The following is a 142,517-nucleotide window of genomic DNA, read 5'->3' on the forward strand; positions in this document are numbered from 1 at the left end:
ATGGAGAGGTGCTGTGTGTAAAGTACCACAAACATGCTTTTTGGTGGAACGGGGCCTTTCCTCCCACTGGTAGACCCCGCTCTGCCTACCCCTCCCTTTCTGCCTCTGGCCAGGCACCTGAAGGGGCTGTCTCCCTTCCCTGTCTCCGGGTACTCACTGCCACCACTGTCCCTGTCTGGGGTCCTGGTTAGGTGGGACAGCCTCCTAACCTCCCTCCTCAGCTAGTGGGCCCAAGCAGTTGGGGGGACTATGTAGTACAGAAGAGCTTTCTTCCTTCACCAATTCCAAAACTCATTTATTAAACTGCTAACTATACACAGGTAAATAAACAGTGAACGGAAGGACTAATAAAACCTAAACAGAAACCCCCACTCTATCTCCCTCATGCCCTAATTCGATGTTGTGTAGGGCAGGCCCGATCCTTTGGTACCTGGGGTTGCCCTAGATCTACCTCTCCCCTCAGAGCCATCTCTCTCCCCTCCGCTCTCCAGCCACCAACTGTCCACTTCCAACTCCCACTGACTGACTCGCTCTCCCTCCAATCACATTCCACTCCAGAACTCGCCCCTCCCCTCTGCAGCCAATAGAAAGGGAACTCCAGGAACCAAAAGGGCGTTTCTCCACAGGCTTCTTCTCAGCTGTTCCTATATTTATTGTGCATTTTGCAGTCCCTACAGTCTGGGCAGTATGAACCCAAGGAAGCACCTGAATCTCAAGAGATTTTGGATTTACCATGAAAATTCTTCAAGAAGGTAATAATTGTCAGACTGTGGCTAGATAATGACCTTCCTACAGGTTCTCCTTTACAAGCAAACAAGAGTCCATTGTTTGAATAAGGAAACTTTACTGCAGAAATGGTTCATTATAGTCCACTGTCCTGAATAGGAGACTCAGGATGGTACAAGAGCATTGTTACCAATGAAGGGCAAAGCATGAGGTACAAAGTAACAGTTCCCAGCAGGCCCAACCTCCCCCCATAGTTCTCAAAACAACATCTTTCAGTCTTGGGAAGCTGGACTCTCTCAAGGCCAATCTTGGGTGGAACGTTGTTAGACAAAACAGTCTCGTTCGGTGAGAAGTCTGCTTGGGAACTTGTGCACCTGTGGAGAAAGCACTTGAACACTAGAAGCATTAGAAAATGGTGTCAGTACAGTTCATATACACACTGAACCTGACAATCATGTAGCTGATGAACTGCGATATTAAGAGACACGGCTGGATTTCAAGTCTGAAGAACTAAAGGGAGGATTATTCTTATTGTTTGTAGTGGTTATTTTTAATAATAATGTCAAGTTGATTACACAAAACTCAACCAGGGTTTTCAAAAGAAGAAGCAAACTATTTCCCCGAGATCCTCTGTCCAGCCAGGCCCCACCCTTCTCTTTTGTGTTCATGCCTTCTTTTCGAGCGTGTTTTTCTCTCTCTCTCGTCCCTCCCTCCATTCTTGCCCTTTAGGAAATCTTAAATTCACCTCCCCTGCAGTCAAACAGAAGCCAAACTCTCCCTCTAAGCAGTGAACAGGAAAGACCCTCTTTAGCCCCTTTGCTACAAGGGGAGGGCAGTCAGGGCTTGGGCTTGTGAATTCTCCTGCTCCCTTGGAGGAAAACATTCGGTCCCTTTAAGGAATCTGGACTGGAAAGGCGCAGTTCACGGAAGGAGCGCCCAGTGAAAAAGACCCTGGAGATCTGGAGGGGTTTCTGCCCCTCGCCTTCTGCCTCTCTTCAGGCTCTCTCCAGCTGGCCTCTCCTGCAATGCGCCACCAGGTGAAGCTGCAAAGAAGAGCCAAGGCCCCTCCTCTTCCAGGTTCCCAACTCCAGTTCTCCGGTAGTCCCGGAGAACTACCATCCCCAGAAGGCTCAGCGAGCACCAGCGAGGCGAGGCTGCGCCTTAGCGACGGGCAAGGGGCATTTTTCCCTCCGGAGAGAGGTGATCTTGGTGGCATGGAGTTCCGCGGGGCCTCTCCTCTGCCGCCTCTCCCTTGGCCGAGGGGAGACTTTGGCCTCGGCGCGCCTGCAGGGAAGGTGAGTTCGGGATTGCAGGGACAGATCTGGGGCGGGGGGGGGGGGAGAAAACACGTGTGAATGGGGCACGGCTGGGTCGGGGGAGCGCAGGGAGGGTGAGAGACAGAGCAGCTCTTCGGGCAAGAAGTCTGCATGGGGCGCCCGTGTCCTCCCCCTTGAATGCGCCCCTGCAAGCCGCCTGGGCTGATTTCCTTCGGAGCCGCTGGACGGACCGCTGGCCTGATCGGGAAGGGTCCCTTGTCCCTGCGGGCCCCGAGAACGGCTGCGCTCGCCCCGCGGGCTTTGGGAGGCGCTCCTGGTCCCCGCGGGAGGGCGAGGAGGGGTCTGGCCGCGCTTGGCTCGTGGCTTCCTCCGGAGCGGGAATCCCGCTGAGCGCCGCTCTCTGAACCGGCCACTGACCCGGAGGGTCCCTTGGGAGGAGAAGAGCGGCTCCTTCCCCCCACTCCCCCCCCCCAGTGCTGCCGCCACCTTCCGGGCTTCTCGGGAGTAAACCGCCCTTGCAAAAGAGCCGAGGGGTGTGCTGGGGCGATTGTGGGTCCGGGGGTGGCGATTCCCTTCCTTTTTGAAATTGCATCGCCCACCCTCAGCCTAAAGGGAGGATTATTCTTATTGTGTGTAGTTCTTATTTTTGAATAAGAGTACTGTCAAGGAATGAGCCCCGTGGCGCAGTGGTAAGCTGCAATATTGCAGCCCAAGCTCTGCTCATGACATGAGTTCGATCCTGGTGGAAGCGGGGTTCAGGTAGCCGGCTCAAGGTTAACTCAGCCTCCCATCCTTCCGAGGTCGGTAAATGAGTACCCAGTTTCCTGGGGGTAAAGTGTAGATGACTGGGGAAGGCAATGGCAAACCACCCCATCATGATGTGACATCCCCCCATGGGTCAGTAATGACTCAGTGCTTGCAGAGGGGACTACCTTTACCTTTTTAATGTCAAGGAGGTTATGCCAAACTCAACCAGGGGTTTTTAAAGAAGCAGCGAACTATTTCCCCCAAATGCTCTCTCTCTCCTGCCAGCCCCCTTCCTCTTCTCTTTTGTGTTTGTGCCTTCTTTTCAAGCGGTTTTCTCCCCTCTCTCGTCCCTCCCTCCATTCTTGCCCTTTAGGAAATCTTAAATTCACCTTCCTTGCAGTCAAACAAAAGCCAAACTCTCCCTGCAAACAGTGAAAAGGAAAAACCTTCTTTAACCCCTCTGATACAAGGGGAGGGAAGTCAGGGCTTGGGTTTCTGAAGTCTTCTGTTGGAGGAAAACAGTCAGTCCCCTTCAGGGATCCGGGCTGGAAAGGCACAGTTCCCGGAAGGAGCGCCCAGTGAAAAAGACCCTGGAGATCTGGAGGGGTTTCTGCCCCTCGCCTTCTGCCTCTCTTCAGGCTCTCTCCAGCTGGCCTCTCCTGCAATGCGCCACCAGGTGAAGCTGCAAAGAAGAGCCAAGGCCCCTCCTCTTCCAGGTTCCCAACTCCAGTTCTCCGGTAGTCCCGGAGAACTACCATCCCCAGAAGGCTCAGCGAGCACCAGCGAGGCGAGGCTGCGCCTTAGCGACGGGCAAGGGGCATTTTTCCCTCCGGAGAGAGGTGATCTTGGTGGCATGGAGTTCCGCGGGGCCTCTCCTCTGCCGCCTCTCCCTTGGCCGAGGGGAGACTTTGGCCTCGGCGCGCCTGCAGGGAAGGTGAGTTCGGGATTGCAGGGACAGATCTGGGGCGGGGGGGGGGGGGGAGAAAACACGTGTGAATGGGGCACGGCTGGGTCGGGGGAGCGCAGGGAGGGTGAGAGACAGAGCAGCTCCTCGGGCAAGAAGTCTGCATGGGGCGCCCGTGTCCTCCCCCTTGAATGCGCCCCTGCAAGCCGCCTGGGCTGATTTCCTTCGGAGCCGCTGGACGGACCGCTGGCCTGATCGGGAAGGGTCCCTTGTCCCTGCGGGCCCCGAGAACGGCTGCGCTCGCCCCGCGGGCTTTGGGAGGCGCTCCTGGTCCCCGCGGGAGGGCGAGGAGGGGTCTGGCCGCGCTTGGCTCGTGGCTTCCTCCGGAGCGGGAATCCCGCTGAGCGCCGCTCTCTGAACCGGCCACTGACCCGGAGGGTCCCTTGGGAGGAGAAGAGCGGCTCCTTCCCCCCACTCCCCCCCCCAGTGCTGCCGCCACCTTCCGGGCTTCTCGGGAGTAAACCGCCCTTGCAAAAGAGCCGAGGGGTGTGCTGGGGCGATTGTGGGTCCGGGGGTGGCGATTCCCTTCCTTTTTGAAATTGCATCGCCCACCCTCAGCCTAAAGGGAGGATTATTCTTATTGTGTGTAGTTCTTATTTTTGAATAAGAGTACTGTCAAGGAATGAGCCCCGTGGCGCAGTGGTAAGCTGCAATATTGCAGCCCAAGCTCTGCTCATGACATGAGTTCGATCCTGGTGGAAGCGGGGTTCAGGTAGCCGGCTCAAGGTTAACTCAGCCTCCCATCCTTCCGAGGTCGGTAAATGAGTACCCAGTTTCCTGGGGGTAAAGTGTAGATGACTGGGGAAGGCAATGGCAAACCACCCCATCATGATGTGACATCCCCCCATGGGTCAGTAATGACTCAGTGCTTGCAGAGGGGACCACCTTTACCTTTTTAATGTCAAGGAGGTTATGCCAAACTCAACCAGGGGTTTTTAAAGAAGCAGCGAACTATTTCCCCCAAATGCTCTCTCTCTCCTGCCAGCCCCCTTCCTCTTCTCTTTTGTGTTCGTGCCTTCTTTTCAAGCGGTTTTCTCCCCTCTCTCGTCCCTCCCTCCATTCTTGCCCTTTAGGAAATCTTAAATTCACCTTCCTTGCAGTCAAACAAAAGCCAAACTCTCCCTGCAAACAGTGAAAAGGAAAGACCCTCTTTAACCCCTCTGATACAAGGGGAGGGAAGTCAGGGCTTGGGTTTCTGAAGTCTTCTGTTGGAAGAAAACAGTCAGTCCCCTTCAGGGATCCGGGCTGGAAAGGCACAGTTCCTGGCAGGAGCGCCCAGTGCAAAAGACCCTGGAGATCTGGAGGGGTTTCTGCCCTTCGCCTTTTGTCTCTCTTCAGGCTCTCTCCAGCGGGCCCCTCCTGCAATGGGCCACCAGGTGAAGCTTCAAAGAAGAGCCAAGGAACCCCCTCTTCCAAGGTTCCCAACTCCAGTCTGGAGTCTTTTAGTCCCAGAGAACTACCATCCCCAGAAGGCTCAGCAAGGCGAGCCTGCGCCTTTGAGGCGGGGAAGGGGAATTTTTCCCTGCGGAGAGAGAAGGCGCTGTTGGAGGCATGGAGTTCCGCTGGGACTTTCCTCTCCCGTCTTTCCCTTGGCTGGAGGGAGACTTTGACCTTTGTGCACCTGCAGGGAGGGTGAATTAGGGATTGCATGGAGGGATCTGGGGTGGGAAAAGAGGCGGGAGGGCTGGGTGGAGGGAGCACAGAAAGGGAGCAGCTTCCTGGGCAAGATGTCTGCCTGCTCCCCCCCCACAATGCGCCCCCTGCAAGCAGCCTGGGCTGATTTTCTTCTGAGCAGCTGGAGGGAGCGCTGGTCCAATCCGGGAGGGTCCTTTGTCCTTGAAGCTGCACTCGCCCTGCTGGCTTTGGAAGGCTCCCTTTGTCCCTGTGGTTGCCCCGGGCGAGGAGGGGTTTGGCCGCAGAGCATTGCTCCCTCTGGAGTGGGATTTTAATGGGCCCCATCTTCCAGAAGTACTCTGGATTGGCAACTGGTCTGAAGGTTTGCTTTGGAGAAGAGGGGATCTCCCCCCCCCCCCGGGTCCTCTTCTGTGCTCCCTCCTCCTTCCAGGCTTCTCAGGAGTAAATTTAATTGCAAAATAGCTGAGGCATGTTCTGGGGTGATTCCCTTCCTTTCTGACATTGCATCTCACACCTGTAGCTGCCTGTAGCTGGTGGCCCATTTTGAGGCTCCTATCAGTTTATTACAGACTAGCAACAAAGTCCGTTGTGGGCAAAATTAGTGTTAGTGTTTTCTTCCATTTAATTGGATTCCAAGAACAGAAGCCCAGTTCTGTGTCATTTTCTGAGTTTGTATTTTTATATTGTGAGGGGAGGGGTCTGCAACAGATTGTTACGGATAGTAAAGATCCACACTCTGTGAGGCCCATTCAATACAGTACACTGATTTTATTAAGAAGAGTTGATAGTTTAATTTTTTTTATTGTTAGTAATGTTTTGTGTTGATGTATGTGAGACAAGACAATTAATTTCTTTACTGGCACCATAGAAGCCTCTTTGCAGAGATTTTTCCTGAATATCCTTCTTTGCTGTTAGGAGATACTGAATTTTCTGTGAGTCTGAATGGCAGTTTAAACTGACTATGTGCAGTTCTTCCCCCTTTAAAGTAACATGGCTGCTATTCCTCTCTGGCGGTGGACCGTGCCCTCAAGTCAGAGTTGACTTATGGTGACCCCTGGTGGGGTCTTCATGTCCAGAGAGTAACAGAGGGGGTTTGCCATTGCCGGCCTCTGCAACCTCCTCTCCAGGCTACTGTAATACATTTTTTCCTTATTCCTATAAGAGATGTTACACTGTATGATATACTAATGTTTTGTGGGGGAAATTATTCCCACAGCCTCCTGGTCCATCTACAAAGTATGTTTGGAGTGTTTGCAGTACCCATTGGATTGCAGATAGTATTTCCACTATTATTTGTAGCTACTCTGGAGTAGCTTCTACTTTCATACTTAATGCATTGTGTTTGTGTTTCTTGATGTGCTTCTTGAAATGACAAAGCCCATGTTTCTAGTGGGACCGGCAGTCCTGTCTCAAGTCTGTATCAGCAGACCTCATCAAGGCCAGCAGCATGTGCTCCATAGCCCCAAGCCACGCGGACCGTGGTTTTCAGCATTAGTGGAATTACAAATAGAGGACGCCTGGAAAATTCCCACCTGCCCAGATACTGTCCAGCAAGAGCTGCTGTGGCATCTAGACTCAGCATGGCTACATGTGACTGCATGGAAATTGAAAGGTTATCCTGGAGGAGTCATGAACACCATGCTGTGTTCCAGGAGATCTTCTACTTGGAGGATCTATAACTCCTCCTGGAAGCCCCAGGACTCAAAGCAAAAACCTCCCAAAGGGCCCAAGATGGATGATCCATGTGGGAGGAGCAATCACAAGAATTAGAGATGATATACACTAAGAGAAGGAGGGTAAATCCTCCTCCGTTAAAAGAAAGTTGCACCCCCTTTGGAGAAATCTAAGGTAGTAAAGAGCCCCACATGCATTTCCGAAATAAAGAATTACGTTTTACGGATATGCCTGCAAGGTATTTGAACTGGAATTCCACACAACGTATGTAATTGTCTATACAGTATTCATTTTGAGTGTATTTTCTTTACCCCACAATGACGGGTTGAAAATCAATATTCTGAGATAAGTGATGACATTAGGGACCCATCAAAAATGTCTATTAGCAAATACATTGGTGATCTATTTTCTCCTAAAAGCATCCATTCAGAATTGTCCAATTAAATTGAATAATCCGAGAAATCCCCGAAAGAGTTTGGGTGCTCCCGGACAGGAATAAATGAACAGGTGGGAAATCTTTTCTTCTTTCAGAGCTCCCCCGTGTCCTTTGAGGAGGTGGCCGTGTTCTTCACGGAGGAGGAATGGGCTCTGCTGGATCCGGGCCAAAGAAAACTCTACTGGGAGGTGATGGAGGAAAATTACCAGACCCTGGCCTCCCTTGGTAATGATCTTTTCCCTAATATCATGCAGAGGGGAAGAAAAGTAAGGGGGTGGCATCTTCCTATGACCCTCTATGTTTTCAGAACACCCTTTCATTTGCCGAAGAGGAAGAAATGGATATCCCATACCCAGGGAATCTATATCCCCTGTGAACGAAAGCATTAGATACATTCATGCTGTAAAGAGAAAACTGTTGATGAAGCTCGCCCTGTTCAGGAGAGAGAACCAATTAGGTTCACGCTAACAAATCCCTCCTGTTTCCTTCTTTGGCCTTTCTGTGTTTGCATTCCATGGCCGAGTCCTGGGTATTCAAAGCTGAGCCCCTTAGGTGTTAGTAAGACACTCCAACCACTAGACTGCACTGGCCTTGATAGCCCTTCAGTTTTCTGGTCAACTTATCCATTTCCACCATATATAACAGTTTTTGTATCCATTCTTCAACTTCTGGTATCTCCTCTTGCTTCTAATATTGTGCATAAAGTAGTCTAGCTGCTGCAATCATATACCATAATAATGTTCTATCTGTTACATTTACATTTTCCATATTAAGTCCTAACAAAAACATTTCAGGATTTTTTGGCAAGTTACCCTTCATAATTTTCAACATTTCTGTATACATCTTAGACCAAAATTGTTTTGCCTTATCACAAGTCCACCACATATGGTAGAAAGAGCCTTCATGTTGTTTATATTTCCAACATTTGTTTGACAGCATTACTCATATTTACTAGTTTTTTCGGTGTTAAGTACCATCTATACATCATCTTATATCCATTTTCTTTTAGGTTAACACATGTAGATATTTTCGTAGCATTTTTCCACAAATATTCCCATGCCTCCATTGTAATCTCTTTGTTAAAATTCAAAGCCCATTTCACCATTTGAATCTTAACCACTTCATCTTCCGTATACCATTTCAATAACAATTTATAAAGTTTAGAAATTATCTTTGTTCCATCTCTTAACAGAAGTTCTTCTAGTTCTAAATTCCTAGCTCTAAAACCAACTCTCCTTTTGTCTGATTCAAATATTGGATTTGTCGATATTGTAACCATCCATATTTAAAAGGTAAATCTTCTTCTGTCTTAATTTCAACTATGTCTCCTTCTATCAACAATAAGTCCTTATATGTTATCCAGTCTTCACCGTGATATTCTGTGTGTGGTTTTATCACCTCTGCCAGGACAATCCATAATGGTCTTTTCTCTTCTACGTATTTTTTATATTTTTGCCAGACCGAAAAAACAGTTTTCCTTACATAATGATGCTGAAACATACCATCCATTTTATGTTTATCATACCATAAATATGCATGCCACCCAAAAAGATTATTATGGCCCTCCAAAGTTAACAACTTACAGTTAGATAAGTTTACCCAATCTCTTAACCATGCCAAACATATCGCTTCATGATATAATCTCAAATTTGGTCATTGTAAACCACCTCTTTCTTTTGCATCACACAACACTTTCATCTTAACTCTTGGTTTTTTCCCTGCCCACACAAAATTTAATAGTTTCCTTTGCCACTTATCAAATTGCTTTTTCTCTTTTACAATTGGGATTGTTTGTAATAAAAACATCACTCTTGGCAATACATTCATTTTCACCGCTGATATACGACCCAACAGTGACAGATTCAATTTGTTCCATTTTATCAAATCTTTTTCCAACTGTATCCGCAGTTTTTCATAATTATTCTTAAATAGATCTATATTTTTCATTGTCAATTCTATTCCCAGGTATTTTGTTTTTTGGACCACTTCACACTCTGTGAGATTCATTAATTCAAGCTGTTTCGCTTTGTTAAAATGAAAACCTGCCAAATTTCCAAATTCCTTGATCTTGTTCAGCAATAATGGTAATGTCTGAACTGGGTCTTCAGTAATAAACATCACATCGTCTGCAAATGCTCTAAATTTATAAGAGAATCCTTTAAGTCTTATACCTTTGATACTTTGATCTTCTCTTATCTATCTTAACAGTATTTCCAAAACCATAACAAACAACAAAGGTGAAAGTGGACATCCTTGGCGTGTTTCTTTTCTTACCTCAAATTTTTCCGTCAAATCGTTATTTATACACAATGTCGCTTGTTGGTCTTGGTAAATTGCCTTTATAGCTTCTATGAATTCTTGCCCCAAACTCATCTTTTCCATTATTAAGAACATAAAGTCCCAGTTTAAATTGTCAAAAGCTTTCTCTGCATCCGCAAACAAAAAGCCTACCTCTTTTTCAGGATGTTTATCATAATATTCTATAGCGTCAATAACAACTCTCAAATTGTCCCTTATTTGTCTATTAGGTAAGAACCCAGCTTGTTCTTCTCCGATAAAATCCATTAAAAATATCTTCAATCTTTCCGCTAAAACTCTTGCAAAAATCTTATAGTCATTGTTTAACAAAGATATAGGCCTATAATGTTTAACATCTGTTAAATCCTGTGCCTCTTTTGGAATCAGTGAAATGTTAGCTTCGTTCCATGTATTTGGTACTCCCTTTTTCTTCATTATCTCATTCATCAAAATTTGTAAAACTTGCACCAAGTCTTTTTTCAAAATTTTATAAAATTTAGTTGAAATTCCGTCTGGACCGGGCGCTTTACCCATTTTCATTGCATCTATATATTTTGAAATTTCCTCTTCAGTAATTGGAGAATTCAAAGTTGTCCTCATGGAATCTGAAATTTCAGGTAACTGCATCTTATCCAGATATCGATCTATTTCTTCTTTATTGACTAGCTTCTTTAGGAATAATTTGGCATAATACTTATAAAAAACTCTTTTTATCCCTTGATGCTCCACTACTTCTTTCCCATCTTCCAAAATTTTGCCAATTATTTTTTTCTCCCTCTTTTTCTTTAATTGCCAGGCTAAAAATTTCCCTGGCTTATTTGCCCCTTCGAAGGATTTTTGCTGCAATCTTTTTAAATTCCATTCTAATTCCTTATTCGCAAAAGCCCTCAATTGTTCTTGTAAAATCTTAATTTCTTGCAATATTTTCTTCTTCCCTGGTCTTTTCTTTAATTCTTGCTCTTTCTTAGTTATTTTCTCCTGAATCTCTTGGAATTTCATTTCTTTATTTTTCCTTTCTTTGGTATTCAATGTGATCAGGTTACCCCTGATCACTGCTTTATAAGCATCCCAAACCATTTGTATTGGCACCTCTTTACCAATATTATGTTGGAAAAAATCTTAGTTTCTTTCTGGATATAGTCCACATCCTCTTGTCTCTGAAATATGTCTTCATTTAATCTCCATCTGAATTTCCTAGAACCCGTCAAAGCTTTCCACATCATTGGATTGTGGTCAGAACTCACTTTTGGCATCACTTCAATTTTCTTGGTCAATAAACTAATGTCTTTTGTAGCCCAAATCATATCTATTCTTGAAAAAGACTGACGTCTTGCAGAATAATAGGTAAAATCCTTTCCTTTTGGGTTCCATTTCCTTCATATATCTTCCAAATTTTCCTGCTTTATTAGTTTAAAAAAGGATTTAGGTAATTTCCCTTCTTTGCTTTGGATCTTTTTCGATTGTTTGTCTAATTGTAAATTAACAACTCCATTAAAGTCTCCCATCAACATTATCTGATCGTAGGTCATTTGGTCTAAATTCTGATTGATCTCTTTATAAAAACCGTCTTTAGCATTGTTGGGTGCATAAATCCCTAAGACCAAAGTTTTCTTGGAGTTCAACATTATTTCCACCGCCAAATATCTTCCTTCTTTATCCCTAAAAACCATTTTAGGATCTAATTCTTGCTTACAATACCTTACAATACCTCTTTTCTTTTGTTTTGCAGATGCAGATGCCCAAAATTCTTTTCCCAACAATCCATTTTTTGTATTGTCGAAGGCTTTCACGGCCGGAGAACGATGGTTGTTGGGGGTTTTCCGGGCTGTATTGCCGTGGTCTTGGCATTGTAGTTCCTGACGTTTCGCCAGCAGCTGTGGCTGGCATCTTCAGAGGTGTAGCACCAAAAGACAGAGATCTGAGAGATCTCTGTCTTTTGGTGCTACACCTCTGAAGATGCCAGCCACAGCTGCTGGCGAAACGTCAGGAACTACAATGCCAAGACCACGGCATTACAGCCCGGAAAACCCCCAACAACAATCCATTTTTTAGCAATTTACTGTCCTGTTCTTTAATATGTGTTTCTTGCAAACAAATTATATTGCATTTTTGTTTCTTTAGCCAATGAAAAACTGATTTACGCTTCTGAGGTGAATTAAGTCCGTTAACATTCCAAGAAATCAATTTGTACTCCATAATAATTTACTCTTTAGCAGGTCTAGCAAAGTCTTTTTGATTATCTGTCAGAAACATTGTCATTTGTTCTACTGTCTTGATGTTAATTCTTGTAGATTGAAAAAAGAGACTCAGACCTTCAGGTATTTTCCATCTGTATGCAATGTTCTTCTCTCTCAACTTTTCAGTTAGTTCTCTGTATTTCCTTCGTTCTTGTAAAATTCTTCTGGGTCGTTCTTTCATAATTCTGATTCTGCTCCCCTCTATTTCCAGTGGATCAGCATAGTGTTTTCTCAAAATCTCTTCTCTGAATTTCTTAGTTGTCAATTGTATAATTATATCTCTCGGTAAATTCTTCTTTTGTACGTAAGTCTAATTCACTCTATATGTCAAATCCAAATTTGCTTCTATATCCTCTGGCTGTTTCCCTAGGAGTTCTGCCAGTACACCCACTATCTGTTCTTGCACATTTTGCTTCAAAGTCTCCGGCACTCCCCTCAATCTCAAATGGGTCTCCATAGCTTTGCATTCCATCACCATCACATGTTTTTGAAGTTTTTGATTTTCTTCTTTTAAATTGCTAGTCTTTTGCTCCACTTCTTGTACTGTTTGCATTGTTACCTGTAATTCCTTTTTCATTTCCTCTATGTTTTTAGTTAATTCTGTCACCTCAGTTCTTTCATATTTTTGGTCAATTTTTCAATTAGGTTTTCTCCCATCTTTTGACATATTTCTTGCGTGCCTTCCAACATTTTTTTCTCCAGTACTTCCATGGCCGCCTGCCATTCTTGTTTTTCTTTATCCGCTTTTTTCGCCATCCTTGGGCTAACTTTAGCACCGCTCCAAGTCGCAGCTCTGTTTCTAAGCTCCGTTGCTAAGGTTAATTTTCAATCTTTCTTTTAACTTATATTCAATTTATCTTTTGCTTATCAATCGAATCGCTGATTTTAAATTCTTAATTTCTCTTCTTATTTTTTATTTTAACAAAGTTCTAAAATTGACCTTACCAAAATGTCGGTGCAATTTCTCTATGGTAAAGTCTGTACTTCTTTATTTCCCTTCCAAAAATGGTGACTACTCATTTTCTGTTCCTTTTCGACCTTCAACTTCCCTCTAGGCACACAATCACAGTCTTCTATAGTTTTCACAGTCTCACGATGTTTCTCAGCTTCTCAGCTTTTCCCTTCGTGGTCCCTCCCAATTCACGGCATTTTGTCAGCACTCGGAAACTTTCAATTCCTCTCTAGGCACTCACTCTCAGTCTTCTATAGTTTTCACAGTCTCGCAATGTTTCTCAGCTTCTCCTTTTGTAATCCCTCCCAATTCACAGCGTCGTTATCGGCACTCGGAAACCGCAGGTATGTATAAACAATCTTGTTTTTTTCTCCCCTAGCACTTCAATTTTCATTAGATTCCCCAACTTTTCCTACAAATTCTTTTCTCAGCTTGTTTACAACCACATCAGTGGGTTATTTTCACTTTTTGACATTCTATTTCTCTTGCTTTTTAGTCCCGAAAATAGATAAACATCTTTACCTTAATGTATTGTCGAAGGCTTTCACGGCCGGAGAACGATGATTGTTGTGGGTTTTCCGGGCTGTATTGCCGTGGTCTTGGCATTGTAGTTCCTGACGTTTCGCCAGCAGCTGTGGCTGGCATCTTCAGAGGTGTAGCACCAAAAGACTTCAGAGGTGTAGCACTCTTTTGGTGCTACACCTCTGAAGATGCCAGCCACAGCTGCTGGCGAAACGTCAGGAACTACAATGCCAAGACCACGGCAATACAGCCCGGAAAACCCACAACAACCATCTTTACCTTACTTTATTCTTTATGGGTTTTTCGTGCTGTTTCTTATAGTCAATGTTAGTCAAATTCTGATGAAGAAGCCTGGATTCTGGCGATCTTATGCCAAATTGTGGCTCAAAAAGGGTCCTGCAGAAATCGAAGCTCGCCCGTCTCCAAGGGGACCTCAAGGCGCTGGGAGAAATCCTTGATTCAGGGCTTCCCCCTCCGCCGAGATCGCACACTCTCCGGGGCTTGTAGCATCCTTGCTCTTCTTCCCCCTGTAGAAGAGTGGTAGCAGGTATCCAGTGTACCTGACCTGCCAAAACAGGAACCCTTGATTGCTCCGCTTGCTGAACAACGTCAGGTTGCCATCTTTCCAGACCACAAGTCCTGATGTTCCTCCCCTCTTCCAAACCCTACCCTCCCTTGGCTGTACTCCCAAATCTCCAGGAATTTCCTGACCTGGAGTTGACAACTCTAGCTCTGCCTCCCAACAAGAATTGCAGCAATACTGGATGAAGCGGCAGCATCAGAGATCATCCTTTCTCAGACAATTATAAGCACTATTAGATGTATATCAAATGCTATAACCCTTTTCTTCCCTGTGGGGACACCCAAAGTGCCTTATATTCTTCTTTCCTCCACTTTATCGTTACAACAACCCTGTGAAGTAGGTTAAGCTAATACCATGCTCAGTTCAAGGTATTAGTTATTACATACAAAGTTCTTCACAGGTTTGGTCCAGCATACCTATGGGACTGCCTCCCTCCCTATGTCCCTCCACGGCAGCTTTGCTCATCTGAACAGGGTCTCCTGCAGGTGCCAGGCTGCACATGGGCAAAATCAACAGCAGCCTGCACATGGGCTTTCTCTATCCTGTGGAATGACCTGCCTGAGGAAGTCAGAAGAGCCCCCACTCTCCTGGCTTTTCGTAAATGATGCGAAACCAAACTATTCAAAAAGGCTTTTTACTCAAATGAGAGGGCTGTATTGTAGGGAGGGAGCCTCAGATGTTTCGCTAAAGAGTTAGGGACCTTAGACTCAGCACTATGTTGCCTTGGTCTGCTTCAGTATTTTTTCTACTCTGTATTGGATTCTTGCTAATACTATGTCTTTTAAACTTGTACCTATTTACTCTATGGTATTGTTTATGGAAATGTCCTTGATACTGTATTGAAATGTCCTTGATATTGACTGTACTAATCTCATACTGTGAAATCCGTCTTGAGTCTCAATGAGAAAGGAGGACAGTGAGTGAGTGAGTGAGTGAGTGAGTGAGTGAGTGAGTGAGTGAGTGAGTGAGTGAGTGAGTGAGTGAGTGAGTGAGTGAGTGAGTGAGTGAGTGAGTGATTTGGGAATGTGTTCCTGGCCCAAGGGGAAACAAAGTGGCTGGATGAATATTTGTCAGAGATGCTTTAGGCTGATCCTGCACTGGGAAGGGGGTTGGACTAGATGGTCTGTATGGCCCCTTCCAACTCTATGATTCTATGGAAGTGGCTTACCTTGTTCTATTCCCCTCCATTTCATCCATAGAATAACCTTGTGAGGTAGTTCTGCCTGACCTTATGTGACTGGCCCAAAGCCAGCTAGTAACTTTCTGTGACAGAGAGCAGAACCATGATCTCTCTGATCCCAATCCAACATTCTAACCATTATCCCACACAGGCTCTGACAATTCAGGGAGCAGGTTAAATCCCTTGTGTTTTTTCACAGAGAGGATATTTTCCACCCTCCCTGTCTTTTGCTGGCCCTTCCCTGGCTTCTTGTCAGCAGACATCTGCTTCAATTGCAAATAGCAGAGGGCTGTTGTAGAGCTCATCTGTGCCGGAATGGTCCAATTCCCTTCATTTTTGGCTCTGCAAGTTCCAGCATCACCCTGAAGCAGGTGGCCCATTTTGAGATGCCTACCTTTATTTTTTGATGAATTGTGCCTTCTTCCCTCAACTGTAGCTTCCAATGCAAAAAGCAGGGCTGGGGTACCAGGTTTCTGGGAATTGTATGGTGCAGGCAATTTTCCACTCCTCCATTTTATCCTCACAACAACCCTTGAGGTAGGTTGGGCTGAGTGAATGTGAACCAGTGAGCTTCCCCGGTAGAGTGGAGATTTGAACTGGGTCTTCCAGCTCAGTTTGAAACTAACTGCTTCACACTGGATTTTTGGTGTGGCTGCGGTTGACTAGTAGCAAGCTGCCATCCCTGGGTGAGTCAGGCAGGTCATGTGGTCTGAAGTAACCAAGTGGTTGCTGCGGGCCCCAATGAGTCCTCTGTTAAGGACCAAACCAGCCGTGGCCCATCATTGTTGTTCTGTCTGACAGAAACCAAGGCATGAAGGCTGGCAATACGGTGTGGTTGCCTAGCAACAGCAACTGAGGACATTTGTTTCTTATAGCCACAGGCACTACTACTATTATTTTGGGATTTTTTGACTTGCCCACAGCAATGTATTCTTCTTTGTATTTAAGTTTCTTCAGCAAACTTATGTTTCTTTCAGGTATGTAGACAAACCTAAATTGTTTGTCCACAGTTATTTTCCCTTTCATGTAAACAAAAACTTATCAGTAAAATTCAAGATTTGTTTTAAAAAGCATGTATTTTCCCATTCACTCTGCGTGTGTATCCTAAATCAATACAAAAAAACACATATTAACAGCAACTTTCTGCAATGGAACAAAAAACCTCTTGTTATTTCTCTCTCTCTTTCCAAGACAATCCAGAATATGGTTAGATATTGCTAAGGTTTTTCCACATCCTTGGCTGTCACTCTAGAAAATGCCCATCACTACCTACTGTATCTGCTAACTGGTATTTTGTTCCTTTTGATCCTCATTGACTCCTTTCTTTCTTTTTCAGTTGCAGATAGAAGAGAGATGGCAAGTCAGAAGGAACCAGGAAGGGTGATTGTGGAAGGAAAGGAAAATCTGCATATGGAAACAAAATCTAGAGATCAATTGTCACCAGACAGACAATGCAGATGGAAAATGGAAGCAGCGCAGAAGCAGAGGAAGGGATTGGTTGCCTGTGAGAGCAGGAAGATGCAGGAGGCCTCAACCGAAAATGAAATGCAGATGAGAACGAGAAGGCAGAAGGGTATCATAAATGAGAAAAACTTCAGCTGCAAATTCAGTCTGAAAAAATATCAGAATGTTACAACATGCCTAAAAAGATATAAATGTTTGGAGTGTGGAAAGAGATTTTCTAAGAATAGCAGACTAATTGTGCATCAAAGGATTCACACTAGAGAAAAGCCATATACATGCTTAGAGTGTGGAAAGAGCTTTTCTCGCAATGAGCAGCTAACTGTACATCAAAGGATTCACACAGGGGAGAAGCCATATAAATGCTTGGAGTGTGAAAAGAGCTTTTCTCGCAAGGACAGCCTAACTCTACATCAAAGGATTCACACAGGGGAAAAGCTATATAAATGCTTGGAGTGTGGAAAGGCATTTTCTCGCAATGACTACTTAACTGTACATCAAAGGATTCATACAGGGGAGAAGCCATATAAATGCCTGGAGTGTAGAAAGAGCTTCTCTTGCAGTGGCACCCTAACTACACATCAAAGGATTCACACAGGAGAAAAGCCATATACATGCTTAGAGTGTGGAAAGAGCTTTTCTCGCAGTGGCTACCTGACTGTGCATAAAAGGATTCACAGAGGAGAAATGCCATATAAATGCTTGGAGTGTGGAAAGAGTTTTTCTCATAATGGCAGCCTAATTTTGCATCGAAGGAGTCATACAGGGGAAAAGCCATATAAATGCTTGGAGTGTGGAAAGACCTTTTCTCGCAATAGCATCCTAACTGCACATCAAAGGATTCACACAGGGGAGATGCCATATAAATGCTTGGAGTGCGGAAAGAGCTTTTCTCACAGTGGCATCCTAACTACACATCGAAGGATTCACACAGGAGAAAAATCACATAAATGCTTGGAGTGTGGAAAGAGCTTTTCTCGCAATGGCACCCTAATTCTGCATCAAAGGATTCACACAGGAGAAAAGTCGTATAAATGCTTGGAGTGTGGAAAGAGCTTTTCTCGCAGTGGCTACCTGACTGTGCATGAAAGGATTCACACAGGAGAAAAGTCGTATAAATGCTTGGAGTGTGGAAAGACCTTTTCTCGCAATGACCACCTAACTGTGCATGAAAGGATTCACACAAAGGAGAAGCCATATAAATGCTTGGAGTGTGGAAAGATCTTCTCTGGTGCTAGTAGCCTAACTAAACATCAAAGAGTTCACACAAGAGAAAAGCCGTATAAATGCTTGGAGTGTGGAAAGGCCTTTTCTCGCAATGACACCCTAATTGCACATAAAACAATTCACACAGGAGAAAAGTCATATAAATGCTTGGAGTGTGGAAAGAGCTTTTCTCAGAATGTTCACCTAACTGTGCATCAAAGGATTCACAGAGGAGAAGCCATATAAATACTTAGAGTGTGGAAAAAGCTTCTCTGAGAAGGTGTGATGAATCTTCCTTTTCATTTCTATCTGACAAAGGTAGCTTTGACTCGCTAAAACTTATTCCCTGGAAATTTTTGTTGGTTGTTAAGGTGCTCCTACCCTTAAAATTTGTTTTCCTGCTTTAGACCAACACAGCTACCCACATGAAACTCTTTTCATAGCCTCTCACATAATTGCTATGTTAAAGAAGTCAGTACTCTTTCTAACCAGGTAGTTCATTCATTTTCTTGCTCTAGTTTTATCACTAGAGATGGGCACGATCCAAAAAAAATTGCCGATCCAGCTGATTGTGGATCGGCGCCGGTGACGATCCCGATTAAACGATCCACACCGATCATCTCCCGTTCCCGATCTGTGGATCATGGAGGCCAAAGTGGGGTGTGCAGCTATTCCCAGCTATGTGAGAAGGTGGGTGTTGGCGGCGGACACCGGGCTCGGCGGGCACAGGGAGATGGAGATGAGCCTCCTCCCCTCAGGGGGCAGGGGGTCTGGCCGCTCACTGGCGGCACCCCCCATGTGCCCACCCGCCAGGCCAAAAAGGAGCACACTGGTGAGAAAAGAACGGTGGGTGATGCCAGTGGCAGCTGTGTTTGGCCGTCAGAGCTGCCTATCAGGGTTTGCAGGGATGAGATTGGAGTGCCCATGGCTACAGAACACCCCCTTCCCCCTCCCTCCCCTGGTTGTCTTCTCCCAACTGGTGACTGCTTTGCTGCTCCGTGGTTGGAAGGAAGCCTTGCTGATCAAGGAAAGCTGGGCTTCCATTCGGGTTTCCTGGGCAACAGAAGGAGGGGAAACACAGTTCAGGTATTCCCCTTGCTTTGTTGCCATGAGAATAGATTACTGGCGCCTGAGTGTCTGGCTTCCCGATCCGAGCATGATCCAGCCCTGATCCAGCCCCCTCCCGATTGCTGGATTGTTGGCTGTGGCTGATCACGATCCGCTGAGTCACAATCACGCAATCGCCATAATCGTGAGGTTTTTTTTATCATAATGTGGATCGTGCCCATCTCTATTTATCACTTTATTTCAGCTCTATATTGGATAGCTCCTTGTTTTCAAATCTTTGCAAATATCCTTTTGTATACCGTATTACATTGTTTATTGAATGTCCCTGCTGTTGATGGTAAGGATTTTGACTCTGTAATCCACCTTGTCAGTTAGAAAGGAGGAGTATGTAAAACACAAATAATAAATAAATGTGTATACTGGTTTGTTAGAAAGTGCCATTGTGAGTTAACTTTACAAATGAAACTGAGGACCAGTATTTGTGCCGGTTCAATCATGTGTTTAGTTGTACATGCATTGAATGTAACATGAGCATTACTCACCATGTATGTAGAAGGAGAATTTCTCTCAGAACAGTAGCCCTGTTAGGAAGTGTAGGCTAAGAGAAAGAGAGAGCAATCAGAATAATTCATTAATTATTTGACTTTTAGCTCACTTTCCCCACAACATTGCCCTGGGTGGGTCACAACAAGGATAAAACAGTAAATAAAAATACGTTCCCAGCAATAAAACCCCATCTGACTACAGTACCACAAAAACTGCAGCTCGTACTGTTTGTCCCTGCCAAAAAACCATGCAGAGGATGGGTTTTTCAGCTGTTCTGGTCAGATCTTCTCATAACACTGTGTGAGGTAACTATGCAAATCCACACCCCCAACAAGAAACCGGTAGGAAGGCTTATCAGATGGATACCAGGCTGGCTTCAACCGTATGCCTGGTGGAACATCTCCATCTTAAAGGCCCGCCAAAAGATAAAAGATCATGGTGGGCCCGAGTATCAACAGATAGAGCGCTCCATCAAAATAGGGCCAGGAACAAAAAGGCCCTGGTCAAAGCCAGTCAAGCCTCCCTGGGGCCAGAGACCAGCAGTAGAAGTACATCTGCGGATCTAAGTGCTCTCCGGGGTACATACGGCAAGAAGCAGTCCCACAGATATACTGGACGCCGTCCATTAATAGCTTTATAGGTCAAAACCAAAACCTTGAATCTGATCTGGGGAGCTAGTGTAGCTGCTGCAAAATAGGAGCAATATGAGCCCTGTACAGTGTACCTGTGAGGACACATGAAGCACTGTTCTGGACCTGCTGTAATTTCCGGGTCAGACCCAAGGGAATCCCAGCATAGAGCAAGTTACAGTATAACCTGAAGGTGAATGTTGCATAGATCACTGTCATTAGGTCATGGGTTGAAAGGTAGGGAGCAAGCGGTATCCTGTCAAAGGCTGGAAGCTGGATTCTCGACACCAACCTAGACAGGAAAAGCTGGAAGCCCCACAGCCCATGCTGGACATGTCTCCCAGCATTGTCTCTATCCACGCAAGTGAACAGAACCAGGATCCTGCCTCCCTGCTCACCTGGCTGCACATTCCCACCACTGCATCCAGCCCAGCTCTCTGTTGCTCTTCCTGTCTCAGAACCTGAACCATTATGGATTCAAACACACCTGTGGTCAAGCCTGCTAAAGTGCATGGTGCAGAACGATGCCTTGTTGAAGCACAAGCTGTTCCGGGGCTTCTGGAATGGCGTGGCGGCATCACGGCAGCTGAGTTATGAGCTCAGTGCCGTGATCGTCCTGATTCCTTGGGACTCGAGGATTCAGGCCCCCAAGACTCCCCCCCACAGGGAGGGGGGCAGACCAGAGCAAGGTGGAGGAGCTCAAGGGGACTGGCAACCCCCTGTGGAGCCCCCACACCGGTTCAAAGGCAAGGACCAAGGAAGAAGCCTTATGGCTCATAAGCTACGAACCCCGAGATTCTGAAACAAGCGAAAACAAAGCAAAGATTCCTGACAAGATAGCAAAGACAACTGAAAGACCGAAAAGGGTGATTCTACCTGACATCTCTCCAAGTAAGAGAATGGTTTATGGCTTTACGAGGGCTATCCAGCTGGGGTTTTTTATTATCCCCTGGAGAGGCGGCTGCCTCATGATTCTGAACTAGGAGACTGACACTTAAGAGTGATTGCAAGGGTTTCCTGGGACATATTGCTGGGGAGCAAAACATTTCAGAATTACAAACAGCAAGAGCAGAGGAGCTTTTCACCAGTTTTAAGAGATCTTTGATTGAACATTTGTAAGTAAGTGGACAAAATGGCGTTTTCTGAAGAGAGACTTTTAAAGCTGCAACAAATCTCTAAGCTAATGAATGATGTATTAAGAAAAGCAGATGAAACACTTGGATTGAAAACAGACAAGGGCACCGTGTTAGACGCCAAGTTAGAAGAAAACTTTGATGGGACGGATTTATTTGAAAGAAAATTGGAGTGGAATGGTGAAAAATACTCCTAACAAAATGTAGGAGAAAACCAGTCCTTTTCTGTGAAAGTACGAAAAGCGGAGAAAAAGGGGGAGGAGCATGGAAAGGAAGCTGTGAGGAAGAGATCTAGTGCATTGCCTCTGTACGAAGTAAAAAGCATACAACGCACTTCAATCAAGAAAGACAAACGGAGATATTACAACGTATTCACCGACACCTCGCAGGAATGGCTAGAAGACAAAAAGAGTTGCCTGTGGCTGATCATCAGAAAGAAAGAGCTACAATACTATTCTAGAGGGAGAAAGAAGATGAAACTTAAATTATGATCCTGGGGCTTTGACAAATAAGGATGGTATATGGAATACATGGAGATTTTTAAATGTCCATGTTCTGAATTCTATTTAAATTGTTTTGATATAAAAACTCAAGAGAATCGGGAAAGAAACTAGGTCTCATACGCCCCCTTTTGCTTTATGAAGTTTAACATAAACCTAATACAATCCTATATGGTTTTTTTAACATGTTAGACACTGTTTATGTGTTGTTATTGGATTAGAGAGAGTGTGGCAAATGAGTCCTTAGAGTCTTCTATTCTATACAATACTATTCTAGAGAGAGAGAGAAGAGGAAGAAAAATGAAACTTAAAAAAGTATGACCCGGTAAACAGGTCTTTGGAGTCTTCTATTGTCCCTCTTACTTCTTACGTTCTCTACTGGATTTCTTTTTATTCTTTTAAATAAAAGTATAAGAAAGTTGTTGAGATAGCCTCTAGGTTTAACAGGGGAAACACTCAGGAGGTAGAGGGAACTTCATAAATTTCTTAAATTCTAAAACTTAAATTATTGGTTCAGCTAAGTCTACCTGTACATTTTTTTTTCCTTTTCGTACTAAATTTAGATGGCTTGGTTTCTGATATATGAAAGATCGAGGGTAGGCTGTTACAAAAATCTCTTTTTATACTTCTCTCCTTTAAGAAAATATTTAGTTAATGATATATACAAATAATGGGACTAACAACAGAATATAAAGATGTGGCTGTCCGCTTCTTTTTTCTGTTCTTTTTCTTCTTCTCTGTTCTGTCTCTAGAATGATTAAAGGCTTAGTACCCTAGGCTTAAGAATTAAAGGACTGAACTGTGCCTTAAGAAGATGCTCGCTTTAAAATATAAATAACTGTAAGAAATGAGAAAGGAAACTGAATAGGTGGGTAAAAAAGCAAGGAAATTAAAAAGCGCCTGGAGAGATCTAAATGGACTGCGTATTGTACAAAGGGGGGGAAAGGGGGCCTGCTTGGTTATTCAGTTTCTTTTTCTATGAATTGATGTCTGTATTGCAAATTTTTTGAAATATTGATTATACAATGACTATCTTGTACATGCACCTGATACTAAAAAGTTTTCCTTTTTTCTTAAAAATAACCTAATAAAAGTCTATATTATTAAAAGCACAAGCGGTTCCTTCCTCCATCGTCCAGCCCATAGAACCCTTTCGATGTTACTGCTACTGCTGTCTTCTCTCTCAAATGCCTTGAAAGAAAAATCAAATCAATGTGCAAGTATATTTTTCCTGACCATCAGTAGTGGTCCCGCATTTTATCACCTGCACAGGGGGGCAGCCCTCATCAGGAAAGCATCAAGCCAATGGTGGGGATACATGTGTTGTAGAAGCTGCTTCGGTTGGGCCAGGCTTCATTTGAGATGGGGGGGAGGGAGATAAAGGCATGGGCTAGAAGCGGCCTCCTTCTGAGTTGCGGATGTCTTTAGGGTAGTAGGGAGCCCAGAGGACTTGCCAATTTTTCATTGGAAATGTCTGAAAAATCGGGCAGGGAGAAGGGCAGAATGAGACGGGCACCCACCCTGCCTGCTTTCTCCTCCCCCACCACACCAGCCTCGTGCCACTCTCCTGCCGCAGCAGCATGGGGCAAGTTCCACGCCTGCCCTCTTGCCACCGCTAGCTCCCTGGTGCAGCTGGATAATCCGGCCCAGCAGAGTTTGGCTTTGCCGGTTCCCTGGGACAACCCGGGATCGAGAGAGAGAGGAGCTGCGCAGGGATGTGAGGCCAGGCAGTCTGCTCTCTGAAGCTGCCCTTTTCTCCAAGGTAATTGGTCTCTGTACTTTGGAGACCAGGAGCAATTCTGGGAGAGTCAAAGTGGGGAATCAGACCTGGGCCTCCGAAGTCGTCGTCTGACGTTCTTATTCTGGAAGAGTTTCAGGCCCCGCCTGGAGGTTGGCAACCCTCAGGGCAACACCTCCACTTCAGGGCAGAAAAGAGGGGCTCTTCCTGGCTCTGCCTCCTCCGGTTCCCCATCAGGAGCGAAGAGGACGCTCACCGTCACCTTCCTCAGCCGGGAAGGAAGCGTTCTCTTGAGATCTGCCCGGCAAGCTCTGCAGTGAGGCCAGGCCTTTCCTGTTCCTTCAAGGGCCCGTCATGTATCGGAGGGGTGCGTCAGTGAGCAAAACAAGGTGCTCAGCCACTGACAAAAGGGCTCATCCTCCTGCCCTGGTGGGATCCCCATTGCAAATTCTGTTTTTAGCCCCTCAGTCTCAGTCACAGAAGCACAGGACTGTGGGAGAGCCGCTCCATGCCAGAACTGAAAGGCTGCAGGATAAGAGGGCAGCTGCCGGGATCTGATAATATTCCTTTAGGACATGATTCGTCCCCTGTGATCTGAGCCTTCTCCAGTGATGGGTTTCCTCCTGCAGCATGTATTGAGTGCATTTCTTGTCAGCCTCTGAAACATCTGGAGATGGGGGAGTTGCCGTCTTTCCTTGGGCAGACAAAAATCACAGAAGGAAGAGCCTTCCTCCTTTCTCCTCTCTGGTATTCTTGGTTAAAGGGGGGGGGGCAATCCTTACCCTCAGAGGCTGCAGTCTCGTCATTTCCTTTCCTAACTTCCCAGCTGAGAGCTCTTCGGGCTGCATCCAGCACAACAAATTCTTCCTCTGTCATCAAAGGACATGGGTGTGTGCCAGAAAGAAGGAAAGTTCCCTGTGTCTTTCTCTTCCTAGGCATTTAGGGAAGAAGGCACAAGCCCTACAAGCTAGTATTTTGAAGAAAAGGGAGCACACCAACTAATAGCAACAAAAATTAAACAAAAGCCCCCCCCCCATATTATCTTCCATGCTTTCCTTTAGAAAGACACGGAGATAGCATTTGCATGCAACCCTCCTGTTATAAATGGCTTTTGATTGAAGAGGAGTTCTGTGCCAGTCTAAAGCTTGCATCCTGTTCGACACCCAAAGTTGGCCTAGTTATGGTCGTCATGCCTTTTGTTGCATTTTTTCCAGCAACCCTAAGACTTATTGTCGAAGGCTTTCATGGCCGGAGAACGATGGTTGTTGTGGGTTTTCTGGGCTGTATTGCTGTGGTCTTGGCATTGTGGAGTAGCATTTTGGTGCTACACCTCTGAAGATGCCAGCCACAGCTGCTGGCGAAATGTCAGGAACTACAATGCCATGACCATGGCAATACAGCCTGGAAAACCCGCAACAACCATCAAACCTAAGACTTATTCAGCCCAGACCTCGATGGGGTGGGGACAAGAGATGGAGAGATGCTGTGTGTAGAGTATCACAAACACCCTTCTTCTCAGCCGTTTCTTTACATTTTGTGCATTTTGCAATACCTACAATTCGGGTAGGAAGCTCCAGCATATCATTTGCATTTACCCTGCAAATGCTTAAAGCAGAAGGCAATAATCATACGGCGGACAAACTGCTATATTAGGAGACATGGCTGGATTTTAACACTGAACAACTAAAGGGAGCGTTATTCTTCTTGTTAATAGTTCTTATTTTTAATAAGGATAAAGTCAAGGTGCTTACACAAAACTCAAGGGGGGGATTTAAAAGAAGAAAACTATTTTCTCCAGTGCTGTCTCCAGCCAGCCCCCTCCCTTCTCTTTCACTCTTTTCAAGCGTATTTTTTCTCTCTCCTCCCTCCCTCCAGTCTTGCTCTTAAATTCACCTTCCCTGCAGTCAAACAGGAGCCAAACTCTCCCTGCAAACAGAGAAAACGAAAGACCCTCTTTAGCCCCCCTGAGACAAGGGGAGGGAAGGCGGGGCTTCGGCTTGCGAAGTCTCCTGCGCCCTTGGAGGGAAGAAGTCGGGCAGCCCCTTCAGGGGTCCCGGCTGGAAAAGCCCAATTCCCGGCAGGAGCGCCCAGTGCAAAAGACCCCGGAGATCTGGAGGGGTTTCTGCCCTTCGCCTTCTGTCTCTTTTCAGAGGAGTTAGCCATGTTAGTCTGTGGTAGCAAAATCAAAAAGAGTCCAGTAGCACCTTTAAGACTAACCAATTTTATTGTAGCATAAGCTTTCGAGAATCAAGTTCTCTTTGTCAGATGCATGGTACAGAAACTGGTCAAATATAGAAGAGGAGGGGAGAGGAGGGGAGGAGAGAGAAGATGCAATTAGGGGGGGAGGGGGGTGCAACCAAAACATTCCTTTGCTATAGATGCAGAGGAGTTAGCCGTGTTAGTCTGTGGTAGCAAAATCAAAAAGAGTCCAGTAGCACCTTTAAGACTAACCAATTTTATTGTAGCATAAGCTTTCGAGAATCACAGTTCTCTTCATCAGATGAGTGGAGGGCCAACAGAAACTGGTCAAATATAGGGGGGGGGGGAGGTGAGGGGAGATGCAAACAACTCCTTTGATATGGAGATGCAGGCAGCTCCTTTTGATGTGGGGATCAGTTCGCTGGACTCTTTTTGATTTTGCTACTACAGACTAACACTGCAAACTCCTTTGAACCTTTACAGAAGCAAACTGATCCCCACATCAAAAGGAGCTGCCTGCATCTCCATATCAAAGGAGTTGTTTGCATCTCCTCTCTCCTCCCCCCCTCCCCTCTCCTCCTCTATATTTGACCAGTTTCTGTTGGCCCTCCATGCATCTGACGAAGAGAACTGTGATTCTCGAAATCACAGGTGGCCTCTCCCGCAGGTGGAGGTGGACAGAGGAACCAAGGCCCCTCCTCTTCCATGGTCCCATGTGAAATTTGGGGGGGCTGGTGGTCCCCGAGAACTACCATCTCAGAAAGCTCAGCGAGCAGCAGCGAGGCGAGGCTGCGCCTTCGAGGCGGGGAAGGGGCGTTTTTCCCTCCGGAGAGAGAAGGCGATCCTGGTGGCATGGAGTTCCGCGGGGGCTCTCCTCTGCCGCCTCTCCCTTGGCCGGGGGGAGACTTTGGCCTCTGCGCGCCTGCAGGGAAGGTGAGTTCGGGGTTGCACGGAGGGATCTGGGGCGGGGGGAGAAAATACGTGTGAACGGGAGGCAGGAGAGCAGAGGAAGAGAGGCTTCCCATGCCAGAGGTCTGCGCGGGGCGCCTGTGTGTCCCCCCGCCCCCCGCAAGCAGCCTGGGCTGGTTTCCTTCTGCGCAGCTGGACGGACCGCTGGCCTGATCCGGAAGGGTCCCTTGTCCCTGCGGGGTCCGAGAATGGCTGCGCTCGCCCCGCGGGCTTTGGGAGGCGCTCCTGGTCCCCGCGGCTGGGCGGGCGAGGAGGGGTCTGGCCGCGCTTGGCTCGTGGCTTCCTCCGGAGCGGGAATCCCGCTGAGCGCCGCTCTCGGCACCGGCCACTGCCCCGGAGGGTCCCTTCGGAGGAGAAGAGCCGGGTCCCTGCCCGCCTCCCCGTCCGCGCTGCCTCCGCCTTCCTTTCTTCTCGGGAGTAAACCGCCCTTGCAAAAACAGCAGAGGGGTGTGATGGGGCGGTTGGGGGTCCGGACGGGGCGATTCCCTTCCTTTCTCCAACTACCAGCCTGTTCCTGTTGGCCCCTTTGGAGGCTTCTTTCAGTTTAATACTATAGATGAGAACAACGCCCCCCTCCCCAAAACAGTAATCTTTCTGTGATATGTTTATCTTGACGTTGAAACAAGGCAAAAGCCCTCCCCAGTTTCGATGCTGTTCAATTGAGCCTTGCAGCTTCGGTCAAGGGCCTGGGGACTGCATCCTTGCAGCTAGAGAAGCCAGTTAATGCCTCTGGGGGAAAGGCCTTCGTTCAACTGGGTCCAACCCACAAGATGTTACAATGGGGTGTAATCCACTGCCCACTTAAGCCTGTCATCTCTGGATAAACAGGTACCCATAGAAGAGGGGGAGAGGCAGCTTAATGACCAGTCTAGTTACCTAAAACTGCAGCAGATCTCACACCGCATATTGAACATCTTATTAAAATAGTGCTTGATGAAGCAGTGGCGATGAGGGACATTGATGAAACAATATACCCAGTGCTTGTTAATGAGACGCCTAGCATCCCGGTGTTGTACATCCTCCCAAAGTTTCTAGGGAAGATTTCTTTGCATCCAGAAATGACTGGCTTAGGTGGGCAATGGATTACACCCCATTGTCTAGTTCTGTCAAGAAGATTGTTTTTCGTTAGTGGCCCCTTCTCACAGATATTAAGGGTTGCGAGGTTCTACCCACTATAGAATATAGAAGGACCAATAGCGTTAAAGATCTTTTCGTCCATTCTGATACGAATATGAATGTGGAATCCAGGGTTCTCCCTAGGGGATATTATAAGTGTGGCCACTGTAGTATATTTCCATTGATCTTGGCGGCCCATCAGTTCACCAAACAGTTTCACACATTTTGCTATGTGTCAGACATCTGGGGCGATATATTTGATCTCCGGTCCCTGCCAGAAGTTATATGCAGGGGGTCCCATCAGATCTCTACGTGTACGTATTCTGGATAAGGAACAGAGTGCCGGAAGCTCCCCTCACAGAGCATTATATTGAACATCAACATAAGGAGAATGAGATGGGTGTTACGGTTCTAGATGTAATTAAGAAAGGAACACCACAGCATATGCAGAAATTATTACTATGTAAAGAGGCTGAATGGATTCACATGTGGCCTGAATACTGAATTAATTCTGAATTGTTTTTTGTAATGGTTTGAGATTGGATTCTCTAACCGCACATCAATTTTCTCCTGCATCACCAGTGACGTGGTCTTTTGAATCTTTTCTTAATGGATTGGCTTTCTTAATGCCGTCAGTCTGTTGCCACATTTTTAGCTATGAGGTCCCTTTAATTATATTGTGCTGAGGAAGTAAGGAATGTTTAAGAGTGTGTGAGGTGCTAATTAGAGGCGCGTGTTAGTGAAGGAATGAGCGCCGTTGTCTGGGCAGTATACACTTTGTGAATGTGGAATGTAAACTTTTGTACATAAAGAATGGATGAGACATGGATGTGGTTTTTTTATTTATTTATTGCTACAGGATGTTTTGTATTTGTAATAATTGAAGTAGTGGATCGTGCCAATGTCCCCCGAGGAAGTCTGTGTCAGACTGTGGCTAAATAAGGCACTCACTACAGGGTTCCCTTTAGAAGCAAACACAAGTCCATTGTTTGGAAAAGGAAACTTTACTGCAGAAAAGGTCCATTATAGTCCACTGTCCTGAATAGGAGAATCAGGATGGTACATGATCATTGTTACCAATGAAGAGCAAGCATAAGATACAGAGTAACAATACCCATCTGGATCAGCCTCCCCCCACAGTTCTCAAAACAACATCTCTCAGTCCTGGGAAGCTGCTCTCCGTCAAGGCCAATGCTTGGTGGAACGGTGTTAGACAAAACAGTCTCCTCCGGTGGGAATGCTGCATGGGAACTGGTGCACCTGGGAAGAGAACACTCAAACACTAGAAGCATTAGAAAATGGAGTCAGTACAGTTTAGATATACACTGGACCTGACATTCTGCCCCCCTTAAAACAGATCCCCCCCTGGCTTATATGGGTAGCGAGTATGAAAAGCTTTGGTTAGTCTAGGAGCATGAACATGTGCAGAGTGCACCCATTCATCGTAACCAGAATCAAAGTCCTTCCATCTAATGAGGTAAAAAAGCTGATTTCGTTTGAGTTTAGAGTCCAAGATTTGCTGTACCTCATAGTGTATTTGGTCGTCAATTAAAGTTGGAATGGGTGGAGCTTTGACGTGCCATTTGTTGTCGGTGGGAGCTTTCTTTAGAAGACTGACATGGAACGTGTCATGCACATGGCGCAGGTTCTTGGGCAAAGTTACAGCAACAGTCACTTTATTTATTATCTTGCGCACAGGAAAAGGTCCTAGAAATTTCAGAGCGAGTTTGCGGCTGGTCTGAGCAAGTTTTAGATTTTTTGTGGAAATATACACATGATCACCGGGTTGTAATTCCCATTCGGCCGCACGATGGCGGTCTGCGTATTTTTTGTAATCCAGTTTGGCTTTGTCAAGGTGCTTCTTAATAAGAGTCCATTGCTGCGCCGCCTCCCCCCACCACGAAGATACATCTGGCAATTTAGAGGAATGGAGAGGGGGGGCATCCAACGGGAAGGGATTGAAGTGAGTTCCGTAGACAATTTTGAAGGGGGCCTCCCCCGTTGAAGCGTGTACACTGTTGTTATATGAGAACTCGGCCAGAGGGAGAAGGTCCACCCAATTATCTTGTTGAAAATTAATGTAGCAACGAAGAAACTGTTCTAATATTTGGTTTGTTTTTTCGGATTGCCCGTCGGTTTGTGGGTGGTGGCTTGAACTGAGGCCTTGTTCAATATTCAACATTTTCAAAAGCTCCCGCCAGAAGTTGGCAACGAACTGTCCGCCGCGATCCGAAATCACCTTGGACGGAAAAGAATGTAATTTTACGATGTGTTTTAGAAACAAATCTGCTAGTTTTCGAGCGGAGGGTATAGTAGTACAGGGGATAAAATGAGCTTGTTTGGAGAACAGATCTACCACCACTAAAATGCAATTATGTCCTTTTGAGATAGGTAGATCAGTGATAAAGTCCATAGATATTATTTCCCAGGGTCTGTTTGGCGTTTCCAATGGTTGCAGGAGACCCGGAGGCTTCCCTTTTCTGGTTTTGGCGCTGAGGCAAATAGGACAGGAACTAACGTATTGGGAAATGTCTTTGCGCATGCCCGGCCACCAGAATTGTCTTTGGATGAGGTGCAAAGTTTTCAGATACCCATAATGTCCAGCAGTGGGAGCATCATGACAGCGCTGCAAAACTTCCAGTCGGAGGCTGTCTGGGACATAAAACTTGCTCCCGGCTAACCAATCCCCTTGTGGGGATTGGGTCAGTTTGCTTCGCGGAGCCCTATCCCCCTCCTTCTCTACCTCAGTTTTGAGTTTCGATTTCCACTCTTGGTTGGCCGGGAGGGGCTGCTTGGCATGGCTGCGAGTAGTCACCACGCCCCCAAGTTGCGTAGGCGAGAAGACAGTGTCGACAGTCTCCTCCCGTTTGCTCTTATGTTGGGGCATGCGCGATAGGGCGTCTGCCAAAAAGTTAGTTTTGCCCGGGAGATAATTTAGAGTGAAGTTGAATTTGGAAAAGAATTCCGCCCATCGCAATTGCTTGGCATTCAGTCTGCGGGGGCTTCGGAGGGCCTCCAGATTTTTATGATCCGTCCAGACCGCGAAAGGGTATCGCGCCCCCTCCAGCCAATGTCTCCAGTTAGTAAGGGCCGCTTTTACTGCAAAGGCCTCCTTCTCCCACACATTCCAATTTCTTTCCGCCTCCGAAAATTTTCTAGACAAGAAAGCACACGGCCGCAGCCTACCATCCTCCCCCTTCTGCAGTAAAACCCCCCCTATCGCCGCATCGCTGGCGTCAACCTGTACTATGAAAGGGGAGTGTTCGTTGGGGTGGGAGAGGATGGGTTCTGTTACAAATTGCTTTTTTAGACAATCGAAGGCCGTTTGGCAATCGGGGGTCCATTGCAGTTTGGTAGAGGGTTTTTTAGCTTGGTCCCCTTTATCTTTGGTTTTCAGCAAGTCTGTTAAAGGGAGCGTGATTTGGGCGAAATTTGCTATGAAGTCTCTATAGAAGTTGGCAAACCCCAGGAAGGATTGTAGTTCTTTACGGGTGGTGGGTTTCTGCCAATCCTGGATCGCCTGTATTTTGGCTGGATCCATTTTCAGACCTTCTTGGGAGATACAGTAGCCGAGGTAAGTGAGTTCGGTTTTATGGAATTCACATTTGGACAGTTTGATGGGCAGTTTATTCTTCATCAGGGTGGCTAAAACTTTTTGTACCGTTTGAATATGTTCTTCCTCGGTGTCCGAGTAAATTAACACATCATCAAGGTACACTACCACCCCTTTGTACAGAAATTCGTGTAGAACTTCGTTTATCATGGACATGAATACGGACGGGGCTCCCGTCAAACCAAAAGGCATAACTAAGTATTCATATTGTCCGAGGGGCGTATTGAAAGCGGTTTTCCACTCATCCCCTGCCTTGATACGAACGTGGAAGTAAGCATCTTTTAGATCTAATTTCGTAAAGATCTTACCTTGGGCCACGACGTTGAGAAGGTCTCGGATGAGCGGTATAGGATAGGCGTTGTTGGTGGACACTGCATTCAAGCCTCGGAAATCTGTGCACAGTCGAAGTCCCCCATCCTTTTTTTTCACGAAGAGGACTGGGGCGGCGTGGGGGCTAGCGGCTGGGCGGATGAACCCTCGTTGGAGGTTGGTGTCGATGAATTTCCGGAGCTCTTCGCGTTCATGGAGACTCATGGGATAAAGTCGTCCTTTGGGCAGTGAGGCTCCGGGTAAAATTTCTACCGCACAGTCCGTTCGTCGGTGCGGGGGTAGAGTATCTGCTTCCTCTTCAGAGAAAGCATTTAGAAAAGGCCAGTACGGTTCGGGTATTTGGTTGACTTCTTCTTGGGTGAGGAGGGCCTTTTCTTTATGAGTTGGATCTTCGCCCCAGTTTTGATTCCAACGGTGATTTTTGCAGTTGGTATGACTGAAGGTAATACATCCTTGTGCCCAGTCTATGTAGGGATTGTGATCACATAGCCATTTGCTGCCTAGAATTAACGGGTACTTGGCAGTCGAGCTGATGACAAAGGACCTCTTTTCCCAATGTTGTCCCATGCCTGTGATCACTGGGATGGTTTCAGTTGTTACAGGATTCATGTTGGTACCATCCATTTGCTCAAAGATTACTGGATTTTGTAGATCCCGAGTTGGTAGGACTAGTCCATTGACTAGAGCAGGGGCAATGATGTCTCTTGAGCAGCCCGAGTCAATAAGAGCTTGCACCCGAATATGCATCTTCCTCTCTGGGTTGATTAGAGTCACTGGCATGAATAAGATGGACCCAGGCGGCCGGTTCCGTGCAGGGACGGGCTTAGGGCGGATCTGTCGTTTGGGTCCTTTCACGACAGATCCATTTCGTTTCCCGACTGGGGACTTTCTGGATTAGCTTCTGCGGTTGGGGAAGCGGGATCATATTCCATGACTTCTTCCGCTTCCAGCCCTCTCTCCGAGGCTGGCCTTTGGGAAGCGCCGCGGCCTCTATGTGCTCGTGGTGCTGGAGTCGGGCGTTGGAGCGTAGGAAATGGAGCAAGGGTTGGACGCCGTAATTGGAGCGGAGGTCTTTGCACAGGCCGGTAAGGGCATTGTGCTGCAAAGTGACCAGCCTGTCCGCAATGCAAACACAGCCCTTGTTGCCATCTAGCATCTCTCGCTCCACGGGTGGCGTAGCTAGCTCCCCGTGTTCCCCTCTGTAAGGTCAATGCTCTTCTTTGTCCCGTTTGTTGTTGTTGTTCAACCAAACGGACTTCCAAAATGCGATTTTCTACTTCGCAAACAAGTTGGATCCACCCTAACAACGTGGGGGGATTGTCTTGCATGAGGGCTCGGTCCAAAAGTCTCGGGTTAAGGCCTTGTTTGAACAGGATAATCTTGGTGGACTCCTCACACCTAGGGCACTTGGCTGCTAATTGCCGGAATTTTGTGACATAGTCTCTTGCTGACATGCTGCCTTGTTTGATGGCTTGCAATTCTGTTCGGGCCCGGGTTTCTTCTAAGGGGTCTTCATATTGCGCTCGGATAGCATCCACTAACCCCTGAAGAGTATCGAGTTCTGGGGCCCCGACATTGTATAGTCCTACATACCAGTCTGCTGCTTTGCCCTGTAAACGAGATCCAAGATGTTCGATTTGACTGGCCTCACTGCCGAAGAGGTGCCCCCACCGGTTGAAAAACTGTACCACTTGGACTAAGAAAAATCCCAATTTAGATGGATCCCCATCGAAGGTGGCTTCCAGCTTCACCCAGCCCATCGGGAGTTCCTGTCTCGGAGCAGGCGCTGGGTAAAAGTCCATCGGCAGTCTTAGTTGCGCCTGAGGCACAGGAGGAGGTAACTGGAGTCTCGGTCGGGGCAACGGTGCCGGCTGTACGGGTGGCGGTTGAACCGGCAGTGCCGGCTGGGGTTGGGCTGGTTGTGCGGGCGGAGGTTGCCGTGGTTGCTGTGTCGGGGTTGGTCTTGGTTGGGCCGGAGGCTGTAGTGGCAGGCGAGCAGGAGGTGGCAGTCTCGGTCTGGCCGGTAACACGGGAGGCGTTAGTGGTAGCTGTCGAGGTGGAGGAGGTTGATGTGGTTGAGTGGAGATCGGCCGCTGAGGAGGGGGTTGAAGGTGTCGTAATGGTGCAGGCCGTCCCGGTTGGTTCGGGGGTGGTAAAACGGGCTGGTCCTGGGGCTGCTGCACCAGTATGAGCTGCGGTCGGGGTGAGAGGGGCCGCAGCGGCGAGGGTTGAACAGGTGGAAGGCCGCGCGGGCTTGCCCCTCCGGGTGTTGTTAATCTGGGAAGCAGCGGCTGGCCTCTTGGCGCTGTTAGACCGTCCCCCGTAGGTTGCCCGACGGGGACAAGGTCTCGCGGTTGACGAGGGGCTCCCTCTTCGGATGGAGCCGCGTGTGCTCCCGCTTGGTCCGGCCGGACCGATATAGGAGAAGTAAGAGGGGGTCTCACCGGTGTATCACTGGGCTTTTCTTCCCCTTCCGTAGGCCTCTCAACGGGAGTTTCGTCTGGCGGCGCATCCCCTGTCTGGTTAGGAAGTTCGGTGGGGGTCTCTCCGGGTGGCTCAACCGGGTCTTCCTTGCTCGGTGGAATTTCCTGCTGTGCTGGAAGTTCCTTGGGTTGCTCTCCCGCTTCGCCCGAATGGGTGTCCCCCTCGCCGGTAGGTGACGGCCGCTGCTGGACATCCTCCATCGGATAGGAGATAACACTTTGAAGGGTAGGTATCTGTATCGCCATCTCTTCAGGGGACAGTCTTTCCCCTGCTCCCATTGCCGAAATTAAATGGATGGCATGAGCCAAACTTTCTTCCATATCCATCAGTTTAGCTTCTAACTGTTGCATTCGACTTGCCCCCGGTTGCTCGCTTATTGAAGCTTCATTCGTTGCACTCACCGGGGACAAGGGGCCCCAAGGAGGAGGGTCCCCTTGGACGACTCTCGATCTCGCAGCTAGGATTCCCTTGGCCATACCCGTCACGGCCGAGATGCTGGTATCCACCGCATAGGTGCGACCTTGTATCTGCTCCCAACTTTGTTCAGGGACCTCCGTTGGCTCTTTCCATGAAACAAGTTCGGAGTAATCCCAACTCAGGACGCCGCGGCGAGACGTGTCCCCCTCCGCCTGCTCGGATGTCCTGTTCCAATATCGCCATGGTTGGCTGCTGTCTAGCTCCGGGATGGTTCCTAGGCTTCGGCGCCCTTCCATCGAAACTAGTGGATGGAGTCCACCTGCCCGACGCTCTCTGGTTTCTCGGGGTCTGGCTCCCCACTCCGACGGGGTGGGTACCGAAATCAAAGGGAGAGCAGTCGCTTTCGGCCTTGCCCCGAGGTCAGCTTTGGTCTCGTCCCGAGTACTGAGATCGATGAGAGGCGGGGTGGAAGTGGAGGCTCCGGTTCCGTTCCCGGCTGCTCCCAGCTCCTGGGAGTCTTGGGCTTGCACGGGTTGCACAGGTTGATTGTCGGGAGACGCATACGGATCAAACAAAGGATCCCTGTCCGGGACAACCTTGGATTCCGTTGGGCCCGACTCAGACATGATTGGTAACAAAATGTCAGACTGTGGCTAAATAAGGCACTCACTACAGGGTTCCCTTTAGAAGCAAACACAAGTCCATTGTTTGGAAAAGGAAACTTTACTGCAGAAAAGGTCCATTATAGTCCACTGTCCTGAATAGGAGAATCAGGATGGTACATGATCATTGTTACCAATGAAGAGCAAGCATAAGATACAGAGTAACAATACCCATCTGGATCAGCCTCCCCCCACAGTTCTCAAAACAACATCTCTCAGTCCTGGGAAGCTGCTCTCCGTCAAGGCCAATGCTTGGTGGAACGGTGTTAGACAAAACAGTCTCCTCCGGTGGGAATGCTGCATGGGAACTGGTGCACCTGGGAAGAGAACACTCAAACACTAGAAGCATTAGAAAATGGAGTCAGTACAGTTTAGATATACACTGGACCTGACAGTCTGTTGGACGAAATCTGCAATACCTGATAGTTGGCCCCAGATAGGGCTTGGAATTCTTCCATTGAGGTTGGCCTCCATCACGACATCTGCAGAAAAAGAAAACGGAGAAAGAACAGTTTGTCAAGGAGTTCACCACATTTAAAAGACTTAACTGTTGGAGTCGTTTATCCCAGAACAGTCTCTTTGCTACCTCTGTGGAAGGACTGTTTACAGGGGGGCTTAGTGTCTGTTTTGAATACTTTTTGAATATTACGGTTTCTGTACTGTATTCCTGTGATGATTACTACACAAAACACTTTAACACTTGGTCGAATTGAATTGTGTAATAAGAAGTTAATTTGACAAAGACAAATTGAATAGTTTTTTCTCTCTGGTGAGGGTTTTCTCTTATGTTGGTTCACATGTTGATTTAACCTGGAGTGCCTTCTGTTGATTGTTTGCCTGGGCTTGGCTCAGCAGTGCCCGAGCCAGGCTGTTGCTCCCCGGGTCTCCTACTCTTTGCTGCCTGTCCTTGGTTGCCCTTTCTGTTAAGAGTATAAGGTTGCTGTCCAGCAGAGATTGATCTGTGTATCACCACGGTGAAAATGTAGATTTCCACTGACACGGGTCACAAGCGGGACCTCAAGGTTTGGCTGGCCAATGTGTGGCCCTTTCAACGGGTGCAGTAAATCCTGTGTGCAAGCAGAGTAAGGTGTGATGTTTTGGGAGTGTTTAGGAAGGTCCCCCCCTTTTAAAGATATGATATTTCTGCAAAGCCAGAAGGGGAGGGGGGTCCTCTGAGTTTACAGGTAAAGCTTATCTCAGTAGTATCTGCTCTTGGATATAAGAATCCACATGCCTCTTGACCTGTGTCAGCGGAAATCCACTTCCCCACCCTGGAGCTATGCAGAGGAGTCTCTGCTGGATAGCAACCTCACACCCTTAACAAAAGGCCAGCCAAGGTCAGGCAGGAAGGAGTAGGGGAGCAACAGCCTGGCCCCTTCAGCACCAAATGAAACAATAGAATCTTGATCAGAAGTCTTCCTAGTTAATGCAATCAACTCAGCGCCCAGTCTGAGATGCTCAAACCTTGCCTGCCTCATATGAGCCCTACCAAGTCTATGAGTACCAGAGCTGAAACAACCTTTTAACCACAGTGGCAGTTAATATCTTAGCATCTGCACTCTTCAAAGAAATGGGTTGGAAAGGGGGGAAATTGAGTGCGATGCCTGCAGCTTTTGAAATCATCCTACTCTATAATTGAGTGTGTTTCAGACAACTCACTTTATACCCTGGTGCACCACCAGAGGATGCTGCTGCAGAGGGAAGCCCAGGTGGGGCACCATGTCCCTCCAGAAAACATGCCATGGCAAGAAGGCTAGGCTGGGATCGGGAGGGGAAGAGGTGGCAATACCAGCCTGCTGCTTTCACCCAGCTGGTATTAGTAGAACAGGTGGCAATACTCACCCCCCCCCCACACACCTTAAACCAGCTAATATTAGGAGCGGAGCATGTGGCAATGCCCACCCCTGCCTTAACCCAGCTGGTATTATTAGCAGAACAGGTGGTAATTGCCACCCTCAACTTAACCCAGTTGGCATTAGGAGCAGAGCAGGGGGCAATGCCTGCACCCTGCCTTCACTCAGATAGTATTAGGAGCGGAGCAGGTGGCAAAGCCCACCCACCACCTTAACTCCCCTGGTATTAGGAGCAGAGCAGATGGCAATGGACACCCCTCTTCAGCCAGCTGGAATCAGGAACAGAGTAGGTGGCAATGCCTGCCCCCCCTTATCCAACTGGTATTAGAAGCAGAGCAGGTGGCAATGCCCACCCCGGCAATTCTCACCCCCAACTTAACTCAGCTGATATTAGGAGAGGACCAGATGGGAATGCCCACCCCCTGCCTTAACCCAGCTGGTATTAGGAGCAGGTGGCAGTGCCCACTCCCACTTCTGCCAGCTGGGATCAGGAGCAGAGCAGGTGGCAATGCCCGCCTCTCTGCCACAGCCCTGTTGAGATTAGGAGTGGAGTAGGTAGGTAGGATCAGGCGCAGACTAGGAGGTAATGCCCTTCTTCCCTTCACCCCAGCTGGGATATGGAGCAGAGCAGGTGGCAATACTCACTCCCTTCAATCTACTGGAATAAGGCACTGAGCAGGCAGCCATACCCACCCCCTTCACACATCTGTAATCAGATGTGGAGCAGGATGTAATGCCCATTTCCCCTTCACCTGTCTGAGATCAGGAACGGAGCAGGTGGCTATGCCACCCCTCTTTACTCGGCCTGTATCAAGCATGGAGCTGGTAGCAAAGCCCACTCCCGTTCACATGGCTGAGATCATGCGTGGAGAAGGTGCCCACCCCCCTCTGTCACAGGCCATGATCAGTGACAGAGGAGAAGAGAATGCCTTCCTATCCGCCCTCCCCTTTCTAGAGCCCATTGTATTTTCCCCCCACAATGGGCTTTGTTTCTAGTAGTAATATAATCATACGGCAATATTGGTGAGGAACCAGACTGAAAGATTTTGTTGTATAGTTGATATGTTTTGGGATTAAAAAATCTGAAAAGCGTTTATACTATTCAACTGGGAACACATCTCATCTTGGAGATTGCAAGACCAAGTATCTTGCCTTTGGTTTGATGCACTACATTCTTTTAATCCATTGAGTGCTCAGGTCTAAATGAACAAGTGAGAAATCTTCTCTTCTTTCAGAGCTCCCCCGTGTCCTTTGAGGAGATAGCCGTGTTCTTCTCGGAGGAGGAATGGGCTCTGCTGGATCCGGGCCAAAGAAAACTCTACTGGGAAGTGATGGAGGAAAATTACCAGACTGTGGCCTCCCTCGGTAAAGATCTTTTCCCTTATATCAGAGAAGTGATGGGGTATTACCTTCCTTTGGCCCTCTTTGTTTTCAGAGCACGCTTTCCTTTGCCAAAGAGGAAGAAACGGCTGTCCCACACCTGGGGAGTCTATATCCCCTGTGAACGAAAGCATTAGACACACTCATTCTGTAAAGAGAAATCTGTTGATGAAGAGAGCCCTGTTCAGGAGAGATGGGCAACACCCAGTGAGGTTCACGCTAGCAAATCCCTGCGCCTCCTGTTTCCTTCTTCAGCCTTTCTGTGTTTCAGTTCCATGGCCGAGTCTTGAGTATTTGAAGCTAGACTGCTTAGATGTTTGTAAGATACTCCAACCGTTAGATTGCACTGGCATTGATATCCCAGGGAAGTCGCTAAAGCCCCTTAGTTTTGTATAAAAAGGGTATTTTTCACCATCCCTATCTGTGCTGCCTCCTAACTTCTCATGAGAAAACATCTGCTTACATTAAAAACAGCAGAGAGAGGTTCCGGAGATAATTCTGGACCCAAGATGTTCTGGTTCCCTTATCATCCTAAAACATGTGGCAAATGTGGCCTTGTTTTCTGATGAGCTATGGCTGCCACAAAAAGGAGACCGGTAGACTAGAACCCGCCTGCACCCTCCCCTCACCCTCCTGGGGCCAGGAGTTGGTTAGTCTCTGAGAACTGTTTCGTAGAGGCTTTGCCCTGCACCCTGTATGGGTTAACCCCAAAGTAGTGTTCAGTCATATTTTTCTCCTGCAATGGAAGTATTTTCAATACAATTCCTTCCTCTAGATCTTCCTTTCTTGCTGCCTCTAGAGTACGATTCCATCACGCTCAAGAAAACATTAATTGACAAGTTTCTCCTGGCCCAGATTAACTCTTATCCCTCCTGCCTCTTCCTATTTCCATTTATTATAGAGAGGAGCCTGCCCCTTCTTGCTCCGTTTTCCAACCCCATATCTTGCTCTATTGCAATATTATTCTACTAGAGATGTGCTGATTCATGCTTTCTCCTACTATATGAGTAAGCGTGTTTCAGACAACTCACTTTATACCCTGGTGCACCACCAGAGGGTGCTGCTGCAGAGGAAAGCCCAGGCAGTTCACCATATTGCTCCAGAAAACATGCCGTGGTGGGAAGCCCAGGCCAGGAACAAGAGTGGAGCAGATGGCAATGCCATCCCTATGCTTTAACCCAGCTGGTATTAGGTGCAAAGAAGGTGGAAATGCCCACCCACCCCCACCTTAACCCAGCTGATATTAGGAACAGAGAAGGTGGCAATGCCTGCCCCCTTCAACCAGCTGATATTAGGAGTGGAACAGTGGGCAATGCCTGCCCCCTGATTTAATCCAGGTGATATTAGGAGTGGAGAAGGTGGCAATACCCACCCTGCTTCAGCCTACTGGGATCAGGAGCGGAGCAGGTGGTAATGCCCACTCTCTGGCTTAACCTAGTTGTTATTAGGAGCAGAGAAGGTGGAAATGCTGGCCCCCCACCTTAACCCAGCTGGTATTAGGAGTGGAGCAGGGGACAATGCCCTCCCCCCTTCACTCAGCTGGGATCAAGACCAGGGCAGGTCGTTATGCCCACTCTCCACCTTAACCCAGCCAGTATTAGGAGTGGAGGAGATGGCAATGCCCTCTTCCAACCTTAACACAGGGAATATTAGGAGCGGAGCAGGTAGCAATGCCCATCCCCACCTTAGCCCAGCTGGTATTATGAGCGGAGCAGGTGGCAATGCCCGCCCACCCTTCAGCCAGCTGGTATTAGGAGTGGAACAGGTGGCAATGCCCACCACCACCTTAACCTAGCTGGTATTAGTAGCAGAGCAGGTGGCAGTGCCCCCCCGCCCCCCGCCTTAATCCAGCTGGAATTAGGAGCCGATCAGGTGGCAATGCCTGTCCCCTGCATTAACTTGGCTGACATTAGGAGCAGATCAGGTCGCAATACCCACCCCCATTCAGCCAGCTGGGATCAAAAGCGGAGCAGGTGGTAATGCCCACTCTCTGGCTTAACCTAGCTGTTATTAGGAGTGGATCAGGTGGCAATACCAGCCCCCCACCTTAACCCAGCTGGGATCAGGAGCAAACTTATGTACTTGGGTTTTCATAGTGATAAAAGTGAAGAGGCCAAATCAATATTTGGTTGAAAAACAATTATATTCTATAAAAAGTAATTCTTTCATCTGTTTTGTTCCAGCCAAAGCTATTTACTTGGGTTTTCAAATTGATAAGGCTGGAGTGACCACTTAGCAACGTGGCTAGAGCACAGTTTCACATTTTAGGAAAAATAGCTCTTTCATCTACTTTTTCTTAACCATCTGCACTTGTTTGCTTAGGTTTTCATAATCGTAAAATTGAAAAGAGCAGACAGTCACTTAGCTTAGCCACTCACTTATATTTTAAGAAAAAAAGACTAAAATCTGAAAGTAGTTAAAAAAAAAAACTTCAAGGGCCTAGCCATCACATCACCACCATCCCTTCGACAGTCGGCATTCAAGATCGATCATAATACAGAGCTTCTAAAACTTTCATTACATCTGTATTGCATATCATTAAACATATATATATATATATATATATATATATATATATATATATATATATATATATTAAAAAAACAGTCTAGGTTATAATCCATATTCCTCCTTCTTTCTTTCAAGTAGAAAGGGGGGGGGGGGAAGAGAGCAATAGTAGGAGCAGAAAAAGAAAAAAACTTCTTAACTCCATCAGTCCCCACCCTGTCCCTTCAAAGCACATACAGAATATATGGTGTTATACAAGACAAGAAAAGAAGCATTATTAAGTCCTCATCTGAAAGTAGTCCTTGTTTTTTCTTTCTTCTTCCTGTAAAATGATACATCCAATCCTTGTTTCATCTGGGCCATCGAACGTGTTTTCTTATCTTCTAGCCAACTCTGGAGAAGGTCACTTCTCTGTTTATTTTTCTGCTTAAGGACTCCTTTTTCTACATTCAATAGTAAAATGTTAGATTCTCTCTTTGCAGGTCTGCTCTATATCTTTGCCCCTTTCTTAGTACTGCCTTCTATCTTCAAGATGACGTGCTGGTACAACCGTCCATTTTGTAAAATTCCCTCATTTCATTCTATTTTTCTTTCAGATAGATGTGTCTCCTTAGAGGTTTGCTCTGTGTTGGCATTTCCCCCCCACTTCTGCTCCAAATATCCCGTCTGCTTTAATTAGTAATTCAGTCATTAATTTAGAGATTTCTTGCAATTTAATAAATACATCTTCTTCCCAGGAAGCCATTTCAGATTACTTATATGTATTATGTCTAAACTCTCATCAAAGTGGTAAAAAGCTTTGTTTTGTTGATTATGTTCAAAGATTTATTGCCTTCCAGCCGGCTGAGAGTCTCTTTGTGATCTCTCCCCTGCTCTTCCTCCACCTCTCAGCTTCCCCAGCGGCTGCTTCGCAATTAGGCTGGTTAGCCCTCATAAAGCCATAAATCAGTCTGCTTACTTGATAAGAGGCGTTGTGGAAGCTTTTGAGCTGTTTTAGAATTGTTTTAACTGTCTTGTTAGGAATCTGCTATTTATTGTTGTAATTCATTCGCCTTGTTGGACTTAACGGTTTCAGCTTCGTCGCCATGTTGGCTCCTTCATCGGTCCTTGCTTTCAGAACTGGTGTTGAGGCTTCCCCGGGGGTTGCCAGTCCCCTTGAGCTCTTCACCTTGCTCCAGCCTGCCTCCCCTCTCTGGGGCGGTGGGGGGAGACAACTTGGGGGCCCGAATTCTCAGGTCCCAAGGAACCAGGAAGGTCATGGCAGAGAGCTAATAAAACTCAGCTGCCATGCAGTCACTGTGTCCTTCCGGAAGTCCCCAGTAGCTAGTTTTCTGTGTGTTCTGGCAATTGCCTAAGAGCCAGACCTTGTTTTACTTGAAGTTGCAGAGATAGGCGTGGGAGGGTCATGGCTGAAAGACCAAAATGAAGTTATTTTATCTTTATGAAAAACTCTGCTGACTGAGATTTTGAATGTATCTAAAAATCTTCTCGTGTTTAAAAGCACTGTCCTTATAAAAGGATCCTCATGTTATGGGAGGTCCGAGGAAGTTTTTCAGTTTCATCTAAATTAAGCAACTGAGGCTCTATATGTAAGATCCAGCTCAGAGCAGAACCACAAGTGACAAAAGGCACAGATTGGACACTTGTCAGCTTCCCTCAAGTTTTGATGGGAAATGTAGGCATCCTGGTCTCGCAGCTTCGCTCTCTGACTGCTGTCCAATAGACTCTTCAACTGTCGTCCAACAATCCGCCAAGCTGCCTACATTTCCCATCAAAACTTGAGGGAAGCTGGCAAGTGTCCAATCTGTGCCTTTTGTCACTTGTGGTTCTGCTCTCAGAGAGTCCAGAATTGTTCTTCTATTGGTCCAACAGCCACTGTTTGTGGTTTTCTTCTATAAACAGGGCAATTTGGTTCCCTCATAAACAACATAATACGCTGGAATCTCTCTGCTCATTTTTTCCTTTAGCTCTTGCCTTATTTTCTCTTCCCCCATGCAGACTCAGGTCGCTTTTCTCAATATGACTCAAGTCTGGGTTTATTCTCTCAGATGGGAGCTGCAAACCCTGATGAAGGGGGGAGGTTAACTTAGTGCTGAAGTTAGTAGAAAGGATTCTTTGCAAGGAATCTAGTTTGCAAGTTAGAGTCCAATTGCTGGAAAAAGGCAAGTATTGTTTGTCCCGAGTAAATACAGTGCTCTCCTATGAAGCCTAATAAGCAGCATGGCATAGGGCTCTGCGAGTCCTCTATCTCCTTGCATTTTCCTGTATTTGGGGGAGGATTGCAGTCTTATTTTATTCCCCTTAGGAGATAGTTCTGAGACCGGAGTGGGAGAGTTTCCCTGAGATACCTGGGTGTTACATTCCGTCTCCAAAACTGCGTATTTATTTGGAGAAGTAAGATTTGAAAGGTCACTTACTGCCTCAGTCCACGAGATGAGATCGTCAAAATGAAGTTGCTTGGCTGATTTAGTCAGAGAGCAGCGGTCTGAAAGCACTCTGGCATTTTTTCTTCCCCGTGGGAGTTTACACTCTTTCTTCGAATTCCAAGGATGCCTTTCTGAGCAGAACTGTAAACTTCTTCTTGGGAACTTCAATCCAGCTGTGCTTATCAAATCTCAGTTCTCAAGGTAGAGTAAATAGTATAAGTACAGCAAAGGCCGGAGCACTGTGCAAGTCCTCTGGATGCCATCTTCCACACTCGCTTACTTTATATTTGGACTTTGGATTTCAAAATATAATTTGGACACTGACCTCAAAACTGTCTTGTTTAATTTTGTGCTCACAAGAGTCCACGGACTTTCATTGGACAAAGATTTCATTCTGAGGACTGTTTGCCTTCTCATCTAATATTTTAATTGGCTATTAAAGGAACTTTGTCAAAATTTGGATATTATCTTCCTTTTTTTTAGTTTGCTTTGTTTTTTTCTAAAAATAATTGAGACAATTTGATGGACACTAAATTGTTTGACTTACTGGACTAACTCATAACAAATCTTCTTTGGTTTCATATTACAAAAAATCGATTTCAAGGCATTTTATTATTGATTGAAATATATTACACAAGGAAGGATTCAAAGTTATAAAGTTGTCTTGTTCTAAACAGCTGATTTCTTACAGTTATATTACTGGGTTCTGTTGGAATAGTTTTCCCGTCTTTTTTTTTTAATGGCTGAAAATTGCAAGTAAAAATAAGAACACTGGAAATTTGCAAACTGGACCCTATTGCAACCTGCAGGTTAGAATTGTATTTCACCATCTCAGCTTCGTAAAATTCCTAAATAGATTTCTACTACCATCTGCTAGCTTGAAAAAAGAATTGATAGGTTTTTTCAAATTTTACATATTTTTTTTATTTATCTGTGGTTTGATAAATGAATTGGGCTGAAATATAAATTGACATCTTAGAAGTTTTACTTTGGTTCTTCTCTCTCACTCTTTAATCTATTTGCTAGAACCTGGTCTGGTTTTAAAATGGAGATAAGAAGACTTCAACTGCTACAAGAGATTTACTTATTCTAGCAACAAAGCCCGTTGTAGGAAAAAATACAACAGGCTCTAGAAAGGGGAGGGCGGATAGGCAGGCATTCCCTCCTCCTCTGTCACTGATCCTGGCCGGTGAAGGAGGGAGTGGGCATTGCCACCTGCTCCACGCATGATCTCAGCCACGTGAAAGGGGGTGGGCTTTGCTACCTGCTCCACACCTGATACATTCTGGGTAAAGGGGCGTGCGGGCATTGCAATCTGCTCTGCTCCTGATTCGAGCTGGGTGAAGGGAGAACAGGCATTGCTTCCTGCTCCACACCTGATCTTGGTCACGTGAACGAGTGGGGGGCTTTGCTACATGCTCCATGCCTGATACTGCTGGGTAAAGAGGGGTGGCATTGTCACCTGCTCCACTCCTGATCACAGAGGAGTGAAGGGGAAACGGGCATTGCCTCCTGCTCCACACCTGATTACAGATGGGTGAAGGAGGTGGGGATGTCTGCCTGCTCGGTGCCTTATTCCGGTAGGTTGAAAGGAGTGAGTATTGCCACCTGCTCTGCTCCTTATCCCGGCTGGGTGAAGGGAAGAAGGGCATTACCTCCTGGTCTGCGCCTGATCCCAACAAGGTGAAAGTGCGGGGTGGGTATTGCCAACTGCTCCACTCCTGATCCCAGCTGGCGGAAGTGGGAGTGGGCATTGCTGTCTGCTCTGCTCCTATTACCAGCTGTGTTAAGGGGGTGGTGGACATTGCCACCTTCTCCTCTCCTAATACCAGCTAAGGTGGCGGGTGGGGGGTGAGCATTGCCACCTGGTCTACTCCTAATACCAGCTGGCTTTTTTTTGTTATAAATTTTTTATTTTTGTTGAGAAATGGGTAAAACAGAATAGAGGGGATATGGGAAAGAAATTCTTATTATATAGCTCTAATACATTGCACCGTTCATTCTAGTATATTCCTTGTTACATCAGTATGTTCTGCAGGTCAGTTATTTATTTGCAAATTTTTCCATTCATTTTAGATAGTGTCCATAAAGTTCTTCTTCTTAACTGAAAGCTAGATTTCCTCAGACTTCTTTTGTATCCAGCTATAAAATGTCTCCCAAATGTCATTATATATTGCATTGTCCATGTCTTTCAGTAGATTCGACAATTTATCCATTTCAGCTGTCTCAAGAGTTCTTTCAACCAGATTTTCTTGCCTTGGAATGAATGTCATTTTCCAGAGTTTCACGTATAATATCCTAGCTGTTGTGGTTATATTCAAAATCAAATGCTTTTGGTTTTTATTAACTGGAACCAATATTCGTGGTCTTTTATTCTGCCAAATAAAAGATTGTACAGCCTAGTTAAGTTCCTTGAAAAAAGCTTGAGGTACTTCTACTGGTATATTTTGGAACAAAAATAGAACTCTTGGGAGAACATTAATTCTTCCCAGCAATGATAGCTGCAAATCTTTCCATCTTTCCAGATCCTTTTTAATTGCTTTTATTAATGTCATATAGTTCTCCTCATCAAGAAACATTAGGGCTAGCTGTTTTTCTGGATGGGCCTCATAGTATTCCAGGATATTTAGTATTTTTCTTATATTGTGGCCGGTCTGTCTTCCTTTTAAAAAACCAGCTTGTTCTTGATGAATCATCTGGTCATTTTTCATGAAAATATAATTGCAAAAATTTTATAATCTACATTCAACAATGAAATTAGTCTGTAATTTTTAATTTCTTTCAAGACTGTTCTTTCCTTTGGTAAGGCAGCGGCAGGCAAGACCACTTGCTCAGTGACTTATTCTGGTAAATTGAAGGGGGTGGGCATTGCCACCTTCTCTGCTTCTTATCTTGGCTGGGAAGGGAGAAAGGGTATTGCCTCCTGCTCTGCACCTGATCCTAGCCAGGTGAAAGCATGGGATGGGCATTGCCACCTGCTCCACTCCTGATTCCAACTGGGTGATGGCCGGGGCAGGCACTGCCACCTGCTCTGCTCCTGATCCCAGCAAGGTGTAAGGGGGCGGGCATCACCATCTGCTCTGCTCTTGATCCCATCTACATGAAGGGTGATGGCCATTTCCACTTGCTCTGTTGCTAATACCAACTGGGTTATGGTGGGGTGTGGGCATTGCCACCTGCTCTGCTACCACTGCCACCTATGTTAAGGTGAGGGGTGGGCATTGCCACCTACTTCGCTCCTAATACCAGATGGGTGAAGGGGGTGTGGGTATTGCCAATTGCTCTGCTCCTGATTCTGGCAGGTTGAAGGAGGATGGGCATTGCTGCCTGCTTGGCACCTGATCCCAACTGAGTGAAGTAGGGCAGGCATTGCCTTCTGCTATTCAAGATCTCAGCTGGGTGAAGGCGGGTGAGCATTGTCACCTGCTCCACTCTTAATACCTGCTGCATTATGGCGGAGGGGGGGGGAGGGCATTGCCACCTGCTCACTTTCTGATATGCTTAGGGTTGCCCTTAGTGTGTCTGTACAATTTCTGATACCAGCTGGGTTAAGACATTGGATGGGCATTGCCACCTACTCTGCTCCTAAACCAGCTGGGTTAAGGTGGAGGTGGGCATTGCCACCTGCTCTACTTCTAATATTAACTGGGTTAAGGCGGGGGTGGGCATTGCACGGGGTGGGCATTGCCACCTGTTCTGCGTCAAATACCAGCTGGGTAAGGATGGGGGCAGACATTGCTACCCAGATGGCTGAAGGGGAGTGGGCATTGCCACCTTCCCCACTCCTAATACCAGCTGGGTAAGGAAGGATGCGGCCATTGATACCTGCTCTGCTCCTGATCCCAACTGGCTGAAGAGGGTGGACATTGCCACCTGCTCTGTTCCTAATACCAACTGGGTGAAGATAGGGGGGGGCATTTCCATCTACTCTGCTCCTGATCCCAGATGGCTGAAGGGGGGGCAGGTATTGCTACCAGACCTGCTCCCAAAACCAGCTGGGTTAGGTGGGGTGGGCATTACCACCTGCTCCGCTCCTAACATCAGCTGGGATAAGGTGAGGGTGGCCATTGCCATCTGCTCAGCTCCTAACATTAGTTGGGTTAAGGTGGGGGTGGGTATTGCCACCTGTTCTGCTCCTAATACCAGCTGGGTTATGGCTTTGGATGGGCATTGCCACCTACTCCATTCCTAATATTAGCTGGGTTAAGGTGGGAGTGAGTATTGCCACCTGTTCTGCTCCTAATACCAGCTGGGTGAAACGGGGTGGACATTGCCTCCTGCTCTGCTCCTAATACCAGCTGGATTAAGGTAGGGGTGGGCATTACTACCTGCTCCACTCCTAATATCAGCTGGGATAAGATGGGGGTGGCCATTGCCATCTGCTCCACTCCTAATATTAGCTGGGTTAAGGTGGGGTGGGTATTGTCACCTGTTCCACTCCTAATACCAGCTGGGTGAAACAGGGGGTGGGCATTGCCACCTGCTCTGCTCCTAATACCAGCTGGGTTATGGCTTTGGATGGGCATTGTCACCTACTCCATTCCTAATATTAGCTGGGTTAAGGTGGGAGTGAGTATTGCCACCTGTTCTGCTCCTAATACCAGCTGGGTAAAAGCGGGGGGCTAGTATTGCCACCTGTTCCCGTCCTGATCCTGGCTTTGCCTTCCTGCCATAGCACATTTTCTGGAGGGACATAGTACCTTGCCTGGGCTTCCCTCCATGGCAGCACTCTTTGGTGGTGCACCAGGGTATAAAGTGAGTTGTCTGAAATGTGTTTACTCAATTATATAGCAGGATTAGCAATAACTAAAAACTATTATCTATGTAGTGTTTTACCTTAAGTTCTAGACTATTAAAGAATGCCCTCAGCTAGTAATTCAGTCATACAAATGTTAGATATATTGAATACTGAAGATTGAACATATAAATATACTGTCATAAATATATTGTTATATGAATAAGGGGTATGTAGTCATCAGGAGACGAAGGCAATTAGCTGAATCGAAGAAAATGGTCAAAGTTGCCAGAAAAGCAAAGACTGAACTTTCCTCAGAAGGTGAATTTGATATGTTGGTAGAGAAAGTAATATCTCCCATGTCATGACAATTCCAAAGTTTATCTATTGAATTGCTTCAGAAGACACAGGAAACGAGCGGAGAAATAGGTCAAGGACAAAACAAAACACAGTCCCAACAACTGACACTCTTAACTTCTTCACACTGCATTTTTCAGTGTGGCTGCTGTTAAGTAGTAGTAAGCAGCCAGTCCTGGGTGAATCATGCAACTCATGTGGTCTCAGGTAACCGAGTGGTTGCTTATAGACCCCAATGAGTCCTCCCTCAAAGACGGAACCAGCCATGAAAAGAGCCATGCCTGATGGCTGTGGTTCTGTCTGACAGAAACCAAGGCATGAAGGCTGGCAATACTGTGTGGTTGCCTAGCAACAGCAACTGAGGGCATTTGTTTCTTCTAGCCACAGGCACTACTACTATTACTTTTGGGTGTTTTAACTCCTCGCCCTTACACTGCCCCCTGTCAATGTATTTCTTCTTAGTATTTCAAGTTCTTCGGTACACTTGGGTTTCTGTAAACTTGGACAGGTATGTAGACAGACCTGTCTTGTCTGCCCATGGCTCCAGTCTCTGGATTTAACTGTTTCCTTATTTTTTTCCTTTCATGTAAACAAAAACTATCAATAAAATTCAAGGTTTTTAAAAAAGAATTTCTTATCCCATTCTGTCTCGTTGTGCATCCTAAATCAATACAAAAACACACATTGACCTTAACAGCAACTTTCTGCAGCAGAAAAAAACCCCTTCTTGTTATCTCATCTCCCTTTTCAAGACAATCCAGCACATGGATAGATATTGGTGAAGTTTTTCCAGGTCCCTGGCTCTCACTGTAGAAAACATCTTTTACTACTGACTATACTCACTAATTAGTATTTTGTTCCTTTTCATCCTCACTGACTTGTCTTTCTCTCTTTTCCAGTTGCAGATAGAAAAGAGGTGGCAAGTGAGATGGAACCAGGAAGAGTGATTGTGGAAAGGGAGGAAGATCTCCATGCGGAAGTGAAACCTGAAGAGCAGTTGGTACCAAAGAAACAATGCAGATGGAAAATGGAAGCAAAGCAGAAGAAGGGATTGGTTGTCTGTCAGAGCAGGAAGATGCAGGAGGACTCAGTCCAAGATGAAACGCAGATGAGAAAGAGAAGGCAGAAGGGTCCTGTGATGGAGGAAAAGTTCAGCTGCAAATTCAGTCTGAAAAAATATCAGAACGTTAGAATATGTCAGAAAAGATATAAATGTTTGACATGTGAAAAAAGCTTCCAATGGAGTAGCAAACTAAGCGCACATCAGAAGGCTCACAGAGGGGAGAAGCCAAATAAATGCTTAGAGCATGGAAACAGCTTCTCTGAGGCTGGACCCTTTAGAGCACATCAAAAGGTTCACGCAGGAGAAAAGCCATATAAATGCTTGGAGTGTGGAAAGAGCTTTTCTGAGTCTAGTACCCTAACTAAACATCAAAGAACTCACACAGGAGAAAAGCCATATAAATGCTTGGAGTGTGGAAAGAGCTTCTCTGAGTCTAGTACCCTAACTAAACATCAAAGAACTCACACAGGGGAGAAGCCATATAAATGCTTGGATTGTGGGAAGCGCTTTTCTCAAATTGGCATTCTAACAGTACATCAAAGGATTCACACAGGGCTGAAGCCATATAAATGCTTGGAGTGTGGGAAGAGCTTTTCTCAGAATAGTACCCTGACTAAACATCAAAGAATTCACACAAGGGAGAAGCCATATAAATGCTTGGAGTGTGGAAAGAGATTTTCTCAGAATAGTACCCTGACTAAACATCAAAGAATTCACACAGGGGAGAAGCCATATAAATGCTTAGAGTGTGGAAAGAGCTTCTCTGAGAATAGTACCCTGAGTAAACATCAAAGGATTCACACAGGGGAGAAGCCATATAAATGCTTGGAGTGTGGAAAGAGCTTTTCTCGGAACGGCCAGCTAACTGTGCATCACAGGATTCACACAGCGGAGAAGCGATATAAATGCTCTGAGTGTGAAAAGAGTTTTTCTTGCAACAGCAACCTAAAAGATCATCAAAGGCTTCACACAGGGGAGAAACCATATAAATGCTTGGAGTGTGGAAAGAGCTTCTCTGAGAATAGTAATCTGAGTAAACATCAAAGAATTCACACAGGGGAGAAGCCATATAAATGCTTGGAGTGTGGAAAGAGCTTTTCTCGGAACGGCCAGCTAACTGTGCATCACAGGATTCACACAGCGGAGAAGCTATATAAATGCTCTGAGTGTGAAAAGAGTTTTTCTTGCAACAGCAACCTAAAAGCACATCAAAGGCTTCACACAGGGGAGAAACCATATAAATGCTTGGAGTGTGGAAAGAGCTTCTCTGAGAATAGTACCCTGACTAAACATCAAAGAATTCACACAGGGGAGAAGCCATATAAATGCTTGGAGTGTGGAAAGAATTTTTCTCAGAATGGTCACCTAACAGCACATCAAAGGCTTCACACAGGGGAGAAGCCATATAAATGCTTGGTGTGTGGAAAGAATTTTTCTCAGAATGGTCACCTAACAGCACATCAAAGGCTTCACACAGGGGAGAAGCCATATAAATGCTTGGAGTGTGGAAAGAGCTTCTCCCAGAAGTACCAACTAACTGCACATCAAAGGCTTCACACAAGAGAAAAACCATATGATTGCTTGGAAAGTGGAAAGTGAAACTGGAAAAGCAAATAGGAGGGCTAAACCAATGAAAAAATAGAATTATATTTCAATTCAAAATAATCATGCAATAAAGTGCATAATGGTGCAATTTGCTATAAAAGTATTCAATATACAATATATAATATGCCATATAACAGGAACAGCGGCAACCATAAAGTACACTAAGAAAAGTCACACAAGAGCTTAACCAATTAGATCCGGAGGTGGTACAATGACTGGTACTTATATAGAAAAATATGTATGAGCCAATTATCTAATCTATTTCTTATAAACACAGGTGCAAACAGGCAAAGAAGGGGGCACAGAGAGCCCCCCCCGACTCAACAAGACGCTAACAAAGAGCTTGTTTCGATCTCTCTTCTCAGGAGTCGTGATAACAGTTACACCTGAACTGTAAAAATAAAATAAATATATGATACACCCCTGAGAAAGTCTGTGAGATGAAAATCAGTGTTTGAAATAGCCGGCCCTGGTTTGGGCATCTGCGTTGGATTGCCAGCTTTCCATTCATCGGCACCCACTGACAAGCACAAGCTGCAAAAAGAAAGGACAAGAGTCTATAAATGGACTTTATTTATTTACCTTTATGTTCCGGAGTCGTGTCTATATGTAATTATGAAATAGCTGAAGACATTAATGATATGTATGAAGTTTGAGCATTTGCCACATTAAGCAACTGGAGTAAAGTTGTGTTATAAGTTTTTGACCTAGTTGGGGTTTCCCTCCTTATTGTTATAGTCTATAAATTAGGTTTGCCTTGTTGGTTACACCACTGCTCCTAATACCAGCTGAATTAAGGAATGGGACAGGCATTGCAACCTGCTCCGCTCCTAATACCAGCTGGGTTAAGACAGGGGTGGGCATTGCCACCTGCTCTGCTCCTAATATTAGCTGGGTTAAGACAGGGGTGGTTACTGCCACCTGTTCCACTCCTAACACCAGCTGAGTGAAAGCAGGGGGCTGATATTGCCATCTGTTCCCATCCTGATCCCAGCCTGGCCTTCCTGCTGCACCATGTTTTCTGGAGGGACATGTTGCCTTGCCTGGGCTTCCCTCCGTGGCAGCACCCTCTGGTGGTGCGCCAGTGTATAAAGTGAGTTGTCTGAAACACGCTTACTCAATTATATAGTAGGAATAGCAACAAAGCCCATTGTGGGGGGGGGGGAATACAACGGGCTCTAGAAAGGGGAGGTTGGATAGGCAGGCATTCCCTCATCCTCTGTCACTGATCCTGGCCAGTTAGAGGGGGTGGCACCTGCTTCACACGTAATCTCGGCCACATGAAGGGGGGTTGGGCTTTGCTACCTGCTCCATGTCTGATACTGCCAGGTAAAGGGGGTGGGCACTGCCACCTGCTCCGCTGTTGATCTCAGCTGAGTGAAGGGGAAATGGGCATTGCTTCCTGCTCCACGCCTGATCTTGGCCATGTAAAGGGGTGGTGAGCTTCACTACTTGCTCTAAGCTTGATACAGGCTGGGTAAAGGGGGCTGGATATTGCCACCTGCTCCGCTCCTTGGTGCCTGATTCCGGTAGGGTGAAGATGTGATGGGTATTGCTGCCTGCTGAGTGCCTTATTCCCGTAGACTGAAGGAGGCGAGCATTGCCACCTTCCCCGCTCCTTATCCCGGCTGGGTGAAGGGAAGAAGGGCATTACCTCCTGCTTTGCACCTGATCCCAACTGGGTATGGTGGGGGTGGGCATTGCTATCTGCTATTCCTGATCTCAGCAGAGTGAGGGGGGGGGTTGGCATTGCCACCTGCTCTGCTTCTAATTCCAGCTGCATTATGGTGGGGGTGGGCATTGCCACCTGTTCTGCTCCTCATCCCAGATGGCTGAAGGGAGGGTGGGCATTGCCCCCTGCCCCGCACCTCATACTATCTAAGGTGGCGATGGTGGCCATTATCACGTGCTCTGCTCCTAATACCAGCTGGGTTAAGGCAGGAGTGGGCATTTCTACCTGCTACACTCCAAATATTAGCTGGGTTAAGGCAAGGTGTGGGCATTGTTACCTGATCCCATCCTGGGCTTCCCGCCACAGCACGTTTTCTGGAGTGACATTGTGCCTTTGCTGGGCTTCTCTCCGTGGCAGCGCCCTCAGATGGTGCACCAGGGTATAAAGTGAGTTGTCTGAAATACGCTTACTCAATTATATAGTAGAATATGCAATATGATAGAAATTGGGATGTACTAAAAGGAATGACAGGATTGCCCACTGGAAATAATGGGAGAGGCTTGAAGACACATTGGAAATAGTGGGAACCGGGAATTCCATTTTACTTGAATGGGCTCCATTGAAATATATTACAGCAAAAAAAATTGCAAAGAAATCGTGGAATGGATTTTCCAGGAACATCTCTGGGCCCAGTCAGATTATTCTGGAACTGGAATGATAAGCCCCAAAGACAGTCCCTAGAATGACAGCCCCCTGGGAGTATCAGAAGAGCTCTGGGACTGGAATGACAGGCCCCTGTGTGGAATGAAGGTGCTCTGTCTAAGTCCTTGGCCCCAGTTAGAGCTACTTTTTAGAAGTCAACCATTTGAAGGGAGTTTGGCCAATAAGCATCTGTTTTGCATCTGCTGTAGATTCTTTTGGGTGTCAGAAACTTGCCTTGGCTATCCAATAAATGTTATTTTTTTAGAATAAAGAATTTGAATCTATTTTCTTTATTTGGGTAGTAGGCTTCTTTGTTGGAACTCAAATTTCCCCCATCATAGTGAGTTCCCTACATTTGTCTTACTGGAATATTGACAGCTTGAGCTTGCAATAGCTCTTGTTTTAGGAGAGCCCGCCCTTCGCTTGCCCCTCTCCATTGCAGTATTTTTTTGCCATGGAAAGACTCTCATCAGGCCTCTGAGTTCCTTAAAGTCTGTCTTCCTGATAGCTAACATGCATGTCTGGGTATGAAATCTCCCTATGAGAGGGAGAGAGGAATTCTAGGAGGAATGCTTAGCTAATGATGGATGAGATATTGTAAAAGTGTTATTATTAACAATTCACAGAAGTCAACACAATTTATTCTGTTCTGTAAAAGAGGTGTTAATTATATATCTACTAGCAACAAAGCCCGTTGTGGGAAAAATACAATGGGCTCTAGAAAGGGGAGGGCGGATAGAGAGGCATTCCCTCTATCTCCGTCTCTGATCCTGGCCGGTGAAGGAGTGAGTGGGCATTGCCACCTGCTCCATGCATAATCTCAGCCATGTGAAGGGGGTGAGCTTTGCTACCTGCTCCACACCTGATACAGGCTGGGGAAAGGGGGGCGGGCACTGCGACCTGCTCCGCTCCTGATTCCAGCTGGGTGAAGGGGAAATGGGCATTGCTTCCTGCTCTACACCTGATCTTGGTCATGTGAAGGGGGGTGGGCTGTGCTAGCTGCTCCAAGCCTGATACAGGCTGGGTAAAGGGGGGAGCAGGCATTAGGAGCTGCTCCATTCCTGATCCCATCTGTGTGAAGGGGAAACAGGCATTGCTTCCTGCTCCACGCCTGATCTTGGTCATGTGAAGGAGGGTGGGCTTTGCCACCTGCTTCACACCTGATACAGGCTCGGTAAAGGGGGGTGGGCATTACGACCTGCTCCACTCATGATCCTATCTGGGTGAAGGCGAAATGGGCATTGCTTCCTGCTCCACACCTGATCTCGGTTATGTGAATGGGTAGGGGGCTTTGCTACCTGCTCCACACCTGATACAGGCTAGGTAAAAGGGGGTGGCATTGCCACCTGCTCTGCTCTTGATCGCAGATGGGTGAAAGGGAAACAGGCATTGCCTCCTGCTCCATGCCTGATTAAAGATGGGTGAAAGGGGTGGGTATGGCTGCCAGCTCAGTGCCTTATTCCGGTAGGTTGAAGGGAGTGAGTATTGCCACCTGCTCCGCTCCATATCCTGGCTGGGTGAAGGGAAGAAGGGTATTACCACCTGTTCTGCGCCTAATCCCAGCCACATGAAGGTGCAAGGTGGGCATTGCCACCTGCTTGACTCCTAATCCCAACAGGGTTATGGCAGGGGGCAGGCAGTGCCACCTGCTCCACTCCTGATCCCAGCTGGCGGAAGCGGGAGTGGGCATTGCTCCCCTCCTAATACCAGCTGTGTTAAGGCAGGCGGTGGGCATTACCACCTGCTCTGCTTCTAATATCAGCTGTGTTAAGGCAGGAGTGAGTATTGTCACCTGCTCCACTCCTGTCAGGTTTGTTGCCCACAGTCCCTCCATGGTTTCCCTCTGTAACATAACTATAGTGTTGCAATAGTGTTGCAATAGTAGCTTGCAATAGTAGCTTGCACCTGCTAACTTTCACTTTCTGAACTCCGATGCACGGAGGTCATTATCTCGTCCGCCTCGCCACCACAACCTTGAAGCGTATCTACTATGGTGACTCCTATCCTGTCCAGGTGCCGACGAGGACCAGCCGGCAGGGGACAAGGTTGGGGTAGATAAATGGCGAACTGTACTCGTTTTGTCATTCTTAACAAAGATCCTGTGTACTGCCAGAGACTTCTTTTGCTTCTGATCACATCTATAGACTTATATGTATCCTGACTGAGACCCTTGAATAAACACCATTTACTCAAGAGCCTGGATTTCTCGTTGCAATGGTTCAGGGGCTGGGTCAACACATCCTGTCATCCAGAGCCTGACAGGTTATTAAGAATTATCTTTACCTTTGAACCCGCGGCCCGAGGAGGATGGCTACCGGCTACCCGTTGACTGAGTTGCCCGACCTGGGATTTGCGGAGCCAGAGGACAGTACTGCTCAACCAGCCCTGCTGCTGGGAGAAGTCCCCCCCCTCCCAGAAGGACTCCTAGGGACCTAGGCGTGATTCCACGGAGCGGGGTCACCCATCTATCGTGGTCTACATTGCCTACCCCGTGGCAGTGGGAAAGAGAAAGAGAGAAGGAGGGGGAGGTTGTTTGCGTGCTATTCCACAGGGATGGAGCAAAGTAGCGCCCTGGACTCACATCTGACTTCTGTACCGGAGACGGACCCAGGGCGAGAAGCCCTGGGGGATTATGTGTGGGAAACATTCCAGCCCTCTTCGGGAGAGGATAGTCCCCATGCGTCCACTGGGGGTCAGGAGTTGTGGTGGGACAAGGCTGCCAGACAGTATGTGGAACTGGCTGTTACACAGGCGAGTTCCACCACCAGGGGCTGGGAAGCCCCTCTGCTTCTTTGGAGGAAGGTGTGGTGTCACAGCAGGAGATCCTGAGATAGGAGACGGTTCGCCCGATGCAAGACACCTCGGAGCTGGCGGAAGGGGAGGAATTGCGAGGAGGGGGTCATTTGGATGACCTCATGGGCCAAGTTCAAGTGATGCAGTATGATTTACTAGAGTTGATTTACCGGGCTTACCAAGGGGTGGATAAATGGTGTGAGGGGCACCCAGCGTATGCTAGCGACCCAAGAACTAGCGGACTCAGGGACTCCAGGATTAACCCCCGTGGTTCTGGAGGTAGTTGAAGGGGGAGTGGAGCTGAACTGGGACCGGCGGATCAGGGACCTGAGCCGCTCCTGCAAACCCCCCTAATGGCAGCACAACTGGTGTATAGGCTGGGGCATGGCTCTGAGCTGCTGTGGCTGCGTCTCCTCCTTGTCTGGTAAGAGCTCTGCTTGGGCAGCTTCTGGGTCCCCATTCCACCTGCCTTGGCCCTCTCCCTCTGCTCTGCTTAGCCCCCTATCTTCCCACTGGAGGGTGGAGCTAGCTGGCCTCCCCCTGCCCCTTCTAGCCCTCTGAGGCTTGGGAGCTTCATCTCTTCCCCGTGGTGGAGGCAGGTTCTGGCCCTGGGAGCCAAGGAGGTTCGTAGCCAGACTCGTAGGTTAGATTTTCGTAGGGCCAACTTCGATGAACTCAGGGGCTTGATGGGAGTCATTCCGTGGGGGAGTGTGCTGGAAGGGAAAGGAGCAAGTGAAGGGTGGGCCATTCTCAAACACGAGCTTTTGTAAGCTCAAGCCCTCACTATCCCAGCATGACGGAAACATGGTAAGGGCTCCAAGAAACCGATGTGGATGCACAGAGAGCTCCAGAATAAGCTAAGGGAGAAAAAGGAAATGTTCAGGAAATGGAGAGAAGGACAGACCTCTAAAGAGGAGTATATGAGGGTTACTAGGTACTGCAGATCAGCCATCAGAGAGGCCAAAGCTCAGTACAAGCTGGGTCTGGCCAGGAGGGCTCGCTACAATAAGAAAAACTTCTACAGATATGTGAGAAGCAAACGCAAGGTAAAAAAGACAATTGGACCGCTGTTGGGAGTAGATGGAGAAACTCTGATGCAGGACAGAGAAAAAACAGACAGGCTTAATGACTTTTTTGTCTCTGTTTTCTCCCTGAAGAACTCAGGCACATCTAGAGATAGCAGAAAATGTGGCAGGACACCTGAGTGACATTGACATTGACAGAGAGGTAGTGGAGAGGCATCTGGCTGCACTGGATGAATACAAATCCCCTGGGCCGGAAGGGGTGCACCCAAGAGTGCTGAAAGAACTTTCTAGAGAACTTGCAGAACCCCTGTCCATCATCTTCAAGTCCTGGAGGACTGGGGATGTGCCACAAGATTGGAGAAGAGCGAATGTTATCCCAATCTTTAAGAAAGGGAGGAAGGATGACCCGGGAAACTACAGGCCGGTCAGTCTGACTTCTGTTGCTGGGAAGATATTAGAACAGATTTTAAAGGGATCGATCTCTAAGCATCTGAAGGACTGCTCAGTGATCCGGGGAAGTCAGCATGGTTTTGTTCCTAACAGATCTTGTCAGACCAACCTGGTTTTCTTCTTTGATTGAGTGACCAGTTTACTGGATCGGGGGAACTCTGTTGACGTGATTTATCTGGATTTCAGTAAAGCTTTTGATAAGGTCCCCCATGACATTCTGATGGGCGAACTGGAAGACTGTGGAGTCGACTATAGGATAGTTTGGTGGATAGGGAACTGGTTAGAGGACCGCACTCAAAGAGTGGTGGTCAATGGCGTTTCATCAGATTGGAGGGAGGTGTCCAGTGGGGTGCCGCAGGGCTCGGTTTTGGGCCCAGTACTTTTCAATATTTTTATCAATGATCTGGATGAAGGAGTGGAAGGGCTGCTCATTAAATTTGCTGATGATACCAAATTGGGAGCGGTAGCAAACACCCAAGAAGATAGAATTAAAATTCAACAAGACCTGAATACTCTGGAGAAGTGGGCAGCTGTGAATAGGATGCAATTCAACAAAGACAAGTGCACAATATTACATCTGGGCCACAAAAATGGGAAGCACAAATACTGGATGGGGAATACACTTCTGGGCAGTAGTATATGTGAACGGGATCTTGGGGTAAGAGTGGACTGTAAACTAAATATGAGCAGTCAGTGTGATGCGGTGGCAAAAAAGGCTAATTCAATCCTGGGTTGTATCAAAGGGGCCATAGCGTCGAAATCACAGGAGGTCATAGCCCCTCTCTATACTGCCTTGGTCAGGCCACACCTGGAGTAAGTGTGCAGTTCTGGAGGCCTAACTTCAAAAAGGATGTGGACAAAATCGAGAGGGTGCAGAGGAGAGCGATGAGGATGATCAGGGGTTTGGAGACTGAGCCCTACGAGGAAAGGCTGAGGGCCCTGGGAATGTTTAGTTTGGAGAAGAGGAGGTTGAGGGGGGACATGATTGCTCTCTTTAAATATTTGAAAGGCTGTCATTTGGAGGAGGGTGAGGAGCTGTTCCAGTTGGCAGCAGAGGGTAGGACATGAAGCAATGGGCTTAAACTGCATGCACAAAGGTACCGGCTGGATATTAGGAAGAACTTTTTCACGGTCAGAGTAGTTCAAAAGTGGAATCAGCTGCCTAGGGAGGTGGTGTGAGCTCCCCCTCACTGGCAGTTTTCAAGGCTAGATGAATATTTGTCAGAGATGCTTTAGGCTGATCCTGCACTGGGCAGGGGGTGGGACTAGATGGTCTGCATTCTATGATTCTATGATTCTATGCCGGCTGGGGTGGCTGGACAGCTGTCTCCTGGCTGCCTGCCGTTGCTTCCTCCCGGCAAGTCTGGGAGCTGTGCCTCAGACCCCGGACACATACAATATTCAATATTCATTCATAATACATAGTTATAATACATCCATACAGTCTTCGTTACAAGACCCATAAAGTGCTCAGTGCTGGTATAACGGCCAGCTCATAGACCACGGCCATACAGCTATCATTCATAAATCCGTAAGCAGAAAACCTCAGTCCAATACAATTCAATGCAGCTGGGTTAAAGTGGGGGTGGGCATTGCCACATGCTCCACTTCTAATATTAGCTGGGTTAAGGCAGGGTGAGAACTGCAAGGGGTGAACATTGCCACCTCCTCTGCTTATACCAGCTGGGTAAGGCTGGGGGTGGGCATTGCTTCCTGCTCTGCTCCTAATACCAGCTTAGATGAGGTGGTGGGTGGGCATTTCCACCTTCTCTGCTCCTAATACCAGCTGGTTGAAGGTGGAGGGGCAGACATTGCTACCTGCTGTGCTCCTGGTCCCAGTTGGCTGAAGGGGAGCGGACATTGCCACCTGCTCTTCTCCTAATAACAGTTGGGTGAAGATGGGGGGCAGGCATTGTCAGATCTGTGGCTAATTAATAGTTGTATCCAGACTACCTTCTGCAATCAGACAAGAGTCCGTTGTTTTCAAAAGATTTACTGAAAAGAGCAACCATTATAGTCCACTGGCCCAGATGCAATATCTGGGCTGGTACACGTGTATTGTTACAAATGACAGGCAAAGCATAAGGTACAAAGTATCAGATCCCAGCAGACCCAACCTCCCCCCATAGTTCTCAAAACAATCTCTTTGAAGCTGAGAAAGCGAAAGTTTCCCAAGGCTGGCAAAGCTGTAGTCAAAACATTCCTCTTCTGTGAGATAGCTGCTAGGGAACGTCTTGGCACCTGTGAATAAAGCACTCAGAATACTAAAAGAATTAAAATGGAGACTCTTTGGTTATAACATTAAGGAAAGCATTCTGAACCTGACAGGCATTACCACCTGCTCCACTCCTAATACCAGCAGGCATAAGGCATTGGATGGGCATTACCTTGTGCTCCACTCCTAATACGAGGTGGAAATTGACATTTGGCTATTACGTCGCATTTATTTGCAGTTTGCTGTTTAGGAGTCCGTCCGAAGTTGTCAGGGCTCTGGGTTCTTTTCAAACTTTATTTTGGATAAATACTGTACCAACTTTAGGAAAGTCTCCAACTTCTAAAGCAAGAATATATGTTAATTAGAGGCGTTGAAAACTTCAACAGACTATCTTAAAGGGATGTGACTGGATTTGATGCTGTTCATTATTGTGTGAATTTTGTACTGTAATATTTGTGAATTATTGTGTTAAGTGCACTGTGGCACTGAGCACTTTAAATTATTAAAACAATTGAGAAATTATTCTTATTACCTTTAGCGTTAATTGTGCTCCTAATACCTGCTGGGTTAAGGCAGTGGACAGGCATTTCCACCTTCTCCGCTCCTAATGCCAGCTGGTTAAAAGTGGAAGGGCGGACATTGCCACTTGATATGCTCCTGGTCCCAGATAGCTGAAGGGGAGTGGAAATTGTCACCTGCCCTGCTCCTAATACCAGCTAGGTAAGACAGGGTGAAGGCATTGCCACCTGCTCCGCTCCTGATCCCAATTGGCTGAAGGGGGTGGGCATTGCCACCTGCTCTGCTCCTAATACCAGTTGGGTGAAGATGGGGGGTGGGTAGGCATTATCATCTGCTCCACTCCTAATACCAGCTGAGATAAGGCATTGGATGGGCATTGCCTCCTGCTCCGCTCCTAATACCAGGTGGGTTAAGGTGGGGGTGAGCATTGCCACCTGCTCTGCTCCTAATATTAGCTGCATTAAGGTGGGGGCTCAGGAAGCCGGCTCAAGGTTGACTCAGCCTTCCATCCTTCCAAGGTTGGTAAAATGAGTATCCAGTTTCCTGGGGGTAAAGTGTAGATGACTGGGGAAGGCAATGGCAAACCACCCCATAAAAAGTCTCCCAAGAAAATGTGATGCGACATCCTCCCACAGGTCAGTAATGACTCAGTGCTTGCACTGAGTGCTTGTACAGTGCTTTACCTTTACATGGTGCTTTACCTTGCACAGTGCATTACCTTTACCTAAGGTGGGGGGTGGGTGGGTATTGCCACCAGTTCTGCTCCTAATAGCAGCTGGGTGAAGACAGGGAGTGGGCATTATCACCTGCTCCGCTCCTAATACTAGCTGGGATAAGGCGTTGGACGGCCATTGCCATTTGCTCTGCTCCTAATACTAGCTGGGTTCAGGCAAAGGTGGGCATTGCCACGTGCTCCGCTCCTAATATTAGCTGGGTTAAGGTGGGGTGTGTGTATTGCCACCTGTTCCGCTACTAATACCAGCTGGGTGAAAAAAAGCAGGGGGCTGGTATTGCCACCTGTTCCTACCACGGCACATTTTGTGGTGATGGTGCCTTGCCTGGTCTTCCTTTCGCAGCAGCGCCCTCTGGTGGTGCACCAGGGTATAAAGTGAGTAGTCTGAAACACGCTTAATTATATAATAGGCTATTAAAAACAATGATCATATATATATACTAGAAACAAAGCCCGTTGTAGCAAAAAATACAACGGGCTCTAGAAAGGGCAGGGGGGCCTGGCTGGCCATTGCCCCCTCCCCAGCACCCGGATCTGGGGCAGGGGAAGGAGGGCAGGGTGGCACGCCCACCTCCGGGCCCCTTGCCCTTGCCCCCATTGTAGCTTGGGGGGAAGTGAGCGAGGTATGCCCACTGCCATGCCCCCCTTTGCCCCTGCGTGGCCCCCTCACCTCCCCATTGGGATTTGTAGGGTTGCCAGCTCCAGATTGGGACATTCCTGGAGATGGGGGAGGGGAGTGGAGCCTGGAGAGGGTGAGCTTTGAGAGGGGAGGGACCTCAGGTGGATATAATGCCCGTTGAGCCTACCTTCCAAGGCAGCCATTTTCCCCAGGGGAACTGAACTCCGTCACCTGGAGATGAGTTGTAATTCTGGGAGATCTCCAGCCACCACCTGGAGACTGGCAACTCTAGGCTTTGAGGTGGGGGCAAGGCGGGCAAGTCTCCCCCCCCCCCAACCCCAGCCTCTCCAGGATCTCCCCCCCCCCATCATAGCTTTGGGGAGGGAGCAGGTTAGCCAGGCTTGTCCACCTCTGTGCCCCCCCCCCCCCAGAATCATGGCTTGGGGAGGGAGAGGAAGCCGGGGAGGCTTCCATGGCCACTGGGACCCCCGCCCCCCAGGACCGTGGCTTTGGTGGGGAGAGGAGGCCAGGGATTGGGGCACTGCTGGCAGGGAGCATGGGGCGGGGGGGAGGCTCCAGCCTCGTCCGCCCAGCAGCCACCCTGAACGGGGCATGCGGGCGGGAGGCGCATGGGGGCTGGCGGCTCCAGCCTCCTCCTCCCAGCAGCTACCTCAATCGGGGCGCTGCGGGTGGGAAGCGCAGAGGGGCCGGCTCCAGGCTCCTCTGCCAGCAGCCACCCCAATTGGGGTGCAGGGGTGCAGTGCTCCGGGCTCCTCCGCCTGGCAGCCACCCCGATCAGGGCGCTGCGGGAGTGAGGCAGCGGTGTGAGGCTCCTTCGCAGGGCAGCCACCCTGATCGGGCTTCTGCGGCACAGACTGACTTCCCTCCCTATCCCCGCTGGGGGCGCACTTCCACGCCTGCTCAGTGGAATCAATGTGAGTCGTCAGAAACCCGGTAACACAATTATGTTATAAGATATAAAGAAAAAAATAAAGGGGCACTATTTTTTATTCCCCCCACCCCCGCCTCAAAAATATGTAGATTCGTCCCTGGGTTATACAAAACAAAACTGCACCAGGGTTTTTTAAAAGAAGAAGCAAACTGATGTATTGTCGAAGGCTTTCACGGCCGGAGAACGATGGTTGTTGTGGGTTTTCCGGGCTGTATTGCCGTGGTCTTGGCATTGTAGTTCCTGACGTTTCGCCAGCAGCTGTGACTGGCATCTCTGCAGAGGTGTCAGCAGCTGTGGCTGAAAACAACCAAGAAGCAAACTGTTTTCCCCAATGCTGTCTCCAGCCAGACCCTCCTCCTTCTCTTTCATGTTCACTCCCTCTTTCCAAGCCTATTTTCTCTCTCGCGTCCCTCTATCCATTCTTGCCCTTTAGGAAGTCTTAAAGTCACCTTCCCTGCAGTCAAACAGAAGCCCAACTCTCCCTCCAAGCAGTGAAAAGGAAAGACCCTCTTTAGCCCCCCTGAGACGAGGGGAGGGAAGGCAGGGCTTCGGCTTGTCAACTCTCCTGCACCCTTGGAGGAAAACATTCAGTCCCCTTCAGGGGTCCGGGCTGGAAAAGCGCAATTGCCTGCCGGAGCGCACAGAGCAATAGACCCTGGAGATGGAGAGTCATCTGGTTCTGCACGGAAGAGCCAAGAAACCTCGTCCAGGTTCCTAACCCAGGTGTGTGTGTGTGGGGGGGGGGGGGTCGGTAGTCCCAGAGAACTACCATCCCCAGAAGGCTCAGCGAGCACCAGCGAGGCGAGCCGGCGCCTTCGAGGCGTGGAAGGGGGTTTGTTTCCTCCGGAAGGAGAAGGCAATCTTGGAGGCATGGAGTTCCGCGGGGGCTCTCCTCTGCCGCCTCTCCCTTGGCCGGGGGGAGACTTTGGCCTCTGCGCGCCTGCCGGGAAGGTGAGTTCGGGATTGCAGGGAGGGATCTGGGTCGAGGAGGAAGGAGGCAGGGCTGGGTCGGGGGAGCGCACAAAAGGAGCAGCTCCCGGGCAAGATGCCTGCCTGTGCGTCCCCTTCTCCCCGCCGCTTGTATGCGCTGCCGGCAAGCAGCCCGGACTAATTTCCCTCTGAGCAGTTTAGGTGGAGCTCATCCGATATTTTCCAAGGAGTTTGAACATTCGTGGGGTGTGTGTGTGTGGGGCATTCCACTGTTTTGCCAGGCTCCTCAGAATAACAACTTTGGCCTTTGTTGTTGATATAATGACAGCACTCATTTTGGGAGGAAGGATTGCAGACCTTGTACACAGTGCACACCTTGTACGAAGTCTTGTACACAGAGATGACACAGATCATGGGCTGGTCAGAGCAGAACCTCTAGTCTGTATCAGCAGAGAATATCAAGGCCAACAGAATGTACTGCCTAGCCCTGAACTGGCCACGCAGACCGTGGTTTTCAGCATTAGTGGAATTGTCGAGAGAAGACCCCTGGCAGACTCCAACCTGCCCAGATATGCTCCAGCAAGGGCCAGATGTGGCATCCAGACCTTGCATGGCTACATGTGACTGCATGGAAATTGAAGGGTGATCCTGCAAGAGTCACAAGCGCCGTGCCGGGTTCCAGGAGATCTTCTGCTTCGAGGATCCATAACTCCTCATGGGAGGCGTACGCCGGGTGGTGCAAAAGGAAACTGGAGAGTGAGAAAAGGGCAGGCTGTTAAAGAGAGGGGAAAGGAAGGATGTCATTTTGGACGAGTGGCCAGCGACTGGGGCTTCTCTGCCATAGGTGGTTTCCCTCAGCTTATCCTCTGAACAGCCACTTCTGAGGTTTGTGGGCAGCGTTGGCTTGGAAGGCATTCGCTTTGCCTCTTTGGAGGTGGCTATGATGGAGGGGCCAGGCTTCCTTGCTCTTTGCTGTCTAATTTGGGGGATCGGGTCGCTACTGGAGCCTCCATGCAGTGGGCAAGTTGCCTTCGAAGGCCTCTGCCTGTTTGCCTGGGCTTGGCTCAGCAGTGCCCCAGCCAGGCAGTTGCTCCCTGGGTCGTCCTCGCCTGCTCCTTGCTGCCTGGCCTTGGCTGCCCTTTTCAGTAAGGGTGTGAGATTGCAGTCCAGCAGAGATTGATCTGTGCATCACCAGGGTGAAAAAGTGGATTTCCACTTACAAGTTTCCATCAGCGGCAGACCTGGCAACTTGTCCTTTACTTGTCAACCCATGACTTAAGTGCAGTGAACCAGGCAACCGTCATCTCTAGGCTAGATTACTGTAACTCGCTTTATGTGGGGCTGCCCTTGAGCCTGACCCGGAGATTATAGCTGGTACAAAATGCAGCAGCACGTGTTATTACAAGAGTACCAAATAAGGCGCATATAACACTGATCTTACGCAAGTTGCTTGGTTGCCAGTGGAGTACTGGATCAGATTCAAGGTTTTGGTATTGACCTATAAAGGCCCTGTGCAGACTGGGTCCAGTGTAACTGCGTGACCGTCTCCCCCCCCCCATATTCCCCGGAGGACACTCCGATCAGGGGACAAACAGCTGTTGGTGGTCCCTGGCCCCAAGGAGGCCCGCCTAGCCTCGACTAGAGACAGGGCCTTTTCGGTCCTGGCTCCCACCTGGTGGAACGCTCTGTCTGCTGAGATCAGGGCCCGGCAGGATTTATTATCCTTCCACGGGGCCTGCAAGACAGAGTAGTTCCGCCAGGCATATGGCTGAGGCTGGGCCTCCGCCAGTCTGGAAAAAGTGGTGTGTAAAATTTTAACCCTCCCTGTGAAGGCTGTCCACCATCCTGTTTTAAATGTGTATTACTATACTGCTGTTTTAATGGTGTTTTAACGTAGATGGATTTTTATTGTATTTTAATATGTTGTTATCCGTCCTGAGCCTGCCTGCGGGGAGGGTGGAATAGAAATTTGAAATAAATAAAATAAATAAGGTTCATAAGCATGACCTCAAGCTTTGGCTGGCCAACGTGTGGCTCTTTTAACTGGTGCTGTAAATTTCGTGTGCAAGCAGAGTAAGGTGTGACGTTTTGGGGGTGTTTATGACGTTTATGAAAGAGTAAGATATTTTTGCAAAGCAGGAAGGGGAGGGGGGGTCCTCTGAGTATGCAAGTCAAGCTTATCTCAGTAGTATCAGTTCTTGGATATAAGAATCCACATGCCTCTTGACCTGTGTCAGTGAAATTCTGCTTCTCCACCCTGGAGCCCTGCAGAGGAGTCTCTGCTGGACAGCAACCTCACACCCTTAAAAAAAAGGGCAGCCAAGGCCAGGCAGCAAGGAGTAGGAAAGTAAGACCCCGGGGTGCAACAGCATCAGAATAGAATGGCAACAGAATAGAATCTTGATCAGAACTCTTCCCACTTAAGGCAATCAGCTCAGCGTCCAGTCTGAGATGCTCAAACCTTCCCTATCTCATATGAACCCTACCAGGTCTACGTGTACCGGAGTTGAAACAACCTTTTAACCGCAATGGCAGTTAATATCTTGGCATCTGCATTCATCGAAGAAATGGGTTGGAAATAGGCACATTGAGTGCGGTGCCTGCAGCTTTTGAAATCACAGTAATAGAATCATCATATGGCAATATCGGTAAGGAACCAGACTGAAAGATATCGTTGTACAGTTGATATGTTTTGGGATTAAAGAATCTAGATGGTTGGACTAGATGGTCTGTATGGCCCCTTCCAACTCTATGATTCTATGAATCTGAAAAGCATTTATACCATTCAACAGGCAACACATCTGATCTTGGACATTTCAAGACCAATTTCCTGGCCATTGGTCTGATGCGTTGTATTCTTTTAATCCATCGAGTGCTCAGGAATAAATGAGTAAGTAGGAAATCTTTTCTTCTCTCAGAGCTCCCCTGTGTCCTTTGAGGAGGTGGCCGTGTTCTTCACGGAGGAGGAATGGGCTCTGCTAGATCCGGGCCAAAGAAAACTCTACTGGGAAGTGATGGAGGAAAATTACCAGACCGTGGCCTTCCTTGGTAAGGATCTTTCCCCTTATATCATGGACATGGAAGAAAAGCAAGAAGGTGGCACCTTCCTTTGGCTTCCTTTGTTTTCAGAACACGCTTTCCTTTGCCAAAGAGGAAGAAACGGATGTCCCACACCTGGGGAATCTATAGCCCCTGTGAACAAAAGCATCAGATACGCTTACGCTGTTGATGAAGAGGGCCCTGTTCAGGAGAAATGGATAATACCCAGTTATGTTTATGCTAGCAAATCCCTGCCCCTCCTGTTTCCTTCTCTGGCCTTTCTGTGTTTCGATTCCATGACCAAGTCTTGAGTATTCGAAGCTGGGCCCCTTGGGTGTTAAGTAAGGCACTTCAGCTGCTAGATCACGCTGGCATTGATAGCCCAAGGAAGTGGCTAAAGCCTCTTAGTTTTGTATAAAAAGGGTATTTTTCACCATCCCTGTCTGTGCTGCCTCCTGGCTTCTCATGAGAAAACTTTTGTTTACATTAAAAACAGCAGAGGGAGGTTCCAGAGATACTCCTGGGCCCAAGATGTTCCAGTTTCCTTACCATCCTAAAACGTGTGGCAAACGTGACCTTGTTTCTTTTTTTAATTTTATCAAAATAAAAAAATACAGAAAGAAAAAAGGAGAGGGGAGAAAATAATGTCAAGAAGATTTTACAACTGCTCGCTATAAGAATTGTTAGAATCAAGGGTCATTTCGTAGAAAAAGAGCTGGAGGAACTCATTAGCAGAACTCATTAGCATATGCCATGCCTCTTGACATCACCAGAAGTGTGTCATTAGCATAACTGATTTACATATGCCACACCCCCTGACATCACCTATCCTGGCTGTTTTGGACCCAATCCTGGCTATTCAGGGCTGAAATTGAGCCCAAAATGGCAAAAAAGGGCTGAAAATGGCCAAAAAGGGGCCCAAAATGGTCAGGACTGGGCTTCTGCTGAGTGGGAGAGTGATCCACCACCTGTCAGAGGCCTGATCCGGGCCATTTCGGCCCCAATCCAGGCTGAAATGGGCCCAAAATGGCCGAAATTCAGGTGGGTGGGGCCGTCTGACATGTGACCTCTTTGGGGAACTGCCGGAACAGCATTCCTGCGTGTTCCCCCTCGAAATGACCCCTGGTTAGAATACAGAGTGCACAAAAACTTAATCTTTTTCAGTGTTTGTAAATATAGCAATGGAGAGTAAAATCTTATTAAATTCAATTACTATATATTATCCCTCTATACTATACATACTTATTTTAGACACAGACTGTGTCTCCTTCTAACAGATCCAGAATGCTGTGCCCTTTGGTTGAAAAACAGTGTATTGTTTGCGTACGGCTTGTTTGCTCATGGCATGTGGACAGAGACAAAATCAATAACGGGAAGAGGCTCAGTGTTTTTGATAACTGTCCAAAATTCGGTAACTGTCTAAATATGTTGCAAACAGCTAGTGAAGGAGGAGCTGGTAACTCAAGCCGCAATTTAAAACAGTTTAAAACAATTTTCCTTTTTCTGGCTCTTAAGATTCAAGACACAAAAATAGTAATTGCTGTACCGGACCACCTGTTTCTTAAAGGAAAAACCTACACATATATTCATGGCTAAGGGGGAATAGATGAGGGAATAGAACATAAGAGGAAGTTAAAGTTCCTTTTTGATCTCTCTGGAGGAAAAACCCATCCGTCTCTCTCTGTAAAGCTAACCAAAATCTCTCCCTACCATCTAGAATGCTGTCTTAACATTATCATCTTACTAACAGTGATTGCATGATTGCTTTTGCTGAAAATACATAGTATATACTGATATATACATAGTATATACTTATATAATTACATAGGCTACTACAAGTTACACAGATTAACTTAGCAATCACTATACATATATCATTATATATCGCTCCAATCACGTAGTTATAAGGAACTTAGGATATACTGAACCAAACAAAATGGATGTATTGTCGAAGGCTTTCACGGCCGGAGAACGATGGTTGTTGTGGGTTTTCCGGGCTGTATTGCCGTGGTCTTGGCATTGTAGTTCCTGACGTTCCTGTAGTGTTCCTGTAGTTCCTGTAGTTCCATTGTAGTTCCTGACACTGTGACACTGAGAGATCTCTGTCTTTTGGTGCTACACCTCTGAAGATGCCAGCCACAGCTGCTGGCGAAACGTCAGGAACTACAATGCCAAGACCACGGCAATACAGCCCGGAAAACCCACAACAACCAAACAAAATGGAGTCGAAATGAACCTTTGGACGTGGCATAATGGGCATAGTTGGAATGGGCTAGAACAGGGGTGGGCAAATTGTGGCCCGCGGGCCACATGCGGCCCGCTACAGAGTTTTTTGTGGCCCACCAAGACAGTAGAAAAGTGTGATAGGGTACATTTGTCTCATTAAACTGATTCTAAAATTAAATGTGCTTGCAGCTATAGATGATACAAAATTAGCACAATAAATAAATTGAATAAAACTACCACTATTTTATTTAATTTATATTTATTGATTTTTATGATACAATTTATACCTTTTTTGAAATGCAAAGTTAACTAATGAATGCAATCATTTTAAAAGGTGCAGCCCTCCGCTAACCTCCGCTCCCACAAAGTGGCCCCCGAGCCAAAACAATTGCCCACCCCTGGGCTAGAACAACCTAGGGACTTTCTGTTGACGCGTGTTGTCATAATTTGAGCAATGATAGTAAATATTGGGGAATCAAAGTGACCTGGCTGTTTTGCAGACATTACGATTTTTAGGTGGTTTCCCTGACAGAGGTGACTCTGAGGGATCTCATTGGTCGAGAAGAGGGGAGAAGCTATTCCGAAAACATATAAATGAGCAGTGAAGATGATGGAATCAATAAGAAGAGAGAGGGAAGGAATTGCTTTCCTTCCTGTCTCTCTCTTCCTTTTCAGATCTGGTGAAGCTCTTCTCCTCTCCTCATCCATACAGACCTCTTGGGACATCTTCAGGATTGGTAAGATCAGGGCTTTTTTTCTGGGAAAAGAGGCGGTGGAACTCAGTGGGTTGCCCCTGGAGAAAATGGTCACATGGCTGATGGCCCCACCCCCTGATCTCCAGACAGAGGAGAGTTGAGATTGCCCTCCGCGCCTCTCCAGCGTGGAGGGCAATCTCAACTCCCCTCTGTCTGTAGATCAGGGGGCGGGGCCACCAGCCATGTGACCATTTTCAAGAGGTTCTGGAACTCCGTTCCCCCTGAAAAAAAGCCCTGGGCAAGATAACTCATTATACTTTATTGTACTGCTAGTATCTTTTTTTAGCTATGCCGTCATTGGCCTGCCAGGTTTTTGTATTATGATTTCTAAAAATTTTCCTGTAACCTATGCAAGTTGATTTGAATAAAATTACTAAATTTATGTCTTTGGGCTTGTGTTGTATCCTTGCTCTCTTCATTTGGGGAAATTCTCTTCAAGATATGCAAAGATCCCTCTCTCGCATATTAACATTGGTTTAGCTGAAAGATAAGCTAACATCCTGAGGAAGCGGCCCTTCATCTGGGCTGTTGGCAACGCGTTGCAACATGCAACCATGTATGACTACCTCAGTTTGGGGATTACTAGCATACTCAGGTAATGAGGCTGGTCAAACTGGGTCGGATATTTAATTCCCATGTAGAGCGGGGTGCATTTTCGTGCTGTGTCCTTTAGAAGGGAGTCCCAGTCCTGATTAAGCAGCTTCTCTATAAGTAGTTCTTGTCTTTTCCCAGTTACAGCTCTTGGGTCCTATGAACCTAATTTGCTCAATTTCGTGTCCACAGTTTTGTTCCACCTTAACCAGCAATGCTCTTGGGCTGCTGATTTAGTGACGATTGGAAGTTTTGCAGTCTGTATTTGAAATTGACTATGGCCTTCCAGATCAGAGTTGAGATTTTTGGAAGGCCCAATTCAAGTCATATGACTGTGGAGGCTATACCTGGTGGGAGAGCAAGTTTTTTCCAGAAAAAGATTAGCTGGAGCTTGTCAAGTTGTTCTGTTGGACCCAGGAACCAGATCAAGGAACCATATAGTATATTGTCGAAGGCTTTCACGGACGGAGAACGATGGTTGTTGTGGATTTTCCAGGCTGTATAGCCGTGGTCTTGGCATTGTAGTTCCTGACGTTTCGCCAGCAGCTGTGGCTGGCATCTTCAGAGGTGTAGCACCAAAAGACAGAGATCTTTCAGTGTCACAGGGACACTTTCAGTGTACATATTGAGATCCTTGAATAAAGAAGAATTTCCTTAAAGCCAATAGAGCTAAGCTGATTTTCTCTGTAAGGTATTGAATGTGCTTGGGCCAGGATAAATTCGACTGGAAGACGAATTTTAGATATCTTTCGTTGACCTTTTGTAATTCGTATGCACCGATTTTCCATTTGTTGTTTAATCATTTTGTTGACTTTGAGAACACCATGATTTTGGATTTGTCTTCGTTTATTTCCAAGAGTTCATCGTTGCAACAGGCAATAAATGCTTTAATAGCTCACTTTAGGCCAACCTGGGTTCTGTAGAGCAAGACAAGGTCATCAGCATATAGCAAGGGGGGCACTGGGTAATTGCCTAAGCATGGTGTGTGTGTGGAGATGACTTGCAAGCCTGGAACAAAGTCGTTTAAATATAGATTGAATAAACGAGGTGCAAGAATACAGCCCTGGCGTACACCTCTTTGGATAGGTATTTGGCTTGATATAGATCCCAGTTTATTTAGTTTGACATGCAATACATTTTCAGAGTAGAGATTCATTATCAGCTTTAACAATCTTTCGGGTAGATATGCAGCGTTAAGTTTGTTCCATAGTCTTGCATGGGACACGGAATCGGAGGCAGTCCTTAGGTCAATAAATGTTGCATATAGGGAGAAAGGCATGTTTAGTACATATTTGTTTACCAACGAGGCAAGCGTAAAACAGTGGTCCACGCAAGAGTGGCCCTTTCTAAAGCCAGCTTGTTCATCCTCCAGTACTTCCTCTTTATCTATCCAATCGAGGAATTTTTTTTGTAAAAGAGATGCATACAGTTTGCCAATTATTACCAGGAGGCTGATCGGTCGATAATTGCTTGGGTCAGTTTTATCCCCTTTTTTGTAGATGAATGTAATCAGTGATGTTTTCCAGGTGTCTGGCATAATTCCATTCGAGTTTACCAATGCAAATACAGGTGCGAGCACTTGAGCCCACCACTTGAGCTTCAGAAGCTCAGCGGAGGACTTCCTCGAGGCCAGGGGACTTCCCTGTTTTCAAAGCTTTGATCAATTCAACTACCTCGCAACAAGTAACAGGTTCCCATTTTGGAACTTGCTTAAGATTGATTTCAAAGTCCAATTCTGGTTCAAGGTTATGTTTCTTACAGAGGTTTTTAACAACAACAACATTCAATTTATATACCACCCTTCAGGACAACTGAACAGCCACTCTGAGCAGTTTACAAACTATTCCATTATTATCCCCACAACAAAATACCCTGTGAATTGGGTGGAACTAAGCGAGCTCTAGAAGAGCTGTGACTGACCCAAGGTCACCTAGCTGGCTTCAAGCAGAGGAGAGGGGAATCAAACCCAGTTCTCCAGATTAGAGTCCCGTGCTCTTAACCGCTACACCAAACTGTCTTTTAAACTGTTTTTCCCAGGTAGCTGATGGTATGGGGATTGCAGTGTTGCATCGTGACTTCAGTATTGGTGTGATTAGGTGCCATAGAGATACATTGGATTTCCCTTTGGCTGCTGCAATTATCTTGTCCCATAGAGATTTCATAGACTGGCATTTTTTCTCCTTCAGTATGGTTTTAGATTCTCTTCTGGCTCGTATCAATGAATGTCTTGTGATACTTGTATTGCTGTGTCTAAATAGCTTACAGTTCCACTTAACTTGATTTTTAGCCTTCCTGCAGTCCTTGTCAAACCAGCTCTTTGTATGGTGATAAAGATTGTTTGGTTTCCGCTTACTTTCCCTGTAGTTTAGCAGAACTGGATGAAACAGTTTATTGAGCAGTGTCATGGATTCTGGTGCTGATCGGCAGTCTTGTTCCACCGTAATCTTCCTTTTCAAGTTTTACGTTTCAGTGTTGTGCAGTGTTTTTATAGCAACTTCAGCCGATTTTTCAGACCATCTTGGTTTTAAAGGCCATACTTTGGGATCAGATAGGCCAGTATTCAAGTAAGGTATAGTCTCCATTGATATTCTGATGGAGATTGGAAGATGGTTGCTTGTTCCATGGTCTTCCACCTTGAACTCTAATGCTTTAGAGAGGTAAGAATCGCCAGTCAATGCATAATTGATTACACTTGCTCCTTCTGAGATGAATGTATATTTCCATAATAGTTGACAGCATCAATTCCACTGATGACCACCAGGAATAGTTTGGCGACAATATTTATCAATTTGACCCCTGACCAGTTTCTGCCTTTGCCTTTGGAATGGAGTGTTCTTTCAACAGCGTTGTAATCAAAGAGATTGTCTTTACAGAACTTGGAGTTCATTGTCGTTTAAACCAATTCTGGCATTGAAGTCCCCCCTCCCAACTCATAGCTTCTCTGTAGGTCTGGGAAATAGCCCTCTGAGGTCACCCATTGAGTGTCAATATCAGTCTTGGTGGTTTGGAGAGGAAGGTTGTCAGTCTATGGTAACAAGGTACTATAAATCCAACTCTACTCCCTCCAGCAAGAAATCCAAGTCTTGAATACATGGGTTTTATTAGAGTTAGTTAGATGCCAATACATAGGTCCATAGGGATACAGAGGCCATAAAAGTGTCTGACTGTACGCTAAATCTTTGTTAGGCTCTGCGAGTCCTCTATCTCCTTGTATTTTCCTGTATTTAGGGAGGTTTGCAGTCTCATTTCATTCCCCTTAGGAGATAGTTCTGAGACCAGAGTGGGAGGGTTTCCCTGAGATACCTCTTATCTAAAACTGCGTATTTATTTGGAGAAGTAAGATTTGAAAGGTCACTTACTGCCTCAGTCCACGAGATGAGATCGTCGAAACAAAGTTGCTTGGCTGATTTAGTCAGAGAGCAGTGGTCTGAAAGCACTCTTTGGCGTTTTTTCTTCCCCGTGGGAGTTTACACCCTTTCTTTGAATTCCAAGGATGTCTTTCTGAGCAGAACTGTAAACTTCTCCTTGGGAACTTCAGTCCAGCTGTGCTTGTCAGTCTATGGAATGCTGGATACTCTGGTTTCATCTCCCACCCCTTGCAGCAAGAAATCCAAGGTCTCTTGAGTCAAAGGTTATTTCTTGAGAGAATATATATTCAGAAAGTACAAATGTCCATAGGTTATCCAAAGGCTAAAATAAGCTTCTGGCTGTACACAGATCTCTTGTTGAGAATGACGTGTTAGGTGCTTGCTACAGTATATCAAACCCTCTAGGTCATCCCCCACCCTCAGTGTCTACCTAGTTAGTACAGAAGGTGGGAAAGCGAAAGGAGCTGTCCCAAGGTTGCTGTGGTGAGCCATCCCAGATAAGGCTGTCTTGGGAACCAAGCTGCTCCTGTGAACATAAACTGTACTGGAAAAATACAGCAAGCAAGCAATATGGAAGAACTGTGGGTAACAGACCTGACAGGGCTTATCAAATCTCAGTTCTCAAGGTAGAGTAAATAGTATAACCACAGCAAAGGCCGGAGCACTGCGCAAGTGCTTCGGACGCCATCTTCCACACTCACTTGCTTACTTTTTATTTGGACTTTGGATTTCAAAATATAATTTGGACACTGACCTCAAAACTGTCTTGTTTAATTTTGTGCTCACAAGAGTCCGTGGATCTTAATTGGACAAAGATTTCAATATGAGGATTGTTTGCCTTCTCATTTCATATTTTAATTGGCTGTTTGCCAAAATTTGGATATTATCTTTCTTTTTGTTTTGATTCTTCACTTCGTTGTTTTTCTGAGAAGAATTGAGGCAATATAATGGACGCTAAATTGTTTGGTTTACCGGACTAACTCATAATAAACCTGCTCTGCTTTCAGATTACAAAACAATCTATTTCAAGTCATTTTATGATTGAAATATATTACACAAGGAAGGATTCAGAGTTATAAAATTGTCCTGTTCTAAAAAGCAGATTTCTTACAGTTATATTACTGAGCTCTGTTGGAATAGTTTCCCCATCTTTTAAAAAAAAATGGCTGAAAATAGAAAGTAAATATAAGAACACTGGAAATTTGCAAACTGAACCCTATTGCAACCTGCCGGTTAGACTATTATTACCCCATCTCAGCTTTGTAAAAAATCAAAAATAGAAAACTACTACCGTAAAAAATCAAAAATAGAAATCTACTACCACTTGCTAGCTTGAAGAAAAAATTGACAGATTTTTTCTCATTTTTCATCTTTTGTATCTATCTGTGGTTTGATAAATAAATTCAAATAAATTGATATCTTAGACCCTTTACTTTGTTTCTTTCTCTCTTCTTTTTAATCTATTTGCTAGAACCTGGTCTAGTTTTAAAATGGAGAAAAGAAGACTGAAACTGGCACATGAGATTTATTGGTATAGTTTGAACAGCTAATTTCAATATCTGTATTGAATACCAGTGTTTATTATTTATTATAAATTAGCAATAACTAAAAAGTATTATCTATATAGTGTTTTAGCTTAAGATGTAGACTATTAAAGAATGCCCTCGCCTAGTAATTTTGTCATATGAATGTTGGATATATTGAATATGGAGTATTGAAGATTGAACATATAAATTTACCATCATAAATACATGGGTAAGTTGTATATAATCATCAGGAGACAAAGGAGATTAGCTAAATTGAAGAAAATGGCCAAAGGTACCAGAAAAGCAAAGACTGAACTTTCCTCAGAAGACGATTTCAATATCTTGGTGGAGAAAGTAATGTTCTCCATGTCATGACGCTTCGCATTTTATCTACTGAATTGCTTCATAACACGCAGGAAGCGATCAGAGAAATAGGTCAAGGACAAAACAAAACACATTCCCAACAACTGAAACTCTTATACTTCACACTGCATTTTTTGGTGTGGCTGCTGTTGAGTAGTAGTAAACAGCCAGTCCTAGTGTGGAATATGGATTTAATGAAAGAGATTTTATATACCATTTCTGTGCCTTTCAGTATTATATGCACTTTTACTATGCATATTGTAGTATTGATAACGCAACTGGCAAGAAAATGACACTTGAAACCAAGGACCAAAGAAGAACGTATGTTAGACATGTTAATCACTGTGAGAACTTAGAATTAACAGAACAATGCTTGTTATATGATAGAGATGGACCTATCACACACCTGCTGTATGATTCTGTATGATTCTAATACAAAAAGCTCTTTGTAAGAACTGTTAATGCAAAATGTTGCAAATGAGGTCAGCCAGAATTAGCGGCATCTCTCTCAAGGCTGGGAAAGAGAGAAACTGCAGTACTGGGGGCACATTCCTTTCCACTCACAGAACCCAGCTCTTTGAAAGCCCCAAGGTTACAAAAGAAGAGATTTCAGGGAGTCGTTAAAAGTAACATTGGCAAAAAAAGAGGGGGCAGGAGTAGGCCCACAAGAGGAGGTGGGTTAGGGTTCTTCCTAGAGATTAGGCCAAGGACATATTGGAAATTGCAATCTTGCAATTTCTCCAATTATGCGACTGACCTAAGTTGCTTCTTCCAATCAAAGTAACTCTAGACATTTGTGTCAAGATAGGAGGTCCCCGTTCTATGCCAATGGGGGACCCCTGCATTCTGCGAGCCATAAGGTAACAAATACTATAATGAGCCAAAAAGTATGAATTGCTTTGCACTGCTGTTGTAGCTTTGATGAGCTTTGGACACGAGGAGACCATTTACTCCTGTGTAAATTGCTCCTCCATTGTTTAATTAAACAATCTATCTTGCTTCATTAATAGGACTCCTGGTGTGTCTGTCTCATTGTGATTTGGCTAGAGGGACACTTAAGGCACCGGGGTGTGCATAACACTAGGTGAGTCTTGCAACATGTGGTCTCAGGTAACCCAGTGGTTGCTATGGGCCTCGATGAGTCCTCCCTCAAAGACCAAACCAGCCATGAAAAGGGACATGTCCCATCACTGTAATTCTGTCTGACAGAAACCAAGGCACAAAGGCTGGCAATACTGTGTGGTTGCCTAGCAACAGCAACTGGGGACATTTTTTCTTCTAGCCATAGGCACTACTACTGTTATTTTTGGGTGTTTTAACTTCCCACCCTTACCCCACCCCCTGTCAATGTATTTCTTCTTAGTATTTCAGGTTCTTCTGCAAACTTGGATTTCTTTCAGGTATGTAGGCAGATCTACCTATTCACCCTCTATGCAGAGTATATCATAAGGAAAGCTGAATTAGATCAAGAAGAAGGTGGCGTGAAAATTGGTGGAACATTAACAATTTGAGAGCCAGTTTGGTATAGTGGTTAAGAGCGTGGGAGAGCCGGGTTTGATTCCCCACTCCTCCACTTGAAGCCAGCTGGGTGACCTTGGGCTAGTCACAGCTCTCTGAAGCTCTCTCAGCCCCACCCATCTCACAAGATGTTTTGTTGTGGGGATAATAACAGCATACTTTGTAAACTGCTCTGAGTGGGTATTAAGTTGTCCTGAAGGGTGGTATATAAATCAAATGTTGTTGTTATTGTTATATGCAGATGATACCACACCACTAGCAAAAAATAGTGAAAACTTGAAATGACTACTGGTGAAGGTTAAAGGAGAAGACAAAAGTAATGACTACCAAGGAATTACACAATTTTAAAATTGACAATGAGAAAATTGAAGTTGTTCAAGTTTTTCTATTCCTTGGCTCAGTCATCAACCAACAGGGAGACTGCAATGAAGAAATCAGAAGAAGATTGAGAGTTGGAAGAGCAGCTGTGAAGGAGCTAGATAAGATAAAGATGTCTCTCTGGGAACCAAGATCAAGATAATCTAAACTATGGTATTCCCCATTGCCATGTATGGATGTGAAAGTTGGACAGTAAAGAAAGCTGACAGGAAAAAAATTGATTCATTTGAAATGTGGTGCTGGAGGAGAGTTTTGCAGATACCATGGACAGCCAAAAAGACAAATAAGTGGGTACTAGATCAAATCAAGCCTGAATTCTCCTTAGAAGCTAAAATGACAAGACTAAAGCTATCGTACTTTGGTCACATCATGAGAAGACAAGATTCTCTGGAAAAGTCAATAATGCTAGGAAAAGTGGAAGGCAGCAGGAAAAGAGGAAGACCTAAAACAAGATGTCTTGGATCAATAAAAGAAGCCACGTCCTCCAGTTTGTAGGATCTGAGCAAGTCTATTAAAGATAGGATGTTTTGGAGGTCTTTCATTCATAGGGTTGCCATAGGTCGGAGACGACTTGATGGCACATGACATACAACACACACATGTAGACAGACCTGTCTTGTCTGTCTATGGCTCTAGTCTCTGGATTTAACAGTTTCCATATTTGTTTCCTTTCATGTAAACAATAACTATCAATAAAATTTAAGATTTTTTTTTAAAAGCATTTCTTATCCCATTCTGGCTCCTCGTGCATCCTAAATCAATACAAAAAAAACACATCGACCGTAATGGCAACTTTCTGTAGCAGAACAAAAAACCCTTCTTGTTATCTCCCTTTCCAAGACCACCCAGCACATGGTTAGGTATTGGTGAAGTTTCTCCAGCTCCCTGGCTCTCACTGTAGAAAACATCTTTTACTACTGACTATACTCACTAATTGGTATTTTGTTCCTTTTTATCATAATTGACTCCTTTCTCTCTTTTCCAGTTGCAGATAGAAAAGAGGTGGCAAGTGAGACGGAACCAGGAAGAGTGATTGTGGAAAGAGAGGAAGATCTGCATATGGAAGTAAAATCTGAAGATCAAATGGTACCAAAGAAACAATGCAGATGGAAAATGGAAGCAGCGCAGAAGCAGAGGAAGGGATTGGTTGCCTGTCAGAGCAGGAAGATGCAGGAGGTCCCAGTCCAAAATGAAGCGCAGATGAGAATGAGAAGACAGAAGGGTCCTATGATTGAAAAAAGGTTGAGCTGCAAATTCAGTCTGAAAAAAAATCAAAACATTAGAATATGTCAGAAAAGATATAAATGTTTGGTATGTGGAAAAAGCTTCCAATGGAGTAGCACATTAAATGCACATCAGAAGGCTCACAGAGGGGAGAAGGCATATAAATGCTTAGAGCGTGGAAACAATTTATCTGAGACTGGTCCTTTAAGAGCACATCAAAGTATTCACACAGGAGAAAAGCCATATAAATGCTTGGAGTGTGGAAAGAGCTTCTCACAGAATGCCAATCTAACTGTACATAAAAGGATTCACAGAGGGGAGAAGCCGTATAAATGCTTGGTGTGCGGAAAGAGCTTCTCTGCGTCTAGTACCCTAACTAAACATCAAAGAATTCACACAGGGGAGAAGCCATATAAATGCTTGGAGTGTGGAAAGAGCTTCTCACAGAATGCCAATCTAACTGTACATCAAAGGATTCACAGAGGGGAGAAGCCATATAAATGCTTGGAGTGTGGGAAGAGCTTTTCTCAAATTGGCAGTCTAAGTGAACATCAAAGGATTCACACAGGGCAGAAGCCGTATAAATGTTTGGTGTGTGGAAAGAGCTTCTCTGTGTCTAGTACCCTAACTAAACATCAAAGAATTCACACAGGAGAGAAGCCATATAAATGCCTGGAATGTGGAAAGAGCTTTTCTGGGAATGGCCAGCTAACTGTGCATCAAAGGATTCACACAAGTGAGAAGCCATATAGATGTTTGCAGTGTGGAAAAAGCTTCTCTCAGAATTACAGCCTAGTTGTGCATCAAAGGATTCACACAGGGGAGAAGCCATACAAATGTTTGGAGTGTGGAAAGAGTTTTTCTCGGAATGGCAGCCTAAGTGTGCATCAAAGGATACACAGAGGGGAGAAGTTGTATAAATGCTTGGAGTGTGGAAAGAGTTTCTTTGCGAATGGCCACCTAACTAATCATCAAAGGATTCACACAGGGGAGAAGCTGTATAAGTGTTCTGAGTGTGAAAAGAGCTTTTCTCGCAAAGGCATCTTAATTGTACATCAAAGGATTCACACAGGGGAGAAGCTGTATAAGTGCATTGAGTGTAAAAAGAGCTTTTCTCGCAAAGGCATCTTAATTGCACATCAAAGGATTCACACAGGGGAGAAGCCGTATAAATGCTTGGAGTGTGGGAAGAGCTTTGCTCAGAATGGTCAGCTAACTGCGCATCACAGGATTCACACAGGGGAGAAGCTGTATAAATGCTGTGAGTGTGAAAAGAGCTTTTCTTGCAATGGCAGCCTAACTGCACATCAAAGGATTCATACAGGGGAGAAGCCGTATAAATGTTTGGAGTGTGGAAAAAGCTTTTCTCGGAATGGCAGCCTAACTACACATCACAGGATTCACACAGGGGAGAAGCCATATAAATGCATGGAGTGTGGAAGTAGCTTCTCTCGGAATTACCAACTAAATGCTCATCAAAGGCTTCACACAAGAGGGAAGCCATATGATTGCTTGGAAAGTTGAAAGAGCTAAGCCTGTAGCTGGTGTCTCACCTTACCAACATTCTGCATTTTTAGTCAAAAGGAGTACTGAGTACCACCTGAATTTATTGTTTTTCTGTTTTTTGTTTTGTAACATTTGTCAGTTTTATTTTAGGTAGTTTGATAGTTTTGATTCTTTTATGTAAAAATTGAATATTTGATTCATTTGTGAGCAAAGATGGTTACAGATCTGTTGGTATTAACCCAGCTGGTATTAGGAGTGGAGCAGGTGGCAGTGCCCATCCAATGCCTTAACCCAGGTGGAATTAGGAGCACAACAGGTCATAATGCTTACCCACCCCCACCGTAACCCAGCTGGTATTAGAAGTGGGACAGGTGGTAATGCACACCCACAGTAATTCCCACACCCTACATTAACCTAGCTAATATTAGGAGCGGAGCAGGTGGCAATGCCGACCCCTGTCTTAATCCAGCTGGTATTAGGAGTGGAGTAGGTGGCAATCTATTTGGATTTCAACCGCTTCCAGATAAAGACCTATGAAAAGAAAGAATATTATGAACCTTTGTGACTGTATTTGCTGTTCTTCACCTGTACACTTTTGGGGTCCCTTGTCGTGGGACTCATGTTTTGTGGTTTACCACTTGGAAATGATATGTAAATTTGCGATAGTCTTTAGAAAATTATTATTGTTACTTAGTTGTACACTGCCTTAATGAGTGGTTGTTAAATTGTTGTTGTACTAATTTAGGCTGGTGTACGACTTTAAATATTCGGAATTTTACCGTTGTGACTATCTGCGGCTTCATTACTCATTCCCCTCCCAAGCGGTTTGTTCCCGCCCTGTCTCTTGCTGGTAATAGGAGAGGGGCAGTGGCAGTGCCCGCTCCCCTTCAGCCATCTGGGACAAGGAGCAGAGCAGGTGGCAATGTCCACCCCCCCACACACATTCAAACAGCTGGTATTAGGAGCAGAGCAGGTGGAAATGCCCACCCACTGCCTTAACCCAGCTGGTATTAGGAGCAGAGTGGCAATACCCACCCACCCCCTTCAGCCAGTTGGGATCAGGAGCAGAGCATGTGGCAATGCTCACCCCTCAGCCTTACCAAGCTGGTATTAGAAGCGGAGCAGGTAGCAATGCCCACCCCGGCAATTCTCACCCCCTGCCTTAACCCAGCTACTATCAGGAGCGGAGAAGGTGGCAATGCCTACCCCCATCTTATCCCAGCTGGTATTAGGAGTAGAGCAGGTTGTAATGCCACCCCCACCTTAACCCAGCTGGTCTTAGGAGTGGGGCAGGTGGCAATGCCCACCCCCTCTTCAGCCATCTGGGATCAGGAGTGGAGCAGGTGGCAATACCCGGCCCCTACATTCACCCAGGTATACCTGTTGGGAGGGTTGGCAGACAATAGGGAGGAGGGGAGCTGGATTTTCACCTCAATGAGAGACCGGCTAAACAAGGAGCCCCACTCAATCCCGAGCTCAGTCATGAGCCTGGCAGAACATCTCTGTCTTGCAGGCCCAGTGGAAAGATAGCAAATCCTACCGGGCCCTAATTTCCATTTCCAAAAAGACCCTGGCTCTGGTTGAGGCCAGGTGGGCATCCTTGGGGCCAGAGACCACCAACAGCTGTTTATCACTTGATCTGAGTACCCACCAGGGAACATATGGTGAGAGGCAGGTATGCTGCTCCCAGTCTTTATAGGTTAGCAGCAACATCTCAAATCTGATTCATAACTCCACGGGGAGCCAATACAGCTGGTGCAATACAGGTGTTATGTGCACCCTATATGGTGTCTTTGGACCTGTTGCAACTTCTGGATCAGACCCAAGAGTTGCAGTAATCTATTCTTGCTTGTATCACTGTCATTATGGGTTGAAAGGTAAGGGACCAGCTGCCAGCCTGCCACAGATGAAAAAAGACGTATCTAGCAACTTCAGTGATCTGAACCTCCATCGATAGGGCAGCATCCAAGATCATACCCAAACTCCTAAAAGTTGGAATGGGAACCAATGGCGGCCCATCAAGGGCTGGGAGCTGGATTCCTGGCACTGACAACCCACGACCTAAGTGCAGGACCTCCATTTTCATGGGGTTCCATTTCAGCCGACTCTGTTTCAACCATCCAGTCACTGTCTCCTGAGCTCCAGCCAGAGTATCTGGGACAGAGCTGGGCTGGCCATCCATCAACAGATACAACTGGGTGTCATCTGCATACTGATGACATCTGAGTCCGAAGCTTTGAACCATCTGGGCAAGGGGACACACATAAATGTTAAAGAACGTCAGGGAGAGTATTGCCCCTTGTGGGATACTGCACATCAAGTGGTGTGATGACAACTGCTGCCCTAGCACCGCCCTCTGTTCCAACCATGGAGAAAAGAGACAAGCCACTGCAAGTCTGTCCCTTGTATCCCCACATCAGCAAGGCGGTGGGTCAACAAATCATGGTAGATCATGTCAAATGCTGTAAGACGCAGTAACTCCAGCAGCACTGACCCACCCCAATCCAGGTGCCTACGAACATCATCTGTGAGGTCGATCAGTGCCATCTCCATCCCATAGTCCAGATGAAAACCAGAGTGGAATGGATCAAGGACAGAGGAATCCTTCAGGAAAATCTGCAACAACTCAATCTCCTAACCCAGGAATGGAAGGTTTGAAACTGGGTGGTAACCGGCTGGGTTGGTGGAGTCCAAAGATTTTTTTTTTCAGGAGAGGTCTCACCATGACTTCCTTTAACGCTCCAGGAAAAACTATGTTGCCCAAGGACAGATTAATAATGGCCTCCATTGAGACATATTCATATAGCTAATTCTTCCATTCCATTAAATGTGGACATCGTTCTACCTTCCGGTTTCCTGCAAATCTACTCTTGCCACGATCCCCATATATTTAAATCGTTCACTATGTATTTTTTAATATTACTTGGTAAAACATTTAATAACATATTTTTGGAGTTTAACTCAAACTTAAACTTTAATATCTTTTGCATTTCTTCATGTGTTTCTATCCAATACTTCCTGGCTTTCCTGCATGTCCACCATGTGTGCTAAAATGTTGTATCTGTTTTCGCATTGCCAACACTTTCCATTGTACTCTTATTAGCTGCTGCTGCTGCTGCTGCTGCTGCTGCTGCTGCTGCTGCTGCTTCTTCTTCTTCTTCTTCTTCTTCTTCTTCTTCTTCTTCTTCTTCTTCTTCTTCTTCTTCTTCTTCTTCTTCTTCTTCTTTAGATTTATAAACCACCCATCTTCAGGGGCTCTGGGCAGTGAACAACAGTTAAAATCAATAATAACAAGAAAACAATTATTATAAAATCAAAATACAATAAACAATAATAAAATAAATTAACCAAGTACATTAAAGTGCAGTGGTGGGGAGAACCCCGCCTCCCAAAGGTGGGAGGCCAACATGGCACTGCCCCCTTCAACCACTGAACACCTGGAGGAACAGGAAAAATGGAAAAATGCAAACTTGGCAACCGCCATGACCTGGGAAACATCCAGGAGCACACCCAGACTCTTCACCACTGGCAAAGTTGCCGGTGGTGTCCCATCCAGGGCAGGGGGCTGGATCCCAAAATCTGGCAGCCCCTGTCCCAGCTGCAGGACCTCTGTCTTCACTGGGTTCAGTTTCAGCCTGCTCTGTTTCAACCATGCCATCACAGCCTCCAGAGCTCTGGCCAGATTGTCCAGGGCCATGTCTGGCCGACTATCCATCAACAGAAAAAGCTGGGTGTCATCTGCATATTGATGATAGCCCAGCCCAAACCCTCTCACCAACTGGGCGAGGGGGTGCATGTAGATGTTAAATAACATCAGGGACAGTATCTCCCCTTGCAGAACCCCACACACCAAAGGGTGACAGGGTGATAGATCTCCCCCGAGTGCCACCCTCTGTCTCTGACCCTGGAGAAAGGAGACCAGCCACTGTAAGGCTGTCCCCCTAATCCCCACGTCGGCAAGGCAGCTGGTCAACAATGTCCTTGGGAGTAATGTGCCATCTAAAGAACATTTTATATCAATTCTCTCTTAAGATTTAACATTCTGTAAATTTGATTTCTTCAGTCCGTAAATTTTCCCACTGATTCATAAAAATATTTTCTCCAAAGTTTTGCATTCATTTTATCATACAATTTTTACTTGCTCTGGTTCTATATCATATTCCAGTATTTTGTATTCTTTTCTGAATAGTTTTGAATTTGAATTTTCCAGTGATTAATCATTCAAAAACCATTTTCTCTCTTAACCGACCTCCCACTTTGTCTTATTGTTCTTTGAATTAAGAAACCATTTGATGATTTAACAACCATGGAATGTTTTTTCCTTCAGTTTGAATTTCTTGCCATGTTTTTATTTTCCATTCTTTATCTGTCATAATTTCATATTTTATATAGTCAACTTTATTTCTTACAGTGATGTCACAATAGGCATCAATTGGAGATATCAGTGGCAAAATTGGTGGACTTACTCTGTTTCTGGATTGAAACCGTATTCCTAATAGTCCATCCCTCAAAATATGAGTGCTGTCTTGTCTTTGAATAGTTTTTAATAATCACTTAATCCATAATTCCTTCTTTAGTATCTATTATCTCCAATTTGATGTTTTGACTATTTCGGTTGATAATCCAGTCTGATATCCAAACTAATGCAGCAGCTTGGCAATACATTTAACATTTGGTACTGATAAGCTGCTCTGATTTTTTTCATCTTGTAATATTTTAAATCGTATTCTTGATTTCTTCTCATTCCATACAAAATCATTTATCCTTTTCTGCCATTTTAAAAAGATCTTTTCACCTATATGGATTGGTAATATTTTGAACAGAAAGTTCAGCTTTTGTAATATAGTCATTTTAACAGCAGATCCAGAGGAGTTAGCCATGTTAGTCTGCGATAGCAAAATAGCAAAGAGTCCAGTAGCATCTTTAAGACTAACCACACTTAATGTAGCACTAGAAACAGAGCCCATTGTGAGAAAAAAATACAGCAGGCTCTATAAAACTGATCTAACAGGGCCCTGCTGTGGGGCCTTGGGAGGGCAGTGCTGCCATGCTGGGCCTCTCTGCTGTCTCCATGGACCAAAACTCCCCAGCTGGAATTGCGGCTGGGGGCGACAAGGGCCTGGAGTGCTCCTGTGACCCACAGCCGCCCAATTTGTCCCTGCAGCTGGCCACAGAGTGGGGAGCTCTGCCGGGGGGAGGCATCAAGAGCCCTGGCATGCTCCTGTACCTTGCAGCTGGCTACAGAGGCAGGAAGTGCTACAGGCAGGGATGGCAATGGCCCTGATGCGCTCTTAGTCCCCACAGCTGCCTGCCAATGCTATGGGTGGTAGACCTGGCCTCTAGGAGTACAAAGGCCAGGTGTACCCAGCCAGCAGGGTCATGGAAGGTATGCCTGGCCTTTGTGGGTCCAGAGGCTAGGTTTACCAGCCCAGCCAAGGAAGGGGAAGGTAGATCTGGTCCCTGAGGGGAAAAGTCAGGAGTGGGGAGGAGGTGGCTAGCCAGAGCGCTTCAGCACCCATCGGGCCACTGGAAAGGCAGGGGAGGAGGTAGCTGGCTGGGGTGCTTCAGTGCCCATTGGGCCAGTGGAAAGGCAGGAAAGGGGAGATGGGAGGGGAGACGGCAGACACCCTGACGAGCTCATGAGCCCCCCCCCCCACACACCCACAAGGGAAAGGCACCGTGTAGTAATTACAAAGCAAAAACCTACTGCGGGCAAAACAAGCCGTGCAACAAGCTTAACAGAACATTAATTGGCTATTAGGTAACGTAAATGTGCCACATACTTTACCAAAATACATCACTTTTATCTAAGTCAACTAAGTGTACATGTAGTCATTGAGCAAAGCATATATTAAGCAAAGTATATAACAATAAACAGAAGTTGATTAACAAATGAAAATCCCGTTTTCCAAATGGCAAATGCCTGCCGTGTGACTAAAGAATAACCCACACGGGTCCACATAAAGGTAAGTCCAAATGTAGCAGAGACCAAGCTCTCTTGTCTTCTGTATTCCTTTTCAGGATCTCAGGGCTGAAAGCAAGCTGATTAAATGATGAGCCCACAATAGAAGTAGTGAACCTGCGGGGTACTTTGCTTAATATATACTTTGCTCAATGACTACATCAGACTCAAAGTATTGCAAGATGGCAAAACCGAGGAGGTTTGGCTGTGCCGGACATCAAATTGTATAATCAAGCAACGGCATTAGTTTGGATAACAGATTGGATTATGAATCCAAGCAGCAGACATATTAAATTGGAAACAGTAGCTGCTAAAGAAGGTATCCATAATTATTTATGGATAAAGAAAGCATGCAAATCTATTCATAAACGAGATGGGACCTATATTGTAAGGGATGGACTGCTTAAAACTTGATTCCATTGCAGAAACAGATTGAGTCCACCGATTTCCCCACTGTTGTTGCCAATTAACACCTATTATGATGCAGCAGTTAGAAATAGAATTGATCAACCCAGCTATGAATCAATGATAGACGAAGAAGGAAACACAAAAACTTGGCAAGAAATCCAGGCACAAGGCAAAAACATTCCTTGGTTGACTTATCGCCAAATAGTATCAAGATTGAAGGATCAAACTCATAAAGAAGGCGGCAGGCTGAGAGCCAAAACGCAATATGAACTAGTAATATTTGGAGACTTGTCGCATCTATTGGATAAGATTTACAAAATATTACTGCAACACCATACAGAAACGGAGCAAGTCAAAACTTGTATGATAAAATGGATGCAAAATTTTGGGGAAAGTATTCCAATGGGCTTAAGGGAAAATTTATAGATTAAAGACATAAAATTTACAAGCTGCCAGTTACGAGAGAAAATTGGTATAAAATGTTTTTAGATGATACATTACTCCCAAAGATATTGCAAAGATTAGTAAGGGATACAGTGGACATGGCTGGAAGTGTCAGAATATGGATGCAATATTTTACCATATGTGGTGGACTTTGTAAGGAATCATGAAAATACTGGATAAAAATACATGAAGAAATGCAAAAGATCCTCAAACTCAGATATGAATTAAATCTTAAATATTTTACCATTTAATGTGAGAAAAGAGCAAGGAGATCTATTATATGATGACAGCAGCAAGAATATTATTTGCAGGAAAATGGAAACCCGATGCTTGTCCTGATCTCCCAAAGTGGAGAGATAAGGTTCATGAATATACTTCAATGACCACACTGACTACCTACTTACAAAATAGACTGCTAACTGAGTTCTGGAAAAAATGGAAGGATTTCTTTGATCATTTAGGCTAAACTAATTGATATAGAAGCCTGGAGGGAGGGAGAGAAGGAAGGAGAGAGAAGGAGAAATGTTATGTATCTAGGTTCAGGGAAGCCAAATATGTAATAATTAGTTTATTAGGTTAAATGTACTGCTTGTTTTATTCCCAAGATTTTTATAACTGTACTGTTTATATACTTATTGGTTGTATAAGATTGTATAACTTTCAGTTTAATGTTTAATTTAGAATCTGCATAACTTCCATACTATGCACTTACTTTATTCTATTTTCTTAAAATAATTTTTTTTTAAAAAAAATACTGCACTGAAAGCAGGGGTGATCATTGTCCTGCCAAAGGGCAAAGGGTCATTTGGATTTGACAGCAATGAACACACTAGTGTTGAAGGAAAATCTATAGCAGAGCAACAAACCACTTGGGGAAAGGCTCCAGATCTACAGGTGTCACCCAAGACTACGAAAACTCTCTGGAAGACTACGAAAGAGAGCCCATTGTCCTGGCAGTGGATTTGTGAAGGGCTTGCTTGGTGTTTTTATAATCTTTTACATGTCCTCAAGTAGTCTCCCATCTTAGACAGGGGGTGCGTTTCATGTATAAATCCCCTGTATACATGGTACGCTATGTATTCTCAAGTATTTTGTAGATCGAGATGTTAATTTTCTGCATTTTCCAACTCTATGCCTATCTCCCTGTCTCTGATCCAGGTTATTCTGTTTTACTTTGTGCCTCGACATCGTTACTCCTGCTGGCCCTTCTTTTTATAATGCCCCCTCCTCACCTTCTGAAGGGAGGGGGGGAGGTGTGATGGATCTTGCTTCTCATTTCTACCTGCAAAATGTGTCTTTGGTTCACTGAAGCTTATACCCTGGAAAATGTTGTTGGTTGCTAAGGTGCTACCGTGCTTAAAATTTGTATTCCTGCTTCCGACCAACACAGCTATCCGCCTGAAACTCTTTTCATAAATCCTGTACCCTCCATTGTTATGTGAGAGTAACGAAAAGTAAGTGCTATTCCCAACATGGTAGTTCATTCATTCTCGTGCTCTAGTTTATCAATTTAGGTAGAACAGTTCTTAGTTAGAGTTGAGAATGTTACTACAAGCAATGATAAGAAATCACGACCAACACGGGTAAAAGGTAAAGGTAGTCCCCCTGTGCAAGCACCAAGTCATTACTGACCAATGGGGGGGAACGTCGCATCACAATGTTTTCTTGGCAGACTTTCTATGGAGTGGTTTGCCCTTGCCTTCCCCAGTCATCTACACTTTACCCTCAGGAGACTGGCTACTCATTTTACCGACCTCGGAAGGATGGAAGCTTGAGTCAACCTTGAGCCGGCTACCTGAACCTGGCTTCCACCAGGATCGAACTCAGGTCGTGAGCAAAGCTTGGACTGCAGTACTGCAGCTTACCACTCTGCGCCACGGGGCTCTTCTAACCAACATGGGACCTAGGACCTATTATATGATACATCTATATAAACAAAAGGCTCAGTCCATCTGTGACAGGCATAAACCCTCAGAAAATAATGGTGGGTGCCACAAAATTGCAGTGCCAGACCCAAAAATTGAAGATTCTGGAGCAGGCAGTCCCCAGAAATCCTCTACCCCTCATCATGGAAGAAAGCATTTTATACACCAACCCTGTTTACATCTTACAGTGAATGCAGGTACCACCTGACTGTACAAGTGTAATGGGATAGGAACTATAGACTGTATAGTTCTCCCCACCACTGCACCTTGTTAATTTGTTTTATTATTTGTATATTGATTTTAGTTTTTGTTTTTATCAATTTTAACTGTTCACCGCCCAGAGCCCCTGGGATGGGCGGTATATAAATTGAATAAATAAATAAATAAATAAATAAACTATAGACTGTAGTACCATGAACTCTTTGCTGTAACTGTGATTCTGCTGGGTAGTTTTTGTGTTGTATGTCTGGTTTAGAATTGCTTAAGCTGTGTCAGCATTGCTTCAGCTTTCTATTGGACATCTGCTTGTTTCCAAATCTTTATAAATATTCCTTTGTATACCCTATTACAGTGTTTACTGAATGTCCCTGCTGTTGATAGTAGTAATATAGACTGTGTAATCTGCTTGTCAGTTAAAAAAGTGGACTATCAATAACTTAAATAATAAATGTGTATACCGATTTGTAAGAAAGTGCCAGTGTGAGTTCACTTTACAAATGAAACGGGGGGCCAGTACTTGTGCAGGTTCAATCCTGTGTTCGGCTGTAAATGCACTGAATGTAACTTGAGAATTACTCAGCCAAGCAGGGCTTTTTTTCAGCTGGAATGCAGGGGAACGGAGTTCCGGAACCTCTTGAAAATGCTCACATGGCTGGTGCCCCCGCCCCCTTATCTCCAGACAGAGGGGAGTTTAACTCCCCTCTGTCTGGAGATCAGGGGGCGGGGCCACCAGCCATGTGACCATTTTCTCCGAGGGCAACCCACTGAGTTCCACCACCTCTTTTCCCAGAAAAAAAGCCCTGCAGCCAAGTAATATGTAACATCATGTATGGAACAGGAGAGTTACTCTCATAACAATATGTTAGGAAGTGTAGGCTGAGAGAGAGCAATCTCAATTGCTCGTGTTTGGGAGGAAGGACATTTTTTTTGCTATGCAGAGTTTTACTTTATTCTAAACTTAAAACAAAAAGCCCAACTGCTTTTCCTTCTTAGGGAAGGTGCTCCCTCCTCTATTCCAGCTGTCTGCTTTGTCAGCCCCTGGCAGTTGGATCCCTCAAGCCCATCTTCAGTAAGCACACGTTGGTTTACAGTAGAGTAAGCTTTACTGGAATCCTTCAGTTCAAGGTCTGAATTGGCAGAAGTGACAATTCAAAAGAGAATTATTATAGTTGATTTTCCTGCACTGTAGAGTCGGTTAGAATTGGCAGGCAAGTAGAACTACTCTGTTTAGACGACCTGCTTGGTATACAATAAGAGTTCCCAGCATTTGGGAAATGTGGTGAGAAATGGACTCTTAGAGACACTAGCGACTACTTGCCTATTTCTCTGAGATAAGGCCGGAGGCGCACTTGGGTCTCCCATACTGTGCAGCTTACAGTTTAAATGTGAATGATTATACAGAATACAACAGCACTTTGGTCAATGAGCAATAGTACAGTGTGAACCCTTATGGCACTCAAGCAACGAGTCATGAGCAATGAAACAATACAAAATCACGGCATGGATGTATACAGGCATGACACTGATTTTGAGATGAGGCAGTGAGAACTGGGGCCGTTTGGATAGTCTCCTATAGTGCTCCATCTTCCAATTAATTGAGGCGTAAACAAAACTCACATTTGAGAAAATCCTAGAAAACTGATTTCTGCTGCCAAAGGAGGAACAGCATAGACAGGAAAAGCTGAGAGCCCCACAGCCCATGCTGGACACATCTCCCAGCACTGTCTCTAGCCACACAAGGGAACAGAACTCGAGTCATGCCTCCCTGTTCACCTGGCTGTGTGTTCCCTCCAATGCCCCCAGTCCAGAATTCCTGGGTATTTTTTCACCTGCACAGGGGGGTAAGCCCTCATTAGGAAAGTATCAAGTCGGTGGTGAGGATGCATGTGTTGCGGAAGCAGCTTTGGATGGCCCAGGCTGTATTTGAGATGAGGGGGAAAGAGGTGGGGCAGATGTTAGGGAGCCCGGAGCTGGGCAGAGGGTAACGCTGCAGTCATGTTTTTTGTGTTCTTTTGTCCCCTGTCCCTTCAGCCATCGGTGGCTGCCTTCACCCAGTGCCTTCGGTGTCATGGCGCCCTGCAACTGCTATCTGAATTCTGCCACCTGCATTCAGGCCCAGGAGGCTGGCTGCGCAGGCACAGAGTTCTCCTTCGACCCACGTTCTCTGCTGCCCGCGCACTCTGACTGTAGCTCCTCATGCTGCCTCGCTTAGAAGACTGAAGTAGAAAATGTATTGCTGAGGGGAAGAAAATGAGGCTCCTTCAGGCCTGCTGCAGTTGAAATATCCGTTTATTGTGGCTCTCACGAGGGTGTTTTTATTCTTTGCTTGTGACAGACAGCTTTGAGAAATGAGGTTTGGAATGGAAAACAACATGGATTGGAAAACAACAATTAAATCATTCCAAGAATATTTGTGTGCCCAGGAGTTTTGTGAGGGGAAAATATTGCCTGTGTTCCATTTATCTAAAAGCTCTATGCCTCAAGATGAGGAAAAAATAAGTGCCAAGCCAGTAAAAGTTACAACGGTAGAAGGACTGCAGGATTTTTAAAAAATGAAATTTCAGGGCGAAGGAGTGGATTTTTCAAGGTCTCTGCTATGAATGTGGGAAGCCCTGTTTTTTTCACAGGGTCATGAAATCAGGAGAGTTCCTGGGGAGGCAGACAGGAAGTTCAAGCTGGAGGGCAAAGTTCACCTCAACGTTGTCCCAAATTACCAGACTGGTGTTCTCTGAAGCAGTGAGGCGGGCCGGGCTTCAGCCCTTGCCTCCATCTTGGTCTTATTGTATGCTCCCAGGGAGGGAGTTTCAGGCCTGGGCAGGGGTTTGAACTCAGGTCCTCTTACATCCAGACCCAACACTGCACAACTACAAAAACCCAACCCTTGCTTAATTTTTAACTTAAGATCCTGCATCTCACATAGAGCAAAGCAGACAGAGATCTATTTGTGTTTCATTTATTGTCCAATATGAACAAGAATATTAGAGAAAAGTGCCTTTGTAACACAACGTTTTCAAATGCCATCGTAAGCCTGGATGAGTGCTCACACTAGCCAGATACTTAAGCTCTGAAATGGCTGCAGTAACTAAGAAGAAACGGGAGACGTTCCCATCTCTAGCTGCTAGGAAGGAGAAACACCAGCCCATCAGAAAGAAATATCACCCAAGTCAGTTCTGTCATCTAGAGCAGATCTGGACAATATAACAGAGAGCGTTAAAGACTGGCCCAGGCTGGGGCCTTCCCCTGAGGTTGACTCCTGGCACGGGTATTGAGAGGTTGACTGCCTCTGAAGCTGGAGGCTCCTTCCAGTCACCTTGGCTAGCAGCTGCTGACAGACCTCTCCATGAATTTGTCTTTTTAAAAGGTATGTCTGGTCATCACTACATCCTCTGGCAGCCAATTCCACATTTTAATCAAGAAGCGCTTCTTTTTGAGCGGAACCACAAGTGACGCCTGACACAGGTTGGACACTTGCCAGCTTCCCTCAAGTTTTGATGGGAAATGTAGGCAGCTTGTCGGAATGTTGGACAAGTGACAGTTGAAAAGTCCATTGGACAGCCGTCAGAGAGCCAAGCTGCAAGACCAGGATGTGCCTACATTCCCCATCAAAACTTGAGGGAAGCTGACCAGTGTCCAACCTGTATCAGGCGTCACTTGTGGTCCTGCTCTTTGTCTGCCCTGGATCTTCTGCCCTTTGGATGACCCTGCGTTCTACAACAACGTTCGATTTATATACAAATTAACACCCACTCAGAGCGGGTTTATTATCCCCACAACTGACTAGTATTTGGGAGGAGAAGAGAAAAAGTTCTCTATCTGCTCTCTATCCAGGTGCATAATTGTATCATTTCCCACCTTAGTTGTCCCTTTTCTAAATTGAGGAATCCCGGGCTCTTCAGGCTGTCCAGCTCCGCAATGTCCTTTTTGAGATACGATGACCAGAACAGCACACACGAGTCCCAATGAGGCTGCACCACAGATCTATAGATGGGCATTATAATATTGTCCATTTTATGCTAAGTCCCTTTCCCAATAATCTGCAGCATAGAGTTTTCCTTTTTCACTGCTGCAGCACACCGAGTTGAAGCCTTCGTTGAGTTATCCACTCTGACCCCAAGGTCTCTTTCCCTCTCAGCCCCACATCTTCAGTCCCCATCAGTCCTAAGCAGCATTTGGACTGAGCCTCTTTGTAAATCCAAGGTGGCGTCTCTCCTTGCATGCTAGCGGGAATTCATGCTGCAAAAAAGCCAAAAGAGGAAAAGATAACATTATAAGCTTGGGAGGGGCGAGTCATTGTGTGTGTGTGCGTGTGTGCGTGCACACGCATGCGCCATCAAGTCACCATTTATGCCAATTTCAGCAAGGGGCTTCCAAGGCAAGCAGAGCTGGTTTGCCATTGTCTTCCTCTCCAAAGTTGTCCTTGGTGGTCGCCCATCCGAGAACTGACCCTGCTTAGCTTCCAAGATCTGACGAGATGGGGCTATACCATGTCACCTTCCCTCCCATGGAGGGGGGGGGGGGTCATCAGGAAGGCAGAAAATATGCAAAACTGCAAACAATCCTGAGCAGGAGGAGAAATCCATGCCTGATCCCCAAAATTCAGCCTCCTGTCTGTTCTGAAGCTACACCAACCCTTCAGGGGAACAGAGGAAAAAGACGTCAACACCTGAGGCTTCGTGGCTGGGCATGGTGGCCTCCCCGACACCGCCAACAGTGGTCCTCTGTCGGAGAAAAGTTTCAAAGAGAAGGGAGGTGTCACTTTGTAGCCATTTGCTCACTGTCTTCCTTCAGATTTTATTTATTTGTATTTATTTATTTATTTATTTTCTATTTTTATTCCGCCTTCCCCACATTTCCAGCAGGCTCAAGGTGGATTACAAAATACATAAAGAATATATAAAACAGTTATTATAGTTAACAATTCTAAAAACATCCAATTTACACAGTTAAAATACAATTATAAATATCAACATAGCGGCACAGAATTCCACTGATCAAATTTAAAACAACTTCAGAGCACCTTTGCATTAAAGAGTTTTTAAAAATGGGGGTATTGGTGGTGGGGAGGGCCCAATCCCACATCAACCAGCCAGGGGGGCTCTGCCTAGCACCCCCCATATACCTGGTGGAACAGCTCCGTCTTGCAGGCCCGGCAAAAAGGTAACAAATCTTGCCAGGCCTTAGTCTCTTCAGACAGAGCATTCCACCAGGTTGGGGCCAGGACCGAAAAGGCCCTGGCCCTGGTCGATGCCAGGCGGGCCTCCCTGGGATCAGGGACTTTTAACAGATGTTTCTCACTAGAACAGAGAGTCCTCTGGGGTTCATATGGGGAGAGGCGGTCCTGCAGATTTGCTGGTCCCAGTCCACATAGGGCTTTATAGGTTAATACTAAAACCTTGAACCTGATTCGGTACTCCACTGGTAGCCAGTGCAGCTGATGCAGTGCTGGTGTTGTATGCTCACACATCAGCTAGCCCATGATAACGTGCTACCACATTATGCACCAGCTGTAACTACCGGAGCAGGTTCAAGGGAAGCCCTGCATAGAGCATGTTACAGTAGTTTAACCTAGAGGTGACTGTTGCCTGGACCATTGTAGTCAAGTTGCGGGACGAAAGATAGGGGGCAAGCTGCCTGGCCTGTCGAAGATAGAAGAACGAGGACCTGGCAACCACCGTGATCTGAGCCTCCATTATCAATGAGGCATCCAAGATCACCCCCAGGCTCCCGACTCTCGGGACTGGCGTGAGCACTGGCCCGTCAAGTACAGGAAGCCGGGGTCCCAAATCCACATTTCCGTAACTCAAGTACAGGATCTCCATCTTTGCAGGGTTTAGCTTCAGCCGACTTTGTCTCAACCATCCAGCCACAGTTTCAAAAGCATGCTCCAGGACATCTGGGGTAGATCCAGGCCGACTGTTCATGAGCAGATATAGCTGGGTGTCATCTGCATATTGCTGGCTCCCAAGCCCGAAACTCCGCATCAACTGGGCAAGGGGGCGCATATAGATGTAAAACAGCAACGGGGAGAGTATCGCCCCCTGTGGCACACCACATATTAGTGGCCAGCGGGACGATAACTTATCTCCTAGCGCCACCCTCTGTCCCACGACCGTGAAGAAAGGAGACAAGCCACTGTAATGCTGTCCCCTGAATTCTCACGTTGGCGAGGCAGTGGGTCAAAAGATCATAATTGACTGTATCGAACACCGCTGAAAGGTCTAATAAAATCTGCAGTGCCGATCCACCTCGATCCAGGTGTCTGCGGAGATCATCTGTGAGGGCAACCAGCAGTGTCTCCACCCTGTGTCCTGGGCGGAACCCAGACTGGAAGGGATCTAAGGTCGAGGTCTCCTTCAGGAAATTCATATACAGAATCAGAGCCTCAGGACCTCCAGAGGTCATCCAGTACTACCCCCTACTTACACTGCAAATGATCTATCTGGCCATGAAACTCTTTTTCTAATTCATGGGCACGGTGGAACTTTTCAGAGGAGGGGTTTCTGGGCACCCCCAGAATTGGGGGATGTCATGTTCCTGTGCCAGGACTCCCTCAGCACCTCTCAGTCAGAGACAAAAACTGGATGAGGCTCCCCTACCAAATGAATTCGAGCTTTACTCACTGATTCAGAAGAGCGCTCCAGTCCCCAGCAAGATGGCACTAGCTGTCGCCCCCATGAGGTCTGCCCCAGTAAGGCTCACTCTGGACCCCGAGGATGAAACTGGAAAAAGAAAATGGGTCATGAGAATAATGAGAATAAGACCACTTTTAAAAATCAGTCAAAACCCTCCTTCCAGAGTCAGCCACCCTCCTCCAAAACAGCCCGTCCTCCTCTGCCCCCTTCAGTCTCTCACCATGCTTCCCCATGGCCAAGTCCAGTGGTCCCTGCAGCCCCTCATGTTCCACGTGGCACCAGAAGCTTTCCCTGTCCTGGGAGTGCACCTCAACGCTCAGCCACGTGTAATAAGTCCCGTCTGAGTTGGGGAAGATGCCCCCGTGGAAGGTGTCCTGCTCCCAGACGTCCCCGTCCTTCATCCAGGTGGCATCAATCTCTCTGGGGTAGAAGCCACGGGCATGGCAGATGAGGGAATCGAGGCCTCCGTACCCTGCCTTGCATCTCACTGTTACCATCGGGGGCTCTGTGAAAACGTAAGCATTGGTCCCTGTCAAGGCAGCATCTTTCCACTGGCGGGCAGGAGGGACGCTGAAAAGAATGCTCCGGTGACCCTCTGCTTGTTCTCTGGCCCTGAAGTGGAACATTGGCATGCTCTACAGCATGGTAGAGGGGTTCGCTAGCTAACGGGTGGTGGGTTGTAATTGGCCTGGACCATCTAGATGGGTGTGGCTAGAACTGGCCATATGGCGAGGAATCCCAAAGGGGGAAATGTGAATGCCTCAGGTGCTTGTAAAGGGAAGCACGGTGCAGGGCTTTATATGGAAACACTAGAAGGCTGATGTGAAATAAGAACATAGATATGGCGAGTATTTGAAGAACTCGACGGGATGAGAAAAACCACCTACGGCTACCCCTAGATATAAACTCTGTGGCAGTTCTCAGCCTTGCTGGAGCCTGTGGGCACTTGTATAATTTTCAGAGCACTGAGGGGACAGCACCACAAAATGGCTGCCATGGGGGCCAGGGAATCACAAAATGGTGGGAGGATGTTGCAAGAGAGCTCTTTCCGAATAGGGCTCCATGTAGACCCAAAGAAAAGGCCGCCTGGCCTCTCCTGCTCAAGCAAGGGGGAAGAAAGCCAGAATTTCGCTTTGGGGGAGAAATTATTTGGGGAAGAAGCAACTGGGCACCAGGAAACACACTTGAGGGCACCATGTTGGAGATCACAGCTCTATTGGAAGGAAGCGGAGTGGCTCTGCCTGTCAAAGAGACAGCAGATTCAAATAACAACAACAACATTTGATTTATATACTGCCCTTCAGGACAACTTAATGTCCACTCAGAGCAGTTTACAAAGTATGCTGTTATTATCCCTACAACAATAATCACCCTGTGAGGTGGATGGGGCTGAGAGAGCTCCAGAGAACTGTGACTAGCCCAAGGTCACCCAGAGGGCTTCAAGTGGAGGAGTGGGGAATCAAACCCGGCTCTCCAGATTAGAGTCCCACGCTCTTAACCACTACACCAAACTAGCTCTCTGAAAAGAAGAGGACTAAACTCTACCAAAGAAAGGAGGAGATTAAGCCCCTCAAAAGTAACTTAAAACCAGGGATGTTTTATTACTCTCTTGACCAACCATGAAGGTAGAAAGCCAGCCATGGGATGAGAGCTATCCAGTGCATCGCATAGTGTGTCCCATGTACAACTGTCCAGCTGTTGAAGAAGTCATGAGAGGCAGAGACGGGTGTATATAGGGTTGCCAACCTCCAAGTGGGCCTGAAGTTCTCCCTGAATGACAACTGATCTTCAGACTGCAGGGATCAGTTCCCTTGAAAAAAAATGGCAGCTTTGGAGGGTGGTCTCTATGATGTCACAGCCCCGCTAAGCTCCCTCCCCTTGCCAGGTTCCTCTGCCAAATCTCCAAGAATGTCTCAGCTTGAGTTGGTATTCCTAAGTGTAAACAGGACTTTCATGGACCTTGTGGTCCCACCAACATTTTGGTGGTCTACATGTCTCAAACATGTAGACAAGGTAGATAGCCGGTTTGGTGTAGTAGTTAAAGAGTGTAGGACTCACAGCCGGGTTTGATTTCCCACTCCTCAGTGAAGCCAGCTGGGTGACCTTGGGTCGATTACAACGCTCTCGGAGCCTTCTCAGCCCCAACCACCTCACAAGGTGATTGTTGTTGTGGGGATAATAATGACATATTTTGTAAACTGCTCTGAGTGGGCATTAAGTCATCTTGAAGGGTGGTATATAAAGCGGAGGGGGGGGACCTTCCAGAAATGTTGTGACAAGGTGAAAGTGGTAGGACCAGAATTTGTTCAAAAATGATACTGAATCACTGGTGAGCAGTGAGGTGGCAAACTCAACAGATGACACCAAGTTGGCTGGGAGGGTGAGTACCAAGATGGATTACAAAGTGCTACAAGAGGCTCTCGATGGCTGAGTGGGTGCCAAATGAAATTCAACATAAGAAAGAATGATGCACATCAGGGCAATCTCCCCTCTTAACTTTAAATAAACACTGATGAAGTCTCAAGCGAATGAGGAGATTTTGAGGTTGTGGTGGACAGCTTAAAGAAAATGTTGACCCAGAGATTCCTTTAGGTGGGGATTAGAATTTCCAGCCAACAGATAGGATCTGGAGATCTCCCAGAATTACAACTGATCTCCAGACAACAAAGGTGGGGGAAAGGGCTGGAGAAAATGACTCCATGTCTCCAGTAATTGCTGACAATCCTAGTTGGGGCCAAGCCTGCACAACCCACCAATCTCTCATCATGGTTACTAAGGCAACCAAAATGGGCCTTCACCTCTGCATGAAGACAGAATCCTGTGAGAGATCAGCAGACATTTTGGATGCCGTAGCCTCTTTAGCCAATGGCGAGTCCTAAATTTCTTGTTCTGCTGTGAGTAGGGTTGACAGCTGGAGATTTGGAGGGTGGAGTGTGTTGTGGACAGGATTTGGAGAAGGGTGGAACCTTAGCAGGGTATAATGCCATAGACTCCACCCTCCAGAGCAGCCATTTTCTCCAAGAGAACAGCTCTCTCTTGCCTGTAGATATCCCAGTAATTCAGGTGTCAGCAGGGTCTTCTACCCTTCTATTCATCCCCCCTCCTCACCTGTCCTCAGCAAAACCTCTTTTCCATAGCGTAGGTATGTGTGCAGCCCCTCCACACAGGTCACCTCCAGAAAGTACTTCCAGAATTGCTGACGGTTCCGCTCGGCATCCCACTTCCTCTTGATGAGCTTGTTGTCTTCAGAGATTGCTGTCCAGGTGAGAGACTCCTGGTTCAGGCTGAGGAAATCCCTCCCGTTGTAGCCGTATGTCACAAACCCTTGGGTACGATTGTCCCCTCTCAGTTCACAGCCAAAGATCACCTGCAGGGTTTGCAGCCCTGAAGAAGAGATGCAAGGGCCAGGCATCGTTTTATTTATTTGCAATTTATTTAGTACATTTTTATCCTATCTGTGAGGCAAGCCAGTGTTCTAGTTTCCCTTTAAGGGGATCGCAGAGGGTCAATCCGAATCTACGGTGGACAGATTTACAGCTATAGACCATGCTACACTGAGGCTTGCTCTCAACTGTAAGTTGGCACCGCTTGGAGACTGTGCAAAGTCTTAGCATAAGCTGCTTGACACTGTCCCTGTTCCAAGGAGCTCAGGGTACCACTCCATGGTCTTCCCTGACCCATTTTACTCTAACAAAAACAACCCTGTGAGGTAGGTCAGGCTGAGAGAGTGTGTGTGACTGGCCCAAGGTCCCCCCGAAAGCTTCCATGGCACAGACAGGATTTGAACTTGAGGATCCCAGAGCCCAGAACCCAGGAGTTTGTTATACCAAGCTAGTTAGCACAGCCCCCTGCCTAGGAAAAATAAGGGTTTCACGCCAACATGTAATGATAAGATTCAGAAAGGCTCTATGTGTTTCCTCTTACAAACTGATTTAATTTTTTTAAACCTTTGTTTATAGTTTATCTTTCTCGTTGGGACTCAAGGCAGATTACAAAGTTTTATTTATATTATTTTGTCTGTTTCTGCTATTTATAGTCTGCCTTTAATACCTACAACAATACAAACAAACATACAACAAATAGTCACAATGTAAAACTGGGCTACAAAAGTGGAGAATAGTAAAACTAAAACAGTCTAGTACACCCATTCCTGTATTCTAAACAGTACAGGAAACTTGAGCATTTCAAATGCATTTTAATTTTGAAAAAAAGCCACAGATCAGGCCAAGGTAAGATGGGGAAATGACACGATAAAAAAACAGGAATGCACCCGTTTGGCCATGAAATTATGCAGACAGTCCCAAATGAGTGAACTGTGGCCATTCCAAAAAAAATGGTGAGTGGGGAACCAGTTGCTGTCTCGTCCAGTATATATCACAATGACCCACGCGATTCCAGCTCCCCCTTGGTAGGAAATGGAAAAATTAGGGGGGGGGGGGAATTCCCTCCCCCATTTTTCCCTGAGGCCGTTTTTTCAATTTTTCCAAGAGTAAAACTGGAAATGTTGGGGTGTACTGAGAAAAAAAAAACCTCCTATGAAATATTTTCTCTTTTAGAATGAGAAAATGCTTTTCAACACAAGGTGAGCGTGCTGTAGACATATATAGCCCTTAAATCCAAGATGAATTTCTGCACCTAGAAAGTATAAAAGACTAGAGAATTTTCTTTCAATTTGTGCAAACTTCACATTTTTCAATGAAACGTATGAGAATAAAAATGCTCAAAATCAGAAGTTTCAGAAGCTGCTTCTGATTAGAGACTTGAGGTGCTGATACTTTTAATTTTGAATGTGACTAATTTTGTAGATAATTAAAATGTTGTGTCTGTTGATAATATACTACTAATTGTTCAATGCTTTAATGTTATGAAGTATGAATATATATCATAATATATTGTTAGTTTTATTGAGAATGTGTAACCTTTTCTTGACCAAATTATATATTTTATGTTATTTACCACAAAGTGGACGTTTTCTATTTAACTCCTATTTCCCCCTTACTTTTCAAATAACAAAAATTAAGATACAGGTTCTAAGGTTGCATAGGGAGCATCAGGTTGCAGCTCTCTCTCAAGTATTGGGTATATAGGCAAGTTTACTTGTAGAAAACTAAGGCATTTACAACGGTTAAGTTTCACAAATATGTCAAACACTGCAATTTTATATGCTAAGTCAGGGCCAAGCTACAAGTGACTAATGACACTTGAACAGCAAGTGGGTTGAGTGGAGCGCAAGTGAACAGGGGGAAATACACTTGCCGTTCAAGTGTCATTCGTCACTTGTAGCTTTGCCCTCAGTTATAAAGGATGCATTTTATGTTGTTAAAGCAGTAACATTAGTTTAGGTTCAATCAGACAGTGTATTGCATGTATATCAATTCCCGCCCCCCCCAAATTCCATTTTTCCCCCAAGGACTTTTATTTCCCCGTGGCTTCAAAATTTTCAGACATTTTACATTTCTAAGCTCAGCCGTCTCTCTCCTGTGACAAGCTGTGGCTCTCCAGGGCTCTGGCAGAGAATTGCCTTACTCAACACCAGCTGCTCAAGATCCTGGAACCAAGAAGTTGGGAATCAATCTCCCAACAGAGCTTCCCGCCTTGTGTTCGGTGGAGCAATCAGTGGGCCCAAACGGAGCTGTTTCTGTGATGGACTTCGGGCTGGTCTCAGCAAACCTCATGAGGCAGCCTTTTTCATCCACTGAGGGAGGGGGTACGATGGGGCCCTCCTGGCCTCCACTCACCCCTGCTCTGGTTGTAAAGATTCTTTAGAACCATCAGATCCACAAGTGAAGTCGAGGCAAAGTCCCACTCTGTGTTCCTGGTCCAGAAGTGGGCATCATCCTTGCCGATCTTCTCTATCCAGGGCGACTGAGGCAGGCACAGCTCAGTTTCTCTGTCATAGCGGCCTATGAGCTGGTCGTCCATGTACACTAAAGCGGAGAAGCGTGGCACCCACCAGCCAGGCTCCCAGGTGGCCATGTCAAAATACCTCAAGGCGTGCAAAGAATAGCCTGAAAAAGAGGGCAGAGGAATAGTTGGGGGGGGGTTGCAATGGAGGGTACCGCAAAACTACTTAAGGGCACCCACAGAGCTGCTGTAGCACAATGGTTAAGTGGTTCAGCTGCGATCGAGGAAGTGAACTTTGACTCATAAAAGTTGATACCCTGGGAAATTGTGTTGGTTTTCATGGCCATACTGCAGTACTAAGAGGATAACGTGTACAATAAACAGTTCCATAAACTACAGCCCTTGTCCCTTTATAGAAGTGTCTCCTGAGCCATTCAATTTTATTATAACCCCGTTCCTTTCATAAATTGTAAATGCCTTTGTCTTTTACAAGCACAACTGCAAACGTGCACAGTACATGAGAGAGGGAGTTTCAGTCTTAGTGCACACATCTTAATTTTTGCCACCTGACTGGTAGGAAAGAAGAAAAGTTAACATTTGTATTTTGGACAGAAACAGACTTAGACAGTAATATCCCTGATTGTTTATACTGCACTGTTTTTTAACTTCATTACACTGTTGCATGTCTTAGACTGTTCCTATTGCATTGCGAAATTTTGTAAACTGCCTTGAGTCTCAGTGCAAAAAGGCAGGCTATAAATAAATAACATAGGAATTATCATTAACACTGTAACGTAGAAGTTAAGTGGTTGGGTTGTGAATCAGCTCTCTGCTGGTTCAACTCCCACTCCTGCCATGAGCTCAGCAGGTGGCCCTGGGTCAGCCACTCCTCTCAGCCCCAGCGCCCCAGCTGTGGGGATAATAACAGCTCTGAGGGGGGGGGGGGGACACTTGTTGTTGCTATCATCATCTAGATTAGGTTTTCTGGGTACAACCAGGTAGCCTTTGGGAGGAACAGATGCTGAATTCAATGGGCCTTTGATGTGCTCTGAGGGCTGCTCTAATGGCTTTCTCTTCAGCAGCATCCTGGCTGTGTCCAAAACTCTTTCTGAAGGGACCATTTACTCTTCTGGCTGGATCCTGTTTGCATCTGCGTCAGCATAGTGCTGCTGTCACACCCATCTACCTCTCAGCCTTCTAGCTTCCCTTTCTAATGCCCCTTCCTCTGTTCCCTTTGCTCTTCCGCACGTATATTTCTTTCTTTGAGGTGCTACCGAAAGCACCTCAAAGCTCTGGATTGGGAAATTCTTGGAAATGTTTGTGGGTTTGGAGAAGGAATGGATCTGAGAGGGGGATAATGCCATAGAGTCTACATCCCAAAGTAGCCATTTTCTCCAGAGACAGCCGTTTTTAAGTCAGGAGTCTGTGGCCTGGACAGCAGTTTTTAAGTCGGGAGATCTCCAGCCACCACCTGGAGGTTGGCAAGCTTAGGTGCTGCCAAAGGACTCTCGGCTGCTTTGTGGCAACAGACCAAGACTGCTTGCCCCCAAGTTACACGGATGAGCCCTGCCTCCTCCTATGTTTACAAATTGGCTCACAGCCAGCAGCATAAACTATGCGATATGCTATCAATCTCCTCAGAGCAGCATCTGAATCCCCCAGATAAGAGCAGCAGATGGTGTTGTGACTGGCACCAGGGCCGTTTTCACGCTGTGAAAATAGCACGGGACTCACCGAAGGCTGCTGGCTTCCTCGCGCGATTTTTAACATTGGCTACTTCCACACATGCTGGATAATCCACTTTCAATACTCTTTAGTGAACGTTTGGAACTGCCACTATCCAATTACAAAACGTCATAAATCACTGTTTGCACCGTTTTGTAAACAGATGGTGTCAAAAATTTGGAGAAGGAATGGATCTGAGAAGGGGGTAATGCCATAAAGTCCACCTCCCAAAGTAACCATTTTCTCCAGGGAAACTGATTTCTGTGGCCTTGACAGCAGTTGTTTAGTCCAGAGATCTCCAGACACCACCTGGAGGTTGGCAAGCTTAGGTGCTACCAAAGGACTCTCGGCTGCTTTGGGGCAACAGACCAAGGCTGCTTGCCCCCATGTTGCAAGAATACGCCATGCCTCCTCCTATGCTTACAAATTGGCTCAGAGCCAACAGCATAAACTGTGTGATACGCTATCAATGTCCTTCGCACTGCGTCTGAATCCCCCAGATAAGAGAAGAAGTCGGTGTTGTGGCACCAGGTCGCCCAGCGAGCTTCCACGCAGAGCAGGGAATCGAACCTGGGTCACCCCTAGCCCGTCACTCTAGCCACAATAACATATCGGCTCTCTTGGCTGCAGTTGCCTCCTATTGCATGCCAAAGAAATGCCTGCAGACGCACACACAGGGGTGCTTTGGTCGGTGGGCAATTTCCGTCTCCCCTCTCAGCTCTGTGCCCCGCGCCCGCCCGGTGTCAGGCCCCCTCCCCACCTCCGAGGCACTCACCAGCCCACGATCCCCGCAGCCGCAGGAGGAGGATTGTCCCCGTCAGCAGAAGGCGCCACTGGAGGAACCCCATCTGGATCCGGGACCTGCACGTCTCTGGCTGCGCTCCGTGTCCCGCTGCGCGTTTAGTGTGGAAAGCGGAGCTAAAGCGGAGATGGGCCGACGGGTGAGGAGTGGACCAACAGGAAAAAATGCCCGCGCCGGTTGCTAGGCAGAGTTCCAAACCACCCCCCGGGGCTCTTCCGAAGGGCTCCAGCCGCCTCGCCCCCAGCCGCCTTTGGGGAGGCGAGCGGGAGGGAGCGCGGAGGGGACGCCGCGGAAGGGGCTCCCTTGCGGCTTATGTGGGGCGGGGGCAGAAAAGACCGGCCTGCTTCGGCGCGTCTGTGCGGTGGCCCCGGGGTGGCCCCGGGGTACTGATGCAACCGGCGCCCAGGCGCGGAAAGGCGGCCGGTCGGCGAAGAGCCGTCCAGTTTGGCCGGCAGCGGCTCTCTGGGATCTGGGAGGAGGAGATCAGAAGGAGGTTTTTATGCTTTCTGCCAAACAGAGATGTTCAAGGGGGCTTTTTGGAAAACTGTAGTCTAGAGGAGCAGCTGGGGGGGGGGGGTCCCTTCTGCGTGGGAACAGGATTGGGGCTCGTTGCCTGGCTTATTGTTGGCATCCCCTCACTCTGCCCTTCCTAACCCCCTTTCTTCTTCCTGAGATGACTCGCCTGAGGCAGTTTGTGTTGCCTGAAGGTTTGAGTTTTTAAGCAAGCGTCTTTCCTTCTTTCATGAAAGAGTTAAACTGATGTTTGTGCTTCCTTAGAGCGAGCTAGTTTGCATAGGACCATTTAGGTGCAGCTCTTCCCGCCAGGGGAAAGGGGCGGTTTATACTAAATGGAAGTGAAGTGAAGATTCCCTATTGGGTGATTCGTTTTATTGGGATGCAATTAGAATTCATGTACTTACTCAGGGATCAATTACAGTGTCCAGTTGCAGTTAGACCAAAGAGACACAGAAATGTAGACGTTAGAGAGAGAGAAAAAGAAACAAGATGGGAATTTAGTTAGCTATTCGTTGTTTTCTTTCCAATGTAATCCTTTCACCTTTACATGTAGTACACTTTTTTGACCGGAGCTAAAACACACAAGTGTCCGCTCTGCTTATTACTTCTGCTGCGCATGAATCACTACGAATCCCAACATTAAGACAGGTTTTTGTTTGCATTGCTTTACCAATTCATGAACCGTTCCTGACGCCTGCTTTACTGGAGGTCTCTGCTGTCTGATGAATGTTTTTCCTAGTTTGTAATCTGCCTTGATTCTTTCTCTTTGTTGTTGTTGTTATAAAATTTTATTTGGTAGCACCTAAGCTTGCCAACATCCAGTTGTCCTGAAGGGCAGTATGTAAATTGAATGTTGTTGTTGTTGTTGTTGTTGTTGTTATTCCACCTTAGATGTCTCACAGAGGGCTGGGGGAATGAACTGGGAGGAGCTGGTCTCTCCCAGCAGGTTCCGCTGTGCAGCATCAGCCTGCGCATTGGAAGGGGCTGTCGTCCTCATCCGCCAGGCTTCCATTGCCCTCCCCAGATGTTCCCTCAGTTGGGGTGCTAGTTTCCAGGGGATGCACCTGGCGTTGGGGACACCTGCCAAGTTATGGGTTCTCTTGCCCCTTCGGCTCCCTCCCTGGGCTACTCAAGCTAGTGTTGAGGCCCCCAAGGCATTTGGTCCACCCTGGAGTCTGCCAAACAGCACTTCTTGGCTGCCATGACAGCTGAGGGGCTGTCACAGGGTATAGCCATCCCCACTTATGTAGCAGGTCACAGAACTGAAATTAAATTCTTTTTAAAAAACATTTTATTGAATAGGTTGAGAACAAACATAAAAGAAAAAATATACATTTCACTATTTCTTTCTCCTACTGAGTACAGATTTATCTCCAACCCACCCTTTCCCTCCCCTCCCCGTCAGACCTCCAACAGCACTTATACCCTATAATTCATACATTATTCCCTCTAATTCTATTATTTTCCATAATCTTCAAAGGTAAAGTTACAATCAATACTAAAATCAACAAATTACATAATACTCATCAAAAATTATCCATAGACTGAAAAGTTTATTTTAAAAAAAATATATCCATAGACCACAGTTGGTCTTTTATATCCCAATTCTTTTCCAGATAATCTTTCAGTTTTCTCCAATCCGTCAGAAAATCATTTGAACTTTGTTCTTTTAGCTTTCTAGTTAATTTGTCCATTTCCACCATATACAAAAGTTTTTGTATCCACTCATCAGCTTCTGGTATCTTATCTTGCTTCCAATATTGTGCATACAACAATCTCGCCACTATAATCATATACCATAATAATGTTCTATCCCTTACATTTATAGTTTCTAAGTTAAGTCCTAACAAAAACATTTCAGGATTTTTCTGCAAATTGCATTTCAAAATTTTCAGTATTTCAGCATAAATAGAAGACCAAAATTGTTTTGCCTTATCACAAGTCCACCACATATGGAACTGAATTAAATTCTTGAAGGGCTTGGGGCGTTTCTTTGTCCTCCTTCCCATGTCTTGTACAATATTCCTGGTCCTTGGTCGAGGCATGCAGGAACTCAATTCAGATCAACAATGTGGCTGATCAGGAGAGGGGACTTAAATCTCCCCCTCCCTCTCCCTCAAGCTAAAAACAGCCCAGCTGTTGTTTGCCTTATTTTTGGAATCTGTGCACCCAGTGTCAGGCTATGGCATTCCAGACTTGATAGTCTGTTTCACTCCCTTCTGCAAGAAGACAAGGTCTTTTGATTTCAAAGGGTTTATTGTGAAAGACAGCATTCAAGCCCAGATGTACATATTCCAGGATTAGAGGTCCTGGCCGAGCAAAGCGTTGTTAGGAATGAATCATAGAGTAAAGGTTGTTACATTTCACACTCCCGGAGCCCAGCCTCCCCCCCCCCCCCCCGAGTTCATACAGCAAAACTTCTCAGAGGAGCGCTGAGCTGGCCAAGGTTGAGACAGCAGATAAGACAGTATCCTTTCCCATGGAATCGGCTCCTTGCAGGTATTGCCTGGAGGGAAAGAAGTCTAAACACTACAGGATTAAACATGGCGTTACTTAGGTTAAAACAGGTTCTGACACCCAGCACTGGAGCCAACAGTGCCTCAGCCAGACCGTTAAGCATTTAAAAGGCTGCCAGAGGAGGAAAGGGAACAGTTCCTGTTGACAACAGAGGATAGGACTCGAAACAATCAATTTAAACTACAGGAGGGAAGGTACCGGCCGAACCTTAGGAAAGACTTCTCCACGTTAAGAGTCTTGGCTGCCCATGGATGTGGCGGGTTCCCCCTCATTGGCAGTCTTCAAGGAGTGGCTGGACGAATCCTTATCGGGGATGCTTTAGGCTGTTCCTGCATTGGACAAGGGTTGGACTGAAGTGGGGGAGAAGACTTAACCTCTCATGTCATGAGCACCAAATTTCACTCAGGAATTTTCAGCTTGGCGTGCCTGTTTGGCAATCCCCTAGATGGATGCAAAACTACCAGAATAACACTTTGGCTGTGGTTCCACCCTGAGTCAACTGAAAAAATAACCCTCTTCCCCCACCAACACTCACCTGGCTGGCAGGGGAGGGTGGCACGAGGGTGGGCCTCCTGGGCATGCTTCCAAAGCGGCACAAGGATGTCACTTTCAGGAATGACGTTACCATGCCATCCCAGGAGTGCTCCCATGCTTCGCAGTGGGCAAATTTGGGGCCCAAATCAACCCACTGCAAAGGGCGGAGATGCTCCCTCACCTGCACAATAATGTCACTTCCCAGAGGAGGAAGACTAACGTGAGTGCTGGGTCCCCCTCTCCCACTGGGATGGTAAGGGGACCTGGCAACCCTAGGTCACAGACAGAGAGCAGGTGTCATGCCAAGAAGGCCCCGCAGAGCAAATGTCACCAAATGACCACTCAGGTAAGCCAGTCAAGCCGCAGGCTGCAGGGAAATACATCGGAGCACAAACCCCAGGTGGGCAATCCCTTCTCCAAGAGGGCTCTTAGTAAGACCCTGAGCAAAGTCAAGAGGGAGGAGTCCCTCCCCAAAGTCAAAGTTCAGAGCACCAAAAAAGGACTGACTGACTAAAGGACAGAGGTTGTTTTTGCGGTGAAATGACTCCTTAGCTGCACAGGTAATAACAAGGGCTATAATTTGTACTCTGTTGATGCTCAGAGGCTACCCTAGAGAGTTGTAAGACAAGTGGCTGAAAAACCAGTTTTGTAGGGGTTCTGATTATTACAATCAAAGCACTTCACGGCCTTGGCCCAATGTACTTACGAGACCACCTCCCTCCCTATTTCCCTCCACGACAGCTTCGCTCATCTGAACAGGGTCTCTTGCAGGTGCCACTCTGCACATGGGCAAAATCAACAGCAGCCCATACATGGGCTTTCTCTGTGGTGGCCTCTGCCCTATGGAAGAGCCTGCCTGAGGAGGTCAGGAGACCCCCCGTGCTCCTGGCTTTCTGCAAACAATGCAAAACCAAACTATTCAAAAGGGCTTTTTCTCAGATAGCTGGGCGGAATTGTAGGGAGGGAGTCTCAGGTGTTTCACTAATGAGTTAGGAACCATAGACTTCACCATTATGTTGCCTTACATATTATTTGTTGCTTTAAATATGTACTCCTGTTGTTTAATATTAGTCGTAGAATTGATTATGTCCTGTTTCAGCAATTCTTCAACCCTGTATTGGATCCTTGCTAATGCTATGTCTTTGTAAACTTGTATTCATTTACCCTATTTGCGACGTCACACAAAACTCGCGCGAGAAAATGCAATATTTTGCGTTTTCCCCGCAACGTGGCGCGACGTTCCGGGCGCAGGTAAGCCATCTAGAAATGGCCCAGCTCTGGGCAGACGTCACTAGATTGCAAATGGCTGCCAGGCTATGGTACAACTGAGTCCTCCTGAGAAAATGCAGAGTGGTAATTCGACCCAGAAAATCCAGAAACTGGGAAATATCAGCATTACCCAGCAGGTCTGGAGTCAGGAATAAAAGAATGAACTAATGGACTTCTTTTGGTTAGAGGAAAGGAAGGACGCTCTCTCTCTTTCCTCCCAGCCACAGAAAAAAGGAAACCAAATTCTGAGACTCATTTGCCTCTCTCTCAAGATTTACTGCTCCTGGTTCTGCCATCCGTGAATCACAGATATGTTCTTTGAGTTCCAAGTTGGAAACTTAATTCCCAGGGATATGGGGGCCTAATTTGGATTAGGACCATAGCAGACAGAGAATCTTAAGCCTCCTGCTGTACTACTGGACTGATCTGAAATGGCCCCAAACAAATCATTTGCCAATCTTGTTTCGGCTAGTAAACATCCCAAAATTAAGTGCTAAGCACAGAACTCCCAGAACGTACTGCTCATCAGGATTGAGGCAGAAACAAGGCAGTCTGTAGTTACAGCCTTTGGTTCCAGTATTATTAATTTTTTTTTGTAAGGCACATGGAATTTTCTTTTGCTCAGTAGTTGCTAGTGAACATTTTCTTGGCAAATACTTTTCTTCTAATGGCTAGCAATTGTTTTTTATTTTTATATAACCCGTGTTACACAGTGTTCATTCTCCTCCCATGTAACTACCTAAAATGGCACATGCTAAAGAGCTGGGGAGAGGCCTCCTTTCTGAATTTTGTTATTATTAAGACAGGTTTAGATCATAAGAACTGATCCCCCTAAGAACTAGAAGTGGGACGCCAGGAAAATCAGTGTAATTTCCTTGGAGGAAAAGGTTTGAAGTACCTTCAAGATAAAAGGGTTTTGTTTTTTTAATTAACAGGAGCGCTACAACAGATTTCTGTCTGCTCCTATCGGAAGAATTTTTGGTTTACTGTGGATACAGGGAATAGGGTTAAAATAACATGAGGACCCCCTCTTAAAATCTGGACACATTCTCCTCAGTGTCTGTCACAACAAAGGCCCCTATCTCCAAGACTGGTATCAAATGAACCCCGCCCCCCCCTCCATAACACACCCCTGTTGGAGCTGGTCACTTCCTGCAAAGGGGGAGGGGGGATTCAGTATCACCAGCTTAGTTGTGGAGAAGGCACTCCAAACCCTTCAACCCCCCCCTCAATTCTTTTCAGAGTTAATAAAGCACACACTACTTTTGATTTGACCCTGGATCCCTAACAAACTATATAATTTGACCCAGATGGATGGGATCCAAGAGTGTACAGAGGGGATGGAGAACCCAGAAATGGACAGGGATCCATGCAGAAGAGTTTACTCACTTGGGAGTTGCAGCCAGAGGGTGTTCTAACTTGGGGGTGCATTCCACAGGCCCCTCATTTCTTTTTCAAGCCTCCCTGCCCCCTTGTCCCCCAGCTTCTTCCTCACCACTCCCTTCCTCCCCACAAGATACCCTCCCAATCCTGTCCTTCAGCCATAAGGCAGATTCCCCCACAGCTCCCACTGCCTCAAATCCATGCCTTGCCCCGCTCTCTTTCCTTCCAGGTGCTGCTTCCAGGCCCGATGCCACCCTTCAATCCACTGGATCCCAGTCTTTTTTATTTATGTCATTTAATTATTTTTGTATCCCCACCCTCCCAGCCCCTCTTTCCAGGTTTTCCCAACCCTCAGCCCTTTTCCAAGGGCGTTCCAGGCTTTGAGAGGGGGCTCATCAGGGCCCGGCCTGGAAATAACCACTGGGGGACTTGTTGCCCTGTGTCTTGCATGATTCACCCAGTCCTGGCAGACTGCTACTATTCAACAGCAACCACTGCATGAAAGCCAGTAGGATGTTTTGGTTAGAGTTTCAGACTAGGATCTAGGAGATCCAGCTTTGAATCCCTTCTCTACCACAGAGGCTCACTGGATGACCTTGGGCCAGTCATTCTTTCTCAACCTAACCTACTCCACAGAGTTGTGATGATAAAGTGGAGGAGGAGGAGATGACGTAAGTTGCTTTGCTTTGGGTCCCCGTTGTGGGAAAATGGTAGATATAAATTAATAAATAATAAAAATTGCTGGTTGGGGGACAAATAAATGGTAGGTTGGTGGGTGGGTTGGAAGGACAGAAGGAAGCTGGGGGCTGCCAGGAGGTAGGAAAAGAGGAAATGTAGGAGTGGGATACTGAGGAAAGTGAGGTCCCCCCTCAAGTCCTTGTGGGTTCCCCACTTGTTATCTCACAACAGTTAAAGTATTTATAAACATTCTATAGTATCCCAGTAAATTTGTCCAAGATGTCATTGGGGCATGGCTTACACGTAGGTGACACCCAGTTTTTGCCAATTTCATAAGATAAGAGTTTACAGCCTGTTTTATCCTGAAAGTTCAGGGCAGGCTGTTGGGGATTTTTTAGACACGACAAACTTGAGCTAACTCAAGGGGGGGCGCTTTAAGGAGGGATGTTTTGTCTAGAGAGAAATGCTGCAGAGAACTATGGGGAGACCAAAGTGGCCCCAGAGAGAAGGGAGGAAAGCCTGCAACAGACCCACAAGCTGTGTGTGTGTGGGTGGGGGGGGCATTATGCCTGGAGAGAGCAGCACTTGGAAATCAGCCTCCAGCCACCCTCTTCTGCCGATTTCTGTGGAAGACACTCAGGGCTTCCCCTCCATTTCTCAGGACTGTTTTGACTGATAGTAGTTTACTGTTTGAATTTATTATACGCTGTCTGGAGGGTGTGGTGGAGAGGCAGGAGAGAGACACAGCAAACGTGTTTGTTTCTGTTTGTTGTGTAATTTGGCCTTCGGGCCAGCTCTCTGGAGGATCTGCTTGGACCAAGAGAGTTGCCAACCTCCAAGTGGTGACTAGAAATTTCCCAGAATTACAACTGATCTCCAGGCAACAAAGATCAGTTCCCTCGAAGAACACGGCTGCTCTGGATGGGGGGACTCTATGGCATTAGACTCCGCTAAGGTCCCTCCTCTTTCCAACCCCAGCCCTCTGCAAGCTCCCCCCCCCCAAATCTCCAGGAATTCCCCAACCCAGAGGTGGCAACACTAGCAACCAATGAGCAGCCTGTAGATGGGCTAAGACCCTCTCCCTTTCCCAGACCACTTCAATGGGGAGTTGAAGAGAGCTTGTAGGTCAATCCAGCCTTCACTGGACCCCCATCCCAGCTATTGGGCTGAAGGAACCCCCCAGAGAGGAAGGAATGTCGCTCACCTGGTGTTTTGTAGCCACCCTCGGGACGATTATAATTTTCTACAGGAAAAAAAATAACCAGGAGGTCAGAGCTGGCAGACATACTCAGAGACCTCCCCAGCCACACTCCCTGCCCCAAGCCCCACCCCCCTGCAGATGTCCCTCTAGTCTCCTTTTAGCCAACTTCCAAAGGCTCCCCCAGGCAACTCTTGGTTCAAGAGAATGGGGGTGCCTCATTTACGCACAGAGAGGAACAGAGAAGCCCCTCCCAAGCATCCAAGTGGAGGGAGACAGGAGTAGTCTCCTCCACCCCTGGAAGGAGGCTTGACCCTATTTAGAGCTGCCTGGAAGGAGGGGAGCAGACAAGCCCAGGTTCCTAGAATTATGGCATCAAAAGAAAATTCCCCTCTGAAATGAGAAATATATTTACGCCAAATGCATTCCACAGAAGTTGGTGAGGCTTAATTCATTCCCAGTGTGTTTAAGTTCTGGGTAAAAATCCAGCTAGGGAACAAAATGACCTCATTGGTCTTTCACTCCCCTGAAATTGGGATTTTGTAGGTTCTCCATGAGAAGAGTATTCTCGTTTCCAGAACCCCTCTTCAGCATGGGGATGGGCTAGAGGGCCTTCAGGCCAGAGGAGGGGGCTCCAGGCAGGGCTGGGGGACACCAGATGCTCGGCCCCTCCCTCCTCTCCCCCCGAGACACTGAAAGGACCCCTTATCTGGGGGAAAGGCCTGTGACCTGCCCCACCTATGAGACATCTTACTTGAGAATGCTCAAGTGAAGAGAGGCGCAATGTTGGCCGAGAAACATTAATTTCACCTACCAGCTGCGGGTGGAGGGGGAGGCAAGGAAGAAATAAACAAACCCTCAGAGGAGCCATCTCCCAGCTCTTTGCAGAGAGGTGAAAGTGAGGAAGCCTTCTGCTCTGTCTCCTACGTTTCCCGGCTAACATTGCGCCTCTCTTCACTCGAGCATCTTTATGTAAAATTTCTTGTCTATGTGGAAGTTTTTAGTGCTGGTTCTATGTCCTGTCATATCTGTTTAGTATGAGTTTTACTGTTAGCCGTCTTGAGTCCTGCTTTTTGAGAGAGAGGCGGGCTAGAAGTAGTTTAAAGCAGACCATTATTTTCCAGTCCATGTTCAAAATGCCATTATGAAGGAAGGGATTGTGAATACAACAGATGCGAGGCCCCCATCCGGCCTGACAGAGGCCATGTTCTACCAACACAACTCTCAGTGAGGATCTAATAATAATAACATTCGATTTATATACCGCCCTTCAGGACAACTTAACTCCCCTCAGAGCAGTTTACAAAGTGTGCTATTATTATCCTCGTGACAATCGCTCTGTGAGGTGGGTGATGCTGAGAGAGTTCCGAGAAGCCACCCAGCTGGCTGCAAGGGGAGTGGGGAATCAAACCCGAGTCTCCACATTAGTGTCCTGCCGCTCTTAATCACTACACCAAACTGGCTCTCTCACTCACTGAACACACACACAAACACACACTGCCCCACCAAGGCATTCCCTGTTTACTTACTCATGTGGAAGGCAATCCCAGCCCCTAGCAGGATGAGAGCAGCCAAGACACCCCCGAGGATTCCTGCAATGAGCCCCAGGTTGGATGCTGCGGATGAAATGAAGGGGGGAAATATCATTATTCAACCTGCCCGCTGCCCTCCAAAGCCCTCGGCAGAGATTTTCCAGCCAAAGGATCTCAGGCCACTGGAAGTGTCAGGCATTACATTTAGGGACTCCTGTGTGCAAATACAAGCTCCACACATAGTCCATGCCCTCATTCCTCTGCCAGAGAGGGGCCCCTGGAGCCCTTCTGTAGATTCTGCCCTGACACACTCACTCAGTCTCACTCCTTTAACAGAGCAATTGGTTAGTTCCTCCAAGCAATCAAGCACAGGGACCTGCTGGGAGATGGTGCTGAAAATTGTGGCATTGCTGAAGGGTGTTTGTGGCTTTTTCTGGAGTCCCCCCTTCCTCTATGGGCAAATATTCACCTTCTAGACTCTGTAAGCCCCACCCCACCCCAAAGAGGGCCAGCCTCTCCTCTCCCCAGTCTCTCACCTGGCTCCTCCAAGGCCAAATCCAGGTCTTCCGGCAGGCTGCTGTGTCCCACCTGGCACCGGTAGCGGCCCCTGTCCTTTGGGTCCACCTCGATACTGAGCCAGGTGTGGTAAGTCCCATCTGAGTTGGGGGCGACACCCCCATGGAAGGTGTCCTGCCACTGGTCTTCCCCATCTTTTGTCCAGGAGATGACAATCTCCTGGGGATAGAAGCCATAGGCCTGGCAAATGAGAGTCTCCTGGCCATTGTAGCCCTCCTTGCGTGCCACCTTCACTGTTGGGCGCTCTGTGGAAATAGAAGCATTGCTACTAATATGGTTCCTTCCCATGTGCTAGTAAAAGAAATGCTGCTTTAGTTCACTGTTACCCAAAGTGGTGGTTTTAAAATCATAATGGAATTCCACCAAGAATGATTATCAGTCAATAAAGTCAACAATACCCTGACTTGGCTAGGCCAGGAGAGCCTGATCTTGGCCGATTCCAGATGACTAACCTTAAGGCGCTTCATGCCGCCCTCTTCCGGATTGCGACGGGGAAAATGCGAAATATCGCGTTTCCTCACGCGAGTTTTGCGCGTCGTCGCGCAAAACTCGCGCGAGGAAACGCGATATTTCGCATTTTCCCTGTCGCGATCCGGAAGAGGGTGGCATGAAGCGCCTTAAGGTTAGTCATCTGGAATCGGCCCTTGTCCGATTTCAGAAGTGAAGCAGCATCAGCCTTGGTTAGTAATTGGATGGGAGACCTCCAACAAAGACCAGTGTTGCAGAGGCAGGCAATGGCAAACCACCTCTGATAGTCTCTTGCCATGAAAATCCCCACCAGGGGTCACTATAAGTCAACTCTGACTTGAGGGCTGGATTTCGTTTTTCAAAGTCAACAATATTCGAAAGGGAGAGCATCCAAGAAATCAGAAGGATGTTCGAGGCTTGGAAGTGAAGCCAGAATGTTTTCGGCTGCCTTTGAAAGATTGAGTAGGGGAGGATGGAGGCACATCCCCCTGGGGAGGTTGTTCCATAATTGTGGGAGCACCATCAAGAAGACCCTCTCTTGTGCACCCACCCACCAAGCTTCATCCGCTGATGGGACAGCCAGGAGGGTCTTTCCCTGTGATCTTAACTCCCAGGAACATATGAGAGAAGATGGTCCTTTAGATACCAGACCAAAGCCATGTAGGGCTCTAAAGGACAAAACCGACATCTTGAATTGTGCTCAAGAACAGATTGGTAGCAAGTATAATTGCTATAATATCAGAGTGACATGCTCCTGACTGATGCAACAGCCAAAGCTGAGCAAAAGCTCTCCAAAACCACCACAGCCACCTAGTTTTCTAAAGTGACTGCTATGTCAAGGGGCTTCTCTGCGCTAGAGGTCTCGGCACGCGTTCATCAATTGTAGGGAGACACAATGTTAGCCGGGAAGCATAGTTTTAAAGACAGAGCTGGAGATGGCTCCTCAGAGGGTTTGTTAACTTCATCTTCACCTCCCCCAAGGCTCTGTCAATTTCACCTCTCCAGTCTAAAACTATGTGGGATTGCAACCAGAGGGCAGTGAGGAATGGAAATGGGCTGGAGCTGCCTTCCAGAGCTGGGCTTGTGTAACCCTATGAGGTAATTAGTTTAGCCCAGTAGGGTGGAATCAGTAGCTAGAGCCAGGCAGCTGAGCAAGAAATTGGTTGCTGGGGAGCTGAATAATAATTATTAGGATTGTATTGTTCTTGCAGGGCTGTAATTCCCCAAGAGGAGGACAGAAGCCTGAGTTCCAATTGCTTCAAACTGGAAGGATTGTGGCAAAGGACTCTGTCAGTTGGTGGAATCTGACAAGTTGAACTGTTCACCTTGAGTAGTTTTCAAAGACATCGTTAGTTGCAAGTTTCTGTATAGTTGCATTTTTGAGTTTGTTTAAAGAAAAAAATATGGTTGTTTTGGATTTTCCGGGCTGTATTGCCGTGGTCTTGGCACTGTAGTTCCTGACGTTTCTCCAGCAGCTGTGACTGGCATCTTCAGAGGTGCAGCACCGAAAGACAGGGATGATGCCAGTCACAGCTGCTGGAGAAACGTCAGGAACTACAGTGCCAAGACCACGGCAATACAGCCCGGAAAATCCAAAACAACCATCGTTCTCCGGCCGTGAAAGCCTTCGACAATATAAAGAAAAAATAGTTGCATAGTACTTGCGGAGAAACGCCTGTGTGGTTTCTGGAGTTACCTTTCCATGGGCTGCAGAGGGGAGGGGCGAGTTCTGGAGTGGAATGTGATTGGAGGGAGAGCGAGTCAGTCAGTGGGAGTTGGAAGTGGACAGTTGGCGGCTGGACAGCTGAGGGGAGAGAGATGGCTCTGAGGGGAGAGGTAGATCTAGGGCAACCCCAGGTACCAAAGGATCGGGCCTGCCCTACACAACATCGAATTAGGGCATGAGGGAGATAGAGTGGGGGTTTCTTTTTAGGTTTTATTAGTCCTTCCGTTCACTGTTTATTTACCTGTGTATAGTTAGCAGTTCAATAAATGGGTTTTGGAATTGATGAAGGAAGAAAGCTCTTCTGTTCCACATAGTCCCCCAACTGCTTGAGCCCACTAGCAGAGGAGGGGGGTTAAGAGGCTGTCCCGTCTAACCAGGACCCCATACAGAGACAGTGGTGGCAGCGAATACCTGGAGACAGGGAAGGGAGACAGCCTCTTCAGGTGCCTGGCCAGAGGCAGAAAGGAAGGGGTAGGCAGAGCGGGGTCTACCAGTGGGAGGAAAGGCCCCGTTCCGCCACAGTACTAACTGTTAAAAGATTTTTTAAAAATATTCTTAAAATTGTGCAAAAATTTGCTTCCTGAGCCCCATAGAACCCATACAAAGAGAAGTTACATTTGGATCTGGAGAGATTCTAATTGGCTGAAGTTTCCCTTCTGGCATTTCCCAGCCCCTTCACACAGCTCTAGTGTATAGAAAAGCCTTTGCCCTGCCGCCAGCTCTGTCTTTTAAAATTACCCTTCCAGGCTAACATTGCATCTCCTGACACATGTTCTTCATGTGTCAGATGTCTCGTGTAGAGAGACTCAAGCAGTACTTCCCAAGCGTGACCCCATCCATAGTTCTGCCCCATGTCATTGAATTACTTAATCTTGAACCTCAAGACGTCTGTTGCTTTAAATGTGTGCTACCTGTGCTTAATGTCAGTCCTAGAACTGATTATGTTCTGTTTCAGTATTTCTTCTACTCTGTATTGGATTCTTGCTAATGTCTTTGAAAACTTGCATCTATTTACCCTATGGCAATGTTTATGGAGATGTCCTTGACACTGTATGGAAATGGCCTTGATACTGTATAGAAATGGCCTTGATAGTGATTGTACTAATCTCATACTGTGTAATCCGCCTTGAGTCTCAGTGAGAAAGGCGGACTATAAATGACATAAACAAATAAAAATGTTTTAATAAATAAATAATCTGATTGCTGTGAAGTGTGTGGCACCCAACTGTACCGATTACGTATCTCTGCCTTCCTCTGGCTTCACCTACTTACGCTACTGATTCAGGCCTAGGGTGCTAAAGCATTAAATGCGTATATATGATGACTTCCTTGGAAATGGAATTGATAGAGCCCTGCTATCTATGTAATGTGCAGATCAACTCTTCTGGCTAGGAGAAGGGATGTGTAGGAATTGCCCCTCCGCACCTGTCCTCAGCAGCATCTCCTCCCCATAGGCCAAGAACTTCTGCAGCCACTTGATGCATTCCACCTCCAGGTAGTACTTCTCATGGGCAGCAATGGCTGGCGCAGCCTCCCATGTCCGCTTGGTCACTTGCGCTGATGCATCAGCTGCTACCCAGGTGAGGGTCTCCTTGTCTAAGCTGAGGAAGTCCCTCCCATCGTAGCCAAACTGGTTATAACCTCTTTTGTGCCCACCCTGGGTCAGCTCACAGCCATGCGTCCACTGCCAGGTGTGAAACCCTGAAAAAGAGAGACAGGTTGGGAAGTGACAGGAAAACCAGAGGCAGGCCAGCTCTGGGTCCCGTCCGCACTCCAAATCCCATGGAGAAAAAAAAATATGAACCATGGGGGTGAAAAGGCCATCTTATATGAGAAGTGTGGTTTGTGACATTCCTTTCAAAATTGAGAAGTACCAGGTAAGCAATACGACCCTGCATGCAGAAGTATGTAGCCACCTTGCTGGCAAGCTTGATTCTCTTAAGTTATCACCCTCTTCTTCTGGGGTGGCTTTTCCAGAACTGCCCTGTCAAGGGTTCCAAGCCCCTCGGCCCAGCTAAGTGGAGGGGACACAGGCTGCCTGGAAGGCCTTTTTCAAATAGCACACACATTACAAAATGGGCAAGAAGAGAAAGTCTCACTCTTGCCTAGGTAGACTGCCACCAACTCCTTAGCAATCCCAAGGCTGAGGAGAAAAGGAACAAAACTCCAGAGCCTATTAGGGAATTAACAAAACAGAAGCCTGCCTTGCAAGGGTGGTTTTTGCAAGCAGAGGTCTCAACACAAAGTACTGTTATGGTAGGTGGTTCTCGAGCACACACAGGGTGAGTTCAACACAGATTTTATAACCCTGAGGCTTCAGAGTCACAATAACCCACACAAAGTAAAATGTAATTGTTTACTAATCAGAGCGCAAGGTTATCACAAAGCACAAGACAGAATGTGTGGACAAAACAAAAAAGGCTATAGCAGCACTAACTCATACATACCCCAGTAATTCCTTAGGAGGCAAAGCAAGTTGGTTTCAAAGATGTAGCAATCAAAGTCTCTGGTCAAGAGTCTAAACAAGTCAAGCAGCACCGCAATCTCAAAGCCTCAGTGCCCCTCTAACAAAATGAGCCAGAAGCAGAAGAAAGGGGAAAGGGCAGTTGTCTGTTGCTGACACCCACCACAAGCTCAGACTCCACAGCTGAGACTAGAGTGGCACAGGCCTGAACCACCAACCAGGTCACAACTTGCTAACATCACCTAAGAGATAGGTGTCTACGAGCAAAAGGGAAGCATATCAAGGCCGATTCCAGATGACTAACCTTAAGGCGCTTCATGCCGCCCTCTTCTGGATCGCGACGGGGAAAATGTGAAATATCGTGTTTCCTCGTGCGAGTTTTGCGCGACGACGCGCAAAACTCGCGCGAGGAAACGCGATATTTCGCATTTTCCCTGTCGCGATCCGGAAGAGGGCGGCATGAAGCGCCTTAAGGTTAGTCATCTGGAATCGGCCCTGGTCTGCAGCTCTTGGCACACGGCCCAAATCCACAGGGGCGAGTTTGATTGCCAGTTAACTAAAAAAAAAGTTCAGCTATGGATGCTCAACTTGTTGGCACCAGCTAGAACATCTCATCTCATCTCATCTCATCTCATCTCAAGGACAGAGGCAGAGAAGCGAAAGTAGCTTGCTGCTAGTGAGAGATGAAAGAGGCCTCTCAAAGTGGGAGAGTGGAAAGAGAATTTCTCTCAGAAACGAAGCCTCTGAACTGACTCTCAAGAAATGGCTTCTCCTACAAACGGAAACATAGCATTTTTTCTTCACATGCCCCATCAAAAAGGCAGAGGGAATCTTCCTCTTGCCGTCCCAGAGGGAGACAATCAGCTTGGCTGTTTCCAGATGGCTTACCTGAAGCTGCTCCATGCCGCAATGTTGTGGATCGTGCTGGGGAAAATGTGAAATATCGCGTTTTCTCATGCGTTTTGCGCGATATTTTGCGTTTTCCCCGGCACGATCCACAACATTGCGGCATGGAGCGGCTTCAGGTAAGCCATCTGGAAACGGCCCTTTTCTCTTTAAAAAAAACCTTTTATATTTTTGTTCAAATACAGGTTATATTCAACACAAGACCCAAAGCGGCACAAACAGGTACACGCCACACAAACTCACACAGTTTGTACAAGACAGAAAGAAGAAAGTGATCAGTTGGGTCACTGGTGGCATGTAGTCTGGCTCTTAGCTGAGCCTTGGACAAGTTTAATAACTGAACTGCCCAAGATGAGTGTTAAATGGCTTGTGAGTACAGTCAGCCCAACTCCCTCGACTGCTGTCCTGCAACACTTGATCCCAGTGGTGTTATTTCATTGTATAAAGAATCCTGCTGTGCGATTGAATCATTTTATATAAGGAATACATTTTATTTACATTGTTTCTTTGCCTTAAAAAGTTTTTCTTTGCTTGTACTGTTTTTCCATTTCCTCAATCTCAGTCCCAAAGCATTCTTTTGTTTCATTTGCGGTTAAGATTAGATTGTTTTATCATATTTTGTTCCACTCACTGGCTAACCCAACAGCCTTTCTCATACCTGTTATACTCACTGCATTGTTGCGTTTTACCAGGAATCTTAGCTATTCGGTTTTTTAAAAAAATGTTCATTTACTTGCTGATTGGCTAAATAGTGCTTATCATATTTTAAAGCCATGAGCCCCAGTGAAAAAGGCAGACTATAAATTAAGATGATGATGATGATGATAAAGTGTATTCTTGTGATATTTGATGTAATAAAGATACACAGAAAAAAGGGAGCCATTCCTCTATAAAGTTGTGGGTATACATCCTTTTCACTTGGTGCAACATAATTTCTCAGATTTTCTAATGCCAGGCCAAAATAATCAGGAGATATGACCCATTTCTACTTTTGAGCTATTTGTAATTTGGCTGCGACCAATAATAGGTTTACCCATTCTCTCCTAACTGGAACATCTTGAATGATTCCAGAAAGACTCACCACCATGTTAGTCTGTGGCATTGATTTCAATGGGCTTAGACTGGATTAACTCTTTTTAGGATTGCACTGTTACAGTTACAAGCAAGAAACAGGCGCACGTGAGGAGATGTTACAAAGAGAGGCCAGTGTGAAGCAAGAACCCAGAAAAGAGAAATAACCTCCTCTGAGGGTAATGAGGACCACACCTATAGCTACAAACCATACTGAAGAATAAGATGGAAAAATATGAGATTGCAATGGGTCAGTTGCCATGTTGTCTTGTCTGTATGAGAGAATAAAAGTCACCAACCTGAGAGAGAAAAACAACATGGAAGGGATCTTCCTCAGTCTGCTCAGGGAATGGCATTTTCCCCATCTCTCAAGTGGAGAAAAGAATGTATTTATCTGATATTTCTAAAGGAATACAAACAAGCCTCTGATTGATTGGGAAATGTGGCATATACCTATTTTCATTAGTAAATTTAATAAAATCTAATAAAATAGATAAGGCTTCAGTCAGACATGATGGTGCCAAAGACTATTAGCCATTTTTATTACCAAGATGAACAATTTTCCTGCTCCTCTTCATTTGGCTCTAGTCAAACTGCGAAGTATAAGCGCTCCTCCCTTGGAAGGAAAATCCCCCTTTCTCCCCCCCCCAACTCTGGAAGCTGTGGGGCAGGGGACACCTGTGCCCCTCCTACCCTTTACTCACCCTTGCTGTGGTTGTGGCGTTTCCAGAGATGGTCTTTGAAAAACTGTTCCACGTTCTGTGAGAAATAGGTCTGCCAGTACCAGTAGTCCGTATTGTCTTCCTCAACCTTCCTCACCCAGGGGGCTTGGGGCAGCATCTGCCGGGTGTTGCTGTCATACCGGAGGAAGCGTTCGTTGTCCAAGTACCCCACAATGATGAACTGGGGAAGTTCGTGGCCAGGCTCGGAGACGCTCACCTTGAAAAACTTCATAGTGTGTGAAGAGGGGCCTGGAAAAAAGAGAGAGAGAAGGGCAGAGTTAAGGGGGACCTGCAGCTGAGGAACAAAGGCCAGCGGTCAGGGAGAGCAAGCAGAGGAGTGGACCGAGCACTGAAGCCTTTGGGTCTGTTCCTGGTGGGCCACTCCCCTGGTGGCTTAAAGGAAACTAAGCCAAATAGACCCTGAAGTGCTCACACTTAAATATGAAGGTGCCTTATACTTAATATCACCTCCGTATTGTTTGGTGTCTACTCAGAAAGGCAGAAACCCTCCAGGGTCTCGGGCAGAGGTCTTTCATGTCACCCATGATCCTTAATGGAGATATTGGTAATTGAACCATCTGTTTGCTAAGCAGATGCCCTCCCACTCAGCTACGGCTGCTCCATTTCAATCCATCCCTACCACAAGCACGCGGCCACTCATTTTATTTTATTTACTCTGCCTTGCCCACAGAGCTACAAGACGGATTACAAAAATTAAAAAACCATGCAACAAAGCAGTATAAAACATGGGCCGTTTCCAGACGGCCCCCCGCCTCGCGAAACGTCGCGCATCACGCGTCGTTGCGCAGAAAACGCGAAATATCGTGTTTTCTCGCGCGAGTTTTGCACGATGTCGCGCAAAACTCGCACGAGAAAACGCTATATTTTGCGTTTTCTGCGCAACGACGCGCGACGATGCGCGACGTTTCGCGAGGCGGGGGGCCGTCTGGAAACGGCCATGGTGCAAAAAAACAAAACAAAAACCCCTGGATTAGAGAATTTTAAAAAACAATGTTGTGAGAAAGTTTCAGTTGGATAGCTGTGTTGGTCTAGTAGAAAAACAAAATTTCAGTCCGGTACCACTTTAGACACCGAGAACGTTTCCTCAAAAAAAGCTCACTTTGTCAGATTCAAATGAGAATTAAGATCCACCAGCCCTTATACCCTGGTCACAGGGGCCAACTGTAGTCATGATACAGAGGTACAATGGTATGGCTGGTGTTGTCAGGCCTGGTGATCGTGTAGTAAATTTATTGCACATAAAACCACCAGCCATGCAGTTTCAGGTTTATTCACTGACTCATCTCTCAACCTTATACATGCCATCATGTCTGCAATGCCTTTCCACTCTCTATATCTGACAGGCAAGACAGTCCCTGTACACACACACAAAAAAGGGACATGAATCTGACACTAAAAATCACAACACTCAGAATGTTTTAATCTTCAAGGCAATTCCATTTACGGGACACCACTGACTTCCTCAGGAAAATATAGTCCATTGACAACCTACCAGATGACACCATCCTAGCAACCATGGGTGTGGAGGCCTTGTACACCAATATCCCACATGCAGATGAACTGCAAGCCATAAGGAATATTATCCCGGACAAAACCACAGCACACCTCGCTACTGAACTTTGCCACTTCGTACTCACTCACAATTACTTCAAATTTGGTGACAGCTTATATCTACAGGTTAATGGCACAGCCATGGGCACACGCATGGCACTACAATGTGCTAACATAGTCATGGCGGACTTGGAGCAACGCTTCTTCAGCTCCCATCCACTGAAACCACTACTATACTTAAGATTCTTGGATGACATCTTCATCATTTGGACCCATGGGAAGGAAGCCCTTGAGAGATTTCATCAGGACTTCAACAACTTTCACTCTACTATCAACCTGAGCCTGGACCACTCTACACAACAGGTAAACTTCCTGGACACCACTGTACAACTACATAATGGACAGATAACTATAACGGAAACCCACAGACCGATACTCATATCTACATGCTTCCAGCTACTACCCTAAACATACCACTTGGTCAATTGTCTACAGCCAAGCCTTATGTTACAATCGTATCTGCTCCAGTGCTCTTGATCGGGGCTTCCACTTAAGAGATTTACAACAAGCATTTTTGAGACTACAGTACCCACCAAATGAAGTGAGGAAACAAATCAACAGGGCCAGACTAGTACCCAAGAACAGCCTGCTCCAGGACAAACCTAAAGGAACTAACAACAGAACATCACTGGTTGTCACCTATAGCTCCCAGCTCAAACCCATCCAACGTATCATCAGTGATCTACAACCCATCCTGGAAAATGATGCCTCTCTCTCAGAAGCCCTGGGTGGAAGACCTTTCCTTGCCTACAGAAACACCCCCCACCTGAAACGACTTCTCACTTACAAGCATGAATCAGCTAGCAGAGTCACCAGCACAGGTACCAGGCCCTGCAACAGACCCAGATGCCAGCTCTGTCCTTACATCTACCCAGGAAATACAATTACAGGACCCAATGGCGTCAACTACACTGTCTCTGGCTCTTACAACTGCTCATCCTCCAATGTGATATATGCCCTCATGTGCCAACAATGTCCATCTGCTCTGTACATTGGACAAACCAGCCAACCTCTGCACAAAAGAATAAATGGACACAAATCTGACATTAGAAATGGCAACATCCAGAAACCAGTGGGAGAACGCTTCAATCTACCAGGACATTCCATCAAGGACTTAAAGGTCACCGTAGTTCAACAGAAACCTTTCAAAAACAAAATCCAACGGGAAGCTGCTGAATTGGAATTCATATGTAAATTTGACTCAGTTAGGCTGGGATTGAATAGAGACTATGAATGGTTATCTCATTATCAGAAGTAACTGACTTCCTTAACAGAAGCAAACTGATCTCCATATCAGAAGGAGCTGTTTGCATCTACTCCTCCCTCTCCCCTCCACCTATATATCTGACCAGTTTCTTCTTGCCCTCCATGCATCTGATGAAGAGAACTGTGATTCTTGAAAGCTTATGCTACAATAAAGTTGGTTAGTCTTAAAGGTGCTACTGGACTCTTTTTGTTTTTGCTACTACAGACTAACATGGCTAACTCCTCTGCATCTAAGGCTTAAAACTGGCAGTTCTCCTACAGAGAAGTTTCAAAGGGAGATTACAAGGTAAAATCATCACATTAGAATTCATCAGCTAGTTCAGAACAATGGACTCCCCCCAAAACTCAATAGGAACAAAGGATTCTTACTTCATTACAGATGCTAATTCTCTGCATTATCAATATCCCCTTGACCTTACCCTGCATACTGAATCCAATTGGCCCTTCTTTGCAATACCCCTCCCAACTTCTGACCTGGATAGAAGGGCTGATGGATCTTCATTCTCAAGGAAGTAAACTCTGACTCATAAAAGTTGACACCCTGAAAAATTATGTTGGTTTTCAAGGCCCTACTTCAGTACAAATAAGATAACATGTACAAAGTGTCATAAACTATAGTCCTTGTCCTTTTATAAAAGTGTCTCCTGAGCCATTCAATTTTATTATAACCCTGTTCCTTTCATAAATTGTAAATGCCTTTGTCTTTTGCAAGCACAACTGCAAACATGCCCAGTACATGAGAGAGGGATTTTCAGTCTTAGTGCACACCATCTTAATTTTTGCCACCTGACAGGTAGGAAAGAAGAAAAGTTAACATTTGTATTTTTAGACAGAAACAGACTTAGACAGTAATATCCCTGATTGTTTATATTGAGCTGTTTTTTAAAACTTTGTAATCCAATCATTACATCATTTATTGTATGTCTTATACTGTTCCTATTGCATTGTGAAATTTTGTAAGCTGCCTTTTGTAAGCTGCCTTTTGTAATTTTGTAAGGCTTTTGTAATTTTGTAAGGCAGACTATAAATAAATAACATAGGAATTATCACTAACGCTGTAACATAGAAGTTAAGTGGTTGGGCTGTGAATCAGCTCTCTGGTGGTTCAATTCCCACTCCTGCCATGAGCTCAGCAGGTGGCCCTGGGTCAGCCACTCCTCTCAGCTCCAGCACCCCAGCTGTGGGGATAATAAGAGCTCTGAGGTGGGGGGGGGTCACTTGTTGCTGTCATCATCTAGATTAGGTTTCCTGGGTACAACCGGGTAGCCTTTGGGAGGAACAGATGCTGAATTAAATGGGCCTTTGATGTGCTCTGAGGGCTGCTCTAACGGCTTTCTCTTCAGCAGCAGCCTAGCTGTGTCCCAACCTCTTTCTGAAGGGACCATTTACTCTTCTGGCTGGATCCTGTTTGTATCTGCGTCAGCATAGTGCTGCTGTCACACCCATCTACCTCTCAGCCTTCTAGCTTCCCTTTCTAATGCCCCCTCCTCTGTTCCCTTTGCTCTTCTGCATGTATATTTCTTTCTTTGAGGTGCTACTGAAAGCACCTCAAAGCTCTGGATTGGGAAATTCTTGGAAATGTTTGTGGGTTTGGAGAAGGAATGGATCTGAGAGGGGGATAATGCCATAGAGTCTACATCCCAAAGTAGCCATTTTCTCCAGGGACAGCCGTTTTTAAGTCGGGAGCTCTCCAGCCACCACCCGGAGGTTGGCAAGCTTAGGTGCTGCCAAAGGACTCTCGCCTGCTTTGTGGCAACAGACCAAGGCTGCTTGCCCCCAAGTTGCACGGATGTGCTATGCCTCCTCCTATGCTGCTGGCTCAGAGCCAGCAGCATGAACTACGTGATACGCTATCAGTCTCCTCAGAGCAGCGTCTGAAACCCCCATCTAAAGGCCAAGCTACAAGTGACAAATGACACTTGAACGGCAAGTGGATCGAGTGGAGGGCAAGTGAACAGGGAGGAATACACTTGCCATTCAAGTGTCATTCGCCGCTTGTAGTTTGGCCCTAAGAGCAGCAGATGGTGTTGTAACTGGCCCCAGGTCGCCCATGGCAGAGCAGGGAATCGAACTTGGGCCGTCCAGATCCTAACCCGTCACTCTAGCCACTACACCATATCAGCTCTTTTGGCTGCCGTGGCCTCCTTTTGCATGCCAAGGAAATGCCTGCAGACGCACGCACAGGGGTGCTTTGGTCCAGGGGGCAATTTCCGTCTCCCCTCAAGTGACGAATTACACTTGCCTGGCAAGTGAACACTCAGGTGTACTCCTCCCTGTTCACTTGCCCTCCACTTGATCAAGTGGAGAGCAAGTGAATGGCAATTGAACAGAGAGGAAAACTCGTGAGTCGGTTCACTTGCCAGGCAAGTGTAATTCGTCACTTGTAGCTTGGCTCTCAGCTCTGTGCCCCGCGCCCGCGTGGTGTCAGGCCCCCTCCCCACCTCCGAGGCGCTCACCAGCCCACGATCCCCGCAGCCGCATGAGGAGGATTGCCCCTGTCAGCAGAAGGCGCCACTGGAGGAACCCCATCTGGATCCGGGACCGGGACGCCTCTGGCTGCGCTCAGTGTCCCGTTGCGGGTTTAATGCGGAGCCGCCAGAGCCGCCCGAGGAGCGGAAAGCGGAGCGAAAGCGGAGATTGGCCGACGGGTGAGGAGTGGACCAATAGGAAAAAATGCCCGCGCCGGTTGCTAGGTAGAGTCCGAAACCAGCCCCCGGGGCTCTTCCGAAAGGCTTCAGCCGCCTCGCCCGCAACCGCCTTTGGGGAGGCGAGAGGGAGGGAGCGCGGAGGGGACGCCGCGGAAGGGGCTCCCTTGCGGCTTATGGGGCGGGGGGGGGGAGAGAAAAGCCTCCCTCGGCGAGCTCAGCCCGGCCTGCTTCGGCGCGTCTGTGCGGTGGCCCCGGGGTGGCCCCGGGGTACAGATGCAACCGGCGCCCAGGCGCGGAAAGGCGTCCGGTCGGCGAAGAGCCGTCCAGTTTGGCCGGCAGCGGCTCTCTGGGATCTCGGGAGGAGGAGATCAGAAGGAGGTTTTTATGCTTTCTGCCAAAAAGCTCAAGGGGGCTTTTTGGAAGAACTGTAGTCAGACTGTAGTCTAGAGGAGCAGCTCCGGGGAGTCCCTTCTGCGTGGGAACAGGATTGGGCCCGTTGCCCGGCTTATTGTTGGCATCCCCTCACTCTGCCCTTCCTAACCCCCTTTCTTCTTCCTGCGATGACTTGCCTTAGGCAGGCAGTTTGTGTTGCCTTATGTGTTGGGTTTGTATTAGAATTCCTGTACCTACTCAGAAGTCAATTACACTGTCCAGTTGCAGTCAGACGAAAGAGACACAGAGATATAGAAGTGAGAGAGAGAGAGAGAGAGAGAGAGAAACAAGATGGAGTTTAGTTAGCTATTCCTTGTTTTCTTTCCAATGTAATCGTTTCACCTTTACACGTAGTACACTTTTTTGACCGAAGCTAAAACGCACAAGTGTCTGCTCTGCTTATTACTTCTGCTGCGCATGAATCACTACGAATCCCAACATTAAGACAGGTTTTTGTTTGCGTTGCTTTACCAATTCATGAACCGTTCCTAACACCTGCTTTACTGGCAGTCTCTGCTGTCTGATGAAACTGTTTTTACTAGTTTGTAATCTGCCTTGATTCTTTCTCTTTGTTGTTGTTGTTATAAAATTTTATTTTTTAAAACCAGAATAGGGGTACAGATAAAAAAAAAGGGAAAGGGAACAGAAATTTAGAAAAAGAGTTTAAAACGCATGTCAAAATGGGAGAAACATACCACATTTAAGATACAAGTTTCCAATAAAGAGCATATTCATGATACTCCGGAATATTTTCTCACTCAGTCCTAACGAAACTTGCCCTTAGATCAACAGGCCTTTAATGAACTCTATAAGCACTCTGCCTTGATTCTCAGTGAGAAAGGCAGGCTAAGAATGGAGATGATAAAGAGCGTAAGGAGAGCGGGGGGGGGGGGGATTGGGCCGGGGGGGGGGAGTCTATCTAGTCCGGCATCCCCATCTCACCCAGAGACCAACCAGTTGCCCTGAGGGCCCAGCACCCTTGAACTGAAGATGCTGCCCTGGAACCTCCGCGGGTCATGAGAGGAAGCTCCGCCCGAGCCGCGCTGATGGATTTAAGGATTCTGCATGGCTTAAAGCCCCTGGGCAATGCTTGGGGGCAGTCCGGTCTTCAGGTTACTGTTCTGCCTTTGGTTAGCAGCACCCACACACAGCACGGGAGCATCATCAGCTCAAGAGGTGCTCCTTGGGCTGTGGCAGACAAGGCCTCATCCAGTACAAGGAAGGCCGAATGGCCGAATACTAGACAAATCAGTGTTTGCAAAAGCAGGGGAAACACAAACCTTTCAGAAAGTCATTTCACACCCACACCTGGGTAAATTCTGCCAGGTGGTGCTGGGCCAACCAGCAGAACTGATTGTGCTAAAGACTGGCAGAAGCACAGGTGGAGAGGGCTATGCACCACCCGGAAGGATTCCTTGTGGGCTCTCTCGGGGGCCAGTGGGAAACCATGCTGCAGGAACCCAAAAGGAGAAAGAGCGAAGTGATCAGCCAACAGCACGGAAATGGGGGGCGGGCACGGCAGGGGACTAGACTCCACCCATCCAGGTCACCTGTCCATCTGCCAGCCCTCCACAAATCAGGGCCCATCAGTCCGCCTCCAGTCTCTCAATGAGGAAGTTGGACTATAAATATGGCACCAATCCAGAGAAAAAGTGGATACTGAGAGTGAGAAAATGCCTGGCAAAAGGGGGGGCCTGCAGACCAAACACCTTGGGGTGGTGACTCAAGGAAGTGAGCCAAGCCACACTGGGCCTAGCAAAGGGCAGAAGAGCTACAGGGTCACTAAGGGAGTCACAATTTTTTACTGCATGGACTATGGATCAACCTCCCTCATTCTCTCCCACTACAAGAAAAGGAGGATCCAACAGGGAGATCTTCCTTTCATCTGCTAAATGCTGCTTCTTGGAGTCCCTTCCCCAGGCTGAGAGCTGGCCAGCTGCATGTGCCTCCTGCCCTCCCTTTCCAGATCAGCTGGGGAGGGGCAGCTGCCCTCTGCGGGTTTAGCAGCAGCCTGATGCCCAGGCACAGCAGCCTCCCCCACACCCACCCTCGCATCAAGTCAGTGGCATCGCCTTTCTTGTCATTTTGTGGCCATCAGTTCCACTGCCTAGCTGTACACTTTATGAACAATTGCTCAGTTGAACTGAAAAGAGGTTTATCAGCTTCACCCCATTTACTTCCTTTCTCCCTCCCAACCAGTATATGCAGGTGAATGGGCACTGCTTTCCCCATCCACAGCACTAGTGCTGGAACTGCATTTCAAGTCAGAAATATCACCACAAACCAATCTTTTAAAAGACAGAAGGACAATGGGGCGACTCTGGATTGGGGCAACTGCATTTCAAGTCAGAAATATCACCACAAACCAATCTTTTAAAAGGCAGAAGGACAATGGGGCAATGCTGGATTGCAACAGTTAGGCAGCACTTCTTCTCTCAGACATTTCTGATGACAAAGGGAACAGTTGTCCTGTCTCCCCTCCCTAGTTATAACCAAACATGAGATTTTTTCTTGCACAGCCACATTTTTCTGATTCAAGCATCTCTAGAAAAGCACCCTTAAGGATACAGGAAAATCATCAGGTTTTGAGGAAATCTTGTCTTCCTCTATGCTTTGCATAGCACTGTTGTGCATATCTTCCAACTGACACTTCATACATCTGGAAGTGGATATGGATCCAGAAAGGTCTCTGCCCCAGTAAACAAGTTCGTCTTTCAGGGCCCATCGCAAAACATTGCTGCCTCTCGGGAATGTGATTCTAAATTGTGAACACTCCACGGTCAGCCTCCAGAAGCACCCAGCACAACTCTGCCAGGGTGTGTGTGTGTGCGTGCACATGCGCTAGCTCAGAGCAAATCACACAGAAGCCCACATGTGCTGCCAGGGAGTTTGTGCACAGCACTCAGGGACACAAACTAGGAAAGGATCTCTGGCTGCAGAGTATTAGGGCAGAACACACAGCCATAAAAACCAGCCCTACAGAATAGGCAGGTAGCTGGATCTCCAAAGGGAAGACAAAAGGAAGGACAAAAACAGTTCCTTGTTCCCGATGCAAGGAAGTGAAGGACTTGTGGGACACAACCGCCCTGCACACAGAGGAACACCCTTGCCATGTGGCACAGTGATGCGGCTGCCTCAATCGGCACTTTGGGTGCCTGTAACGGGTAGAGGGCTCACACTGTAAAATCTTTCAACGTTTATAATCATTTTTTCTTACCACTGCTTGAATTTTTCCTGCATTCCTCCTGGCCTCCCCGGGGGCCCAAGGTAGCAATATAACAATCTCATAAAACATCAACACAGATATAAAGAAATTAAAACGTCTAAAATACATTCTGCCTCCACCAGAATGGAATTCCCCCTTTGCCCAGACTCCAGCTGCCCCCCAAAACTCTCTGGAACAGCTCTGTCTTGGGGCCTGGTTGGAAAGCCAGGAGGGTAGCGCCCCCTGACCTCTTTCTGGGAGGCTGTCCTAGAAGTGGGGGGGGGGAATAGTAAAAATGGTTGGCAACATCTTCCCAGCAAATGTCAGCTAGTACTCCCTCACGAACAGCTCAAACTGAAGAAAAATAGTACAGAGTCCAGTAGCACCTTTAAGAATAGCCAACTTTAGCATAAGATTTCGAGAACTACAGCTCTCTTCATCAGATGTAGCTGATTATTTAAGGGAAATAACCTTAAAAGCTCAAGAACTGGATGGGTGGTGGCCATCCCATTTTCCACACTCACATCTGGGAATCCCTCTCCTGGACAGCCAAAAAGACAAATAAGTGGGTACTAGATCAAATCAAGCCTGAATTCTTCCTAGAAGCTAAAATGACTAAGGCTATTGTACGTTGGTCACATCACAAGAAGATAAGATTCTCTGGAAAAGTCAATAATGCTAGGAAAAGTGGAAGGTGGCGGGAAAAGAGGAAGACCTAAAACGAGATGGCTGGACTCAATAACAGAAGCCACGTCCTCCAGTTTGCAGGATCTCACCAAACTGGACCTTAGGAGGTCTTTCCTTCATAGGGTCATCATAGGTCGGAGGTGACTTGATGGCACATAACACACACATTTGGGAATCCACCCCTCCCAATGGGCTCCTATGCACACCCAGCTCCTGTTCAAATGTTCTGCCCCAAATAGGTGGGTGGCAATAAAGCAAGTCTCTTGATGGGTGGGAAGGGAAGCGCTTGGGTTGCTATTTACCAGGTGGGGGCTGGAGATCTCCTGGAATTGCTGCTGATCTCCAGATTGCAGACGTTAGATCCCCTAGAGAAGATGGTTACTTTGGAGGGGAGACTTTATGGCATTATACCACACTGAAGTCACCCCCACTTCCTTCCAAATCTCCAGGAATTTCCTAATCCTACCTCCTCTTCCCATAGAGGACGCCGAGCTCTTGGATTCAATACTACACTCTGTGCGTGCTGCAAGGCCCAGAGTTGTGCGGTTTGGGAGGGGTCTCTTGAGGGGCCTTTGCTGCGCTTTTCTTCTTCGGCTTGGGAATGCAATTGGAGGTCTGGCCTTGAATGCGAACAGGGCTGATGCTGACCTTGGAAGATGGGGCTGGCCGGGGGTCCCAAGAGAGAGCCGGCTAGCTCCTCGACTCCATCTGGACCTTGCAAGAGTTTCAGGTCCTTTCCCCGCTCCTCTGCCCCACATTTCTCCCCATCCCTTCATTCTGCCCATGGAGTCCTGTGGAACTATATTATTTGGAGCTGCCTTGAACAGCTGCATGGCAGGCAGGGATTCGACTGGTGAAGCCTTTTGCTGCCCCTGCTGAATCCCCTCCTTGCTGGGGTGACTTCCTCCTCTCCCACTCATTGGATCCTGAGCTCACTGTGTAAAGAGGGCTGTGGGACTCTTCTCCCTTCACGCTAGCTTTCTAGGTGATGGGATTTAATTTTTTTTTGATTGAAGGAGTATCCCACCAGGTGAGCCGCCACCTGACATCTGAACAGGTAAACTCCAAGTCGTGCTTTACCACCTCAGCAAAGCAAGCGCAACCCATAATATACAAAAAGCACTTCGTTTTAGGTGGGTAGCCTTGCTGGTCTGCAAGATCCGAGTCCAGTGAAACTTTAAATACCAACAAGATTTCCCAGGGTAAGAGCTTTCCGGAGTCAAAGCCCCCTTCTTCGGATACAAGTAGGACTAGGTATTCCCACGCTTCTATATCCCACTCCGGAAGTGGGAGGCCTGTTGCAAAGAAGGGAGTCAGGGTGCAAAGGCACAGTGCAGCTGGATCAGAGCAGAAAGGGGTCCAGCGGCACCTGGGAGACCGAGTAGATTTCGAGGGATACCCTCCCTTTCCTTGCCCCCCTCTACCCCGGGGGCGAAGGAGTTAAAGGCAGAGAGAGCCAGTCCCGCTGCCTAGAGAGGCAGGAAGAGGAGGGGGCTCGGCTATCCCCACGTGCAGCGTCAGAGGCCCCAGCTGGGATCCGGTGAGTGGGAAGCGCCTTGGGGGGGGGGGGGTGCAGAGAAATCACCGGGGGGGGGAGGGTGCTGGGCAGCTGCCCCTTCTGGGACTCCCCCTTGGACTCCCCCCATTGTTCAGTTCGTTCCTTCTTTTCTCATTTCTGCACAGCCAGGAGGGCACCCCCTCACAGCGCATTCCTGGGGAGAAAACTCAGGAGCCTCCCCTGTTCCTTGGGTGGGGGGCTGAAGAGAAAGCAAAGAGGGTGGATTGGGGGGAGGAGAGTTAATGTCTCTGGGTGGGGAAGGGGCCGTTGAAGGAAAAGGGTGGGTGGGAGTGTAAATAGCCGAGGCTGTTTTTGCTGTTCCGGTAGAAAAGAGTCCAGCAGCACCTATAAGACTATACAAAATTGTGGTAGGGTATGAGCTTTCGTGAGTCACAGCTCGCTTCTTCAGTATAAGAAGTGAGCTGTGACAGGTACGCTCATATTCTATCACAGATTTGTGATAGTCTTCTAGGTACCACTGGTCTCTTGCTCTTTTCTGCTGCAGACAGACTAGCATGGCTAGCCGATCTTCATCTTTGCCTTGTTCCCAAGTAACAAGAGGCTGGATCCCCAGCCTCCTCTCCCCGGTTTCCTTTCATTCTCCAAGTGAAAGTGACGGAACCAGTGCTGCACCCAACCAGAACCTCTGGACCTCCTTGCTACTCAACACCCCCGCCCTGGAATCAGGAGCCGCGCAGTTTAAAAAAACTTAAATGCTTCCTCCCCGCTTTTCCTTTGGGCTGCTGGACTCATCCCTGGGGTTGTGAGGTGGGGCCCTGCAGGTGGCATCCTGTGTTGTACTACTTGGCACATTAAACGGGCATGCAGCCCCACAGAACATAAATCGGACTCGAGTTTCAAGCCCCACAGGGTTCTAAGCCGTACAGCTCCACAAGCCTGCCTCCTGAATCCAGGGATATAAACATTTGGGCAATGGAACATTTATTTGGGGATGCAGAGCTTTTAAAATTTATTTATTTATTTACGTCACTTACAGTCCGCCTTTCTCTCTGAGACTCAAGGCGGATTACACAGTATGAGGTTAATACAATCAGTATCAAGCACCTTTTAATACAATACCATAAGGTAAACAGATACAAGTTTAAAAGACATAGCATTAGTAAGGATCCAAGACAGAGTAGAAAATATGCTGAGGCAGAACATAATCAATCCTAGGACTAACATTAGACAATATGGAGCACTGGTTGTACATAGGAGTGCATATTTAAAGCAGCAGATAACATATAAGGTAAAAATAGTGAGGAAGTCTATGATCCCCAACTCATTAGTGAAGCATCCGAGACCCCATCCCTACAATACAGCCCTCCCATTTGAATAAAAAGCTTTTTTGAATAGTTTGGTTTTGCATTGTTTACGGAAAGCCAGGAGAGTGGGGGCTCTTCTGACTTCCTCAGGCAGGTCATTCCACAGGATAGGGGCCACCACGGAGAAAGCCTGTGTATGGGCAGCTGCTGACTTCACCCGTGTGCAGCCTGGCCCCTGCAGGAAACCCTGTTCAGATGAGCGAAGCTGCCGTGGAGGAACATAGGGAGGGAGGCGGTCCCGTAGGTATGCTGGACCAAATCCTTGAAGAACTTTGTATGTAATAACTAATAGCTTGAACTGAGCATGGTAAACGATGGGTAGCCAGTGGAGCGACTGTAGGATGGGAGTGATGTTCATGCTGCTGCTCGCTCCTGATAATAGTTGAGCTGCAGCATTTTGCACTAATTGAAGCCTCCTAGCTAACTTAGATGGGAGACATAGGTATAGAACATCTCAATAGTCAAGCCTTGATGTTACCATAGCATGGATCCAGGTGGCCTGGTCAGCTGTGTCGAGGTAAGAAGCCATCTTCCAGGCTACAGTGAGATCGTAGTAAGCATTTTTTTGCCGCTGCCTTAACTTATTTTTCTAGTAATAACGCTGGATCCAGTATAACCCCTAGGCTCTTAACCGAGTCTGCAGGGGTCAGACAAACTCAATCGAAACGGAAGAGTACAATGTCCTTCAACATCTCTGCCTTCCCATTGTTCAGTTCCTCCTTTTTCTCATTTCTACTTAGCCAGGAGAGCCCCCCACCCCTGCGCCTCCAGCACATTCCTGAGGAGAGAACTCAGGACCCTCGTTCCTTGGGTGGGGGCCTGAAGGAAAAGCAAAGAGGGTGGACGGGAGGGAGGAGAGTTAGTGTCTCTAGGTGGGGAAGGGGCAGCTGAAGGAAAAGGGTGGATGGGTGGGGTGTAAATAGCCGGGGCTGTTTTTACTGTTACAGTAGAAAAGAGCAAGAGTCCAGTTGCACCTATTAGACTAACAAAATTAGTGGTAGGGTCACCTCTTCAGATACCGTATCTGATACTGTATCTGAAGAAGTGAGCTGCAGCTCACGAAAGCTCCTACCCTACCACAATTTTTGTTCGTTTCACAGGTGCTACTGAACTCTTGCTCTTTTCTACAGACAGACTAACACGGCTACCCCATCTTGATCTTTGCTGTTCCGGGAGGCGGGGTGGGGTCCAACAAGACTGAACTGGATCCTCAGCCTCCTCTCCCCAGTTTCCTTTTATTCTCCAAAAGAAAGTAACCGAACCAGTGCTGTATCCCCCACCCCACCCCAAACCTCTAGACCAACCTGCACCTCATCCTCCCCACCCTGGAATTTGTGACATCTAACCATGTTTTTAATAGTAGGTGGGGGTCTCAGATGCTCCGCAAATGAGTTATGGCCCATAGACTTCACCCATAGACTTCACCACTATGTTGCCTTCCTTACTATCTGTTGGTTTAAACATGTGCTCCTATTTCAGCCCTAGAATTGCTTATGTTCTGTTTCAGCATTTCTTCAACTCCGTTTGGGATCCTTGCCAATGCAATTTCTTTTTAAACTTGTGTTGATTTGCCCTATGGCATTGTTTAAGGAAATGCCCTTGAAACTGACTGTACTCCTCTCACAGTCTAATCCTCCTTGAGTCTCAATGGGAAAGGCAGACCATAAATGACATAAATAAATCAGGAGCTGTGCAGAGATTCCTGGCCTGACACCTGGTATCTGTGCCAGGGGCTCCGAAGAAGGGCGCCCCCCCCCCCCCGAAAAATCTCATAAGTCTCCAAAACTTTTAAATGCTTCCTCTCCCCCTGTGCCCTGTGCTACAGGAATCATCAGGCACCCTTGAGATTGCGAGACAGGGACCTGCAGATGGCATCCTGTTTTGTGCCATTTGGCACATAAAATGGATTTGGATTCCAAGCTCTGCAACCCCACAAGACATAAAACAGGCTTGAGTTCCAAGCCCCGCAGAGTTCTAAGCTGTACAGCCCCACAGGACACCTTGCAGGGGCTTAGATCCAGAGGAGTTAGCCATGTTAGTCTGTAGTCGTAAAGAATCCAGTAGCTCTTTTAAGACTAACCAACTTTATTGTAGCATAAGCTTTCAAGAACCACAGTTCTCTTCGTCAGAACCACAGTCGCTGCATCTGACAAAGAGAACTGTGGTTCTTGAAAGCTTATGCTACAATAAAGTTGGTTAGTCTTAAAGGTGCCACTGGACTCTTTACTATTTTGCAGGGGCTTGCCTCCTGAATCCAGGGATGTAAGCACTTGGGCAATGGAACATTTTTTTCAGGGTGCAGAGCTTTTAAAATCTGAATTTGGGGGTTGCACAGCAGAACAAGGAGCCTGGAACTGCCATACAGGAAATGGGAACCCACAGCAGCTTTGTGGGAGCTGGGAACACGTCTGGGGCTGCATCCGGCCCACCTGGCTCACCGCCAGATGAAAGGCTCCGCCTGTGCCTTTCAGGTGAAGAAATCTCCTTCTTCGTTCTCTAGTTCAGTGATCCCCATGGGCACCACAGAGCCAGCCAGTGGGTTTCTCAGCACCCATTTTCTTGTTTCCCAAAGCATCTCTTCCCCAACAGAAAGAGTCCATCCTGCCTGGATTTCTTTCTCTTCTCTGGACCGTCAGGTGGTTCAGAAGAACTGTGGAAACTTTTGCTTTGTGTCTGCAGGGGAAACCCCTCTGAAACAGTTGCCTCCATCATAGGGGGGTGCGTGGCTTGCAATCTCTCAATATTTTGTGATTGGCTCCAGTCCATGTGGCAGCCATTTTGTGATTCATCGTGCCCCCCTTTCGACAGCCATTTTGTGGTGGTACCCGATCCTCTTTCTCAAAATTCCAAAAGGGCCCACAGTCGCAATGAGATGGGATGCATTTTTCCAGTTCCCTTTTGACTCTTGGCAAGTGTCAGCCTTGCCTATCGAAGGAGATGTCTAGGTTCCTCTTTAAAGTTGGTTGCCCATCAGTTGCTGGGTTCAATTCAAAGTACTGGCTATCACAGGATTGCTCAGGAGGGCCTTGCTATGAAGGTTATAGGGCTTTACTATAAGAACGGTTGCATAAAGGGGAAGGGATGATACGGCCTGTACATAGCTAACATCAGTTTACTGCTTATATTATCCCCCTGTCACTGCGTTATTTCTGCTGGCATAATGCCTCTTGGTGTTGCATTTGCATTCTGTATCTTGTCTAAGATTCTATGCTTGTTCCAGATTTTGGTAATCCTTGTACCTTGCTTGAAAAGGCTACAAGAGGAGGTTCCCCCATGCCCCCCTCCATTTTGTAGCTGGTTCTCAGCTCTTTGGGCTTTCTTCTTATCCATTCCATAAGCCAGAGTAGGTTGTTTCCCACCATATACTAAACAAATGAGCCAGATTTCTATTAGGCACTGTAGGTGTGATTTTTCCTTAATGTGTAAATATGGGTGCAAAAGGAGACCATACGACCTGTCCGGAAGAATGGTGCATGGGAGCTCTTGCTGATGGAAATGTACAAGGAAAAGAAACGTTTAGCATCATAGGTCCTGGGCAGGAAAAAATGGTGCTGGACATGGTGGAAGTGAGGAGAAAGTCACGGGCACACCCACAAGAATCAAGAATACAAAGCCACCAGAATGGACAAAAGTTGCATACAAATTTATAGTAGAAGGTAGGTAGAATGGCAAAGCCATCCAGTTTGGTGTAGTGGTTAAGAGTGCGGGACTCTAATCTGGAGTGCCGGGTTTGATCCACCACTCCTCCACTTGAAGCCAGCTGGGTGACTTTGGGTCAGTCACAGCTCTCTCAGAGCTCTCTCAGCCCCACCCACCTCACAGGGTGATTGTCATGAGGATAATAATAACACACTTTGTAAACTGAGTGGACGTTAAGTTGTCCCGAAGGGCAGTATATAAATCAAATGTTGTTGTTGTTATTATTCTCAAATGCCAAAGGAGTTGCATGCCGAGAGGGGCACCTGGTGCTAGACTCCCGCTTATTTTTAAGGCCAGTGTTGTTACCCAACATGGCCCCAGAAGGATGCGTGTAAAACTAACCAACAAAAACACAAACAGGATTATACAGTCTGAGCAGATTCCCAGTTATCTTACGCAGTCTTCTTTGAAGGAGGTCTTAGAAACTCTTCTATGTCGCAAAATCAAAAAGAGTCCAGTAGCACCTTTAAGACTAACCAATTTTATTGTAGCATAAGCTTTCGAGAATCAAGTTCTCTTCGTCAGATGCCTGATACAAAGACTGGTCAAATATAGAAGAGGAGGGGGGAGGAGAGAGAAGATGCAGTTAGGGGGGGAGAGGGAGGGATGGAACCAAAACATTCCTTTGCTAGTAAATGTAAACATCTCTTGGAATGGAGATTAATTGGCTTGTGTGAGGCTTCAAAGGAGTTTGCCGTGTTGGTTTGTGGCAGCAAAACAACCAGACCATCCAATTCCAATGTAGTATAAGCCTTCGATAACCACAGCTCTCCTTGCCAGATGCATCTGACAAAGAGAACTGTGGTCCCCGGAAGCCCACGCCAGGTGCCACTGGGCTCCCCCAGACCCCAGGCGAGATGTTTACATTTACTAGCAAAGGAATGTTTTGGTTCCATCCCTCTCTCTCCCCCCCCTAACTGCATCTTCTCTCTCCTCCCCTTCTCCCCCCTCCTCTTCTATATTTGACCAGTTTCTGTACCATGCATCTGACGGAGAGAACTTGATTCTCAAAAGCTTATGCTACAATAAAATTGGTTAGTCTTAAAGGTGCTACTGGACTCTTTTTGATTTTGCTACCACAGACTAACACGGCTAACTCCTCTGCTCTCCTATGTCGAAAAGCTTTAACAATGAATACTTTGAATTGAAAGCGAACTGCCCTTGGGAAGGGACTATGATTGGTGGGGGCAGCACCAAGCCATGGATGTGCGGCCTCATCCAGCACTGGCTGACTTTCAGGGCAGCCCCCCCCCAAAACTCTGAAGGCCCTGGCAACGCTTGGAATCCTTTGGTTGAATTTCCAGCCCTCTCCCCTTCCCTGCATTTGTGGATGGTTGTGTCATCATTGAGCTGAAACTATTTCTTCTTTCTTCCAGGGATCGGTGACCTTCCAGGACGTGTCTGTGGATTTTAGAGAGGAAAAGCGGTCTCTGGTGGCTCCTGGCCAAAGGGCTTTGTGTCTGGAAGTCATGGCAGAGATCTGTAGGGATCTGGCCTCACTTGGTATGGCTCCACCTTTCCCTGGTTTGATAGAAGCTGAAAGCAGGGATTGCTGCTCTTGTGTTGGTCTCCTGGTGGGGTAGAAACAGGTGGAAGGTAGCCCAAGGGTCATCTAGTCCAGCCCCCTACACTATGCAGGAAATTCATTGCTACTGACCATTCCCCTAATGACCCCTAATGTATGTCCAGAGGAAGCCGTGGAAACTTTCATTTATTTACCCTATGGCATTGTTTATTGAAATGTCTTTAATACTGACTGTATTAATCTCACACTGTGTAATCCACCTTGAGTCTCGGTGAGAAAGGTGGACTATAAATGACATTCATATCATATCATATATCATCTTTCCGTCTATTCCTTCATCCAAATCATTTATAAAAATGTTGAACAAAGCAGGCCCCAGGACTGCTCCCTTTCCGAGAGGATGAAGTACCATTAACAAGCACCCTTTGGATGCGGTCTGTCAACAAATTACAGATCAACCTAACAGCAGCAGCATCCAAACCCCATTTTGTTAACTTGTCAACAAGAATATCATGTAGGTCCTTAACAAAAGGTTTATTGAAATCAGGATAAACTGTATCTATAGCATTCCCCGGATCCAACAAAGGAGTAACTCAGTCAAAAAGGAGATAAGGTTAGTCGGACATGACTTGTTCTTGAGAAAGCCAGGCATGTCATGGAACAGATCTGCAAGGCTGGTCCTTGCTTCGCCGACGCTCTCCCCCCCCCCCCCCCGGGGCAAATCTACTTTGTGATATTCTAAGCAGAGCCCCAGAAGGCAACACAAATTCAAGTAGGCTTTTACCAAAATAAATGTCGATATTTTAGGTGCTGCTGACCTTTATTGTTAGAGGGAAGGTGGCATGGTGTAACCTGATCTCATCAGGTCTTGGAAGCTAAGCAGGGTTGGCCCTGGTCAGACCTTGGATGGGAGACCACCAGGGAAGCCTGAGGTTAGTCTGCAGAGGACACCAATGACAAACCACCTTTGCTTCTCACTTGCCTTGAAAACCTCTTGCTGGGGTCGCTGTAAGTCAGTTGAGACTAGGGGTGTGCAAGGCCTGCCTGTTTTGGTAAACCTGATTCGGTTTTAACTGAATCAGGAAACCGTTTCGGTATTCAGGGAATACCGACTCGGCAAGCCGTTTCAGTATTCGCGTTTCTGCTTGATTCGGCCATTGTTTTCAATGAGAAAACCTTCTCCCAGCTTTCCGGGAGTCTGGGGGGGGGGCATTTTCTGTCCGAATCACACCAAACTTGGTGGAGACCGTCTACTAACTCTCCTCTAACTACTCCCCAAGATTCAGAAAGATTGGACTTTGGGGGGCCATGTTATGCCCCCCCAAACAAGGTGCCCCATCCTCCTACTCTCCATGGTTCTCTATGGGGAAAACCAAGTCATCTTTCTAGGTGGCTTGGGGTGGCATTTTGCAAGCAAAAGGCACCCAACTTTCAGAGGACCTGCTCCCACCTGACCTCCCACCCTCCACCAGGTTTCAGGCAGATTCCACTTTGGGGGGCCATTTTATGGCCTCCCAAAGAAGGTGCCCCTATCCACCTCCACTCCACTATTCCCTATGGGGGAAATAAGAGAGGCTTGTCTGGCTAGGGGTGGCATTTTGCATGCAAAATGCCCCCAACCTTCAGGGGCCCATCTCCCACCTGTCTTCCCACCCTCTACCAAGGCTCAAGCAGATCCCACTTTGGGGGGGCATTTTATGGTCTCCCAAAGATGCTGCTCTTAGCCCCCCTTTCTCCATTATTTCCTATGGGGAAAATAAGAGAGGCTTGTCTGGCTAGGGGTGGCATTTTGCATGCAAAATACCCCCAACCTTCAAGGGCCCATCTCCTACCTGTCCTCCCACCCTCTACCAAGGCCCAACCTGATCCCACTTTGAGGGGGGCATTTTATGCCCCCCCCCCAAAAGGTGGATCTCCTGCCACACCACTTTGTCTTTCTACTGTGGGGAAGACTTCCACACCGCAGAAACACATGGGATTGGGGCTGCTAATGGCCACAGCCACAGTCCACCTGCACCCAAACTGCCAAATACCACACACACCCTCCCCCAAACCTAACCTCCCCTGTCCTGTGGCCAGCCACTTTCTATTGATTCCTGTTAGGGGAAAATCTCCCACAGCAGGAACCCACGGAATGTGGCATCTATGGCCACAGGCACAGCCCCCCTTTTAAATCCACCTCCCCCCCACAGTCCCACACTGACCCAAAGACACCCTCCCCAACATTCCCACGCTGGCCACTACCCCAGGAGCAGGCTGGCCAGCCGTCCCCCATTGTTCCCTGTGATGGGAACTTTTAAACTCTCTTTCCCAGGGCAATTATACACAACCCAGGGGTGCCACAATGGTGGGCACACTCCTGAGTGCGAGCGTGTCCCTGTAAAAGAGCACCTCTGAACCACAGACACCCTCCCCCAAATTCCCCCACCACCTACAAAGATGGCTGGCCAGCCAGCCCCATTGTTCCCTATGATGTGAACCAACTGCACAACAAAGAATAAAACACAAACACACACTGAAGAAAGTTTTTTTAAAAAATATTTCCTCACTTTCCAAGTACAAGTAGGCAAAGCATTATGACACATTACACCAGCAGTCCCCCACACAGAAAAATAACACAACTCACTTAACATCAGAGAATCACAAAAACACAATTCCTGTCAAAAACAGGAAGGCTTGAATGGAG

At 46.7% G+C, this 142,517-nt stretch overlaps 4 protein-coding genes across 5 annotated transcripts in view; 2 read left to right on the forward strand and 2 right to left on the reverse strand.

Moving 5' to 3' along the window:
* The first annotated feature begins 7,568 nt into the window (after positions 1-7,568).
* LOC129328440 (zinc finger protein 721-like) lies at positions 7,569-80,373 on the forward strand. Its single transcript, XM_054977505.1, has 5 exons — positions 7,569-7,684; positions 16,568-18,108; positions 49,973-51,150; positions 74,194-74,205; positions 79,037-80,373. The coding sequence occupies exons 1-5, from the start codon at positions 7,651-7,653 to the stop codon at positions 80,349-80,351; spliced, it is 4,080 nt and encodes a 1,359-aa protein (XP_054833480.1). The 5' UTR covers positions 7,569-7,650; the 3' UTR covers positions 80,352-80,373.
* Positions 80,374-93,143: 12,770 nt separating this feature from the next.
* LOC129328492 (major histocompatibility complex class I-related gene protein-like) lies at positions 93,144-127,214 on the reverse strand. The gene is made up of 7 exons (XM_054977597.1): positions 127,194-127,214; positions 101,662-101,931; positions 99,032-99,307; positions 96,144-96,428; positions 95,912-96,010; positions 93,955-94,009; positions 93,144-93,524 (listed from the first exon to the last, which is right to left on the reverse strand). Exons 2-5 carry the CDS (start codon positions 101,897-101,899, stop codon positions 95,916-95,918), a joined length of 894 nt encoding a protein of 297 aa, XP_054833572.1. The 5' UTR covers positions 101,900-101,931; positions 127,194-127,214; the 3' UTR covers positions 93,144-93,524; positions 93,955-94,009; positions 95,912-95,915.
* Positions 107,207-127,315, reverse strand: LOC129328485 (class I histocompatibility antigen, F10 alpha chain-like). Its single transcript, XM_054977585.1, has 7 exons — positions 127,209-127,315; positions 121,837-122,103; positions 118,117-118,392; positions 114,458-114,742; positions 113,919-114,005; positions 112,396-112,434; positions 107,207-107,656 (listed from the first exon to the last, which is right to left on the reverse strand). The coding sequence occupies exons 1-7, from the start codon at positions 127,279-127,281 to the stop codon at positions 107,646-107,648; spliced, it is 1,038 nt and encodes a 345-aa protein (XP_054833560.1). The 5' UTR covers positions 127,282-127,315; the 3' UTR covers positions 107,207-107,645.
* Positions 127,316-133,246: 5,931 nt separating this feature from the next.
* The window catches only part of LOC129328470 (zinc finger protein 883-like), a 33,162-nt gene continuing 23,891 nt past the window's right edge, over positions 133,247-142,517 (forward strand). Inside the window, exons 1-2 of one of the 2 annotated variants that reach the window (XM_054977559.1) lie at positions 133,247-133,264; positions 139,683-139,809. In XM_054977559.1, coding sequence (XP_054833534.1) covers positions 139,776-139,809 — 34 coding nt within the window. In that variant the 5' untranslated portion in view covers positions 133,247-133,264; positions 139,683-139,775. Of the gene's footprint in view, positions 133,265-138,184; positions 138,264-139,682; positions 139,810-142,517 lie in introns of those variants that run through there. The other variant, XM_054977557.1, reaches the window with a different exon arrangement.

Source organism: Eublepharis macularius, chromosome 4 (genome assembly GCF_028583425.1).
Source record: "Eublepharis macularius isolate TG4126 chromosome 4, MPM_Emac_v1.0, whole genome shotgun sequence".
In the NCBI taxonomy this organism is placed as follows: Eukaryota; Metazoa; Chordata; class Lepidosauria; order Squamata; family Eublepharidae; genus Eublepharis; species Eublepharis macularius.

Excerpts from the sequence above, each read along its gene's own strand:
- LOC129328440 (XM_054977505.1), top strand. The coding sequence starts at position 7,651 with ATGGAGGAAAATTACCAGACCCTGGCCTCCCTTG. Across the intron at positions 7,685-16,567 it reads CCAGACCCTGGCCTCCCTTG|TTGCAGATAGAAGAGAGATG; the intron begins GTAATGATCTTT and ends TTTCTTTTTCAG. Across the intron at positions 18,109-49,972 it reads CTCAGAATGTTCACCTAACT|TCTAGTACCCTAACTAAACA; the intron begins GTGCATCAAAGG and ends AGCTTTTCTGAG.
- LOC129328492 (XM_054977597.1), bottom strand. The coding sequence starts at position 101,899 with ATGGCCACCTGGGAGCCTGGCTGGTGGGTGCCACGCTTCTCCGCTTTA. Across the intron at positions 96,429-99,031 it reads AGAGGTTTTGCTGAGGACAG|AGCCCCCGATGGTAACAGTG; the intron begins GTGAGGAGGGGG and ends ACGTTTTCACAG. Across the intron at positions 96,011-96,143 it reads CTTGGCCATGGGGAAGCATG|TTTCATCCTCGGGGTCCAGA; the intron begins GTGAGAGACTGA and ends TTCTTTTTCCAG.
- LOC129328485 (XM_054977585.1), bottom strand. The coding sequence starts at position 127,281 with ATGGGGTTCCTCCAGTGGCGCCTTCTGCTGACAGGGGCAATCCTCCTC. Across the intron at positions 118,393-121,836 it reads ACGCCACAACCACAGCAAGG|GGTTTCACACCTGGCAGTGG; the intron begins GTGAGTAAAGGG and ends TCTCTTTTTCAG. Across the intron at positions 112,435-113,918 it reads TGGGATTGCCTTCCACATGA|AAAATTATAATCGTCCCGAG; the intron begins GTAAGTAAACAG and ends TTTTTCCTGTAG.